Source organism: Amphiura filiformis, chromosome 13, assembly GCF_039555335.1.
Source record: "Amphiura filiformis chromosome 13, Afil_fr2py, whole genome shotgun sequence".
Lineage (NCBI taxonomy): Eukaryota > Metazoa > Echinodermata > Ophiuroidea > Amphilepidida > Amphiuridae > Amphiura > Amphiura filiformis.
Genome location: NC_092640.1, coordinates 3,118,828 through 3,263,006, shown reverse-complemented (window position 1 = coordinate 3,263,006; position 144,179 = coordinate 3,118,828). Strand labels below are relative to the sequence as shown.

The window sequence follows — 144,179 nt, the reverse complement described above, 5'->3', positions numbered from 1 at the left end:
ACAAAATAAATAATAATTTAATAACTTCCAAATAGAGGACCTACATATTTGGTTGAAATAAAAGGAATAAATGATAACTCGCCTGAACTCGACTTATACCTCGACTTCAAAAACTCACAATTTGGAATAATATTTTTGGTTAAGCAAGAAATCACAATATAAAAATGTACCTACGTATTTGGTCCTGAATTAGGTACACAGATTGGTAGCACACATTATTAAGAACACATATTTTAAATCTGACTCACTTTATGTGATCAGTTGTTGCAAACATAATTATATATAAAAATAGCTGGCTGGCTTTTATGCAACCAGACACACATTTGGCATATAAAATGAACGGTTTCCAATATAAAAATATGACGCATGGACACACATAATTATGATACACAATAAAATTGGCATAATCAGCACCATATAAATATATGACACTCGAGTAAGGTACCACCTTAATTTCTAGCACACTGCTGTAGCACCTCATGACATTAGGCCTATTTGTACATGCCGAAATTATAGGCCTTGTTTTTAGGAAAGCACCAATATTTCTTTTGCAACCCCCTGGTTCACATTTGTCCTTAACTCGCTCGCCTTTACACTAAATAAACAAATGTTGTTCCTTTACCACGTCCACCACCATGTTCATATCCAAACAATTGCAAATGGAATACGGTAATCCAAAATATTATGATTTAAATACTGTCTCATTCACGCCAACCTACAACCCAATGAAACAATAATATTTACTTGACACATGAATAATCTCTGGACCATGACTATAGTTCCATTTTGCATTGCAATGAGCTACAATAAATAATGGCACTTCTGCTCAAACCTGATGCCATTTTGCATAACTGACATTTATACACCTACACACAAGCAGGGTCTTAGCTAGCCACCCGTCTGGCCGTCATTTTAGACGGCCAGTTTGCTCCTGGGACGGGCAAAATTAATGCCTTTGACAGATGCTATATTATAAATTGTATGTTTTGAGAAGCTAATTGACCTTTTTAGTAGACCCAATTTGTAGAACAAGGCCATATCAGCACATATTTGAACTCTTTGAACCCCCAATGGGCTATAGACGTCTGGTAAATGTTTTAAAGGTCATAAATGCATAATATGAAGACACATCATTATCACCTATTTACTTGAACTTCACATGATTGAAATGTAACCATCACTGACATGAAAGACTGATTTCTTTTAATCTGAAAATAACATTTGTAAGACATACACTCCTTTTGGCAATTTTTGGTCACTTGAATTGACATCATGACAAACAGAAAAGCAATTAATCAATTAATTATGAACATCCAAATAATCCATGCCAACAACATTTTGGTCTATTATTTTGGTACATGAGTTTAAATCTCAACAATGGGCGAGCAATCACTTAATTAGGAGCATCTGATACAATATAAACAAAGTACAACATTCAATCTATTTTATACATCCTACACAATGCTTTGTATGGCAAACCGTACTTGTACGTGTACCGCAGCAAGCATGTACCTTGTCCTATGACCCTATTGCTTACGCGACAGATTGTAAAATATCAATTTCCAAAATGTAGATAATCTAGAAAATGACTAAGTTTACGGCCAATCACTCATGTCTTATTCTAACGAAGTTAACATCATGATAGATACACATTAGTGATTTACACACAAATTAGCACCTGACATTATGTCAACAAAGACGATTTCGAACCCAAACTCAAGATTGTCATGTCAAAAATACGCAAATCTGCAGGTATGCCTTGTTTACATGCAATTTTTGAATGCAGATCTGAATGCACAGCGCACCCGAAAAACATTAATTTCTATCATTTGAGAGCACTTAAAACACACGCCAGCGGGCTCATCGGGTGCTATAAACCTTTCTTTACTTCAATTAATTAACCAAATTTATTATTACCTGAATCCCCAGCCCTGTTTGGCGATGAAATGTCACAATCCTCAGAGCTTCCACGTTTCCATTTTGTACGGCCTCAACAATCCCAGTAATGCATTGCGCGGCGCGGATCACGAGACACAAGCTTAAGGTCGCGCACCACTAAATATAAATTTCGAATCCCGTTACAGTATTTCGTAAACGATTTTCAATTTTTCTCGACTGAAATAGCATTTGCCTTTAACTTTTTCTTTGTTTTAACGTATAGCTTAACGATTTTCCCGTTGCGACGTCAAAATACGTCTGACTTGGTTTTGGTGCAGTTTATACAGAGAACAAGAAGTAATTTATTTCACGTTACTTGTCTGTCACTCCAATGATATTAGAGAGATTGCGAAATTTACGTGAAACGTGACACGGGAACGCGAACAGCAAGCTACATTAGTCGAAAATCGGTTATTAGAGGGTGAAATCTATTGTGAAGTTGGTCAATCGTGGAATTACCGTAAGGCGATTACGTTGCGGTTGGTAGCAAAAATTGACGTTCCAAAATGACAAAAAAAAACGCATTATAAAATGCAGAAAAATGTTATGTTTATCATGTTATGAAACGAATCAAAGTATCCTAATAGAACAAGTAGAGTCCCATTTTGGGGGTTAAAATTTGATCTCGTATAGACAAGAAGAAGTGAACAAATTTCAATTTTTTTTCGACGCGAATTCGAACGGGCAGATTGCCTATTCATTTGTGTGTGGAAAATGCCGTGCAAACATCAGCTTGCGAAGAGGCGTTTTAGGCAAGATTGTGTCGTGTTACGGCATAAATGCGGTATAATTGTCTGTTTGGGACGGGGAACAGAAGTTCGTGCAACGCTATTTTTCGCCTTGCTTTTTCGTTGTGCATTAAACAGCTGTCAAAGTGTTTTGCTTATGGATACTATTCAGCAAACTCCAAAATGTTTTTAAAACATGATATAATGCATGTGTTTTTGGTTTTAGTTAAAACGTTTTGATAACATATCGATGTCTGTTTATATAAAAATCATGAAAACTCGTGTTATACTGAAAAAATAATACAACAACATTTTAAGCCAAAATTCGAAATGCTATAGTAAAATATCATTTGGCAAACATATTTAAGTGTATATTGTGTTAGAATGTTTATCAGCAAGTTTAGAACAAAGGTTTTTTTGAATGTTATTAAAACTTTTAATGCCCTTGACCCTCACATAACCTTTAACCCGACATTTAACGTTTTCTGTAATATATTTGTGTTTGCTGGGTAGTAATCAAACTAGGCATATTAGATTATCTATTTTCATTTTGCTTTAGAAAGTAAACAGGGTATTATTTATATGATAATGGAGTTTGTTTCTTGTTATTCGAATAATATACACCAAGACTTCCTAGGCATCCAACACCAAACTCTGTTTAGATTATTTAGACAAATAGCATACACGTGTGAACATAGGCCTATACTCATTTTCCAATAGCCCGCAAAACTCAAATATCGCTAATCTGGACTGAATGCTTAGAGCATTATAGATACAGCCAGTCGTATTTGCATATCAATACCGAGGAAAGTAGTTCGATGAAAGAAGATAATCTTCTCTGGTTCGATGCACCCAAGGTGAGTCAATGGGTGCTTCCTAAATACTTTAGATTATTTGTCTCAGTATAGCGCCATCATGATTGCAATTGCGTTTACACGTAGTCTTGGTTCAGACTCTATGCGGCTATCACGAACATACTAGGAGCGTTAGGACCGACACAAACTGGCTGTGTAGGAGGCTAGTTTGGATGTGAACGGGACTATGACGTTCTACCGCAAAATGCAGAAATCCGTAACCCGTATGGCGTTTGCAGTGAACGCCTCTCCACAATCTCTCTATTATCACGCATAGCTACGGATTAGTATTTAAATATTGTAAAATAATTTAATTGTTCTTTTTCTCTTTCCATTTACTTACTTTACATACTGTTTTCAGTTTCAGTTTCAGCCTCCCCAAAAGGAGAGTTTTATTACATTGTAAATATAGGCCACCGGCCCTTTTCACATCTATAAAATCAATGATTACAATATTTACCAATTTTAGAAACACATACAAACAAAGTCAGTCATTTTTTTCAATACTGTATCTGGTAAGCAGTGCATAATGGCAGTATGAAGCAAGTTCTTTTAAAGTGTGTTCATTTGATGAAGTCATAAAACGAATGAAATTTGCCATTGTTGGCCTCGAGTCCAAACAGGAGGGGAAATATTTTGCTCTAAGATCATCGAAGAAGCTGCATTTTAGAAGAAAGTGCAATTCATCTTCAACTTCTTCTTCGTCGCATAAAAAACAAACACGTTCATCATAAGGCAAATTTTCTCTCCGTCCTGTCTCGACTCGAAGGCAATGACTAGAACATCGTAATCTTGCCACGGCAGTTATGAATCGATTATCATTAAATACATCAAGATAGTGTTCAGAAATGCGCATGTTCTTAAATTCCCGATATAGAATAAGACGACCGTTTGATGAAACCTCTGCCACCCAGTCTTGATGAGAGATGTCAGAAACTCTTTGGCTAAACGAGTTTAAGAATTCGATTTCATTACCTATATCTTGTGCAAGCCATGCATAGCCAAAGCCATACGAGAACAGAATATCTTTAACAGCGCTTGCCCAAGTTGTTTTACCATTTTCATCAAGTCTAAGTAGCATCTTATATGCAATTCTTGGATATCTATGATCGGGAAGTCGCAAAATCCTCAGCCAATATTTTATAAACCTGATTATTTGACGAGTGTATAAAGATGATCTACCACACTCACCCAGAGCTGCACAATTTGGAGTTGATGAATTTACACCAAGGAAAAACTTACACGCTTTTGTTTGGACTCTTTCAATAAGATGATATTCACCAAAGCCCCAAATTTCAGAACCATACATAAGAATGGGAGCGACAGTTGAATCAAAAACTTTAAAGAAGTGCCGCATGTGCAAAGCACCCACCTTTTTGAAATTAAACGCAACTGCGCCATAGCTTTACTAGCTTGGTCCGACAAAGTGCGTGTTGCTTTTCCCCATGTATTTCCTGGTGTTAAATTTAAACCAAGATATTTATAAGTATTTGTTATTTCAATGCGATTTCCCTTAAAAAACCATCTTTCACGCTGCGCAATTCTGCCACCCCGTCTAAAAATAAGCACTTTGGTTTTTGCGATATTTACATCCAAACCCCATTCATCACAAAATCAGGCGAGAATATTTATATGCCGTTGTAGGTCATAAACCGAATCAGCAATAAGTACAATATCATCGGCAAAAAATAAGGATTTGATTTCGTTCACACCTTTTCCAATATTGATACCTTTTCCACCTCTATTTTCAAGCATTTCATGAAAAATTGATATAAAAATCGAAAAGAACGATGGACTTAGCATACAACCTTGCCTAAGACCAATATTACAAGGGAAACAAGTATTCCTGAAAAAAATTGGTGTCAGTTCCAATTTACAATGTAACTATTATTTTAATGTAATGTTAAAGAGAAGTTTTGCACTGCAGCACTGACAAGAACATTTAGTGGTAGTTCATTTTATCATTAAATAGGCCTAATTATACACTTACATAGGCCTGCGTGTTTTGGCGCAACGTCAGCCTTCTATTCTGAAATTTTTTCACAGGAGGAAGATGGCGAATTTCATCATTCGATATCAGCAAAGTATCTGGCCCTTGCAACTCCTTTACCAGCGCAATACAAAAACATGCTGGATGTTTTTATAAAAATATTGTATGTGATGAAGAAGGGGGGGCTGGTGGTTTATTTGTGTAAAGGTCAAAATAGGATTCGGATAGGGTCAGGACTCTGTTTTGTCATCTTCCTTCTGTGTGTCTTTGAACCTGCTCATTGTCTGGTGTGTGTTTTTTTGTTTGTTTTTTTTTGTAATTTTGATTTTGAAATGGAGCCTTCATCTTTGGTTCGAGTTGTATTTTTTCCTGAATGTATTTTAATGCTTTCTCTCCCCCACCAGCTCCAAGTACTGATAAAATACAAAAACTGAAAAAGAAAGAAAGAAAAAAGATGTGGACACCGTCAGTTCCCCCGTGTATTATCCGCCGGCGCCATTATCACGTGACTGTAGAAAATGCTGCTGCCACCAGATATAGGCTAAGTAAAACAGCGTATTACTATCAAGACTTATGTTTGAAAGTTGTCCTCTGACGTCATCTGATGATGACTTGCAAAACTCAGCGGTAAACCGGGCCATGATTTTAAGCTTATTGTTAATTTTGCACCTTCAAACATACAAACCATCTCAAAAGTTAGTTCTTTATAGTAAAAAACCTTTTTGGGCGAAGGCACCATGTCAACAATGCCTAGAAAAGTTGCTTTTTGCCTTGTAAAAGTACGTAATTTTTCGGCACTTCCTGGTATCAGGTCGATTCGGCCAAATCAATTCGTCCACAGTTGACTTGGCCATATGCCAATTCATGCATTTGGCCCCAAGCTAAGTCAGCCACAAACCAATTCGATATTGACCAAAAGGGATAAACGATTTAATATGTTAATGAATATATGTGACCGTCCATCTCGAAACAGCTGTAAAGTCGGCTCGCGGTCAATTTTGTTTTATTTCGTGTTTAGAAAATATATCATAAGCTTTAAAATGAAAAATCATTTGACTCCAAACGATATCCAGAAGTAAAAAAAAAAGAGGGTTAAGTGCACAACGTACAAAAAAGTGACTATATCTCATTAACCGATGATCCTACAGATATGCGACCACTGACTTTTTTCCCTTATTGACCAGAGAAAAAATTCGACATATGGCACGACTCGAGGATATTTGGTTAAAAAGATAGAGGGTTAAGTGCACAAAATTAAAAAAAAAAAAAAGGTGACTATATCTCATTAACCAATGATCCTACAGATATGCGACCACTGACTTTTCTGTTCCTATGACCAGAGGAAAAAATTGACATATGGCACGACTCTCTAGGATATTTGGTTAAAAATTTAAAAAAAGTGAGTATATCTTATTAACCAATGATCCTACAGATATGCGACCACTGACTTTTTTGTTCCTTATGACCAAGGGAAAAGTTTGACATATCTCACGACTCTGTAGGAAATGATGTACATCATCATCATCATCATACATCATTTTATTTTCATTCAAATCAACATACAAAATATAAAAGACACAACATTTGAATGAGGAGATGCTCAAAAGGCCCAAAGGCCTGAAGCGAGCACCCCTTACACTGCCTTAAGTTACAACATACAATTACAAAGTTAACAAATAAAAGAAAAAAGAAAGAGGAGAAGAACATGCAAAGAAAGACTCCAATATAAATATTTATAACATTTCATATAGACATTCCACAGTCCACACAAGAAATTGATAGTTGGAGTGGAGATGGGGGATGGGTGAGGTCATTAAATAATCCCTAAATATTAGATGTAATTTTTTATTAGACTTTTCTTTATTTGTAACTTAAACTGGTTTACTGATTTTGCCATCTTTATATATTTATCAGTAATGTTCCATTTTAGGACCGGAAGCCCGTGTTGTGAGGGCCACAAACTGCGGCTACGTACAGATACGCGAACGCTGACTTGTTTTGTTCTTTATGACCAGAGGAAAAGTTCGACATATCGCACGACTCTTTAGGATATTTGGTTTAAAAGATAGAGGGTTATTGCACAAAGTACAACGAATTGGTTTGTGACCGAATGCAAGACATCAATTCATCTAAATATACAGATTTGGTGTAAAAACAACGGTTATGGAGAAAATCACGAAATAGTTAAATTTGGCCAACTTTTTTTTTACATCAATATACAGGGTTCGAATTGGCATGTGGGCGATTTGATTTGGGGCTGAATTGACGAATAGTATCGATATCGATATTGATATTTTTACAGAGCACGTGATATTTCGATATGATGATTCGAATTGTCACGTGATCGTCAAACCTGTACTAAAGGTGTCAGTTCTGCAGGAACTGACACAAAAATCAGTGATGTGGTTTTTATCCACTTTAACTGCAGATGTTAGCTTCTTGTATATACCAGAAATACATTTATAAAAGTTACCAGAAATACCAACTTCGGATAGGCGCGACAAAAGCTTATCAATTTGCACTGTATCAAAAGCACGTGCGAAATCAACAAAAATACAATAACATTTGCGACCTCGACTGAATTGATTGTTGATAATTGCATGGAGAGTGAATACATTGCCTCATTTCAAATATATAGTTTTAGTTTTGGTTTTGGTTTTGGTCACGTGGTTTCCTATTGTCCTGCCTAACCACTTGAATCACAAGATATCGAACTCTTTGTTTCTACCTTTTGTTTAAAACTAAACATTTGTGACAGGTAGTTTCGGTTTTGGTTTCAGTTTCTTATAAGTGGTGTGGCGAATAAAATTACAGGATTTTCGAGTTACCTGATCTAAGTATACAAAAGAAATGTTTAAATTTCGCAGTGCAATATTCACGAGCAGAGAAGTCGAACAAAACAGTCTACATTTGAAAGCATTGATTTAGTTTGAAAGCATTGGCTTGAGACTACGAAATAGCCTAAGCTGATTTCACTGTGAAAATATATAGACCATCGAAATATTTGCATTCGACATTACAAAAGGGCCACTACTGTAATTGTATAGGTGCTATAAACAAAATCGATTCATGTCCTTAATCCCATGTACCAGAATCGATGGAAGGCCATTATGGGGGGGGTCGTTAAAAAAATAGCCCGCAATGGGAGGGGGGTCATAAAAAAAATTACTCCGGTCACCGACATATTCATGACCCACCCCCTTCCGAAGAAAATGACATCCCCCTAAACCACTCCCCACGACTAAAAATTGGGCATAGGGTATAGGAGTGTTCAGAAATACTTTGGGGGCTGGTAAAAAAGGAGGGGGGGGGGGAGAGACCAAAAGTTTTCCGCTTTAAAACCCAAAATTTTCGCGCGCATTGAGACCCTCTATATCACTTTTAACATAGGCAAGTTTGGGTTTTCAGTGCATTTGTTTGAAAAAATGATGGCACTTAGTGTACACATATCTATTAATTATAACATTAAAGATGATCAGCAACATGCAACATCTGGGTTAGTCTGAGAAATACTGGCACTTTTTATCAGAGAATTTTATCTCTCCAAAGTAGGCTACAAACATGATTATGTACCAATCTGATCAAAATACAACTAAATCAAGAAAATATTGCAAATAAATTCTCGCTATTCGCATAGACATACCAATAAGGGCGCCGCCAGCGGTTTGCGATGTAATCGTGATGTATCATGGGAAAGGGTCGACATCCAAGTCCGCGCAATACGAATATTACCATGCTATTACATAGGAACACGTGACAATATTTTTTTAGTTTGTCAAAATAAAGGTGTTACACGCGAATCGATACTCAATAATTAAGAAATAAAGGGTAATGCATGATCCTTTACACGAAAATAATGTGTCCGAGGCAGTAAAAACGTAAATAATGGGTGAGGCGCAGCCGAACCCATTATTTAAACGTTTTTACTGCCGAGGACACATTATTTGCGTGTAAAGGATAATGCTGCACCCTTTATTTCTATTCTATTACCACAAAATAGTGTGATTTAAAGAGAAAATATCAAAATTTTTGCCCAAATATTTCAAGTTGTTTACCTCAAGGTGGAGCGCATACGCGTAGCCAAAGCGTATGCACATTCCAATAACACAACCTAACATTCCATTCTCCCCTATAAGCAGGTATGCACATACAATAACACACCCCTGACATTCCATTCTCCCCTACATAAGCAGGTACGTGTGCTGTGTGTTCTGCTGTGCGCTGTGATGATAGAAGAACATAAAGTTCGTTGCCCTTGACACTTTATCGCTAATTAATGGTCTGTCACGTGACGCGTTTCAACAAATCACAGTGCGCGATTTTGAATAATGGGTCGTGGGGTAATAGAATACTTAATAATGTGATTTGAAATGTGCACAATTAATTTTTTCTCTATCGATTTGCGTGTAATACCGTTACATCACGATTTTCCCATGATACATCACGATTACATCGCAAACCGCTGGCGGCGCCCTTATTGCGAATAGCCATAGACCAGGCGGCATAGGACACGCAACACGGACGTACGAGGCTGGCGATGATACAGGGCTAACAGCCCCATTCACAATACACGGTTAGCGATTATAAATGGACAATTAACATACTTGCAGTGGGGTACTTTGCAGAACCCCAACGGTTTTAGAGTAAGATAATTTTGCTTTGACACCACATAACAAATTTAGAATTGTTTGTGAAGATTTCATGATTATGTGTTAATCCAATGGCGACGTCAAAAATAGCGATATCGCATCCACCATCATCTGCCATAGACATACCACCTAGACCTGTAACTGCCCATCCCTAACCATGGCAGTAGGTGAAGCCACGTATCCAAGGTGATTTTGGTCGGGTGGTCGGACGCCCAGACAAACGAGAACGCGGAGAAATAAGCGTTCATGTCTGGAATGAAAAACGCGATCGTTTGCGTGATTGCTGCGCCGTTATCGCCCGCGTCAAACGCAACATGTTCTGCAGACGCGAACATGTCTGCTTGTTTGCGTCCGGGTTGCGTCCTTGTCAAAATCGTTGCTAAGCAGTGTTGACTTCACTACGCAAACCAAAGTTATAGGTCTAGGTTCTTGTTTGTCTGGGCGAATAGCCATAGACATACCACTCGTTTGTCTGGGCGAATAGCGAGAATTGGATTTCTTTGCACGTAAACTGCACACTTCAGTTTACTATTTCTCATTGCAAAATTACACATAGGCCCATGGGTAGATTAACCATAGGGCAGATTTGGGCACAGGCCCAGGTGCCACGGTCTTTGGGGCCAAAACTGATACCTATGTACATTTGCGTGACCAAATTAATCTCATATTTGACCATTTTAGCTTTTTGCATAAATTAGTTCCAATTTTAACAATGTTTGACCATTCAAGCTTCAATATGGCTAATTTTTTGTGCGGATCGCGTGCATTTGTACTATCATAATAGCCACAGATCCAAATTATGCTGATGTGCCTATGAACCTCCAAAATCCTCTATTTCATTTATCCCTGTAAAATCAGATAAACACCCTGATTTGGGATAAAATGGACATTTCCTATATGTGCTTGTATTTCATGCGCAATTGTCCCACCGGGAATGTTTCAAACATTTGCCTCCCTCAATGACATGTGACCCAGATATCACACCACTGGAATCAACACTATTAAGTATAATGTTTGCCATATACAATAATAGGGGGGGGGGTCAAAAAATCTTGTCTGTCAAAAGAGGGGGGGCAAAAGGTTTAGCGGTCCATCGAGGGGGGGGTTCAAAAAGTTTTCGAGCGAAAAATTCAGGAAGACCAGCCTACCAAAGTATCAAATATATTTTTTTTAAATGATCATATTTTCGTACAGCAATATTGTTTTTAGTCATATTTGGTCTCAATTTGTTAAGAAATATATTTGGAAGAAATAATAGCCGCTCATGTCCAATTTCCTCGAAATTTATGAAAATATCAGCATTTTTGACCAAAAATGAGCATTTTTTTACATTTTTTTCAGAAAAAATATAAATCGATATTTGTGATCAAGGATGTGTGCTTGATTAATTTTGCAAGGGGTCAAATGTCACAAAAAAACCAAAAACTTGCCCATATACAAATGTAGGCTACAGCGAAGATCATTTAAAAAAAAAAATTCTTCATGGAATGTATGATAGGCCTACCGTGACCACTTGCCCCAAATGCGGGGTAACTTTGGTCAGGCTATTTTTAACCCCTAGGGCACCCTTTCAAAATTATTTAAAAATCTTTTTCAACTTCAAGGTGTAGAAGGGAACCCTAATGTCATAAGGGATAATTAGAAATATAATTGGTTTTGTTTGGAAGCAGTGGTTTAAAAACTCTGAAAAGTGCCCAAAGTTACGGTAGGCCTAGGGGAGAGCGGGGAGTGTTCGCCCTATTTTTTTCTGACCAGCCTAGCGATGTCAATTTTAAGGTTAGGGATGACCTGATTAGCCCATGTGAAAGCCCTATGTCTTAGCTATATACGGCCACAATCACAGATCTATAGGCCTTACAATAGCAACAGGATAGAGCAAACAAAAAAAGTTTTGCAAAGTGGCGAACTTGCCCCATATTGGGGCAGGTTCGCCCATATGGTGGGGTAAGTTCACCCTAATCACAAAAAAGGTTTAAACATTGCATAACAATAACATATTCAATGCAAACATTTAGCAAGAGTATACAGGGCATTCATTCTCTTCTGGGGAGTCACTAAATTTGTTGCAGGGGTCGGGTCAGGGTAAAATGTAGGGGTCCAAAGTGAGCTTAAACGTATCATGTTTACAACTTCGGGGAGAAATGGATTAGGACATAAACTGTGGTATGAGTAATACCGATATCACATAACTTAAAAAAAACATGTTTTTCAGTAGTTTTACCTTGTTTAATGGTTTAATTATCAATATTTTGCATAATACGCTGATGGGGCAGGTTCGCCCTCCAGTTTGGGGTAAGTCCGCCCGGGGAAGATATAGGGCGAACATGCCCCATCCTCAAAAGGGCGAACGAGCCCCTTGTGCACATTTTTGTATTTTCTTCAGGGTATGCAAAACACAAATCGAATAAGGAGATTATAACTGCATTAAATCTTTGACAAATCCCATATGTTCCCAATACAGATTTCCATTAAAACCATCTGTATTTATGTATCAATGATAATACAACATTATAAATGCAAGAAAAAATTACGTTTTGGTGTAATTTTTTTGTTTTGGCTGCAGTTCGATGAACACGTCCCTATATGTCGCGTAGCTAATATGAGAAGTTTATAATGACCTATGCCACCTAATTTTGCCATCACCAAATTCCCTGATAGCCGTAGTGCTGAGAAACAAGGGGTGGGCGAACCTGCCCCTAGGGCGAACACTCCCCGCTCTCCCCTACTCCCCCATTTTACGGTATGATGAACTGACTCCCTAAGTGCAGTCCACCATTCAATGTGGAGGATGGGCTAGACTTTATCGATTGATTTTGCTGGAGTAATTTCCTGTTAACCAGGTTTAAATACTGCAAGGGAAGCTTGTCCCTTTTTAGGGAGGATTCTTGTTTAATGAGGAACGTGTGAGACAGGTGAAAGGTCGAAAGTGTTTTTATCCTAGAAATTAATAATATTTTTTTCACAAATATATAGATAGAACAAACTAAAAATCTTTAATCTGATAACCAACAAATATTTTACGGTAATTTTACTATTATTCCATTATTCCAAAAGCGATAATTTGGGCCAGGCGGCGGATGACATGATCGAGCCGGCAACTCGTGAAACCGCCCGGCCGTATGGCATTTTCCATATACTCGGTTAGTTTTGTGGGGTTCATTATCGAACCCCAACGGTTTTAGCTTGCATTTATATTATTTATCAACATAGGCCTATTTGTTTGTGATATTTCAAGCGTTTTAAAATTTCAAAATAATCCCATTCAATTACACGGTTGACGATGAAAATTTACTGAATTTAGGGACGGCACGTCATACACCACCTGATTTGGGCTTTAAATTAGGTTTAGTTATTCAATATCTAGAAACATTCTTTCATCATTTATTGCATGAGCAGACGAAATGGGTTTTCTGTTGTGAAATGCAGTGAAGTTGTGCAATGTTTTCATTGTTTTATCATGTTTATGGCAATCAAATGACTTGAGTTTTGAGGTAAGTACAGGGTAAAACATCTCTCTGATTTACTTCACAGATCAATGGTTTATATGATCAGGTTCGGGGGCTAGAACTTGTCACAGAAAGACAGTGGAAATCGTACGTAGTGAAGAAGGTGTGAGTACCTCGGTCTAATGTAATAGCCTACTCATGATGAATAGTATACATTGTCAATGATTGTCATTCATTGCATTGATAGTGTACCGTACCATGTCTTAATGTAGCCAAATTCCTGGTAGCCTTCTCCATTCCGTATGAAGGCTAGAGCTTCTCCTTGCATTCATATAATTTGCAAATGCAGGGACAGGGTCAGGGTTCACAGTTTGCTCTCAAATAACCGGGTCCACTTTTGTGTGCTGGACCCATTCAGATCCCATTTAGTTGAAATTTGCGGGTCCCAAATCGATTCTTGTGGGTCCAAATGTACGAAACTTCAGAAACACCGGAAATGTATTTTCAGTAATGGCGCCAACGATAAATATTAAAGTATGCGAATTCGCACCCAAAACCTACATTTTGTAATATTTACTCGGTTAAAATACAACTACCGCAAAAACGTGTTTTTGCGATATGTCTCCAGGAATTGACCGTGTTTTGTTGACATATTTACATTATTGTAACATAATATTTGCACGAACCTCTTCCACAGTTCCCCTCGTATTGCTGATCAAATATCTTTATATAATTGTATGTAATTTATGAATGAAAAGCCGGGATGAAAAGTTGTTTAAAAATGTGCTGTGAGCCGATTGAGCTGGGTTAGGCCTATGGAACTCGATTATTAGTTTCCGATTGGATGTTTAAAAAAAAGGACGAGGTCGCTATTTCATTATTCATTATTCGGTCTCTTTTCATTATCCATTGTGTCAACAAAATCAATGATTTTATGAACAGCTTTCTCCAAATTTAGGTACTCCACCAGTACCAAAGTATATATTGTTGATGAAAGACCATCTCAAAACAGGTATTAATGCTTAGATCATCTTTACAGACATTTTGCAACAGATTGAGAAAAGATTTGAATTTGTTTTCATAAAAATGAAAAGAAATTAGCAATTTTTGTAATCACTACACTAGAAACATGATGAGGTAATCCTTAAATTTCCATTATTTACTACATCCTCTACCCCTACAACTAAGAAAAAGTGCTGATTATGATCAGCAGGGGATGTCAGACATTTTGAGAGTTTCAATTTTGATTATTTCCATTTCAATGTTCAGATAATTGACTTTTTATGAAAATAATGAAAGTTTTGGTCAAATTGAAAAAGTGATGCGGGCGGTCAATAGGAAACTAACAATCGAGTTCCATTAGCCTTATCGCGCAATGACGATCTATGATGATATTTTCTATTTCTTGGATGGGATTTTTTCCGGGTCCAAACATAATCTTACTTTTTCCGGGTCCAGTGAGTTCAAAAAGCGTCCTGGACGCAAAAACGCGATAAACTGTGAACCCTGGACAGGGTTCGTCTAGACTAGTCTGTGACTATGTTAACCCTAGCACCCAAAAATCTTACAAAATCTTACGATGATAAATTCTGCGCATGCATGCATCCCAGGGTCTGCGATGACGCAATCACCCTAGGTGTTATATGCGCACGGAATTGCTGGCCGGGCAGCAATAACCCGTGTAGCTACCGGTCCGGCGTGATCGTGTGCTTGGGGGCATGTGGGGGGTCAAAGGTTCAAATCCCGGGGGTGCCAAGTCAAAAATTCTTCTTCTCCTTGACTTTTTCGGATCTTCTTTGACTTCCGATCCCAAAAAGCAGGGTCCAGTGTTAGGGTTAATGCACTTTCAGTTTCCCATCATCCCCCATGCGTTCGAATGGGAATTATTTTGCCTACTCGCCACAAGTTTAGGGAGCACATTTCTTCAATATTTAGGTATGCTAGCCTAGCCTAGGTGAATTCAAATTTGCCATCAAACTGCATCATTTTATATATCAAATTAAAGCCCTTGAGTAAACAAAGCCAAAACTGAAAACCTTTTTTTTCATAGCACTTTCCGTAGCAAAGTTATATCTTGTCAAAGATTGACTTTCATCAAAAAGATTCAGTTAGCAAAATTCCCCAAAACGGCATTTCGGGGGTGTTTCTAGATCTTAGTCTCATTATGATCATAGCAGCTTTTTTTAATGGAACTGCTATCAAAATCCCTCTAAAATTTCATGTGCGATTGTCTTATCACCATAAAAATCATATATTTGGGTCAAGTGAAGTATAGAAAACATATTTATGTAGGTTTCCTTCTTCGACCAGTTGTTTTAAATTTCTATGTAAATATGCATTGACATTGTCGGCGAATTTGGCTGACTAGCAAATGTGTTAACTAAGGTTTGCCTGGCATAGGTACAATATTTTGACAAGTTGACATCAATATTGTTTGGTAATAGGCCACGCGTTTTGAACTCGCCACCCAAAAATGGTGGTGTTGTTACGCTTTTCCAAATCGAGACTCGTTCAAATTGATATATCTCTGCTTAAACAAAAGGTATTGAAGTGTGTTTGGTGTCATGTTGTAGCTAAATGTGTGCCCTAAAAGACCTCCAAAGGAGAATTGTTTATCAGCTAAGATAGTGGAGTTAGAGTTGTTTGAGTTCAGAATGACCGAGGTGGGGGATGAGGCGGTGGCGGATGAGGCGGTGGCGGTATGTGCAAAGTCTATGGGAAATAAAGATTTTGTGTGTGCGCGTTGAATCAACTGATCATATCTTTGCATCCATATGGGCTACAGACATGGTTAAGAGCTCTTTTGAAAGATTATTTATTCTGCTAATTGTTTTAATCATTTTGAACTCTTTATGATTGGTTTAGTCTATGAAATGCAAACTTTTATGTGCAAAACTACCTGTTTTCATATTAAACACTGTAGTAAGCAATGCGGATGTCTTCAAAATCTAAAAGTTGCCCTAAATTTTTAATTACTTATCCTATCATAGTCAAAGTTGACATTTTCTGAGAGGAAATTTGATGAGGAATCTAAATATGGACTTACTTTTTTTGTATGGGCTAGGGGTTAAATGTTTCAGTTCAAAATATGTTGAATTGTAAAAAAATTTGAACATATTTTGGGACACCCTGTATTCCGAGATTACCAAACAGCTGTGATTTTTTTTCTTCCAAAATCAGTGGGCTCCCCCTAACCTCTAACCAAATCAATGTTGTTTACTTTCAGTTTATAACTGCAAGTTAGTAATAAGCAATGCATTGAGTGACCCATTTTTTATTTGGATTTTTTTTATTCCACCCTGTATAACTTCAAGGTCACCCTGTACAATGAGTTGAAATGTGTATATTTAAATTGCTTATGCCTTCAGCTTTCCAAAATGTATACTTTTGCTAGTTTAGGGTTGATAGTTGTGGAGATATTCTAATTTGAAACTTGATTGGTGTAAAAATTCATAATATTTGTGATGTAACGCTAAGGGTGGCGAGTTCAAAACACGTGGCCAATAATGTCTTTTGCCAATAGTACGTCCAAAGTTGTAATTTTTTGTTTTTGATCGCAAAGATCAGATATTTTTATTCCCGATACCAATTCTGCACCCTTCGCACGGAAGATTTGGAGGTTTCAGCAGGTTTTTGAAGTGTAAGTCGCACATACGCCACTATGTCTATGATGTGAAACGGAAGATTTGGGGTTTTCGGCTGGTTTCTGAAGCGTACGCTACATTATTGACGGATGATGTGCCTAAATGTCATCAAATCCGATTTTCGCCGTTTCACATAATGGCGTATGATGATCGTACGTCAGTTTGTGAAACGGAAGATATTGGATTCTTACGGGATTGTTAACATTATAAGTCAATTAATTAATTAACATTATTTATTAATTAAGTATAGTTGCACTTTCTAACTTGATATACGGTACTTGCAGAACTTGATACATAAAACCGTTGGGCCAAATTTCATAAAATTGACCAAAATCACCGTACGCCACTATGTGTTGCGACCGACGAATTAACATACATTGTTGATGCTAAGCTAGAAAACATGTGCTGCCGCAATAATATAATACAAACAAAATTTTTCGTTATCGTTTTGATTCTGTCTTTAAAAATTGCTTTTATTCATCGTAACAAAAATATTAATAAAGGAAACGTAGGTTATTTATGAGAAAATAAACTAAAACATTAAAAACTGATTATTGTCAGGTTGTCCGCATGTCGTTGCAGTCCGCACGATAGTAAACAACTGGGACTTCCCCATAAGCATGCAAAAAGTTCAAGATTTCCTGATGTTGCATTACAAATATTGCAGAATTTACTTCAATTCTTAGCAGGCAAGGTCCAAATTTGGGGGCTTTTATTATGTTAAAAATGATAAAAGAATAGAAATTTCTTATTATTTTTATCATCAATTAATGATTCTGTGTCCACATGCATGCGACATGGACGCAGAATACTTGATCAGCCATCTGAAACTTGCGTCCAAACTTGTAAAATACGCATCTGGACGCAATGACGCACACTAACGGGAAGCCTGCTCTAGATTTATATTTGAAAGATAAAGTCAGACGTATAGAAAACATTGATTAAAAAGTACAGGGTTGCAGAATTTGTCACCATTGGCCATCATAGAGCTTAAAAATTGCAACAACAATTTATGTCGATGTGTTGTTGACATGTCAGGAAATTTCTCTCGACAGTCGACAATCATATTCAGATTTAGATACAGAACTCAGTCGTCAATGATAGTCAGTCATTTATCTGTTGGTCGTTATATGACTATCATTTGAGGACTGAGTTCTTATGATACATCGTCCGAGGAGCAGTTTCTGACAATAGCTTGGGATTATTGGGGCAAAGGTTATCTATTGAATCCTTTGATGACCACTGAACTTGAAGCATAGTCAAGTCTGCCAAGGACACTCTGATCTGGATCTGGATTGGTTACTCCGTATAAGCAGGTACCTGCATCTCAACAGAGGTTTTGACCTTTGAATCCTAAGCTTGGTGTGCGGTGCAAAAAATAATCATGGAGAACTAAGTAAAATGGGTCCGGATGGCAGTCTTGAAGGCCTTGAAGTCAGTAATGTCCAGTATGCTGTGAGGGAGGCTGTTCCAGTGAGGTATTGTCCAAGGGAAGAAACTGTTTTCGTAGCTGGTTGCTTTAACTTGAATTTGCATGTAGGTTGAAGGGTGATGACATCTAGTTGGTCTGGTTGGTTTGGTCAGATGGTCTTGCCAGTCGATGTCAACTAAGTTGTGGGTGATACGGTACATCATGGAGAGTCTGGTTATCAGTCGGCAGGTCTCTAAACTGGTCCACTCAAGTTTGGTCAGCATCTGAGTCACACTTGAATCTCGGGAGTAGTCGTTGAAGCAAAGACGAGCTGAAGATCTCTGGATCATGTCAAGGAGATGTTTTTCTTCTTTGGTTGACGGGTACCAGGCAGCTGTGCCGTAATTTAGCTTCGGCTGAATCAAGGATTGTTACAGGCGAGACTTGACATCAGTTGAACAAGCACGGAAATTCCTTCTGATGACTCCCATGGTTCTTCTGCAATTACTGGTCACTTTTTGGATGTGGTCTTTCCACTTCAGATTGTCAGCACGAATTAAAAGACCATGTCACTCTCAACAAAAGAATGCATGCATGTCAAAGGTCATAAAACACCAATTTGGTGTTTGTTTTGCTCCCCAGAATTTGGTGCTTTTTAAAGCCTTAAGGGGGTACTACACCCCTGCCCAATTTTGTGCCTATTTTTGCATTTTTCTCAAAAATTATAGCGCATTGGTGACAAGTAAGATTGGGGCAAGGACTACAGCTACTGCACTGGAAATTTTATTTCAGCACAGACATGAGTAGTGGAGTTACAGTTAAAAATGAGGGAAAACCAATATTTGATCAATAAATCAATAACTATTTGTTTTGAGTTGCTGAATTTCAGTGCAGTAGTTGTAGTCCTTGCCCCTATAATATACATATCTTACTTGTCACCAATGCGCTATAATTTTTGAGGAAAATGCAAAAAATAGGCACAAATTGGCCAGGGTGTAGTACCCCTTAATGTACGATCTTTTTAATTTTTTTGATTTTTCTTTTTTTCTTCTAAAATGATAATATGCAATCATATGAAAGTTCCCAATACATTCGGACGCGAAAAACATTGGGAATTTGCAAAGAAACAACATCATAAACTTCACCTCCATCACTCGAAACAACTCGCACTATTTGGATCAGGACAGCGAGTGCGGCCTCAGAGTTAGTCTCCTCTGGCGGTTAGTTTGGTTACGCTCCCTCCACATGTGGAGGGAGCGTAACTGCTTAGTTTTGTACTGAGACTACGGTTTATGATCGTGGCCGACATAAAGTCATAATATAAAAATTATGACTTTATGTCGGACCAACAGAAAATCGTCCCGTTTTACTACAAATAGGACGAATTTGACAGTTTGCTCATAGATTTAAGTTAGAACATGTGTAAGTATTAATTTACAAATATGCCAAAAAATCGGTTTTGAAAAAAATAAAGGTAAATTCTGAAAAAAGATCGTACATTATGACTTTAAAGCACCAAATTCTGGGGAGCAAAACAAACAAAAACTTAAAAGGCCTATGTCGAAATTTCTTCCAATGGTAACCACTATATCTGTCTTCATTAACTCTCTTTCTCAGATGATTCGAGTTGGATTACAGCAAAATCGCAAGTTGATAACCAGTTGTTTACACCATGAGCCATACCGCTCATTGTTGTCCATTTTACTGTGAATAGTACTGAAGTTATTGCAAGTAAACATTGTACCTTGGAAATCCGACCACCACAAGTATCACTGCACAGTTCAGCAGTCAAATCAGTAAGTATACATTCAGGCCACAGCAGCTGAAGGGAGTATCCCATCATGCATTACAGTCTATCTACTGACTGACTGCATAGCAAATACATATGTAAGAGCTGCTTAAATATTGAGAGCTATGGATAGTTTCACAATACTTTAGAGATCATATTTTTTCAAACAAAAGTCTAAGCTCCTCTGATATAAAGCAAGTATTTGAAAGTTGAAGTGAGGGATTTTGCGTACACTTTCTATCATAATGGCATGTGCAGTTCTACTATGGTACCGCAGAGCATGATGGGATACGCCTGTCAGCTGCTGTGCATTCAGGCTACATGAATTTTGACTTGCAAACTTGTAGGCAAGATATCACTCTCCAGGATGTAAAGAGAGTGTTGGGACTGATGGTCTTAACCCTGGAATTATGGAAACCTTTGGCTTTCATAACTGTTAAATTGTTGGTCTAAGGTACCGGGGGTATGTTTATTTAAAATAGATTTCATGAATGATACATGTGCCATCAACAGTAGTGCATCTAAAGTAGTGTGCGATGTGGCATGAAGTGACTGCGCCCTACATGTGTACCTGATTCTGTTTTGTATCACAAAATTAGCGAAATACACACCTGCTCCTGCATAATGTGCGTAAAGTCGCCCCTCCAACTTGCCAAAGCATTTCAGATCATGCAGTAACATGGTAAAATTCAGTATTAATTTGATTTTTGAAGACTAAATTAAGAGAAGGGGTATGAACGTTTGGACAGTATTTATTGTGGGACATAAGAGCACATCAGACATATCGAATTGCATTCTGAATACGAAGAATGTCATTCTGATATCAAATCATTTGGATTTTTTGAAATTACAATGTAATACACATTTTATGGCAAATCATTAAAAATTGATATTTTTGATATTTAACAGTACTCAAAGTAAACTTTATAAATCTGATGATTTATACTTAAAGTGTATGTAGGTGGGATGAAAAGCCGACGATCAGTTGAAAATTTTGACCTTTCAGATTGAAGATATGGATTTTTTCCCAAAACACCAACAAAATTTAGGTCTTTTGGGGAAAAAATCCATATCTTCAATATGAAAGGTCAAAATTTTCAATTGATCGTCGGCTTTTCCTCCCAGCTACATACACTTTAAGAATATATCATTAGATTTATAAAATTTACTGAGGACTGTTATATCAAAATTTGAAAAATATCAAATTTTTATAATTTGTCATAAAATTTGTATTGCATCGTGATTTTCAAAAAATGAAAATTATTTGATATCAGAAAGACATGCTTCGTATTCAGAATGCAATTTGATACGTCTGAGGTGCTCTCATGTTCCATAAAAAAATACTGTCGAAACGCTCATTCCAGATCCCTTAAGGAGCAACTCTAACAATTTGATACGCTTTTATACATTATGAAGCTGAAATACAATAATGAATTCAAATCTGAAGTTTATTTTGTCAACTTTATGGCCACTTTGTTATATATTTTCATTTTTCTTCTGTCACAGTTCAAAATGTCCGGAGCAGCATGCAAAGCTGATACAACCAAAGGAGTGAATGATCCACAGGCGATGGAAAGCTCTGCTCACCCCAAGAAAATGGAGGCAACCGGCAGGACAAAGGTACCACCTGCCGATCTAACATTGCCTCTGATTGGTCAATTACATGATATCTTTACTTTAATCACCAATCAGAATGGAGCTTTGCAAATAATTCACCACAATTTTTTTGTGTGGTGAAATTATTCTAACAATGTTGTTGATTGGTCTGATTGATAAATGAAAACTTCTTTTTGGCCAATCGGTAGGTAGTTCTCATGGGGTTAATATTGTAAAAGTGATCATCATACACCCCATATGGAAGACATAACCTTATAATCTCCCATATGTACAGGGAGTGTAGTTCAAATGGAGTCACACATTTAGGTAATCCCATTTTAATAAATTTCACACCCCTTTGTGTGGGAGATTAAGATGATGTCTTCCATAGGGGTTGTATGAATTTCAACTGGAATAGCCTTATTTTGCATGCTTTGCAAATTTAGAACAGTCACTTGTTTTTAAATTCATGATTCTAAGCTTGTTGATTGACCTACACACAATATTTGCACTTCATTATACCAGTGGGTTGACAGTGATTCGCCGATTATCCAAATTTGGCCAAATTTGCATGCTACGGTATGCTGTACAGAAGTTGCCGCGAACCACAAAATTTGACACACGTATGGGGCCCCCATGGGGTGCTAACAAGCGCGTCGGGGTGCTAATGAGCGCGTCCATTTGCACCCCCGCTACCATGGCTACGCGTTCAGTATGCATTCCCAACTGTCAATCATCGGGGGTCAATCACCTCGAACTTGACAACGATGATCTAAATAGACTATCGCCAAGTCTTACGTGTAGGCGAATAACCCGTGTTAATTTTCGTGTTTGAAAACAGTATTTTCTTGTATATCTTGGCCCGGATAGCAGGATTGTTGGTCGATTGGATGTATTTAATAAAAATTAGTTCATGGATGCGCTAAAAATGTAATTAGAATATTAAAAGTAGCTGTTCAACATTTGAAAAACTGTACTGTAAAGTGCAGCAAATACACAGTGCTGTTGCTATAGACCATTTTCGCAGGGGGGTGTGGAGAATGTTTTTTGCTGGTATCAGGGCCAGATTTGCCAGATATTGCCATCTGGGCGGCAACATTATTGCAACCCTGGCACTTCAGGTCAAAGTATTACACTCTGCCCCCACAACTGTAACCCATTTTTTTTCCAAGCCGTCCCGCATGCTGACCCATCCCTAGAATTACTGGGAAAAATGTGTGTGTAGCGTGAGAAAATTTGCTATTTCAATGCTAAATTTCAAAGAATGTTGACTGTGTGTAATGATATTCCAACTTCATTTGTTTTATTATTATTACCTTCCTCTCAAAACAGGAGGTGTTGATTCCCTGGGTGTATATGACTTAGGCTGATTGCGTCATGCAATGCATGCATGCGCAGTGGTTTTCTTTGTAAGATTTTATAAGGTTTTACAGAGTTAAGGTTAATAAATTGCCAGGTCTGAAATTAAATGCAGAAAAACACAAAACTTACAACATTGCAAATTGTCCCACTATAGAGTAGCTTTGTTGTTTTCTTTATGATTACAGCTCACTGAACAAGGTGAAATAGGAAGCTATAAAGATGAGTTTAAATCATCATTACAAGAAATGCTGGATACAGAATCCCCTCAACCTGGTGGGACCAAGAAATCCAAGCACAGAAAGAGAGGCAAGTCTGGAGGCGCTGCTGCTAGCAGAGCAGATGAACAGGTGTTGTCGTCACCACAAGGCAAGAATGTAACATCACATCCAGGTGGGCAAGATCAGCAACGGCAGGGGACTTCAAAGACACGGAGGACACCAAAGAAACAAGAGGCTAGACACCAGCCACAGCAAAAACAGTCTGGTAAGGCCAAGAAAAAAATTGTTTGTTTGCCCTTTCATGAAAAAAATCAGGAGGGTCGGTGGGACAATTTGTTTTTAATATGATGTAAACAGCGGATGTTTAAGTCCCACATTTGTTTAAAAAAAACACAAACAAAGAAAAATGAGAACAGTCATGGAAACATAGCCATGAGGTATCATTTGACAAAGTTTGAGTTTTTTAAAACTCAAAAATATCTTAGAAAAGTACAAATTATTTTTTTATTGATTTTTTGGCAAAAAATTACAAATTTATTGAGATTATAAAAGGAAAATAAAAATAAAAATGTGACCCTAGATTTTTTGGCCTAAGTAAGCTATGAAAACCTGAAGAGTAACAAGTCAGAAGTTTTAACAAAATGCAAAAAAAAAAAAAAATTCTGAGTAAATACTTGTACTGGCTAATTGAAAAGATTCATGATTTTAACAGGGATGTGAGAGTTTAAGCTGATAAACTGTTTTTAGCTTTATTTTCTAGATTTGTTTTAATTTTGTACACTTGCTATGAACAAAGTATCTGTAGGAGCCTTTCCAAGTTTGAACCTTTTGCAAGCTGTTTCCAGGCTTTTGTTTATGAAGTCACTCACATCCTGAACCCCTGTTTCAAACTGTTCAAAAGTTGAACACTGGTCATTCTAGAAGGATGATATTAAAGTGCAGGGGCGTAACCGGACCTGACCTTCCGGGGGGGGGGGGGGGGGGGGGGGGAAGATTGAAAAATTTCCCAATTTCTGATCAAAAGTTGTAGTATTTATGTGCTCGCGATAGCTCGCATTCGAGCGGCTTGCCGCATAGCGTTAAATGGGTGGCTTACCTGCAGATGATTCTGAAGCAGAAGAGTCATCGGATGAAGAGATGACTACCCGGGCAGCTTACCCAACCCCCCTCCCCCCACTGGTTATGCCACTGTTAAAGTGATGGCCAGATGGAGTTGTTATAGAATGATGATGGAGTAAGGTAGGCAGGTTACTACTAAAAACTAACCCTACAAAGGCCAAAAGGGCATAATACAAAATTGTTACACAACTCTTTGCATGCTATTTTTCAAGAGTGCATCATGATCTTTGTTGTGTAAAACTAATGAACATATAATTACTGAACATGTTTTATAAGGACTAAATTAGAAGAATTTTTTGACTTCAACACTACTTAAAATTTGATCGCTTACCGGGAGCACTTTCACAGTACCAACTGCGTCCTCAGCCGGATGTTATGGCTCTGATGATTTATGGCTTGTTGACAACCTTCATAAGGACTGTTATTGAAAATTATAACAAGGCTTCATAGTTCTAGTCCAATAAAACAGTACTGTTTTATTGGAACCTTATTATAATAATGAACATATACTTGGTCAAGTGTAATCAAGGCATGTACGATAGATTGTATGATCTAAGAACCGACCTTCGTGTATTTCTGAGAAACGTATTGCACATAGAAACCACAGGGACTTTGCAAATTTGTTGTTAATTATGTTTATTATATATCCATGGTTTATACCTTGACAGGAAGAAATCCTGGTGCAAGAGCCAAGACACCAAAGAAGTACCAAGAGGTTGATGGGAATAGTACCCAAACCCCTGGATCTGCACAGAAACAAGGAGTAGGACGAGATAAGGTATTGCAGCATAGAAGTGTGTGTGTGGGGGTGGGGATGGGGGGGGTGTGCATGGGTAAGAAGTACCAAGAGGTTGATGGGAATACGAGTGGTGCCCAAACTGCTGGATCTGCACAGAAACAAGGAGTAGGAAGAGATAAGGTATTGCAGCATAGAAGTGTGTGTGTGTGGGGGGGGGGGCGGGGTGTGGGGTGTGCATGGGTAAGAAGTACCAAGAGGTTGATGGGAATAGTACCCAAACCCCTGGATCTGCACAGAAACAAGGAGTGGGAAGAGATAAGGTATTGCAGCATAGAAGGGTGTGTGTGGGGTGGGGTGGGGGGTGTTGGTGTGCATGGGTAAGAAGTACCAAGAGGTTGATGGGAATACGAGTGGTGCCCAAACCCCTGGATCTGCACAGAAACAAGGAGTAGGAAGAGATAAGGTATTGCAGCATAGAAGTGTGTGTGTGTGGGGGGGTGTGCATGGGTAAGAAGTACCAAGAGGTTGATGGGAATAGTACCCAAACCCCTGGATCTGCACAGAAACAAGGAGTAGGAAGAGATAAGGTATTGCAGCATAGAAGTGTGTGTGTGGGGGGGGGGGGGCGCTGGATCTGCACAGAAACAAGGAGTAGGAAGAGATAAGGTATTGCAGCATAGTAGTGTGTGTGTGGGGGGAGGGGGGGTGGGGGTGTGCATGGGTAAGAAGTACCAAGAGGTTGATGGGAATACGAGTGGTGCCCAAACCCCTGGATCTGCACAGAAACAATTAGGGAGAGATAAGGTATAGCAGCATAGAAGTGTGTGTGGGGATGTGCATGGGCAATCATATATATATGTTTACTTCATTCAAACCTGCAAAATTGGGCACATTGTTAAGTGGATTGACCATGTTTCCTATTACATGAATGTGCGTTGGACTAGAAACCCCCTCAAATACTATAAAAGTGGACATTTTCGCACAATTAATTTTTTGTGTTTTGCCAATTTTGAACTGTTCCCCCTTTTTTTTATAAATTTTCCTTACATTGACCTAAACACAAAAGGAATATATTCATGCATTGTTATTTTCGCTGTAGCAGCTTGGAACACTAAAAGTACAAAAATAAATCTAGCACGAAAATGTCCACTTTTACAGTAGGCCTGTATTTGATACCAAGTGCCCTTCCCTTGGTAGCTACAAACTGGAATTCTGTTCTACAGGTGATAATTATTATTTGTATTTGATTTTTTCTGACAGCAATTCGAGAACTACTGGTCATTGAAAGATGTTTCCGATGGGTTGAAGGAAGGGACTCTTATTCAGTCAACGCTGAGGACAAATCCAAGGAGATTTACTGAGGCCTATTTAGATGATCCGGTACGTTTACTAGTCTTAAGAGATTTACTGAGGCCTATTCAGATTAACTGCATGATATTTTTAAAAAGTGGTTTTTAAAAATGTTTTAATTTGTAATGAAAAATATGACTTTCAGAATACAGTTTTGTGATCCCAAAAGGTTGGCAGGTCTGTCCCATGTCCATAATTTTTCTCAGGAGGGGGAAACCAAAAAAACTTTTAGTTTTGGTATATTTGCACCCTTGACTTAAACATAAGACGAAAAGAAGAAAATTTACTTGGATTTTTTTCAGATCTTCACAATGGACACCACAGTGGTATCACTTATTTTGTCTGCCAAATTAAAATTGAATCTCGACTTCCAAAAATCAAATATTACCACTTAGTTACCTTTCACTGTAACAGGTCACAAATAAATTGCCAGCTTTTTAAAACTGTTTTGTATATTGTGTTGTTTATCTGTCTTACAGAAAGGTGGTACAGACATCATGATAGATGGTGTAATACCAAGGAATAGAGCTCTACCTGGAGATGTTGTAGCTGTTAAACTCTTGCCAAAGTCGGAATGGAAAGTAAGTAGAAAATTCAATATTAAAATCCTCTCAAGATTGCTGTGCAAATGATATCCCAGATAACTCAAAAATCTCACAATGAACCCTGCATGAAACTATTCAATTTGCAACATATTTATTGAATTTTGAAACAGGTTCATCAGGCTTGGTAATTAACGAAATAAAATCTTGATTACTTATTTAGTGAGAGATTGTAGACTCTCTCTTAGAGAGAGAGAGAGAGAGTGACAGAAAAGCATGATGGATCAAACAGTCAATTCAGATCAGGAGGAGGGGTTGAGGAGTTATGAACCAAGATGAGGGGATCTATAATCGTAGTTATGTTTAAGATCCACTTTTGGAAACTGCGAGTAAGACTAACATCACTACCGGAAGTGGCATAACTTCCCGCATGATTCAATGAAAGAAATCGATTCTCGCAACATATGTTACGAGAATCATTAGGAGAAGCGGTTCTGTGATTCCCGTCGAATCTGAGGCCCTGCACAGCTTTGAAAAAGACAGTGTTTCACTGACGAAACTGTATAAGAAAATTGTAAGAGTCTTCAATTGGTTTTGACAAATTACAAACTTTTTATTATATTTCATTTCAGTTCTTACTAGAAGACTATGAGACCTATCTATCTCAACAAAAGGATTCCGAAGACAACTCAACCACGCCTAAACCCAGTGCAAATGATATCACAGATAAACTCAAAAATCTATCCATGAAACCTAATCCTAACCCACCTGTCGATGAACTTCAATTAGGCCTAAGAGAAAGCTATCAAAAGGAATTAAAAGACATGGATAAAACTGTGAAGAGACTGTTTGGTGATGAAATCTTGGAAGATGTTCCAGTGCAGCAAACAGGTGTCGAGAAACTGGATGTAGATAAGGTTGTTATACCAGATAAGTTTTATCAGAGACTGGCAAAAGTGGTGTATATTATTGAGAAGAAGCATAGCAGGGTGTGCATGGGACATCTCAAGATGCCTAAAGCTACGGTAAGTGATGTAACATTGCCTCTGATTGGTCAATTACATGATATTTTCACTTTAATCACCAATCAGAATGGAGCTTTATTGAGAAGAAGCATAGCAGGGTGTGCATGGGACATCTCAAGATGCCTAAAGCTACGGTAAGTGATGTAACATTGCCTCTGATTGGTCAATTACATGATATTTTCACTTTAATCACCAATCAGAATGGAGCTTTATTGAGAAGAAGCATAGCAGGGTGTGCATGGGACATCTCAAGATGCCTAAAGCTACGGTAAGTGATCTAACATTGCCTCTGATTGGTCAATTACATGATATTTTCACTTTAATCACCAATCAGAATGGAGCTTTATTGAGAAGAAGCATAGCAGGGTGTGCATGGGACATCTCAAGATGCCTAAAGCTACGGTAAGTGATCTAACATTGCCTCTGATTGGTCAATTACATGATATTTTCACTTTAATCACCAATCAGAATGGAGCTTTTTAAAAAATTCACCTAATATTATTGTGTGGTGAAACAATGTTGCTGATCTAAAGTTGTATAGTAATGTTATAGGGATTTTGTCAAAATTGACTGCCTGTTCAAAACATGCCCGGATCTTACTGATATTTCAGTACAATAGTAATAATGTACCCTAGTAAAGAGTTCCAAGTCAATCCGAAAGTATTTTCCACGCCCTACTTACTGTATAGCCCTTTCTTACCCTATTTGAATTTCATTTATAATGGGGGCTATCATTTACAAAAAGTTGGCGTCAATAAAATTGCAATCCTCCCTATTTTTCGGCAACACAAATTTTATGACCCCACCACCGATACACCTTACCCCCTAAAAAGGCTCAAAATGTATTGAAATCTTGTGACTCCCTACATTTTGGTCATCAAAAATTGTATGACCCCCCTATTTTGCTTTCTAAAAATTTATGACCCCCCTTCCGAAAAAAAGAAAGAAAGATAGTCCCCTGATGTAATTTCCCTGTTTTTTCTTTGCAACCCACAGAATCTTTCCACTGCGTTGTTTTCACCGGTAGATCCCCGCCTGCCAAGATTGAACATCCCTTTGAAGGAGTGTCCTGGTGGCTTCAAAGAGCGTCCTAAAGACTTTGCGAATACGCTTTTCATTGCAGAAATCACTGACTGGCCACGTCATTCTGGTTTCGGTAAAGGGTAAGTGTGTATTAATGGTACTTTTAAGATTGCATGAAATGCTATTAAACATTGACTCCCTTTTCTTGGAGCTCCTTGGGTTAAAACAAGAATAGAGAATGATGTTGACCATGGGTTTACGTTAAGCACTGGAAAAATTTGTGATTTTTGTGTGCCAGTTTTAGGAAGTTTGCGATTTGCGTGATTTATCCATAATATTCCCAAAATGCAGTTTTGAAAATTAAATTAAGTGGTGCAGAATTGAATTTAAATTACATGTGCAGAGTTGAATTTATTATAATTTAAACCCAATTTTAATCTTTTTTGTGCATAGATTGTATTGCAGATCATTTGTGAAAACTTATGTTTTTTGGAAAATAAATACGGATAGCTTGGAAAAATCGCGGCCGAACATATTCTTGATTATACCCAAAATTTGTGAATTTTAGCGTATTTTGTACTTTACAAATTCTCCCAGTGCTTGAAGGACTCACATGATCCTGCCATGTCTCTATTTGTTTTTGGCATTAACTGACTAAATAATACCAGCCAAACAGAGTTGCCAAAAAATTTCAGTTTGAATCACGGGTAAGTCATCAAAAAGTCGCCCAAATTATCTCTTAACCATTGGTTTCTATGTTTCATGAAACTACCAAAAGCTGCGGGTGCCAATGTCGAAAAGATGCCCAATATTTTTCTTTACTGTTGATTATATGGGATGGGAAATTGTCAAAAGTGGCAAGCAAAATCTGCAATAGTCGCCCAATTGAGGAATATTAAAGCTTTATTCTGTAAGCTAATTACTTATTATATAGCCATTGGCCCATGTTTAGTACATCCCTGACATCGACTACTCAGAATTAATAATCCTGTATCTTGGTTTCTTTATAACATACAGTCATCTACGTAGAAGTCTTGGTGAGGCAGGAGATATTGAAACAGAGACAGAAGGAATGCTGATAGAATATGATATTGACCACTCAGTCTTCGGTGATCAGGTAAACCTTTAATTTACTCTACACTAAGGTGTCATCCATTTCATTGCTGTCTATGATCTGAGGTCCATATCATAAATCCTTATGATTGCTTTGCTGTACATAAACACCCTATTCAACTGTGAACTCCATCGCTATATTATAGTCATCAATATTGGACTCTTGTCACTACAGTAAAACATTAACTTAAAGGTTATCTATTAATACAGACTACAAAAGTACCAGCTATGTTCACCACTATATCCTAAACAAAAACACACATAACAATATTAAAAGTAACTACCTGCACCCTTTTGTTCAGGTTTAAGATCTCATTTGTTAAAATCGGTTGATTATTAAAGAAACAGTGATTGAAATCCCAAGGAAGGAACAAAATCAAAAGTTACCCTTTAATGTTCTAATCGATGGAAAGCATGATGCTAGTAGAGTTGTTATCAAGTAGAATTTTCATTGTCGACAATCATCAAATCTCAAGATCCGATGTTGACAAGTTGTCGACAAAGCAATACATCAATAAAGTCCAAATATTAAGTTCAGAGACCATATTATGTGTTGTTTATTTACATCAAAATATTACTGTCAAATACACATAATCATATAATCATAATCATATCGGTAACTCGCCATTACAAAATGAAGTCTATTGAACCACCCTATCATTGTAATGTTACTTAATTATTACTTGAAACCTTTTTATATACCTAGAAGTTACTGATTTCATGGTCAATAATTGTAATCTTTAAAAGCTTATCTCTAATATTTTTAATGACTAGTCTTTGTCGATAATTAGCCCATGCTTGTCGACAATCGGAAAGCTGGGAAAAATTGCTTTGTCGACAATATTGTCGACAACAGCCTTGTCGACAACAACCCTAGATGCTAGTTCTCAAGCTTGTTTCTAGAACGCTTTGTGTACAAATCAATGTGGCATCCAGTGGAGCAATCTGCAACTTTTGAATTCGTTAGCACATTGGATCACCATGTATTTCTTGACTGATTTCAATGAAGGAGGTCTTAAATCCCAGCTAACAAATGCAGCTATTAGCTGTTGGCTCTTATTGTGACATGACTGTCTATTTAGGCTATATACATGTACAGGGGTAAAAATACTGCAGGGTTCGCAGGTATTTTTTGCCACAGGTGGAAAAAACTGTGGTTTTAACCACAGTTTTTTCCACTTGGCAAAAACCGTTTTTGCCAGTTTTTGCCGGCAAAAATGGCAAATACTAAAAAACTGATAAATGTTTCACTTTTTTCATCTCAAAACAAATTATTAAGTCACAAAAATAATTTCCTAGATTTAATACAGCAAGATTAGGTAATTATAAGTAACATTTTAAGAAATTAAATGTATGGATTTTCATTGCTCACAAGTGTCATATCAAATTCAAAAATGTTTTCATTTTAAGGACTTGATAAGACAAAAAATATGTTTTAAATGATTACTGTTACTATTTATGAGCTTTCTGTGTTACTTTTTAATACTTGACTGACTATATGTGAGTTTTTGCCATTTTTTGCCGGTTTAAACCAGGCAGTTTTTGCCACTTTTCCGGCAAACCCTGATTAATAATGGGTCCCTTAATTCTTCTGTGGCCTGTAGGGTAACTGTTGGTTGAAAGAAATTTCATATCCTATGTAAAATTTGAACCCATCCCTTTCCCTGCCACTTAAATATTTTAAACGTTGTAGAGATGACATTGTGTAAAGCTGAATTTATACTCAATCGCCGAGCGATTGCGATTACACGCTTTTGAAAAGCGATGGGCAATCGCCGAATTTTGCGATGCATCGCCCGTCGCTTTTGCATTTATACTTATCACGGCGATAGCGATTGCAGACGACAATTAAAATATTCTAAATGCCACAAAATACAGTTTTAAAACATCAGTTGCTGTCAATAATTATTGCTTTGAATTAATTCATCACCAAAGGTTAATAATCGAGAAAGGTAAATTAATTAGCAAAATAATAGATCCAGTTGGTTGTATATGATTGGTTGACGCATTCACGTGTCAAGTGATATCGCAGGGAAGTTGAGATTTCTTCAACTTGCAAAGCGACATCGTTTTTGCCTCGGCGATTTGAATCGATTGATCGGCTTGACGCTCTGGAAATGTAAGTAAACACTGAGCATGTGTGAGAATCGCTTTTCTGTAAAAGCCGAGTATAAATTCAGCTTTAGCTGTAATATTTGTGTAGATTTAAAGATAGGATGTGTGCACAGGATATCATGAAAGTATGTATATTAGTGGAGTTAATAATAATGCTTTCTTCTCTGCCATACATTAGGTGTTAGCGTGTCTTCCAAAGGATCTTCCATGGAGGATTCCATCCAAAGAGTTTGCCATTAGGAAAGACCTACGCAAGGAGTGTATCTTCACTATCGACCCTGCTACTGCCAGAGATCTTGACGATGCGCTACATTGCAAATACTTAGGCAACAGTGAGTATTAATATTCTTACTCAAGATAAATAAAAGAGTTTAGCCCAAAAAAAATATGCGTACATTTCTGCTTGCAAAAGGTACAGATAGCGCACCAAGAGGCAAAGCCCCCATGCAATCAGAATTCTGAAATACCGTATTTCGTCAAATAGTTGCCCCCCTCAAATAAACGCCCCCACCACTTTTTTCAACCAAGATGTTTCAAAAATGCCGATATTTCCATGCTATCTTGTGTAGTAAGCTTACCAAGTTGCCCACATGGTTGATAATAGCGTCAATAATTGGCGAAAATCTGGATTGGAAACCCGGAAGTGAACCAGAAGTCAGTGTTTCTAGTTCATAGTTCGTCATTTTAGCGTGAGTTTTAAGATTACCTAATGATTTTAACGGGAATTATCGTTCTAAAATTGACCTTGAATAAACGCCCCCCCCCCCTTGGGAAAATGTAACGTCCCCGGGGCGTTTATTTGACGAAATACGGTATTCAATCATTCTATCACCTGTGTCTATATGGGAGGATCTGAAATACATGATGCAAGCCCAAGATGTTAACCAAATTTTTATTTGTTACAGATACATATGAAGTAGGTGTCCATATAGCAGATGTGAGTTACTTCATCAAGGAGGGTACAGCATTGGACAAGAAAGCTGGTGAGAGGGCAACTAGTGTGTATCTTGTACAAAAGGTTAGTAAGTCAATGCTTGTAATTAATGAACTAACAACTAATTAATCAGAATTTATGGTAAATTTGTATTAGTCAATATCATTTCATGCAAAGATTCATTTAAAATCACAATTACAATAGTCAAATTATTGATTTCCTAAATAATAAGGATCGACCCAAGCATTGATGGTTGATCGAAAGATCAAACTAATTTGTTCCTATTGCCTAAGGAGCCTAGAATATTTGTTATGTGGCACTTGTGTGTGCCATCAATGTTTGTATAGTCAGCATGTACTTACATGGTAAGAATGGTCAGTAGGGCTTCAGGGTATTGAGCTTAAAATTGCAACGAGTTCTAAAAGCTCTATTTTGATTGGTTATTCAGATGATTATATCTTGTAATGAACCAATCAAGGACCTTGTAAGAAAGCAGTAGTGCCCATCAGAGTTTAGACCAGGTTCCAGATGGGCATTGTTGGCTACATTCATCTTGTAAAGGCTCAAAGGAACTCAAATATTGCTTAATAAAAGGAGGCAAATAGTGAATAAGAAAGCTGAATTAAATATCATTGTCGATGACTTCAAAATAAATTGTTGATTTCAGTGTCAACAGACATTTATACTTCTTCTATGTGTCGTCTTATTATAGGTTATTCCAATGTTACCAGAGCTGCTTTGTCAAGAGCTTTGTAGTCTCAATCCAGATGAGGATAAGATGACATTTTCAGTCGTCTGGAAAATGAAAGAAGATGGAGAGGTAAGCAGCTAACCCTCACCCCAATCCCTTCATCCAACCCACCGGCCCCAATCCCCTCACCCCAATCCCCTCATCCCAACCCACCGGTAACACCCCCACCCAATCATCTCAACCCAGATGAGGATAAGATGACATTTTCAGTTGTATAGAAAATGAAAGAAGATGGAGAGGTAAGCAGCTAACCCTCACCCCAATCCCTTCATCCAACCCACCGGCCCCATCCCCTCATCCCAACCCACCGCCCCAACCCCACCCAATCATCTCAACCTACCGGTCCCAACCCCAGATGAGAATAAGATGACATTTTCAGTCATATAGAAAATGAAAGAAGATGTAGAGGTAAGCAGCTAACCCTCACCCCAATCCCCCTCATCCCAACTCACCGGCCCCAATCCCCTCACCCCAATCCCCCCATCCCAACCCACCGGTAACATCCCAACCCACCGGTAACACCCCCACCCAATCATCTCAACCCAGATGAGGATAAGATGACATTTTCAGTTGTATAGAAAATGAAAGAAGATGTAGAGGTAAGCAGCTAACCCTCACCCCAATCCCTCTCATCCCAACCCACCGGCCCCAACCCATGTTAAGAGTACTATTAGTTGACCTGATCTGGTCACTATTGAGCACTTGAATTAATAATTTGGGATGCTTCTGGCGAGATGTCACAAGAACATTCTCAAAATAAAATATTTTGATATTAATCCGCGATCAATGTTATAAGGCCTGCCGATTATGAGCTGATCAAACTATAGAATATGTATGCGCACAACTTTTATTGTGGGCATAGCGGCACTTCCATTGCGTTTATGTTTGCTCATATATTGTGGCAGGATCCACTGAATGTTCCAAAATATGTTTTTAATTTCAGACACAGATTAAGAGGTAAACTTGGGCGCAATTGTGCAGAATTAGTTCCCCCAAATCCGGGGTAAAGTCCCAGGGGGTAAAGTCTGCCATCAAAGTGAGGACAGGTTAGTGTAGTGGTCTACTCACTAGCTTCTCACCGCTGTGGCCGGGGTTCAATTCCCCGCGGTGCCACATGTGAGTTTTGTTGCCGATCCATGCTCGTCCTCACAGGTTTTTCTCTGTGTGCTCCAGTTTTCCTCCTGCATCTAAAATCGGACCTCTTCCCATATCCCTGTCCCGTCATATCCGGATGACATCCCTTGAATTTAGTAGCCTCTTAGCACTATTGGGCTTAGCCTGGCTTCTGCCGAATGTTGTAAATAAATAAACAAGTTACAAATAAGTTTTTCAGTCGGTCAACCATGATACTGAGCAATTGGGTGTCAGCATAATTATAGGTTAATACATGTGTATCACTTGTTGGAAGTGAAATTGTACAAAATAATGCACACATACTGAGATGTTGATGCATCTAATTAGATGCATCAACATCTCAGTACAAGTGCATTATTTTGTACATTTCTCGAGCAACAAGTGATACGCATTTATTAACCTATTTCATACACAACTAAAAATTCCTGTGATTTTTGCATTTTTATAACAAAATTGTCACTAAATATTTTGAAAATGCAGGCAAATATAAATGCAACAACCCGCAAGTAAAATGAACGCGTCCGAAAGCATTGCGCGTACTACGCGCCCGTGCAATTGTACAACATTTATGCACGGCTAGTAATTTACTAACGGAGGCTCTGATTGGTGCTCACTATCTAGGAGTGTATGAATGTATAACTCATCTCTTTATAGATCTTAGATGAATGAATTACTGTACGCCCAGTACAGTAATCCATTCCTGTGTTAAGTTATCATACGACCATGCACAAGATCTTATAGAGAACCCAGCCAAGGGTGTCAGTATAATGTATAACACTGTGTTTCTCATCTCTTTCAGATCTTAGATGAATGGTGTGGGCGTACAGTAATCCGTTCCTGTGTTAAGTTGTCATATGACCATGCACAAGATCTTATAGAGAGCCCAGACAAACAGTTTTCATATGAGGAGCTTCCTTCAATCACCAATGGATTTAAGATCCCACAAATTATGCAGAGTGTTCTTAATTTAAATAAGGTAAGATGATATGTACTCCAGATGTGTGATTAGCCTAGAGATTTATAAACATCAGCTTGAAATAACCTAAACTAAACTTGTCTGATGGCAAACCCACTAAAAATCCACTAATTGTTGAAATAACCTCATCAAATATGAATAGGAAGACTACTAACACTAACATAAGGAAAAGATCTTGGCTTTTAAAATGTGGTGCTGGCGGAAGATACTAAGAATATCAGGGAATGAACATAAACCAATGAATTTGTTAGAAACCAAATTGGAGAACATGCTATGCTACCCTGTGCCAAAAACTTGATAAGTTTTTTATTTTTTTGGCTTTGTAGTGTCCCTGAACCTAGACCTAAATGCTAGGATCATTCATGGTTGACCTAAAAAAAAAAAAAATCAAGATGTTTTGTATTTTTAATATGAAAATTGATCATTTGTATTCATGTCATGCTCTATTAATGATTTCAAAATGCATTGAATTTGAATGCATTTTGAAATCATTAATAGAGTATGACATGAATACAAAGTATCAATTTTCATATTAAAAATACAAAACATCTTGATTTTTTTTTTTTTTTTTAGGTCAACCATGAATGATCTAGCATTTAGGTCTAGGTCCTGCACTTTTTCGAAAATTTGGGGTCGGACTTTACTCGAAGGTGGGACTATACTCGCGTCAGTACGGTAATTATTTTGGGCAAAGATGAGAGCCTGCCAGTGCTCAGAAAGTAAATCATCATCAAATCCAGTTCCAGTTCATCAATTATATGAAATCCTTTTTTATCCCCTTGTGTGTAGATTGCATTAAATTTACGGAAGAAGCGATTTGATGATGGTGCCTTGACATTGGACCAAATCAAGTTAAGTTACGCACTGGACAAGGAGACTGGTATGCCGTCTGGGGTCTCTGTGGAACAACGCAAGGAAAGTAACAAGTAGGTAGACTCTCCTAGACTCCTACTATCACTCTTTAACTCTCTTAACCCCAGGGGCACCACCAATTGAATTATCAGCCTTAAGTACTATTTTGATTGGTTACAAAGAGAACTATATCATGTATTGAGCCAATCAGAGGTATGGTAAGAACAGTAGAGCTGACGGGATTAAGCTCTATTTTGATTGGTTACTCAGATGATTATATCATGTAATGAACCAATCAGGGGCTCTGTAAGAACCCAGGAGGTTAAGAGTAGAATTTGTTTGCAGAGTGTGTGGATCAACCTTGATCAAACCAAGCCAAGAAAAAATGTGGAATCCAGGTCAGGTCATTTCAGAGAAATTGTGCTTCCCCTTATGTGACCATCCACGACGGACCCAGCATAAAGTTGCTTATTTAATCTCAGATTTTGAATTGCTCAAAATTTCCCTAAAACAAGCTTTAAAATGATATATCCCATGCCATAATTGCTTGAAAAATAACTCCTCAAAAATCAAAATTTTGTCTGAAATTTCCTGTTTTCTATTGATTTCTGTTTGGCTTATTGGTCTATATCTCTAAATCTGTACGTACTGGCAACTTAACACTGGGTTCGTCGTGGATGGTCACATATAAGAAATATCATGGGAAATTTTTGAAGCGAAATTTGTTTAATCTTCCTGGGAAAGAAACATATTTCCAGCCCTGATTCTTGCCTTAAGATGCGTGGAAGAATTACGGAAATCTTGTTTTAATTGATTGCAGTATAAATTAGGGGTGCATTCATATATTTTCATGACTAAACGATTGTTTATGCCCGAGGGCTTTAGCCCGAGGGCATAAACAACGTTAGTCATGAAAATATATGAATGAACCCTTCATACATACTAACATTCTGCTTGCTGTCATTTCCTCCAAAACTAAAAATACCCTCAATTTAAACTAAAAACTACAAGTTCCTTATAATTTTTTATCAGTTTCTGCATCGCTAATTGTAAGAAAACGTTTTCTTGCTCAGTCCAACGTGCTTGGACGCTGCTAACATCGCGTACATCACTCGTGCTTTGCGTAAATAGCTCGCGAACATAGACGCGTAATATCCTACTCATGAGCGTCCATCAGTTCTCGCGCGCTTGTTTATGATCGAACGCCGGGCATAAACGTTGTTTATGCCCGCCTATCGACCAATCACGCATGCTGTTATATAGCGAGTATGTATGAACTAGGCCTGGCATTTTCGGGTAATTTTGTACCGGTACCCGCCGCAATTTTGGGCGGGTAACCGGCACCAATTGTTAAAAAAAAAAAAAAAAAACAATTTTTTTATTTTTTTTTTTAAGTTTTATTTTTTCGGTTTTGTAGTGTCTCTGGACCTAGACCTAAATGCCAGGATCATTCATGGTTGACCTAAAAAAAAAATAAATAAAAAATCAAGATATTTTGTTATTACATTTTGAAATCATTAATAGACTATGACATGAATACAAATTATCAATTTTCATATTAAAAATAACAAAATATCTTGAATTTTTTTTTTTTTTTTTTTTTTTTTTTAGGTCAACCATGAATGATCCTAGCATTTAGGTCTAGGTCCAGGGACACTACAAAACCGAAAAAATAAAAAAAAAAAAAAAAAATTTTTTTTTTTTTTTTTTTTTTTTTCGGTACCCGGGAGGGTATTTCCTACCCGGTAATGTAATCTCGGCGGGTACCCGTTTACCCGACCGAAAATGCCAGCCTTAGTATGAACTATGTTTTACACAAACTTCTTGATGATCATTAATCAAGGGGTTATTGCAAGAAGGCACTGTCTTGAATAGCTGCCAGGTATCATATTTTTATAGATATTTGCAATATAGAATGCAACAATTGTCCATTGTTTGAGGCAGCTATTGCAGGAAGCTTCCTTTCACTAAGCCCCCGATTTATGAATTCACACCAATACCAGGCTATTGCAGTTAAAATCCATACACCCCCTATGGAAGACATGACCTTAATCTTCCACACAGGGGGTGTAAATTTCAAATGGAGTCACCCATTCAGGAAATTCCATTTTTGAAATTCACACTCCCTGTGTGGAAGGTTAAGGACATATCTTCCGTGTATGGATTTCAACTGGAATAACCCATTCTATCTATTTGCATTTTTCACAGACTAGTAGAAGAATTCATGCTGTTGGCTAATATGGCAGTAGCTCATCGTATCTACAATGCATACAAAGACACTGCCCTCCTACGTAGACATCCACCACCCAAGGGTAAAGTACTACAGGATACAATAGACCAATGCCATGAAATGGGAATAGAAATAGAAGGAGAGACTAGTAAAGAATTACAGGTACACTACGTCAATCTCAAAGATTAGATTATGTAGAGAATGAATAGGAATTTCTGTGTTTACTCTACTTTTTGATTGGTAAAGCCCAATATTTTGAGTAGTGGATGCTGGCCCACCTGCAACAAAATATTGGACCTCGATGACATGATGGAGAATAGTCAAAACAAAAATTCCTATCTTTTATTCTCAATTAGTCAGTTAAATATTATTCTCAGAACTAAAAACTTATTCTATCTGGCAAGGAAATAAGTTGCTGTCATGAGAACAAGTTGAACAACTCCATAAATAGCCATCTACAATCCATGAAAAAAAGGTTGGCACACTTTGCCTGTCTTTTGGTATATCTCTGCCCCCGCTCCTCCAATTCAATGTTGGACCAAGCCATGTTGTCAACAGGCCCATGAGACCCTCCAACATTGAAAGATGGGGAGTGGGGAAGGGTGAGATATAGGGGGTAGTCTGTACTTCACATATACTGCATGTATGTTTCACTCGCCTCTCCAATTTTGATAGGGCACACATTTCAATTGTTTAGTGCAAGTGTGCCAACTATTAATTTCGCGGATTGTAGATAAACAGATTAAAATATTGAATTTACTTTGTCATGAAAAATGAATCAAATTTGTTTTGCAACTTCAGTTGAAATAGCAAGTGTTAGGAAAAGTGTAATTTGGCAGTGACAGCAGGGTTGCCAAAAGATTTCAGCCCGAATCGCGGGTCAAATAATCGAAAAGTCGCCCAATTTATCTCTTTACCATTGGTTTCTATGGGGCATGAAACTATCGGAAATTGCAGGAGCCAATGTTGAAAAGTCGCCCAAATGTTTTCTTAACCATTGGTTTCTATCAGAGAAGATGATAAAAGAGGAGGTCGCTCGCTGCCCACATCAAATAAATAATGTGTGCATCCGCCTATTGATGGAAACAATGATCTAATCCGATTGATCAACTAATACGATAAGTGGCTTTATGCAGTCACGACTGTCTAGCTCTAAACAGCGCATGCCCGGATATCAATTTGTTACGTCAGTTGACCGCGAAATATAATTTCTGTATTGTTTGGCATGACCGACTGCTCTGAGATCCCTGTGAAGAAGACCCTCATTTTGGATCCAAATAGCATTTTTGGACACGTTTGGACACAAAACGGGAGTATATGGAGAAACTGACACGAGTTTGAATAACTGATTGCACTAGTTTTAAGTTTCCGTAAACTGCCGCAAATATTCAAATGCTTATCATTTAAATTTCTTTTCCTTTGACCTTATATTAATTTTACTGGAAAATTAATTATGCTTGACTTTCCATAACTTAACAAAACTTTTTAATGGGAGTTATGTTATATATGATGCTTTTTCACTTGTTTAAAATCATGGTCACCCTGGTTAGTATTATTTGTTTTTAAAGAAAAAAAGCATGATTTGACTGCTAAATTGGGAATTTAACGATGTACTTGCGTGTGTGGAATATTTTCTCCACTAAGAGAACTACCGAATCAGTCGGCGTGTGTCGGATGAACAGATTACCACAAAGGAAGCTTCAAGTGGTATTTTAAGTACCCATAACAAAGAAAAGTGAATGGAGGTTAACTGTGGGTAATCGGATTATATGTTCGAGCGATCTCCTCTTTTCTCATCTTCTCTGGTTTCTATGGGACAGGAAATTGTCAAAAGTCGCGGGCAAAATCTTCAAAAGTCGCCAAATTGGGCTACCAAATCGCGGGTTTGGCAACCCTGAGTGACAGATCTGTGAGTGCTGCTTAAATACTTTGCATGCTGGACATAGGTTTCAACATGAAAAATCTCACGTTTTGAGATGTTTTCTCAAAATATCAAGAGCTACATCAAGAACCACTGAACCAATCGATACATGGCTTGATCGTACTCATTTTAATGCATTTTTCACACTGATTCCAAATGTGGTCATTAAAATGTACAATTCTGATCTTTTTGAATTTTTAAAGAAACTTGGTACTTGTCATCTCCAGTCAACACTTGTGTGGAGAGGGTTAATATGACCGGAAATTTTGAAAATTGAGTAAATACCTTTACTAACTTGCACAGTACCTATGTTGCATCCCAATGTCTCTCGAATACTTGGTTGCAAAATTATAAATCTTTTATATGTCAATTTTCTTATGTTTTCATTGTTTTTCTCCTCTTTTTTTGATATCCCTATGTATTTCTTGTTCTTCCATATCTATATTCTACAGGAATCATTAAAGAAGTATGTAGGCAATGACAAATACTCAGAAGGCAGGGCGCAGATCTTGACAGCATTATTTTCTAAACCCATGAACGTAAGTAATAATGAAGCAGATTTGTCAAGGATGCCAAGCATCATAAATGTACCAATGCACTATACCAGCTGAAATACATAAACACCCTATGGAAGACATGCCCCTAATCTTTTCCACACAGGGAGTGTGAATTTCAAATGGATTACCTGAATGGGTGATTCCATTTAAAATTCACACCCCTGTTTCAAAGATAAAGGTCATGTCTTCCATAGGGGGTGTATGGATTTCAGGTGGAATAGCCGGCCAGTACAACTTGATTCTAAGATATTACTTATTTTATTTTGTTAATCCTCGTTGCCTTCCAAGTGAACTACACCGAGTGCACATCCTAAGACGGGTGGCTGAGCTCTAAGAAAGTTGCTGACGCTGGTGGGAAGTCGCCAATGATCTACTTTCCTTTTAAGTGCATGATTAGTCCGTCAGTGAGTCGTTCATGCATTGAGTCATTCATCCATTGAGTCATTCATCCATTGAGTCAGTTAGTCAATTTATTAATATGTGCCTTTGTAAGATTTTACTCTAATTTTGTCTCAAATTCACAACAAGACACATGAGTGAGTAACAGGTGTGTCATAACCAGATACCAATGGGCTATTCCGCTTAAAATCCATACACCCCTATGGAAGACATGACCTTACACAGCGTTCGAATTACCCAACATCGCATCGCAAAATGCTACACACTTTTGAATACTTGCGATGCAATTCTACAAACGTACAGCATAAAACTGCGATGCACAAAACTCACGTGATCAAACGGTTTCAGTGACAACCTAAGTGGAAAATTACAGAAATATACTATCAAAATTTGTTTTCCAATAAATGCTCACAAAATAAACAAAAACAACCAGTGTATTGCGCTCAGGAATCATTTGTGCATGAACACCCAATGATCACTGAAAAACTGCTTTGCAAAATTGATAAAATGCTACACAAAACAAGAAGTGCATAGTAGTTTTTGCGATGCAAAAGATATGCTGGAAATCGAACGCTGACCTGGCACACAATTAGGGTTACCTGAATGGGTGGCTCCATTTGAAATCTACATCCTGTGTGTGGGAGATTAAGGTCATGTCTTCCATATGGGGTGTATGGATTTCAAATGGAATAGCCCTTTAGATATCACCTGTAAAATTTTATGTGATCAAATTAATGTTTGAGCTCATTGCTGTCCTCTATTCCTCAGCGTGCCCTTTATTTCTGCACTGGTAGGATAGAAGATGAAGAACAGTACAGGCATTACGCCCTCAACGTGCCATTATACACGCATTTCACATCTCCAATCAGACGTTATGCTGATGTCATTGTACACAGATTACTAGCAGCATCATTAGGTAAGCTCAATGTTCATATGATAGAATTTGTGTACATCCATATCAAAATGATGCACTTGTCGGCTGCTACACATGTCTCGTTTTACATAATAGCTAGGAATAAATACCAGAGTGGAGATCACTTCAAATCATCCTCAAGTCACATGGTTTAGGAATACAGAGAACACTCTAACCATGTGACTTCAGGGATGATTAGAAGCAACCTCCACTTGAGATGAGTCTGGTATTCATTCCTAGCTATTATGTGAAATGAGACACATGTAGCAGCAGACAAGTACATCGTTTTGATATGGATGTACACATTTGTGCATATAGTATTTCTTATTCATATTCTCTTGTAGCGCTTTGCTTACTTTGTAAAAGACGCTTTATAAGTCTCATTGTTTATGAATATACTTGATGCATTAGACCCAATTTATTCACCAAAATGTGACCACTATGCGCAGTTACTAACTAACAACAGTGGACCCCCGTGTAACATGTTGCATTGTATGTATATGCAATTACATTAATGTCTGTATCACTGCTTACGTTTTTTGTAGGCCAACCCTAGCGTGTAAAGTTATCTGGATCATCATCATGTTGTATACACCATTGAGTATGAAGAGAGTGGATGCGGGGCGTGCTGGGTCCTTGACTTCATGTCGCCCGTCTGTCTTATTGATTCATTGTATGGTAGCATGTAGTAGCGAATCTAGCACGGTTTGCATCCTGGCTCTTTAAGTGTTTATTACTGTATTTTTGTAACTTTTTTAGTGGGCATCACACTCATCACGCTCTACGTTTAGTGATGTCCACATCTCATTTGTATAATATTACATGCGATTGTCCAATCAGATTATGTGTCTATGTAATAGACCACTCCCACTGACTAAGAATGTAGTAGCGTGGGCAATGGCAACATAGCTGGAAAGCGTAGACAATGATATGCTTGTAATTTTGTGTTTTCTAGGTTACGTAGAAAAACCTGAACGGAGTGCAGAGTCAACCGAGGCACAGGCATCTCACTGTAATACCAAGAAATTCAAAGCAAAGGATGTACAGGATAGGAGTACTGAGCTTTTCTTTGTCAATTTTGTCAAGGTATGTCAATAATTGGATTGGGTTATTCCATTTAAAAATTTTATCGATATTGAGTGGCCGATATATCATTGGTTTTTTTTAATCCTGACATGGTTTTAGCAGATACTGTATTTTTCCTTGTAAGGGCAGCTATGCTCAAGTGACATTTAACATAGAGCAAAGTCATTTTATGTTTACCAGCAATCAGGCCCATAGCCAGGATTTTTGTGGGGGGGGTGCTGATTTTGAAAAAGTGGGACTTTTTTCCAAGGGGGTGCAATTTTGTGAAAAGTGGACTTTCTTCCCCAAATTTAGACCTTTTTTGACCAAAAAAGCTTTAAAAAAATTTGTTGGCTTGCTACGCTTGCAAATTCTTAAATTTTTGGACTTTTTGTATACTTTTACAAATTTGGGGTGGGGGGTTGTGTTACACCCCTCCTGGCTATGGGTCTGCCAGCAATGTATTGAGAATTTGGTATTCACCATGAATGTAAATGTGTTAACGTATGTTTGATATTGCCATGTTTTTATCACAGATGTGTGGTCCATTGGATGAAGAAGGCATGGTGATGAATGTATTAGACAGATCATTTGATGTGTTCCTAATGAGGCTTGGCACTGTACAAAGGGTCTACTTAGATGTAAGTCTTAGTTTTGAGATGCAGTTCCACTTCTTACTAGGGGTTTTTCTATCGCAACAGATGCAGTGGAAAAACTTTCCGCCTCGAGAGGGAAATTAGAGCCCTTAACAATGCTAATCTCTCTGAGTGGAAAATTACAGTAAAAAGTGGAAAATTAAATTGCTGCAGCATTTTCCACTGCAGGCAATATTTGCCACAGGGCTTTCCACAACGACAGAAAAGGACAAGCCTCCAATTATCTCTTTGAATGGAAAATTACAGTCAAAAGTTAAGTGGAAAATTGCTGCAACGTTTTCCGCTGCAGGCAATATTTGCCAATGGGCTTTCCACAACGACAGAGGACAAGCCTCCAATTATCTCTTTGAATGGAAAATTACAGTCCAAAATGGAAAATTGCTGCAGCATTTTCCGCAGCGGCAAATATTTGCCACAGGGCTTTCCACAACGACAGAGAAGGACAAGCCTCCAATTATCTCTTTGAGTGGAAAGTTACAGCCAATAACGGAAAATTACTGCGGTGAACCAAAGCACAATGTTACATTTGTTGCAATGAAAAACACCCAGAAAAATGTCTTTACTGGCTTGCACCTTGCTTGTTGATGGTGGCAGTCAAGATCCCAAGCAAGGCAGTGGCAAGCCAAAACTGTGCTTGGAATGTTATTAAAATATTTGCTTCTTGCCCAGTGACTTTTGGTGAGATATTATGTGCAATTTGGCACTTTGAAAATTCACAATTTGCCCAATATATTTACAACTCAAACGTTTTGCTGACGATGCAAGCGCTAAATTTGATCCTTGATCATCAGGTGGTAGAATGTAGCACTCAAATTATACATTGTGGGCCACTACGAACTAAATGAGGAGCAGTTAGTGGGTTAGTACAAGAAAGGCCTTTCTGGAATAGCTGCCAGGTATAGGGCAGCTATTCAATAATGCTCTAAATATCAGGCGAATCTTAATGCTCTGCGTGCTAGCCATGGGCTTTAACATAAAAAGTTCAAGTTTTAAGATATTTTTCAAAATATCAAGAGCTATCTTAAGAAGCACTGAACCAATACTAGGCTTGTTTGTACTCATTTTAATACATTTTTCATGCTGATTCCAAATATGGTCATGAAAATTTACAATTCTGAAATTGTAAAATTTTTACCAAAAATGAAACTTGTCGTCTGCAGTCACCACCCACATGGAGACAGTTAAAACAGCCATTTCAAGATATACATTTGGCTTTATGCTATTGTAATTTTTGCAGGCCCTACCTCTAAGTAAAGTGGATCTTGAAGAAACCAGGCGTCGTAAGATGTTGACGTTATCATGGGAGGCTGACGATGATCACCAGGCAATCACTCAAGAGATCCAGATGTTCACACTTGTTTCTTGTGTACTCGCAAAAGGAGACACAGGGCCTCTAGCATTAAAGGTGAGACCCTAACTTTTGAATATTGAATTGAAAAAAATTGAATTGAATTATATGCGAGGAACAGAAATAAATTATGCAAGCCCAAGAAATCATGATTTAAGGATGGTCCCAACTCTAGAATTAAGGAAATTTTTGGTCTAAAGTTTACATATTTTGAATGGCAAAGACTTGATAAATTCATCTGGGCAGTTTTTACAACGATATCAGGGGCGGACAAAGTCAGACGCCACTCTGCAAAAATACACAGAGTCAGGTGCTGCTCTGCAAAAATTAGGGGGAGCGCACAAAAACATTACGGACCAAGTAATTTTTTTTTAATTAGATAAAGATGTAGGACCCATTTGTTTATTTTTTTTATTTTGACCAATTTGAGAAATTTGCACCAAAAATGGTTGAAAATGCTCAATTTTCAAAAAACATCATAAAAAAGCCTGATTTTCACTCAAATTTCAACCATTTTTGGTGCAAATTTCTCAAAGTCCCTGTGTAAAGGCTACCCGTAAATGACGCTGTGAAGCTTGGGGGCAAACTGACCGGTTGAAAATTTATACCACTGCACTATCTGAGTTCACAGCTTACAGGTAAATTAGGTAATTCTTGGCCAAGCTCGATCACTTGGAACGCTAGTGGCTCCGCGATAGATACATGCGCACATAGCGTGGTACAGAAGAATGCATAAATGCACCTTACATTGCGTACACACATAGTACGCTACATGGATGCAACGTTGAAACTTGGTCAAGAATTACTTAATTCACCTATAGTCAATTCACCAATTCCATAATAGACTACCCCGTATCGTAGTCCACTTGGCCATTCTGCATATACTCTGGGTATTGTATTTAAGCTTAAAACTCTGATTTAATTAATGTGTGCACAATTGATAGATTTTCACATCTGATCTTTTTAGTCACCCTACACCCTCTGTTTGTTAGCTCCCCAAGTGGACTACTGACATTGGATTGCGGTCAGAGATGCTTAACACGGCTGTCTATGAGCTTCTATGGATGAGATTGTCGAAATCTGGCCTACTAAAATTGGCCATGATGTAATGCATCTTTAAATGGATCTGGCTTGTGATTGGTCCCCAGATCTCGTTATGGTTTAAATCCTCCGGTACCTATCATTACCATTAATAACTACATGGTACACAAGTCTGCCGCCATTGTGTTGTGTAATTGCATGAACGCGTCACTAAGTGCATGAGCGCGTATTGTATTTGCTTGCGGTTAAATTTGATTGATAAACAAGTGTGATTGACAGTGTGAGTGTCAGGGACTTTGCCCACTCAAAATCTCGTTTATAATTGGAAGTCCATAGTCTATTTTTAACCTGGAATTTCGCGATTAATAAACTTGCAGATTTTAAAATCAGAATTGTTCAGTGAAGTGCCAATACAATTATGACATTATGATAATTTATGTTGCATTCAATAATATAAGCCTACGTACACTTTACTTTTACTGTCACTAATATAATTATATAAACTTGTTCATAACAATTTTATACTAGTATATATTTTGATGTAATAAATATCAGTATATTTTCGAGTTCAACTGAATGCTTACATCATGATTAACATTAATAACATGCTTTTATTTATCAAAAATAGACTATGGCATAGTCTAATTCCATAATAGAGTTCCACAGTTATGCGGCTTTCTTTCATTATACCTCACTAGTTTGGCTTAAAGTAATCAGAAAACTTCCTTGGCAGTTAATTATGTAATAATTATTGGCAAAGAATAACCAAATTAAAATTTGACCAAAATCATACAGTATGGCTAAAAACCCACTAATTGTTATGAATTCCTGTCGTAAAAGCCTATCCCACAGTATGGCTTTAGTTTAATGGTTTAATGTTTTGTTCTTTTATGATACAGACAATCATCAAGCGACCTGAAACGGAAGAACAAGCCACCGCAGCAGCTACACAGGAGAGCACAGCATCGGAGGAATTGTTATTAGCATAGACTTTTGATTTATTTTTAACTTGCTTTTAGATGCACTTTTTTAGTACTTTCAGTTATATCGTGAGATGAGAGAATAAATTCAATCTAGTCAGCCAGATTATTTCAACATAACTTGGAGCAACCAACGTTGTGGCCTGAACCACTGACATTCAGCTGGGTTGTGATGTTAAACACCGCCCAGGTATGTTGGAATAAACTGGTTGACTAGATTGAATTCATTCTCTCATTTCAAAAGCATATCATGGGCAGATTGCATCATCTTGCACACAGTCATATGGCGATGGTAAGCTTGTCTGGCCAAGGTAGAACCCTGTGGCAAGGAGGTAGCCTGTGCACGTCTCTGGCACCCAATTGGTCGGTGGTTCAAAACAGCACCTGAGAAAAAAGTTTTCCTTTTTTTCTTTCTTCCTTCCTTCACCCTCACCAAAAAGCATAGCTGTTCATAGGACAGGGACGGTATTGCTGTAATTTACAGAATCATGCTATTTTGAACAAGATATTACCTGGAAACTTAAATTAAAATAAATTAAGTATTGCTGGGCTCCAAACAACCATGGACAAAATTGGCCACTTTTTTGCTCTTATCAGCCACTTTTTGACAATTCAAACCAATTCCCACTCACTTTTCAAGATGGATTGGTGCCACTGCAAGATGCAACTATGGACAGACAAATGATGGGTAATTGGTTAATTGGCTTGCTAGGACACTGCAAATGCAAGCAAAATAGACCAATGTTACTGCATGTATGTGTCGTGAGTTGTGTGCTGTAGTAACTACAGGTAAATTAAGTAATTCTTGGCCAAGCTGGAACATACCTGTTGCGTCCATGTAGTGCACTAAGCATGTACGCAATGGAAGGTGTGTGCATACTTTCTTCTGTACCACGCTATGCTTGTGTGTGTTTATCGTGGAGCCACTGGCATTCCGAGTGTTCTAATTTGGCCAAGAATTACTTAATTTACATGTAGGCTGTATCATTTTTAAGAATTTTTTAAGTGGATTAATTTTTGCATTTTTAATTGTACTGACCAGTTATGTGGTTTCTTGTATTTGCAGTTTTAATCATCTACAGCTTTTAAAAAACCTGTGTCCAAATATTTTCCGGGCTTTTAAATTTGCTGTTCTGAAACTAACAGCAAATCCAAAATAAAAATACACGAAAAACTAAAATCACATTTTGTGATTTTCTCAAAAACTGTTAATGTATGCAGGAATCCGGTATGTTAATTGATTCCTTTCATCATTTCCTTTCTAAAAATGTATACTTTTACTTTTATATACTTCTCATTCAGATATACAACAGAAAATAAGATCTAAATTACTGCATGACTTGAGGAAGGTGTACAGATTATAATTACTTTGGATTTTTAAAATATTTTTTAATCGAAGTCAATTTTGTTCACTTTTGTGTCAAGAGCCTTATGTACTTGCATTGGTTACTACTACTTACTTGGTCACATGACATGATATGATCCAATCAGACCAAAGTCAGCAATAATGAAATTGAGATATAGGCCAAAGAAAAAAATGGACATGTAAAGAGTTCATTGAACTTTGCGACAAAGTATGCCAGGGACTTCAAAATCTGTAAGCTCTAGGTACCGAGCAAAGTACATGTACCGTATTCGTTCCATTAATCGCCCATGCCCTTATATGCGCCCACCCAGCGACTTCATGTTATCATTATGTGCAGGAACCAACTACATATAGAGATGGGACCATCTATACAATTAAAATCAATATTTTGGGCCATTGTTTGTTTGCAATTATGTAAACAATGTAAAAAATAAGAGCTGATCCAAAATAAAGTTGAAGCACCCTATAGAGGCCCTGCATTCTTTTATCGATTGGCTCCAAACAAAGGATTTGAACTGGTGTCCTTCACCGTAGTTATGGCGGAGTGCAGTCCATTCAATCAAATGTTGTCATCAACCTATTTGATCGTAGTGCAGGGTTATGTGTGTGAGACGAACTGTCACGGTAGATTGCAATCATGCTTTTGTTGAATGCATCCGAGTAGTCCGCCATATTTACGGGATGATACGTCATATGCAGGGCCTCTATAAGCAAGCTAGGTGGTTAATGGAATGAATACGGTAATGGTAATGAATCAATTTTCTATTGGTCTGACTTTAATCTGAGCAAATCAAAATGTGTCACATTAGTTTGATACAATTATTTTAATATGTTTATAATTTTTTTAAATTTGCAATTCTTCACATATTTAAATGCAATTATCTTACTAATTGAAATAAAGGAAGGTGATAATGGTTGTAAAGAGAATAATTTCTTGTAGCTTTTGAATTTAAACTCAAGAATTTCACAATGGGCTATTTGAGTTGAAATCCATGCACCCCTATTTCTCATTTTGACAGTTTGTTGCGTCATCTGTTGAAAGTTTTTCACCCGCAACTTTTGAACGCAATGTGCGATTTGTATCAAATAAAAAGTAAAAGAAACCTGAATGTTTAAGTAATATCATAAGAGAAATTCCTAAAATATTTTGCACCCAATCCCTATCCTGCCATCTTGACAGCTTTGATCATTACGGTTATTGGCTGGTCTTTTAAGATTAGAATCTACCATTCAAGGAATTTCAAATGGGGTTACCTAAATGGGTGTCCCCATTACAAATCTATGCCCCCCCAACCCCCCCCTCTGTGTGGGAGATGAATGTCATGTCTTCCATATGGTTTCTTTTTTCTTGGATTACAACTGGAATAACCCAATCTTCTCCAAAGTGCAATTTTTTAGTTTCTTAAAATGTGCATGTGTTCAAACTGTTAAATGTTGTATTGAAAAAAGGGAACTGCCAAACATTGGTGACTATAATATTATGTAGATTGCTAATTTTCACAAGGTCCTATGCACACACTTGACGTCGCGCACATATATGCGATGGTTAACGCATAAAAGGAACCTTGCAACAGATTATATTCAGTATTATTATAATTATGCCAACTACAATCATGGGATGTTGAGATCCTTTGCTATGGACACCCTACTCCACTGAACCAATATAACTGATTGAAGCTTTGAAAGATAGTGATACCATAGAATTACATCTACAAGCAAATATTCCACACAAAATATCACAAATATATCACAAAAGGCAGACACCCTCCACAAAAACATTTCTGAGTTTCAGCCACTATATTTCTGATACAGGCAGCTGTACAAACATGTCAAGTTTTTGTGGCAGGTGTCTGCCTTTCGTAAAAAAAAACTCCATTACCGGCATGTGACATGATCAAGACCATCAATGAGCTGGAAGTCGCTAATATATTGTTTTTTATTTGGGTGTATTTTCTATGTCAGCGAGTTAAAGAACATAATTTGTACGTTATTTTTGCAGTAATTGTGTCGAGCCAAAAATTTGATGTTCCACAAAAAAGTCCACTGTCACAATTTGCTGTAGTAATGTAAAATCAAAATTGATGGTTGTCAAGTCAACTGGTTCAATCTCACAGTGTTCTAAAATGATCACAATACAAACTCAATGGGTTGCTAACAGGTGTGCAAACCAAGATGAACCGGTAACTAAGGCAGGCCTTGTCGTTTTAGGCGAGCGATCTGTGAAAATTCGACCACTCGCCTAGCTCCGTGCTAGCGAGTGATTAACCACTCGTCTTTAAAATCTTAACGGCAAGGCCTGCTAAGGCATGGCTTATTCACAATGAAGATAAATATTTGTGTCACAGGCACTGGAGGACGGCACTCACCCTTAGAAAGGATATATTTGTAAGACTTCAAACCAAGATGAATTCTGCGATGTCCAAATGCTGAAGTTTTAATTTACTGGATATTTATTTATTTTGAAGCAATTACTGCAAAAATAACAACACACAAATGCATTCCTTTTCTTTACAGGTGAATCTAGGAAAGCTTCAAAAGTTAATTATCCAAATATTTCCACTTATTTCAGTAAATTATGGGCCTTTGAGTGACACCAGGCAAACAACACAATAGGAGTCTTCTGGTAGAAATTTTGCAATTTTTTCTTTTACATTTGGGTAAAGACCCTATCAAATAAACTCAACCAGAACAGTATAACAATATCAGACATGTTGGTGCTAAGTTCTAAGTGACAGAAGGACAGGACTCTAGTTAGATTTGACAACCATTCATACCTATCACCTGTTTTATTGTATTATCATGCAAATTGGCCTGTGGTACCCAGTGGCAGCACTACAGGGGGGGGCATTTGCAAATATTCCCCCCCCCACTTCTGAGGCAAAACCTCCAAAATTACATAAATTTCCACTTTTTGCTGCAATTTTGCACAAAATTTGTTGAATTTGCCCCCTGAAATTCACTTTCCCCAAAAAAATTCCTGGTGCTGTCATTGGTAGTACCTTACGGAGGCAGAATTTTATTTAACGAGTGACATAGTATTTGATACGGTCTATATTTTGGTGACAATTTTGCAAATTGAGTGAAAATATTGACCTGTCCTAAACAGGCTATAACATGTACTTGTGGTTTGTCTGAGTCAATGACTCAGCAGCAAAAAGCTATCTCCATTAGCTGTATGGTCTGTGATATCAATTTTTTCCACCCCAATCTTGGCATTCCCGATTAATACCAACCCGACCTGACCCCTTTTGAAAAATTTGTAACAAACCCGCCCAATCTGAAATTCTGTTAACCTCATCCCGATCCGTTCTAGCTTTTCTAAATCCGATCCGAAGTATCAAATTGGATCTGATCAATGTTCAATGAAAACTAAGAATGACCTATATGTAGGCCTATGCAATCGCCTGGCATATTCATAATAATTATAGATTTATAATACCACATGCACTTGCATTCACCTGAAATAAAATTTTACTGTGAATAAAGAAATTGGTGAATGTTACAAAAACAGAACCCTTGGCCGTTTCAACTTGACAAGAACTCGCCCCGATACGGCCTAACCTGAAGACATATGCCCCGATCCGTTGATTTTGAACATTTTTCAATCCGATCCACTTTCAGTCCGGGGTATTTTGGATTTTCAGGTTACCCGCAGGGCGTTACTGTGATATATACACTCAATCTGCATGCACAGCACATAATGGAGATAGGTCTTTGTGCCGCTGGGCCATTGGGATCACATTTTATTTTGTGAGAATAGTAACAGACCACTGGGCTATTCCAGTTGAAATCCATACACCCCCTCTATGGCCTTTATATTCCACACAAGGCATGTGTTTGTTTCAAGTGGGGTTACAGAATGGGCAACTCATTTGAAATCTATACCCCCTTATCTTCCATAAGGAGTGTATGGATTTCAACTGGAATAGCCCGTAGACCTGTTGTTCTTTTTAATTATTATTTATTGCTATGTAATGGAAATGCTTGTGATCAATTTCTTGAAATAAATTATGAAATTAAAAATGAATTATGCAGTATTATCTGACAAAATGTATACTTGATGATTTGCCTATCCAGAATGCTATCAAATGTATCTAAAATCTGGATTTTGCACTTGTAATTTGAAACAAGAACAAAAACGGTTATTCCTTCATATAATTTTACAGAAATTAGGGTTAGGCCACCTATATTTAAAAGTTCATCTCAAAGCCCCCGCACGCATTAGTAAAATCACCCACTATACCCGGGCCGCTATACATGTTATTCAGTTTTTATCCGCTGTTTTTTTTCTCCAAATCCACCACACAAAAATCTCACGTCTGACATCGCCAGACGTCAAAATAGCCCAATTGTAAATCTCAATCAAGTTCTTCATGACCACAGTGTATCCTTAAAAGATGAATATATAGGGAGGCTACTCTTGTCAAAAAGCTCGTCCCACAGATAAAAATAAAATTAAAGTAAAAAAAATCCTTAAAAAAACACATTTTCCATTAGGTTTTTACCATGGGAACGGCTTTGAGACAAACTGCTAAATAGAGATGGCCTTACACGAAATAATTACATGAAGGATCAACCACAAAAACACTAAAATTGTGCAATTGGCAAATGTGAACACAAAGAAATAAAAACTTGAAATGTTGCATGAAGCTGGTTTTTATACTGTTTGTTTGTTTGTTGAAATGGCCACTCCGTACAGAGATGTGCTTAGGTCCTGATAGGACCAGGCTCGACATAATCATGCTAGCCAATAAAGAAACAAAAGAAATAGATTGTATGTGTGGTATGATTTTATTCTTGCAAAATCTTGACTACAAAACTAGGACTTGCATACCTTGTTATTTCAGCTTAAAATGGATAGGAACCCTTCCCGGCAGTTATTACTAATATATTATTTCAACATTTTGAATGAAGAATAACAAAATTTAAATTTAAATAATGAAGAAGGAGGCGGCCTATATGCTTCACCCTGGCAGGGCGTAAGACAATGCGAAACACAAATTAATATATGCGAGGATCGGAAATAAACGATGCAAGCCCGAGAAATTATAATTTAAATGACGTGATTGGGGCTCGAGCAAACTGGCATATGAAAATATTGAGAGAGAAAAAATCAGGACTCAGCGGGCATTGAACCCCGGTCGCTGGATTACCGGTCCAGAGCTTTACCACTGTACAACCTGAGTTCACAGTCGGTACTCGGGCAATCTCAACTTAAGTCCCCATGATAACTCTCTCATTGTGTCTCAGCGGCCAATTATATATTAAATAATGAAGAAGGAGGCGGCCTATATGCTTCACCCTGGCAGGCGTAAGACAATGCGAAACACAAATTAATATATGCGAGGATCGGAAATAAACGATGCAAGCCCGAGAAATTATAATTTAAATGACGTGATTGGGGCTCGAGCAAACTGGCATATCCGAAAATATTGAGAGAGAACCCTTCACGACGCACCTGGGATTTAAGCCCGGTCGCTGGATTACCGGTCCAGAGCTTTACCACTGTACAACCTGAGTTCACAGTCGGTACTCGGGCAATCTCAACTTAAGTCCCCATGATAACTCTCTCATTGTGTCTCAGCGGCCAATTATATATTAAATAATGAAGAAGGAGGCGGCCTATATGCTTCACCCTGGCAGGGCGTAAGACAATGCGAAACACAAATTAATATATGCGAGGATCGGAAATAAACGATGCAAGCCCGAGAAATTATAATTTAAATGACGTGATTGGGGCTCGAGCAAACTGGCATATGAAAATATTGAGAGAGAAAAATCAGGACTCAGCGGGATTGAACCCCGGTCGCTGGATTACCGGTCCAGAGCTTTACCACTGTACAACCTGAGTTCACAGTCGGTACTCGGGCAATCTCAACTTAAGTCCCCAGATCTATTTTCGTCTCAGCGGCCAAGTATATACGAAATAATGAAGAAGGAGGCGGCCTATATGCTTCACCCTGGCAGGGCGTAAGACAATGCGAAACACAAATTAATATATGCGAGGATCGGAAATAAACGATGCAAGCCCGAGAAATTATAATTTAAATGACGTGATTGGGGCTCGAGCAAACTGGCATATGAAAATATTGAGAGAGAAGAAATCACGACTCAGCGGAGATTGAACCCCGGTCGCTGGATTACCGGTCCAGAGCTTTACCAGGGTGAAGCATATAGGCCGCCTCCTTTCACATTTAATATATAATTGGCCGCTGAGACTCAACTGAGTTATCATATGGGGACTTAAGTTGAGATTGCCCGAGTACCGACTGTGAACTCAGGTTGTACAGTGGTAAAGCTCTGGACCGGTAATCCAGCGACCGGGGTTCAATCCCGCTGAGTCCTGATTTTTCTCTCTCAATATTTTCATATGCCAGTTTGCTCGAGCCCCAATCACGTCATCAAAATTAAAATTTGACGGAAATCGTACATTAAGGCTTTCAGTTTTCCTCTTAAAATATATAATATAATGTATAAAAGTATTTATTACTGACCTTGTTTTGGCATCTTAAATTTTGTTTTTGTTAAGACTTGTTTCTCAAGACAACATTATACAGTTGAAAGATAACTTTTACTGGCCGTTTGTCAACATTGGACAATTTGAGAAACAGAATCAAAGTTCAGTTAGTTCACGGGCTTAAAGTCCGATCAGTGCCCACTCATCCTACACATGAATGCATATCATGGTACATGATAAAATAGCGATAAACTACATTTAGTAATTATTAAATCTTGAAATAATACATGAAATTCAGGCATTTGAAAACATAAGCTAAAGCATATGTGACATGATCTGGTCCATGGGGCCAAAGGTGGTATATTTGAAACCGAGATAAAGGCAAAAATATGGAGTAAAAAAACAATAAAATACATAAGAAAATAGATATCAAAAAACTTCATCACTTCAGAACCAAGAATGCTAGACCTTGGGTGTTTTCAGTTCATGATAACCTATTGCGTGTATAATGTAATAATTACAGTAACTCAATTGTCAAAAATGCCTCCTTTGGCCCTCATGGACCAGATCGTGTCACATATAATATCAACCTGGACATATCACCAATAGGGGCTGTGCAATAATTATCTGCCCCCCCCCCCCGGGCAAAAAGAGGGGCAAGCAAGTTTTGGCAGGTCAGAAGGGGTGGCAAGAGATTTTTGGAAAATCAATAAAAAGTGGCAAGATTTTTGGAAAACATTACAGAAATTTTCTAATATATTACATTTCTCCCTAGTATGTAGTAGTGTGGTTTGGTTTTGATCAATACTGGGAATTGCCAACTCCCCAAAACCTTCACAGGTAGATCATGGAGGTAGAGAATACCTCCATGGTTAGATGGAGTATACACAGGCAGGGCCGGATTTACCTCTTTGGGGGCCCTGGACCAGGCTAACATTTGGATGCCCCCTTAAAGTCACTATGAGAACGGCATGTACAGATTGTGCACTCAAGCATGTCAAGTGGCCAAGTTTTGGTTTACGTATACTATCGACAGTGGCAGCAGAAGCATTAATTGAATTTTGATCAGTGAAGAACATAGCCTATATAATTGTTCAGATTTTATAATTAATATGTGTGTGAAGCGCGCCAAAAAATTCAATTTCAGACAATTTAAACCAAAAATGAACATAAAAGTTGCTATATAAAAGGCTGCGCGCCAACTTTTTGCAATTTTACCATATTTTGGCCCAAAAAATGGGACCGGTGTTTTTCGGATATGCAAGGCAAGTTTAGGAGCCCCTAAATTTTTGGGGCCCGGGCCCATCTGGCCCAATGGTAAATCAGGCCCTGTACACAGGGTGTGATTCTAAGTCAATACTCTTTGGGTCTAATCTCTTTGATATTAAGTAACTTTTTCACCCGAAATTTTGTTTGATTTCCAGCTCTGTTGATAAATGTCAGAGATAACTTCTAGTCTATATGTAATATGGCACATTTACCATACTGTTACACTCAGCAATAATTTTGAGTTGATCACCTAGGTTACATTATCATTGAGGTATAGGACCTTTTATTTTTTCTGAGAAGAGAAGGTAGGGCAACTACTTGATTGTATTTCTACATGTTCATACTACATACTCTGAAAATTTTAGAAAATTCGCACAAGTCTGGTTTTTTTTAATCACATTTTTGTTCATAAAAGGGGTTATAGCGTCCTTAACAGGCACTCTCTCCATAGGGCTACATGTAAAGACCAGTTATAGACAAATGGCCCTAAAATAAAACTGACACGTTCATTTATCCTGAAATTTTGCATATGATGTAGATTTAACATCTGGAATGTAATGCAAGTGGTGTCATTGCTACTCTTCTAAATTCATTTATAAAATGTCCGCCCCAGACCAAGGTGTGATATTCTTTGGATTTAGTCTTGTTGGTCTCAAGTAAGTTTTTCACCAGAAGTCTGTCACTTTTTTCTTTTCAATAAATTTCCCTTGTGGTTCTTTAGCTCCAGAGGGCAGTGTTGCAAGATACACAGGGGTGACTGCTCCTTCATCGATGGTTAGAGGTCCTTTATAGCTGCTCATATCCGTTGCTGTATAGCCTGGACAACACTGCAATAGGGAGACAGTAGAATGAATTATTATAAATATACGTCTTATTTCATGAACCACACTTCATTACTTGTAACATGGCAAATCATTATGAAAAATGGTTAACATTGCATACACAGTTGGTTATACACTCCCACAAGGTTTACTCATGGAACCAAAAACAAATGCTTACAATTCAGTTACAATTCTGGTAAATTAAAGTGGTATGGGGCCTAAACCTAAGTAGTTTGTAGTGTAGTATTATAGTATATGTTTATGTATGTTTATTATAGTATATGTTATTTCACAGCATGATATTGCTCCGGCAATTTTGACGAGTATTATTATAGCAATAGAAAATTGTCACTGTTATGGCTCCTAGTTGAAATACTATTTAACCATGTTAAGGCATTACTTAACTAGGTTATAAACCATATTTAACCATGTTAAGGCATTACTTAACTAGGTTATACATACTTACACAATTAATTAATATATCTTTGCGGGAATCATCAGCCTGAATATCTTTAGCTTATATCCTTGCCAGTGTTATGACTCCTAGTTAAACACTACTTAACCAGGTTAAGACATTACTTAACTAGGTTATACATGTACGTACACAATTATTCAATATATCCTCCCTGGAGTTGTCAGCCTGAATAGCTTTAGCTTGAATCCTTACCAGTGTTAAGACTCCTAGTATAAACACTACTTAACCAGGTTAAGACATTACTTAACTAGGTTATACATGTACTTACACAATTATTCAATATATCCTCCCTGGAGTTGTCAGCCTGAATAGCTTTAGCTTGAATCCTTACCAGTGTTATGACTCCTAGTATAGACACTACTTAACCAGGTTAAGACATTACTTAACTAGGTTATACATGTACTTACACAATTATTCAATATATCCTCCCTTGAGTTGTCAGCCTGAATATCTTTAGCTTGAATCCTTGCCAGTGTTATGACTCCTAGTTCAGACACTACTTAACCAGGTTAAGACATTACTTAACTAGGTTATACTTACACAATTAATCAATATATCCTCCCTGGACTTGTCAGCCTGAATGTCTTTAGCTTGAATCCTTGCCAGTGTTATGACTCCTAGTTTAGACACTACTAAACCAGGTTAAGACATTACTTAACTTGGTTATACTTACACAATTAATCAATATATCCTCCCGGCTTTGTCAGCCTGAATGCCTTTAGCTTCAATCCTTGCCAGTGTTATGACTCCTAGTTCAGACACTACTTAACCAGGTTAAGACATTACTTAACTAGGTTATACTTACACAATTGTGACCCCTCAGCACAACTGAGCCCTGAAGTCGCCAATCATCATTTTTGAGATATTCAACCAAAATATTCTGCTTGAAATTAGCTTTAAAATGATGTATATCATGTCTATAGTACTTGACATTTAAGTAGTGAAAAATCAATAAAACAGTCAATAAATCCTTTGTTTTCTATTGTTTATTGTTAAGTTCGATGGAGCATATCTCAATAGTGGCACTGGCGACATCCGGGCTCAGTTGTGCTGAGGGGTCACAATTAATCAATATATCCTCCTTGGACTTGGCAGCCTGGATGTCTTTAGCTTGAATACTTGCCAGTGTTATGACTCCTAGTTCAGACACTACTTAACCAGGTTAAGACATTACTTAACTAGGTTATACTTACACAATTAATCAATATATCCTCCCTGGAGTTGTCAGCCTGAATGTCTTTAGCTTGAATCCTTGCCAGTGTTATGACTCCTAGTTCAGACACTACTTAACCAGGTTAAGACATTACTTAACTAGGTTATACTTACACAATTAATCAATATATCCTCCCTGGACTTGTCAGCCTGAATGTCTTTAGCTTGAATCCTTGCCAGTGTTATGACTCCTAGTTTAGACACTACTAAACCAGGTTAAGACATTACTTAACTTGGTTATACTTACACAATTAATCAATATATCCTCCCGGCTTTGTCAGCCTGAATGCCTTTAGCTTCAATCCTTGCCAGTGTTATGACTCCTAGTTCAGACACTACTTAACCAGGTTAAGACATTACTTAACTAGGTTATACTTACACAATTGTGACCCCTCAGCACAACTGAGCCCTGAAGTCGCCAATCATCATTTTTGAGATATTCAACCAAAATATTCTGCTTGCAATTAGCTTTAAAATGATGTATATCATGTCTATAGTACTTGACATTTAAGTAGTGAAAAATCAATAAAACAGTCAATAAATCCTTTGTTTTCTATTGTTTATTGTTAAGTTCGATGGAGCATATCTCAATAGTGGCACTGGCGACATCCGGGCTCAGTTGTGCTGAGGGGTCACAATTAATCAATATATCCTCCTTGGACTTGGCAGCCTGGATGTCTTTAGCTTGAACACTTGCCAGTGTTATGACTCCTAGTTCAGACACTACTTAACCAGGTTAAGACATTACTTAACTAGGTTATACTTACACAATTAATCAATATATCCTCCCTGGAGTTGTCAGCCTGAATGTCTTTAGCTTCAATCCTTGCCAGTGTTATGACTCCTAGTTCAGACACTACTTAACCAGGTTAAGACATTACTTAACTAGGTTATACTTACACAATTGTGACCCCTCAGCACAACTGAGCCCTGAAGTCGCCAATCATCATTTTTGAGATATTCAACCAAAATATTCTGCTTGAAATTAGCTTTAAAATGATGTATATCATGTCTATAGTACTTGACATTTAAGTAGTGAAAAATCAATAAAACAGTCAATAAATCCTTTGTTTTCTATTGTTTATTGTTAAGTTCGATGGAGCATATCTCAATAGTGGCACTGGCGACATCCGGGCTCAGTTGTGCTGAGGGGTCACAATTAATCAATATATCCTCCTTGGACTTGGCAGCCTGGATGTCTTTAGCTTGAATACTTGCCAGTGTTATGACTCCTAGTTCAGACACTACTTAACCAGGTTAAGACATTACTTAACTAGGTTATACTTACACAATTAATCAATATATCCTCCCTGGACTTGTCAGCCTGGATATCTTTAGCTTGAATCCTTGCCAGTGTTATGACTCCTAGTTCAGACACTACTTAACCAGGTTAAGACATTACTTAACTAGGTTATACTTACACAATTAATCAATATATCCTCCCTGGAGTTGTCAGCCTGAATATCTTTAGCTTGAATCCTTGCCAGTGTTATGACTCCTAGTTCAGACACTCCTTAACCAGGTTAAGACATTACTTAACTAGGTTATACTTACACAATTAATCAATATATCCTCTCTGGACTTCTCAGCCTGAATGTCTTTAGCTTGAATCCTTGCTAGTGTTATGACTCCTAGTTCAGACACTACTTAACCAGGTTAAGACATTACTTAACTAGGTTATACTTACACAATTAATCAATATATCCTCCCTGGAGTTGTCAGCCTGAATATCTTTAGCTTGAATCCTTGCCAGTGTTATGACTCCTAGTTCAGACACTCCTTAACCAGGTTAAGACATTACTTAACTAGGTTATACTTACACAATTAATCAATATATCCTCTCTGGACTTCTCAGCCTGAATGTCTTTAGCTTGAATCCTTGCTAGTGTTATGACTCCTAGTTCAGACACTAGTTAACCAGGTTAAGACATTACTTAACTAGGTTATACTTACACAATTAATCAATATATCCTCCCTGGACTTGTCAGCCTGAATGTCTTTAGCTTGAATCCTTGCCAGTGTTATGACTCCTAGTTCAGACACTACTTAACCAGGTTAAGACATTACTCAACTAGGTTATACATGTACTTACACAATTAATCAATATATCCTCCCTGGACTTGTCAGCCTGAATGCCTTTAGCTTGAATCCTTGCCAGTGTTATGACTCCTAGTTTAGACACTACCTAACCAGGTTAAGACATTACTTAATTAGGTTATACTTACACAATTAATCAATATATCCTCCCTGGAGTTGTCAGCCTGAATATCTTTAGCTTCAATCCTTGCCAGTGTTATGACTCCTAGTTTAGACACTACTAAACCATGTTAATACATTACTTAATTAGGTTATACTTACACAATTAATCAATATATCCTCCCTGGAGTTGTCAGCCTGAATGTCTTTAGCTTGAATCCTTGCCAGTGTTATGACTCCTAGTTTAGACACTACTTAACCAGGTTAAGACATTACTTAACTAGGTTATACTTACACAATTAATCATTATATCCTCCCTGGACTTGTCAGCCTGAATGTCTTTAGCTTGAATCCTTGCCAGTGTTATGACTCCTAGTTTAAACACTACTAAACCAGGTTAAGACATTACTTAACTAGGTTATACTTACACAATTATTCAATATATCCTCCCTGGAGTTGTCAGCCTGAATGTCTTTAGCTTGAATCCTTGCCAGTGTTATGACTCCTAGTTTAGACACTACTTAACCAGGTTAAGACATTACTTAATTAGGTTATACTTACGCTATTAATCAATATATCCTCCCTGGACTTCTCAGCCTGAATGTCTTTAGCTTGAATCCTTGCCAGTGTTATGACTCCTAGTTTAGACACTACTTAACCAGGTTAAGACATTACTTAACTAGGTTATACTTACACAATTAATCAATATATCCTCCCTGGACTTGTCAGCCTGAATAGCTTTAGCTTGAATCCTTACCAGTGTTATGACTCCTAGTTTAGACACTACTAAACCAGGTTAAGACATTACTTAATTAGGTTGTACTTACACAATTAATCAATATATCCTCCCTGGAGTTGTCAGCCTGAATGCCTTTAGCTTGAATCCTTGCCAGTGTTATGACTCCTAGTTCATACACTACTTAACCAGGTTAAGACATTACTTAATTAGGTTATACTTGCACAATTAATCAATATATCCTCCCTGGAGTTGTCAGCCTGAATATCTTTAGCTTCAATCCTTGCCAGTGTTATGACTCCTAGTTCAGACACTACTTAACCAGGTTAAGACATTACTTAATTTGGTTATACTTACGCTATTAATCAATATATCCGCCCTGGACTTCTCAGCCTGAATGTCTTTAGCTTGAATCCTTGCCAGTGTTATGACTCCTAGTTTAGACACTACTTAACCAGGTTAAGACATTACTTAACTAGGTTATACTTACACAATTAATCAATATATCCTCCCTGGAGTTGTCAGCCTGAATATCTTTAGCTTCAATCCTTGCCAGTGTTATGACTCCTAGTTCAGGCACTACTTAACCAGGTTAAGACATTACTTAATTAGGTTATACTTACGCTATTAATCAATATATCCTCCCTGGACTTCTCAGCCTGAATGTCTTTAGCTTGAATCCTTGCCAGTGTTATGACTCCTAGTTCAGACACTACTTAACCAGGTTAAGACATTACTTAACTAGGTTATACTTACACAATTAATCAATATATCCTCCTGGAGTTGTCAGCCTGAATGTCTTTAGCTTCAATCCTTGCCAGTGTTATGACTCCTAGTTCAGACACTACTTAACCAGGTTAAGACATTACTTAACTAGGTTATACTTACACAATTGTGACCCCTCAGCACAACTGAGCCCTGAAGTCGCCAATCATCATTTTTGAGATATTCAACCAAAATATTCTGCTTGAAATTAGCTTTAAAATGATGTATATCATGTCTATAGTACTTGACATTTAAGTAGTGAAAATCAATAAAACAGTCAATAAATCCTTTGTTTTCTATTGTTTATTGTTAAGTTCGATGGAGCATATCTCAATAGTGGCACTGGCGACATCCGGGCTCAGTTGTGCTGAGGGGTCACAATTAATCAATATATCCTCCTTGGACTTGGCAGCCTGGATGTCTTTAGCTTGAATACTTGCCAGTGTTATGACTCCTAGTTCAGACACTACTTAACCAGGTTAAGACATTACTTAACTAGGTTATACTTACACAATTAATCAATATATCCTCCCTGGACTTGTCAGCCTGGATATCTTTAGCTTGAATCCTTGCCAGTGTTATGACTCCTAGTTCAGACACTACTTAACCAGGTTAAGACATTACTTAACTAGGTTATACTTACACAATTAATCAATATATCCTCCCTGGAGTTGTCAGCCTGAATATCTTTAGCTTGAATCCTTGCCAGTGTTATGACTCCTAGTTCAGACACTCCTTAACCAGGTTAAGACATTACTTAACTAGGTTATACTTACACAATTAATCAATATATCCTCTCTGGACTTCTCAGCCTGAATGTCTTTAGCTTGAATCCTTGCTAGTGTTATGACTCCTAGTTCAGACACTACTTAACCAGGTTAAGACATTACTTAACTAGGTTATACTTACACAATTAATCAATATATCCTCCCTGGAGTTGTCAGCCTGAATATCTTTAGCTTGAATCCTTGCCAGTGTTATGACTCCTAGTTCAGACACTCCTTAACCAGGTTAAGACATTACTTAACTAGGTTATACTTACACAATTAATCAATATATCCTCTCTGGACTTCTCAGCCTGAATGTCTTTAGCTTGAATCCTTGCTAGTGTTATGACTCCTAGTTCAGACACTACTTAACCAGGTTAAGACATTACTTAACTAGGTTATACTTACACAATTAATCAATATATCCTCCCTGGACTTGTCAGCCTGAATGTCTTTAGCTTGAATCCTTGCCAGTGTTATGACTCCTAGTTCAGACACTACTTAACCAGGTTAAGACATTACTCAACTAGGTTATACATGTACTTACACAATTAATCAATATATCCTCCCTGGACTTGTCAGCCTGAATGCCTTTAGCTTGAATCCTTGCCAGTGTTATGACTCCTAGTTTAGACACTACCTAACCAGGTTAAGACATTACTTAATTAGGTTATACTTACACAATTAATCAATATATCCTCCCTGGAGTTGTCAGCCTGAATATCTTTAGCTTCAATCCTTGCCAGTGTTATGACTCCTAGTTTAGACACTACTAAACCATGTTAATACATTACTTAATTAGGTTATACTTACACAATTAATCAATATATCCTCCCTGGAGTTGTCAGCCTGAATGTCTTTAGCTTGAATCCTTGCCAGTGTTATGACTCCTAGTTTAGACACTACTTAACCAGGTTAAGACATTACTTAACTAGGTTATACTTACACAATTAATCATTATATCCTCCCTGGACTTGTCAGCCTGAATGTCTTTAGCTTGAATCCTTGCCAGTGTTATGACTCCTAGTTTAAACACTACTAAACCAGGTTAAGACATTACTTAACTAGGTTATACTTACACAATTATTCAATATATCCTCCCTGGAGTTGTCAGCCTGAATGTCTTTAGCTTGAATCCTTGCCAGTGTTATGACTCCTAGTTTAGACACTACTTAACCAGGTTAAGACATTACTTAATTAGGTTATACTTACGCTATTAATCAATATATCCTCCCTGGAGTTCTCAGCCTGAATGTCTTTAGCTTGAATCCTTGCCAGTGTTATGACTCCTAGTTTAGACACTACTTAACCAGGTTAAGACATTACTTAACTAGGTTATACTTACACAATTAATCAATATATCCTCCCTGGACTTGTCAGCCTGAATAGCTTTAGCTTGAATCCTTACCAGTGTTATGACTCCTAGTTTAGACACTACTAAACCAGGTTAAGACATTACTTAATTAGGTTGTACTTACACAATTAATCAATATATCCTCCCTGGAGTTGTCAGCCTGAATGCCTTTAGCTTGAATCCTTGCCAGTGTTATGACTCCTAGTTCATACACTACTTAACCAGGTTAAGACATTACTTAATTAGGTTATACTTGCACAATTAATCAATATATCCTCCCTGGAGTTGTCAGCCTGAATATCTTTAGCTTCAATCCTTGCCAGTGTTATGACTCCTAGTTCAGACACTACTTAACCAGGTTAAGACATTACTTAATTTGGTTATACTTACGCTATTAATCAATATATCCTCCCTGGACTTCTCAGCCTGAATGTCTTTAGCTTGAATCCTTGCCAGTGTTATGACTCCTAGTTTAGACACTACTTAACCAGGTTAAGACATTACTTAACTAGGTTATACTTACACAATTAATCAATATATCCTCCCTGGAGTTGTCAGCCTGAATATCTTTAGCTTCAATCCTTGCCAGTGTTATGACTCCTAGTTCAGACACTACTTAACCAGGTTAAGACATTACTTAATTAGGTTATACTTACGCTATTAATCAAGATATCATCCCTGGACTTCGCAGCCTGAATGTCTTTAGCTTGAATCCTTGCCAGTGTTATGACTCCTAGTTTAGACACTACTTAACCAGGTTAAGACATTACTTAACTAGGTTATACTTACACAATTAATCAATATATCCTCCCTGGAGTTGTCAGCCTGAATATCTTTAGCTTCAATCCTTGCCAGTGTTATGACTCCTAATTCAGACACTACTTAACCAGGTTAAGACATTACTTAACTAGGTTATACTTACACAATTAATCAATATATCCTCCCTGGAGTTGTCAGCCTGAATGCCTTTAGCTTGAATCCTTGCCAGTGTTATGACTCCTAGTTCAGACACTACTTAACCAGGTTAAGACATTACTTAATTAGGTTATACTTACGCTATTAATCAATATATCCTCCCTGGACTTCTCAGCCTGAATGTCTTTAGCTTGAATCCTTGCCAGTGTTATGACTCCTAGTTTAAACACTACTAAACCAGGTTAAGACATTACTTAACTAGGTTATACTTACACAATTAATCAATATATCCTCCCTGGAGTTGTCAGCCTGGATGTCTTTAGCTTGAATACTTGCCAGTGTTATGACTCCTAGTTCAGACACTACTTAACCAGGTTAAGACATTACTTAATTAGGTTATACTTACGCTATTAATCAATATATCCTCCCTGGACTTCTCAGCCTGAATGTCTTTAGCTTGAATCCTTGAAAGTGTTATGACTCCTAGTTTAAACACTACTAAACCAGGTTAAGACATTAAGACACTTAACTTGGTTATACTTACACAATTAATCATTATATCCTCCCTGGACTTGTCAGCCTGAATGTCTTTAGCTTGAATCCTTGCCAGTGTTATGACTCCTAGTTTAGACACTACTAAACCAGGTTAAGACATTACTTAACTTGGTTATACTTACACAATTATTCAATATATCCTCCCTGGAGTTGTCAGCCTGAATGCCTTTAGCTTGAATCCTTGCCAGTGTTATGACTCCTAGTTTAGACACTACTAAACCAGGTTAAGACATTACTTAACTTGGTTATACTTACACAATTAATCAATATATCCTCCCGGCTTTGTCAGCCTGAATGCCTTTAGCTTGAATCCTTGCCAGTGTTATGACTCCTAGTTCAGACACTACTTAACCAGGTTAAGACATTACTTAACTAGGTTATACTTACACAATTATTCAATATATCCTCCCTGGAGTTGTCAGCCTGAATGTCTTTAGCTTGAATCCTTGCCAGTGTTATGACTCCTAGTTTAGACACTACTTAACCAGGTTAAGACATTACTTAACTAGGTTATACTTACACAATTAATCAATATATCCTCCCTGGAGTTGTCAGCCTGAATGTCTTTAGCTTGAATCCTTGCCAGTGTTATGACTCCTAGTTTAGACACTACTAAACCAGGTTAAGACATTACTTAACTTGGTTATACTTACACAATTAATCAATATATCCTCCCTGGAGTTGTCAGCCTGAATGTCTTTAGCTTGAATCCTTGCCAGTGTTATGACTCCTAGTTTAGACACTACTTAACCAGGTTAAGACATTACTTAACTAGGTTATACTTACACAATTATTCAATATATCCTTCCTGGACTTGTCAGCCTGAATGTCTTTAGCTTGAATCCTTGCTAGTGTTATGACTCCTAGTTTAGACACTACTTAACCAGGTTAAGACATTACTTAACTAGGTTATACTTACACAATTATTCAATATATCCTCCCTGGAGTTGTCAGCCTGAATGTCTTTAGCTTGAATCCTTGCCAGTGTTATGACTCCTAGTTTAGACACTACTAAACCAGGTTAAGACATTACTTAACTTGGTTATACTTACACAATTAATCAATATATCCTCCCTGGAGTTGTCAGCCTGAATGCCTTTAGCTTGAATCCTTGCCAGTGTTATGACTCCTAGTTCAGACACTACTTAACCAGGTTAAGACATTACTTAACTAGGTTATACTTACACAATTATTCAATATATCCTCCCTGGAGTTGTCAGCCTGAATGTCTTTAGCTTGAATCCTTGCCAGTGTTATGACTCCTAGTTTAGACACTACTAAACCAGGTTAAGACATTACTTAACTTGGTTATACTTACACAATTAATCAATATATCCTCCCTGGAGTTGTCAGCCTGAATGTCTTTAGCTTGAATCCTTGCCAGTGTTATGACTCCTAGTTTAGACACTACTAAACCAGGTTAAGACATTACTTAACTTGGTTATACTTACACAATTAATCAATATATCCTCCCTGGAGTTGTCAGCCTGAATGTCTTTAGCTTGAATCCTTGCCAGTGTTATGACTCCTAGTTTAGACACTACTAAACCAGGTTAAGACATTACTTAACTTGGTTATACTTACACAATTAATCAATATATCCTCCCTGGAGTTGTCAGCCTGAATGTCTTTAGCTTGAATCCTTGCCAGTGTTATGACTCCTAGTTTAGACACTACTAAACCAGGTTAAGACATTACTTAACTTGGTTATACTTACACAATTAATCAATATATCCTCCCTGGAGTTGTCAGCCTGAATGTCTTTAGCTTGAATCCTTGCCAGTGTTATGACTCCTAGTTTAGACACTACTAAACCAGGTTAAGACATTACTTAACTTGGTTATACTTACACAATTAATCAATATATCCTCCCTGGAGTTGTCAGCCTGAATGTCTTTAGCTTGAATCCTTGCCAGTGTTATGACTCCTAGTTTAGACACTACTAAACCAGGTTAAGACATTACTTAACTTGGTTATACTTACACAATTATTCAATATATCCTCCCTGGACTTGTCAGCCTGAATGTCTTTAGCTTGAATCCTTGCCAGTATTATGACTCCTAGTTTAGACACTACTTAACCAGGTTAAGACATTACTTAACTAGGTTATACTTACACAATTATTCAATATATCCTCCCTGGAGTTGTCAGCCTGGATGTATTTAGCTTGAATCCTTGCCAGTATTATGACTCCTTGTTTAGACACTACTAAACCAGGTTAAGACATTACTTAACTTGGTTATACTTACACAATTAATCAATATATCCTCCCTGGAGTTGTCAGCCTGAATGTCTTTAGCTTGAATCCTTGCCAGTGTTATGACTCCTAGTTTAGACACTACTAAACCAGGTTAAGACATTACTTAACTTGGTTATACTTACACAATTAATCAATATATCCTCCCTGGAGTTGTCAGCCTGAATGTCTTTAGCTTGAATCCTTGCCAGTGTTATGACTCCTAGTTTAGACACTACTAAACCAGGTTAAGACATTACTTAACTTGGTTATACTTACACAATTAATCAATATATCCTCCCTGGAGTTGTCAGCCTGAATGTCTTTAGCTTGAATCCTTGCCAGTGTTATGACTCCTAGTTTAGACACTACTAAACCAGGTTAAGACATTACTTAACTTGGTTATACTTACACAATTATTCAATATATCCTCCCTGGACTTGTCAGCCTGAATGTCTTTAGCTTGAATCCTTGCCAGTGTTATGACTCCTAGTTTAGACACTACTAAACCAGGTTAAGACATTACTTAACTTGGTTATACTTACACAATTATTCAATATATCCTCCTGGACTTGTCAGCCTGAATGTCTTTAGCTTGAATCCTTGCCAGTGTTATGACTCCTAGTTTAGACACTACTTAACCAGGTTAAGACATTACTTAACTAGGTTATACTTACACAATCATTCAATATATCCTCCCTGGAGTTGTCAGCCTGAATGTCTTTAGCTTGAATCCTTGCCAGTGTTATGACTCCTAGTTTAGACACTTCTAAACCAAGTTAAGACATTACTTAACTTGGTTATACTTACACAATTAATCAATATATCCTCCCTGGAGTTGTCAGCCTGAATGTCTTTAGCTTGAATCCTTGCTAGTGTTATGACTCCTAGTTTAGACACTACTAAACCAGGTTAAGACATTACTTAACTTGGTTATACTTACACAATTATTCAATATATCCTCCCTGGAGTTGTCAGCCTGAATGCCTTTAGCTTGAATCCTTGCCAGTGTTATGACTCCTAGTTTAGACACTACTAAACCAGGTTAAGACATTACTTAACTTGGTTATACTTACACAATTAATCAATATATCCTCCCTGGAGTTGTCAGCCTGAATATCTTTAGCTTGAATCCTTGCCAGTGTTATGACTCCTAGTTTAGACACTAATTAACCAGGTTAAGACATTACTTAACTAGGTTATACTTACACAATTAATTAATATATCCTCCCTGGAGTTGTCAGCCTGAATGTCTTTAGCTTGAATCCTTGCCAGTGTTATGACTCCTAGTTTAGACACTACTAAACCAGGTTAAGACATTACTTAACTTGGTTACTTACACAATTAATCAATATATCCTCCCTGGACTTGGCAGCCTGAATGTCTTTAGCTTGAATCCTTGCCAGTGTTATGACTCCTAGTTTAGACACTAATTAACCAGGTTAAGACATTACTTAACTAGGTTATACTTACACAATTAATCAATATATCTTCCCTGGAGTTGTCAGCCTGAATGTCTATAGCTTGAATCCTTGCCAGTGCTATGACTCCTAGTTTAGAGGTACCATAGGACCTCTCAGCCCATCCTTTTTCTTTTAGAGATCCGTCCTTAGCGGAGCTACAAAAACACACACACACACACAGATGATTTAGGGACCGTTCACAAACACTTGTAAGTGGGGGCCTAATGCAAAAAGGGGGGCCTGTAAAATGTTGACCCTCCTAAGGGGGGGGGGGCCTGAAAAAAAATTCAGAGTTTATATACTTTTCTATGGGGTTGACCCATAATTTTCATGTCAAAAGGGTGGCCCTGAAATTTTTGAGGTCTGTAAAGGGGGGCCCCAAAAATGTTTTGCAATGAAATTTTTTGCATCAGCCCCCCCCTTTACAAGTGTTTGTGAACGGTCCCTTAATGTTAAAATTTGGAAACAAAAGATTTAAACTTAATTTGTTACAAAACAACAAAGCAGCAGAACAAGTTAACTCACAAAAGTTCAGAATTAATGAGTTTTTAACAGTTTCTTAAAAGTATTTGTGGATGTTGCACCTCTGATGTGCTGTGGTAGATTATTTATGCCTTTGGCAGCTCAGTAACAGGGAATCTGTGTTTTCCAGCAACAGAGTTGTATAGACCACTTGACATCACTGTTTATCAACAAAGGCGAGGGACTCGTCTTTCGATATGCTTGAACGAGTGGCTACACTGTTCAATGGCTTTCATGTACTATATGAAATGTGGCGGGCGATTTAAAATGCACATGCCCTTAGCAAACTACGATGCGTACGCACACTGCAGGGCAAAGAACAATGGAAATTGCCATAAATCGCGCGCATACTGCCGGGCAATGACGTCACATGCCAAGTGGTCTATAGGAGACAGGATTGAGCAAATGTGAAATTAACAAACTGCTAAATATTACTTTTGCTTACATATCGTTATGAATTCGGCAAACAGCCGAATCTGTATTCGTCTTTAGGTAAATTCATGTTACACATGAATTATTTTGGAATTAGCGAACAAGGGATCAATGCTTTCGATAATAGAGGGCAGTAAATATAATTTTTAACAGTGATCAGCGTGATAGGTAAGCAAGAGGGTGGCATACAGGGTTTAGCTAACAGTGCAGCGCATTACTGTCCACAATGATCATGGTTGAAAAATTTAAATGCTGCCTCTGCAACTAAAGTGTTGATCGCTTGTTCGCTAATGCAAAACAGTTCATGCGTAACATGAATTTATCAAAAGACGAATATGGTTTCGGCAGTCTGCCAAACTTATAAAGATATATCACAGCATTCTTGAAACGACTTTTCAACTCGTCACTAATCGTAAGTATAACTGCTGGCTAGACTTACAACATATTGGCTATAATTATACCGTTCTACTATACTTACTTGAGGAATTCCTGCATCAACTGTATCACATCCTGTTCCGTCGCAGCATTCTTGAAACGACTTTTCAACTCATCGCTAATCATAAGTATAACTGCTGGCTAGACTTACAACATATTGGCTTATAATTATACCGTTCTACTATACTTACTTGAGGAATTCCTGCATCAACTGTATCACATCCTGTTCCGTCGCAGCATTCTTGAAACGACTTTTCAACTCATCGCTAATCTTAACGTAAGTAGTCGGGCCACATTCACTTCCTATTTGGCACACTCTATAAAGGAAACACACAGACAAAAAACAATTAAGGTAAACAAATACACATACAGTCCAAACTCTTTTATCCGGCCATGATGGGACCAAGTATTGTCCGGATAAGTGTAAAATCTGGATAAGTGAAAAAGTGAATTACATGTAATTCTGAATTGACTGCAGTACTGAAATTGGGACAACAAAATATTGTTTCACCATTGGATTGGTAACATGAAATATGGTATTTGAGTGCTTTATGCAACATAGATCATTCAAAGCATTTTCCCTGTGAAAAATTGCAGCTGAATAACAGAGAGATCCGTATCATAGAGGTCTGGATAAGAGAGAGAGAGGTTGGACTGTATTACAATTGGAATGATCATTTTAACGAACTAATTTAATAAGTTAAATGTACCTTCCATGTGATCTGATGATAGGGAACAGGGTATGACAAACAGCTAGTAGTCCATCAAAATTCGTAGCCATTGTCACTGGTGCTTGCGCTGAGACAGGTGTTTGGTCTGCATGCTTTATAAGACAAAATCAAAGATAACGCTGTTATGCATGATGTAAACTAGCATCTTTCTGTAAAGATGCTATCTAGTCAATCAATTTGGTCTTTGTCAATCAAACAAAAATACTTGAACTTGACAAGTCTGAAGAAATCTCGACCACTCATGGACCGGCTGACTGTGTTCACCAACAGCATTCTTGCAGAAATACTATAACTTATTATGAATTCTCATCCAGAAAGCCTAAATGTATATACTTATTTAGATTACAAATATGTGAAACGATCAAGGGAAATGAGTCACACGTCGGCAATTTTTAATTAGAAGTTTTGTACAGCATTTTCTGGCAGTTTACAAATGCTACATTTTGATGCAAACCCCGTCAAAATTGGACATCTGGTTACCGAGTTATGAGTAATTTATCAATGGCTGAAAACAATGTAAAACAAAAAAAAATTAAACACTGTTTTTGCCAATATCTCAAAAACAATATTAGCGACATCCGACTCATTCCCCTTGATCATGTCACATATATTGCACAAACACTAAAAATACAAGATACATATTTGGTGCATACGCACCAATATGAACCTCGCGCCAATCGATCCGTGTTCAACGTATAAGTGACGTATATTTCATTGCTTAAGCTTGGAGAAATAGGTAACCCTGAAAATAGGGACCCAAATTTTATGATTTTTTTTATAGCTATAATACTGTTAGGTGTACGACCCCCAGGTTTGTTTTATTGTATTCTTTTTTTTTTTTTTCATTCATTTGATACCACCCCAAGGATAATACTAGAAACCATTGATCCACCATAAAACTCTTTGACCCAACATGACACCCCTTGACCATCATCAATATTAACCTTTGACTCACCATGACCCGCCATGACACTCCTTGATGACCCATACCCCTTGACCCACCATGATACCTCTTGACTCACCTGCATGACCCACCATGACACCCATTGACCTACCCGGACGCCCCTTATCCCACCATGACATCCATTTACCTACCATGATACAAGTATACCAGGCACATGCATGACAAATAATCCGGAGGTACACTCTGCTTCTCCTGCCTCACCTCTTTTGGTGATGGTAGGGAACTGGTATTTATTAAGCATCCTTGGCAGACCTGCCAACTGTCCCTCATTTTGAGGGACTGTCCCTCATTTGGGGTTTACCAAAGTGAAAATGAGGGACAGTCCTGTTTTCTGAAAATTTCAGTGATGGCAAAGTTAAATGTAAGAACAGCAGAAAATGATGAAAATGTCACTTTAAAATTTGCTACAGCATTCTCTTCAGTCTATTGTGATACATTTAGACCTGCAAAACCTTCTCTGAATTCTGAAAGTATTGCACACCTCAAATCTTTGAATTTGTCGGTACATGTACAAGATTTTGGTCTCAATGTCCCTCATTCTGACTTCGGTAGGTTGGCAGGTCTGCCTTGGTATAAAACCTATTTGTACCCTCATACCCAATCAAAGCCCCAGTTTTGTTGATAGCATTGATCACTGCATAAAGATGGACAGCCGTTCAATGGAGAAGTCAAAATAAAGATACAATCAGATAGATAATGTCACTGATGACAAACCTACAAAACATGGAAATCAAGCTCCATGGGAATTTGCATGCTATGAGCAGGGACAGGCGATTTGCGCGGAAAAGAATAGCAAATTGCGCAGAATTGATCGGAACTTTTTTTTCAGTGCAAATCATGTATCCCTGCCCATAGGGAAAAAAAATAGCCAATTGCGCGGAAAAAAAGTTCCGCGCAAATGGCCTGTCCAAGAGATTGGTGGCAGAGTAATGAGGGTTGGCATCAGGGACTAATAACACTAAGAAGAGTAAGACAAATATTTTGTGGATGTTTGCAACTTTTAGTTTTAGTAAGTGTTTTGCACTTCTACCTACAGGTGCTAGATAAACAAGGTTTTCCTTACATCCCCCACCTATACAGTCTACAACACTGTTGAACTGTGCTCTTACTTTGAAAGCAATTCCTGCATTATTAACCAGCACATCTAAGCCTCCATGCTCCTTCACAAGATGATCCCTCAGTCTATCAATACTCTTCTGATCATTGACGTCAAGTTGATGGAATCGTGGGTTCAGGTTCTCTTTCTTCAATTCTTCCACTGCAGCCTGTCCTCTTCCTTCATCTCTTGCTGTTAGATAAACGACTCCATTATCGATCTGTTTGCATAGCGCTCTCACTGTTGCAAACCCAATGCCTTTGTTTGAACCGGTGACCTAGATTAAGAGAAATAGAGGTTATCCACTTTACTTTACTCATGTGTGACTTCTAAAAAAAGGCGCTGGTGCCCGTAGTATTCCTCATTCAAACCAATTCAATGCATGACCTCAGAGTTACCTGTATGACTTTGGTGGGCTATGTTGAAACAGTCATGGTTGCACATGCAGGTACTTCCTTTGAAAGTCCAAAACATGATATAGCAGTCGCTGATAGGACATGCAGGTTATAGAATTATAGTGAAGGGGTTGATAGAGATACGCAATGTCGCAATCTAGTGTTCAGATATCGGTCGTCCTATCATGCAAATTTATTACTAAGTTTTGAGTAAAAAGCATCTATGTTTTTGCTATTCAAAAAATGCGCATAGAGGTTGTATATGAGTGGTTGTGAAGAAATTCCAACCAAAAGGCCAATTATGGCCTATAGGAAAAAAGACACTTGAGTTTTTCTATTTTTGAAAAACTATAGAAAGCTATCGTAGGATGTGTTTCAATTTATAAATGGTGATCAATGCTTAGTTGATCTTTTTATTAATCTCATCAGCTACATTTTACTCAGCTTAATTTTTAGATTACCTAGTATTTTAGCATATTGTTCACCTGAGACTCAGTTGTTCACAGCAGAAAAATAAATCTGCAGTTCTGCACAGCTATATAACTTAGGTCTAAAATGCCTAACTTTTTGACATTGGCAATTTGGTCCATTTTTAGTGACAGAGATTTTTTTGATAAATAGAACATACAATGTCTATTATGGCATTGTGTAGGCATATGTTTTAACAATAACATTTCGTGACAGAAATCATGTTCTACTATGAAAATTAAGCACGAGTACTATTTGTTGGGAAAATTAGAATTTTGCAAGAATCCATGGACTATTTTGTTCGATTTATGTCAACCAAAAGAACGCACAAGTCGACTTCAGTTGACCAAAATGGTAGCTCCTGCCTCCTGGTCACCTCAGATATGTCAGTATCAAGCTGCTTATTAAATATTCATGAAACCGACCACATGGTCACAATTGGTGGATCGGATTGGTTGGAATTAACGCCACGTGCTTGACCTTACGGGGGTCAGAGATATGCATTCATGTATGAATGGCTGCTGGCTAAACAGCAATGTGAATATAGATTAATCACCGACATTTTCGATGTTTGTACCGGGGAATTTCAGACACGGAGACTTCTACAAATTCGTCCAAAGGTAACCAAAGGGTTGGGGATCGCATTTTTAACTGTTTAGGAATTGAGGTCTGCTAAAAAGTAGACCATTTCAGGGACTGCAATTGCATGGTGTAGATGTCACATTTTGAACAGTGAGCGATAAGCAGTCAGAATTAATAGGTAAATTTTCACGGGAAAATTTTCTGGACATGTGACACCCATGGGCGCAGACATATTAGCATTATGGAATGTGACCCCGAGCACAGCGGGTGTTCTTCCAATGTATTTGAATAGGAAGAATTCTTACTTTGAGTCAAAATAAGTTACTTGGCGCAAGTTAATAATGTTATGTTAAGAGTTTCCGTAGATAAATATTTTTTTCCGTAGATAGATATTTTTGAAATTACGTTTTGATGATATTGTGAAAAAATTAAGATAACATAATATTCAATAAATTTGCAATGCACAAATATCTATCAAAATCGCGGTCAAAAATACTATTCCAATTCAAAATTACTAAGACTTGAATAGCGAGGTCACCGCCGGGGGTCAGAGATCAGGCTCGAGGTTACACTCACATTGATACGCATTGGTCACGTGTCCAGAAAATTTTCCCGTGAAAATTTACCTATTAATGTTGACTGATAAGTGACCAATTTGGCTTTCAGCACAACTTATTGGGCCTTGCTCACATATCGAAACCTTTGGGGAACTAAGATTTTCCGAGCTATTCCAAGCTTGAACTCCTATGGGAACACAGGCTAAAATCGGGTCTTATTTTACATCTCTCTAGTGATATAACTTGGATCTGCTAATTACATAGAGCTAATACTGTGATCTCTTGATTTTTTCAAAAATAAACATGCTCGAAACTTGTTTAGACTCGCGTAGCTAGGGGTAAATTTTTATATTTAGTCAAAAATCGTGAATGGCTGCTGGCTAAACAGCAATGTGAATATAGATTCATCACCGACATTTTCTATGTTTGTACCGGGGAATTTCAGACACGGAGACTTCTACAAATTCGTCCAAAGGTAACCAAAGGGTTGGGGATTGCATTTTTAACTGTTTAGGAATTGAGGTCTGCTAAAAAGTAGACCATTTCAGGGACTGTAACTGCATGGTGTAGATGTCACATTTTCGAACAGTGAGCGATAAGTGACCAATTTGGCTTTCAGCACAACTTATTGGGCCTTGCTCACATATATATCGAAACCTTTGGGGAACTAAGATTTTCCGAGCTATTCCAAGCTTGAACTCCTATGGAAACACAGGCTAAAATCGGGTCTTATTTTACATCTCTCTAGTGATATAACTTGGATCTGCTAATTACATGGAGCTAATTCTGTGATCTCTTGATTTTTTTAAAAATAAACATGCTCGAAACTTGTTTAGACTCGCGTAGCTAGGGGTAAATTTTTATATTTAGTCAAAAATCGTGAAAATTTCAGTGTAAAGTTCGCGTTTGCTGAAAAAACGGGAGTTTCTAGTCAGCTTCTATTCACCAGAAAAATAAACAGCGCCACCTAATCACTTGGATCTATTGAGTAAAATTTCTTCAATGTGACCGCTTTCCATTGATGTAACATTCATTTTGATGGCTTCAGATTAAGACTCGTGTGTGTTCAAGAAAGAAAAAATATCGTGAATTAGAAGTCGGACTGAAATATAGTCATCACGCCGTCATATCCTAAAGTAATATTCAGATTTCCTTTTACAAATTAAGCCTATTGCTAGCCGTCCAGCGCGTATTATTTTGCACAAGGTCCAATGCACGCGCTTGACGTCGTGTGCGTATACGCGATGGTTATGCTGTCAAAGGAAATCTGAATATTACTTGAGTCGTTTGCACAGACCTGAACATTTCGACTCACTGAATGCGCAAAGCCAATCGATCAGGAGGTAAACAAACAACCCGCTGAAGAGGTTAGGTAGGCTATTGTGTGTAACATGGGCAAGCTTCTTCGCAAAGTTTGTGTAGATTCTTCTCGTATTTGTGGCCAAATTCAAATTTATTTTTTTATTATTCTGTATAAACCACAATATTTCAAAATTAGTAATACAGAATAAAGGTGTATTTTTGTTTGCAATAAAACACAATATAAAGTGGTTAAAATAGCAATAAACGAGTCGTATGTCAAAATAAAAATTTGACCGATCCTCCAAATGCGTTGACAGTGTATCGATCTGTGTTCACTATGCGTGACCTGTGCGTTCAGGCCAATTTTGATAGGGTCCTTTTCACTAAAAAGGTTTCCATATGGTGTGCCTGTCCAATCTTAGTACAAGGAACTTTAATATACGATGTCCTCATTCACAAACTGATACTGACTGTCCATCGTATAAGACTGTTACCGTACGGCAGTATGGTGAAGGAATATTACACAGTCAAGAATAGGCTCCATCATTTTTTTATTATGATCCCTCCCAGTCTCCCGAAACATCAAAACATCAAAAGCGTTGCACTTATGCTTACTTAAGACTGTCCTTTTTCACATAACGCAGACAAAGTAGGGCCAACTTTCCCAGAAATGATCAAATTTTGGCAAGAAATATCTCTGTGTAATCCTATGTAAGTCCCATATCACATCGTTATCGGCGATTGAGGTTTTTTTTTCTGAAGTTTCGTTGGTACCCACCAGCGTCATGCACGTGACGTGACACAGCTAATATAATCGACCGGGAATCGGGGATCGTTAAAACGTCAACAAATTTCAAAACACAGAAAGCAGTAAACTTAATAGCGAGCGGTCCGAATTTTGAGCCATACAAGTTTACGTGGCCGTGGTGAACTAGTCCAATCTGTTCTTTTAAATTTATATGTAAATATGTATTGTATTTGGGCCCCGGTCTAGGCGAATTTGGCTGACTAGCAAATGTGTTAACTAAGGTTTGCCTCTCGTCTACAATATGCAGCAACTGATATGAAATCTCAAGAAAAGATAAGTAAGCTTTATGATCTGAAAATCAAAAGTGAACTTATAAACACAAAACGTACTATGGCACTAAAAAGCCCCACCAAGGATATACCACCTTACCACAGCTATACGAGACATTTCTCAACGGATGAAGTACAAGCGTCGGATTAGACAAGGATAAAACTGGATGTGAACAAGCCAAACAAGGTAATTTTAGACAAACTTTTCACAGTGCAGGTTCGAAAATCCATCAATTTCAAGTAGGTAAAGACAGCTTGTAACCCAAGTCTCTCTTAGGGGAGCACACCACTAAGTGAACCACAAGAGAACCGGTGAACGTCCTTTTTGATGAAGTTCACCCGGGGGAGTGCTGGGAGTGCTGGGAGCCCGGGGGAGGGTAGTACAAGGAACTTATACGATGTCCTCATTCACAAACGGATACTATCTGTATCCGAATTTTGAGCCATACAAGTTTACGTGGTGAACTAGGGGGGAGGGGCAATATACTGGGGACCATAGAATTTTTACATCAAATATAGGGGATCATATTTTTAACACCAAAATTATGTTACCTGGCCCCTGGCTTGTGGCTATCAAAATGTTGCATGTTTTATTTAGTAGGCCATACGCTTAATACAATTAAAAACTGAGATAGGGGGTTATAAAAAATTAGCCCATCAAGGAGGGCCATAAAATATTAGTTGACTCCAGTCAACAGTGGCGTACCGTGACCGCCCCAACCCCGGGGGGCTGAAGAAGAAACAATTTTGCCGCCCCTTCCTTAACAGCCCGAAAAGGTTGACCCAATTTTTTTCACGGTCGTTTGAAAAAGTGAAGAGCAAAAAAAAAAAAAAAAAAAAAAAAAAAAAAAGGTTTTAGGCGCTAGCGCCTAAAAGCAACCTTTTTCAAAAGTTTTTATGCTTTTTCAATTTTTGGCGCCCTTTTGTCTTTGCTAATTCGTTTTGCCGCCCCCTTCGTTTTTGCTGCCCCTGTTTTTGCCGCCCCTTCTTCTTCCGCCGCCCCTTCGTTTTTGCCGCCCCCTACTTTTTACCCAGGGCTGGTGCCCCAAAGCCCCCAAAAATACGCCGCATGGTCAATGACCCCCCCCCCCTGTCAAGTGGAGAAAATTTTAAATTTATTACTATTGTTTCAAGGGGGGTTCAAAAAAAAAAAAACAGCCAAAACATAAACACATCATTAGTATGCATATTGAGCATGCACATTTATTACAAATGCATTTTGCGGTTTGCGCATGAGCATATATTACATATTTTTAAAATAGGTTTTAAAATGGGATAAAAAAAAGTAGCTTACATACTTTGTAACATAATGTATGTGCCGATTTCAAATGCTATGTGTCGAAATAAAGATATAAATGAAAAATATGATTATTACGTAATATCTAATCAATAAATAAATTAATAACTCGAATTGGGCACATGATTTACGAACAGAGAAAGAGGCTTACGCATCAAACACTGGAACATGGCAACATTCAAACATTACAAACTAGCGCACGAGATCAAATTAATGATGCTTAATCGTTATTCTTAATATATCAATATACAGGGGAAAGAAGATCGAATTACGCATCGCACACTAGCAAATTTCAACATGAATTTACAAATGGAAACAATTTACAAATGGTCTGGGGTTCAAGTCCTGCACAGGCAGGTGTCCGCAGTTTTACTCTGGTATATCTGCCTTAGGGGTGTGATTTTCAGGGTAATTTTGTGCCCGGGTACACGGCGCATTTTTTAGGCGGAAAATGAAAAAAAAAAAAAAATGCCAAAAAAAACAAATTTTTGAATTGAATTTGAATGCATTTTGATATCATTAATAGAGTATGACATGAAAACTATGTTTTTTAGGTCAACCATGATCCTAGCATTTAGGTCTAGGTCCAGAGACACTACAAAACCGAAAAAATAAAAAACTTTAAAAAAATTATAACAATTTTTTTTTTTTTTTTTTAATTTCGGTACCGGCAGGGAATTTCCTGCCCGGTAATAGGATTATCGAGCGGACTCGAATTCCCGGACTCACTCACACCCTTAATCTGCCTATGCATGTTATGTTTCCATTTGTAAATTCATGTTTAAATCCTGAGGGGGGGCACTTCAATCCGGGGGGGGGGGGGCACATCAAAAATTTTTGGTGGGTATGCTCCCGAATTTTGAGGTGGTGGGTCTTTGGGAGCTGACGGCGTGCCCGGTAAAAGGGGGTCTTCGGAGCTGCGAACCGGCTGTGAACAAGTAAAATGGGGTCTTTTGGAGCTGCGAAAAGTCAAAATCAAGGGTCTTTCTTGGCTTTTTGGTTGAAAGTCGCCTGAAAAAACAAGAAATATGAGGAATGAGCAATTTTGGGGCTTTTAGAGCTGAAAGTATCCAAATCAAGGGTCTTTCCCAGCTATATTTGGTCAAAAATAGGGGTCTTTCGAGCTGCGAAACCCAAAAGGGGGGGTCTTTCCGGGGGAGCATACCCGTATGGTCATTTGTGTTGAGTGCCCCCCCCGGGACTTCAATATGAAATAGATATAGGTGTAGGGCTGGCGCTTCCGCACTAAGGCCCTTAAAGGGAATGCCGAATGGTGAGAGCAAAATGTAAAAAATATGGGGTCATGGGGTGAGAGCATGATTTTTGGCATTCGGTGAGAGCAAAATGTAAAAAATATGGGGTCATTGGGTGAGAAGATGACCATTTTTTAAATGGAATCTTTGGGTGAGAGCCAAAACAGTACCACAGAAACCTTGAAAATCAAATTTCTAGTTCTAAATGACTTCAAATAAATGACTTCAAAATTAAAGCAATATTATAACATTATCATACAAAATAGATTAGCATTTCTTTGACATAAAATGTTAGTTTTTACTGTCAGATATATCCCCTTTTATTTTTGAGCCGAACAACTACGTCAAAGCAAAGAAAATTGGAATTTACTACCAGCGCCAGATGTCGCCAATACGTACCACTCCTTCGGTCATGTTATGGTACGCGACCCTTTGTTGTGTAGATCACCGTCCCGCACTATGTGTTATGAACATCGTGTATGCGTTCGACTAATAATTCCATCGTAATAATAAGACGCCGGTTCCGGCGCTTTATTCAAAATATCGGATTTTGACAAAACTACAGCACCTAGAGTCTTGATTTTTGCAGGGTATATTGGTTTAATAAAGTACAATATAATTGTGTAAAAAAATGAAATTTAAAAAATCAGTGAGGGCGTCCTCAACAGCAAATGTTATAATATGGCTTTAAATGAAAATACTGTCAAGTGGAGAAAATTCCAAATTAATGAATTGTACAAATACATATGTTTCTGGTTATCTTGCAAATAACCATTTTATTCATTCAATTTGAAGCTTGAGATCAATATAACTTCACATATATATTGCGGGATTGTTTTTTTAATTTGTTCCCATTATCGTACACCCAGTGTATATATCATATGAGGTAGGTTAGGTTTGCTGAATACTAGTATATAATTCATGCCTTTGATCGATATCGTACACCCTGTATATCATGTGAGGTAGGTCTGCTGAATATATAATTTAATCGATGACCTCAATACTTCCCTCCACCACCAAATTTGATTTTTATAATAATTCTATATGAACTACATTTTTTGATATATATTATTTTTGTCTTAATTAGTTCCTTCCTGAGGTCTACAGAATATATAATACCATGGGAAATTGTCCATTTGTTCCCAATTTCTTAAATACCATGTATCATATCTTCAGCCTGCTACGCTAATTGCCAAAGTCATTTTTTGAAAACAAAGAATAAAATGTGGTTCAACTATGCATCAGTTATGTAATCACTCTAATTATTTCTGATTATTCCCTTTCATTTGTATCATTATCATTTGTTCTTGTGCAAAGATTGGTGAGTAAATATGTTTAAATGCATGCTTGAACCATATTTTGTACTTTATTCGTCTAAATGACTTAGGCAATTAGTGTAGCAGGCTGATGATATACAGTTTGCAGAATACATTACATTAAAATACCATGTTTATTCTTGTAATTTGAAACTTGAGGTGCATGTAAATGGGCAATTCCAGTTGAAATCCACACTCCCCCAATTGAAAACATGTCCATAAACAAAAAGGGTGTAGATTTCAAATGGAGTCTACTCTCATTCAGGTAACCCCACTCACTGAAACATATATTCCAGTTGACATCCATACACCCCCTCATGCGCGTATTTTGGGGGGGCTTTGAGGCGCCAGCCCCGGGTAAAAAGCAGGGGCGGCCAAAATGAAGGGCGGCGGAAGGAGAAGGGCGGCAAAAAAAGCGAAGGGGCGGCAAAAAGAATTAGTTTAAAAAAAGGGCGGAAAAAAATTGACAAAGCATGAAAAAATTGTACTTTTAGGGCGCTTTTTTTTCTTTTCTTTTTGCTCTTCACTTTTTCAAACGACCAAGAAAAAAATTGGGTCAACCTTTTCGGGCTGTTGAAGTAGGGGCGGCTAAATTGCATTTTCTTCAGCCCCCCGGGGTTGGGGCGGCCACGGTATGCCACTGCCCCTATGGAAGACATGTCCTTACTCTGGTACACAAGGGGTGTAGGTAACCCCATTTGAAATTCACATTTCTTATGTGGAAGATTAAGGTCATGTCTTCCATAGTGGGTCTAATCGCCCAATGTGACTCAGCATCCAGGGAAGCTTTTTAATTTGTTTCCGGTATCTTTACAACACATGCCCATGCTCATTAACTCAATTTGAAGCTGGAGAACAATGTAACATAAAGTGGGAATTTTATTTTTACTTTGTTCCTGATATCGTGTGAGGTAGGTCTGCAGAAAACAATTAAATTACATTCCAGCATGTGTATCAGTCGCTGATCATGAACAAGATCAAATGGCAGTGTATATGAACATCACATACGACATATCATACGACATCACATCACATACGACATCTCGTACGACATCACATCACATACGACATCTCGTACATGTTTGGCTAATATTTTGATCACATTAATTATACAACATTCTGCATTATTTTATTTATTAATTAAATAATGTACTGAATCAGGGTTGTAGCTAGGATATTTTTAGTGCTGGGTGGCATTTGATGAAAATTGTGCACATTTCGCAATTTGCTGTCAAAATTGAGCAAATTCTTGACTGATTCAATAAAATAGTGCAATTTTGGACTCTTTAGGTCCGTTCATACTACCACCGCATTTGCGATGCGTTGCTTTGCGATGCCGTGCAAATGCGGTGGTAGTATGAACGGACCTTTTGAGTGGTGGGCTCCAGTGCTAAAATTACAGCTGATTGGTGGGCTCCAAAACTGAGTGGTGCCACCCACCACTGCCCACTGTAGCTACAATCCTGTACTGCATTGTTTTATTAAAAATCCAGGGATTTTGTCACAAGTACAGCACCTAAAAAAATAAAGCCTTGATTTTTGCAGGGTATGTTTATGTTAGTTCACTTAAGGGGTACTACACCCTGTGGTAAATTTGGGATTATTTTTGCATTTTTCTCAAAAAATAATAACACACTGGTAACAAAAGTTATGTATATTATTGGGGCAAGGAAACCAACTACTACACTGAAATTTCAGTGACTCAAGACAAGCGGTTCAGTATATATGATAGGAAACAAGGTACATTCTAGCGGTACCTCTTTTTTTATCATAAATAACAAACCATTTGTCTTGGGTCACTGAAATTCCAGTATAGTAATTGGATTCCTTGCCCCTATAATATACATAACTTTTGTTACCACTGTGTTATTAGTTTTTGAGAAACATGCAAAAATAGACACAAATTTATAGAGGGGTGTAGTACCCCTTAAGAACATTAATAATCTCATAAATATCAGAACTTGACAATAATTAAGTGTGTTCTCAGCCAATGTTACAATATAGCTTTAACTGTACAAATATAGAAATATAGGGCTTTCTTGCACTACACCCTCGAAATATTAAAAGCTTACATATATCAGCTACAAAAATATAGAGTAAATTACAAAAATTAATCTATCTCAAGTAAATTTCATATCCAAGGAATTTTTTTTATGAAACAATTCTTTCTAAAACAAAGAGACTAGGCCCAAAGAGTACCAAGTCTGCCATGTTTGCGTGTCGCTCATGGAGGGCAAAATAGGGTTCCTCTGGATTATTTCACCACGAGCCCAGACCATGAGCCCAGTAAACTTTGGTTTGCAGTACATGCTCATTTTTTTGCATTCTGCAAGTAATTTTTTTGGCCAATAATGCACATTTGAAATGCTCAAACGTCAAGCTGCAAATTTAAGGCTCTGTTGATAAATGCCAAAGATACACTTTTTGGGGCTCTATGTGAGACAATCCAACATGGGGAATTTTATCCCTACTGTTATACACGGTTTAAGGCCAGAGTAATGGAAGACACATTCGTTCACGCCCGAATTTGAGATTTCTTGATATTTATCAACACTAAGATGTATTCTTTCACTTGAAACTGATAAAATACAACTTGCTAATATTTACTCGTATTTTTGCTTGATTTGTTTCACTCTTTTCAACTCTAAAAAGTCACATGGCTCAAGACAGCTTAGTAAATTGGCGGAAATAATGAGTCAGAAATGCGCGAATCTGCGAAATATTTTGATTACGCGCGCGATTTGCTTAGCGTTACGCGGCGCAACTCTGCGCGTATGTCCAACGCAGTCTAGGCGCATTCGGTTTGTTGTTCACGCCAGCAAATGTGGTGTAAACAAAACAAAAATTTGCAGTCAAAATGCTACTTAGATTTTTTAATTATTTTGAATTTTGGCGCACTGAAAGCAGACATTATAGATTTATTGGTGCAAAAAGATGCCTATTTAGACCATGCACCAGATACAGCTTTTACAAGCGTGAAAGTCTTACCGTTTTAAAATATAAGGACGTTTTGTGCATAATTTTGACATTTTTTTACAAAAACGTCGATTTCTCAGAGTTCACTTTTGACAATATTGCACGATTTTTGTGACAAGATAACTCTAAAAATATGCAAGCAAAAGGTCAACTTTTTGCACTATCGTTTAGAGCACATCAAAGCCTAGGGAAGGTTTTCTCATTTTTTCAAAATATTTGTTTTAAACAACATTACTGGTCGATCACGATAGGATTTCAGTTATTATTAGATAGAAAATATTCTAGCCTTTGCCTGACGGGCACTCTGAACATGTGTGAGCCCTCACTAGCTTTTGAATCAACAAGCTACTTGAGGGGGGGCGTGTGTCCAACCTTCATGTAATTATTTTGTGTAAGCTAACCCTAAGCCCTTTCATAACCCTAATCCTAACCCTAAACTCACCCTGACCAATCAATGACAGTGCCTGTTTCACGCCTATAAGCCTCCGTGCAGGATCGCCTTCCGAAGTCCACTACCTGCTCTGACCGGAGACTAAGTTTTCAACCCCAGCCCTATTGGGTAGCCGTGTTAACGTGCTTAATGACCGAAATCCTATCGTATTCGACCAGGAATGAAAAATATACACCATTCTGTGCAATTTTTAGCTTAATAGAGTGACAAAATTGCTTTTTTCACATGTTTTTTCAATATTTCAAAAAAGAGACGAATTTCAAAAAATAAAAAACCTTCCCTAAGTTCATGTCTCTTCTTTATGAAAAGCTAACTGAATTTTTTTTACTCCGTCCGGATTTTTTTCTAAGTTGTCACAAATAAATTGGGGTAAAAAAGTGATTTTTTGTGATTTTTTCAAAAAAACTCGAGATTTTTGAACAAATCTGACGTCACCATGGGATTCCTTGACTCATTTCCTTTCCAAAAATGTATAGTTTTATATACTTTTGACATACAATTCAGAAATAATGATGCTCGAAAAGGTCCATGTTCTTTCCCATTACACTGGCCTTAATTCTGAGTTGATTCTCTTCAGGTTTAATCTAGTTGGTCTCAAGTAACTTCTGAGTTGATACTCTTTGTGTATAATCTCTTTGGGTCTCAAGCATCTTTTTCACCAAAAGTCATTCACTTGTTTCTTTTGAAGAAATTTCCCTTGTGGCTCTTTAGCTCCAGAGGGCAGTGTTGCAAGATACACAGGGGTGACTGCTCCTTCATCGATGGTAAGATGTCCTTTGTAGCTACTCATATCCGTTGCTACATAGCCTGGACAACACTGCAATGGCGGAAAGTAGAATGTAATGTATTAATTCAAGTATTATATGTGTCATCAAAAAAGAACAGTTCCTTCTGCACAATGTGTTACAATTAAAGCCATACTCTTGCTTCAATGTGACGCCCTCCTCAGGCTCAATGTTCCTTAAATTTTTACTTTTTGCATGATTGTAATGCCCAATGGTATCTTTAACAAAATCAACAAGTTGTGGTGCAAAAAAATACAGATTCAAGTATATAATCAGAAAGTATGCATCCAGTTGATATAGAAATTGAACCCACAACCTCCTGCAAGACCTGAATGCTGTGCAGATGCCCTAACCACTAGGCTATCGGCTCTCCCTGATAAAACAGAGCTCATTGAAACCCCGGATTTAAACCAGTATTGGGCTTTTGGTAGGGGTGTGCCACCGCCAGTTTCGAACTTGAGGTCTAAGGAACTGATCGGCCAGCCAAAAAGGAGGGTCTAGGGAACTGATCGGCCGGTCAAAATCTGAAAAATCTCGGAAACTAAACCCGCAGGCCAAACCAGGGTTCAATTTTGTCGCGTTTTTGCCACAGATTTTTGAAGGAATCGATTTCACTTTGAATTGTGCATTAAATTATTAATCAGGAAAACCATTAATGCAAAATAGGTCTGGTTTGGCCTAATTACGATGGAAACCTCAACAAAGCAAAACAGCATTCAAATCAAAATTACTAGACCCTGTAGGCTGTAGACCTACAATCTATGCTATTAGCCTACTGATAATTATAGCAGCAACATTACATAAAAGCCCACCATAAAAACAAACCCACAAGAATTATTTTTTTCAGTGCCGAAAAGAAAAACATTTAAGACTACATTGAACTGCCATGCTTATACATGAGATGATTGAGTGAAGTGTAGAGAATTTGACAGCCATTCCACTCCCGATTTCACTAGACCAGTAGATCGTAAATTACCTTTTAATTCATTGTTTATGGAGAGCTGCAAGGATGTGTACATAATTATTTAAGGTACTTTTCCTCATATTTGGCAATTTTATTCCCAAAAGAGATCTCAAAATTATTTATTTCTAGCAAAATGTTCACCAGCTGGAGGCGTCGCCATCGGCAGGCGCTCGGCATTGCTGCAATGTATATAAACAGTCAACCAGTGTTGCCACTACTAAAGGAGCCCAAAATCCCACCCAAAGTTCACCTTATTTCTTACAATGTGTTTCAATGGGGAAGAAATTAATGGAAAATTCCCTTTTTTTGGGCTCGCAAAAGTAGCTTTTGGGTCTGCTTTTGGGCTTGAAATAGTAGGACAGAAAACACGCCTCTCAAGATGCCGATGAGAGCGGAAATCGATGATCTGAGGGTCTATGGAACGGCTAGAAAAATTTTGGGGCTTCAGAGCGGGCAAACAATGAATTCAGAGGGTCTAAGGAACGGCCAGCAGCTCTGAAAAAGGGGGTCGTCGCCGCGGCACATACCCGTATAGCTGGGAAATGTGAGTGCCCCCCCCCCCCGGGTTCAGGCAACCCCATTTGAAATTCACACTCTCTATGTGGAAGGTTAAAGGTCATGTCTTCCATAGGGGTGGATTTCAACTGGAATAACCCATAAAAGGGAGTGTAGGACAATGTGGGTGTACAACACATGTGCAATATGATACACACTTATGCATTTCTTTCCGGTGCCAAAAATAGACACTACTTCATAACAGTAAGGCACTTTGTAACCAGATTTAAGGCACTACTTAACCAAGTTAAGGCACATCTTAACCAGATTATATTTATGCTATTAATCAATATATCTTCCCTGGAGTTGTCAGCCTGGATGTCTTTAGCTGGAATCCTTGTCAGTTGTATTACTCCTAGTTAAAACACTACATTTAACCAGGTTAAGACACTACTTCTAGGTTATACTTACGCTATTAATCAATATATCCTCCCTGGACTTATCAGCCTGAATGTCATTAGCTTGAATCCTTGACAATGTTATGACTCCAAGTTTAGAGGTACCATAGGAAGCCTCGGCCCATCCTTTGTCTTTCAGAGATCCATCTTTAGCGGAGCTACAAAGAAATAATACACAGATGATAATGTTCAATTTTGAAATAAAATTATTGTTTTGAATATCTACTATCATGTCATTAAGGATAGACCACAGCATAGCGTATTTTCATGTCAGTTTTCTTGAAGCCCAATCACGTCATTTAAATCATAATTTTTCAGGCTTGCATCGTTTATTTCCAATCCTCGCATATATTAATTTGTGTCTTGCATTGTCTCATGCCCTGCTAGGGTGAAGCATATAGGTCGCTTCCTTCTTCATTATCTAATATTATAATTAGCTGCTGTGACACAATGAGAGAGTTATCATGGGGATTTACATGTAAGTTGAGATTGTCCGAGTACCGACTGTGAACTCAGGTAGTACAGTGGTAAGACTCTGGACCGGTAATCCAGCGACCGGGGTTCAATCCCTGGTGAGTCCTGGTTTTTTTCTCTCTCAAAATTTTCATATATCAGTTTGCTCGAGCGGGTCGAGCCCCAAACACGTCAAATATTCCTTTTGTTTCAAATTGCAAAAATACCTTCACACAACAATATTGGCTTATATTACAATGTACTTACTCAATAAATTCCTGCATCAACTGAATCACGTCCTGTTCTGTTGTAGTATTCTTGAAACAACTTTTCAACTCATCGCTAATCTTATTGAAGTATAACTAACGACTAGACTTACAACATATTGGTTAATTTGGTTTATATACCGGTCTACTGTACTTACTCAATAAATTCCTGCATCAACTGTATCACGTCCTGTTCTGTTGCAGTATTCTTGAAACGACATTTCAACTCATCGCTAATCTTTTTGTAGGTATAAGAACCACTACCACTTGCAACTTGGCACACTCTATAAAGGTAACCATGGTAACACACAGACAAAATACAATTAAGGCCAGTCGGAATGGTGCCTGAGCTAGCGGTGCTTGTTCTCAAATATCAAGAAAAATAAAGCCCGTACTCACAGGGTAATAAATAGAGTATTGTTATCTGTTGTCAAATAAGTAATTTACATGTAGTGCTAAGTTACTGTCACAGTAATGAGTTGAGGAAAAATTGCAAATGTGCCAAATAACTAAAACCAATGGAAGAAAAAAAATTGCTTTTAAAAATGTGATAATTAGGCTAATGGATTTAAAAGATCTCTGTATAGCATAGCCACTAAATGTTACAGCCTGTGATATCAAAAGATTTGTTTGTTGCACTTGTATGATATTATCTAGTGGCAACATTTTTGAGTGTTTGAATTAAAATAAATAAAGTGAGGTAAATTTTCAGTCTTTTTCCTTTATTTTATTTTATTTGGTAGCATCAAAATGGTTTTGACCACTTTTTAGCGGTCAAAACTAGGCGATTTAAACCTGGTTTTAACCACAGGATTTAAACCAGGGCGGTTTTAACCGGCCAACCCTGATTTGTATTGCCTTTTCTGACAACCCCTAAAATCTGTAAAAAATAGGGTCACATATTTTTGGTTTTTGGATTTTAAAACTTGCAAAATATTTTGCACAACTCTGACTGATATTAAAAATTGAGCCTGAAAAACTTAAATCATTGTTTACCTTAGTATTTTGCTGTGAATTTGCATTTTTTTAATATTGTATACATGTGGCAAAATATAAGTTATTACAAAATATTACAGACTTATTCACCGGCCGGCCCAACTTTGGAGCTTTAAGGGAAACCCATATCGAAAAAACACAACTTTGCGGATGCTTATCCGCTACTCACCGGGTAAGCACCGGCTAAAATGACATGCAAATTAGGTAGATACCGGGTAAGCACCCGATATCTTTTAGTGGATGCCTCCATGGTATCTGGTCACTTGTTAATAGCCATCGGGTAAGTACCAGATAAGTATCGGGTGCCTATCGGGTGCCTACGTGGTATTGTGAATAACCATCGGGTAAGTACCGGATAAGTATCGGGTGCCTATCGGGTGCCTCCATGGTATTGTGAATAGCAATGGGATAAGTACCGGGTGCCTTTCGGGTGCCTTTTGTAGAAAACTTTTGAGAACCCTTACCGGATAACTATCCGATGGCTTTTTTGGAGACCACCGGATAAGTACCCGATGTCATTTGGCACATTACAATTGGCATCAATGGTTTTCAACAAACTGCACTCGGTCGGCATATATTTAGGGGCTGTGCAATAATTATGAGCCCCCCGAGGGGTGAAATTTCCGACCGGCTCACCAAAAATCGCTTGCCCCCCTCTCGGCCACACAATTCTTTGCCCCCCCTTGTGCATGCCAAATTTTTGGGATCCCAATTTACAAACCTTCAATGGTCTAGATATATGTTGCGAGCGTAGCGAGCAGGAAATTATGCATATTTAAGCGTTTCCGTACTGTTTTCCTACATGTAAGGGTGGTGCAATAATTATGTGTACCCGGGGTGAATTCTCAAAATGGTCTGCCAAAATCGCTTGTTCTCCCCCCTTTGGCCGTGCCAAAAACCCTTTGCCCCCCCCCCTTTTGACGTGCCAAAAAATCTTTGCCCCCCCCTACACATGCAAGATTTTGGGGAACCCGAATTTAAAACCTTAAATTGTCTTAACATATATTGCGAGTGTAGCGAGCAGGAAATTTTGCATATTTGAACGTGTTAAATAACGTTTTCCTCGCCTTTTAGGGCGTAATATAGAAACAATGCCAAAAATATCTGTGCCAAAAATTGCTTGCCCCCCCCTTTCGACCTGCCAAAAATTGCTTGACCCCCCTTTTTCGACCTGCCAAAAATGCTTGCCCCCCTTTTGGCCTGCCAAAAATCTTTGCCCCCCTATAATTCACCCCGGGGTACACATAATTATTGCACCACCCCTAAGCCTTTTAGAGCATTTTCTTTAAAAGGTGCCCCATGAATGTGTGCCAAAAATTGCTTGCCCCACCCCCTCTCGGCTGGCCAAAACTTGCTTGTCCCCCCCCTTTCGGCTCCCCCAAAATTTCTTGCCCCCCCCAATTTTACCCTCCCCCAGGGCTCATAATTATTGCACAGCCCCTTTATAGACAACATTCTTGTGGAAGTTCATTCATGTAAAATGAGGCAATACATTGATTGAGTATAACATGGATACAACAAACTGACAAACATGTGAGCTTTATTATCGCGGTGCAGTTTTTACTGTAATACAGTACATTGGAATTTACTCTAATTAACACAAAATCTGTAAAACACAATGAATTCCTGAACACTAAATGATTTTGAGTCCCATAAATTGTACATAATGACTATAACACAAAGTAAAATGCAAAATTAAAATCCAATTAGACCTATAAGTGCCAACCCGGGCCCAGAGGTACACCACATGCTATACTTTGCGGCATTGTACCATTATACCTCCGATGCCCAACCTTTTAGACATGTATCAGTAATTGCCAATGATATAAATCCAATTTGCAGTGGCTAGAAGCAAGGTTATCACAGAAAACTAATTTTGGATACTTGCAAGTGCATACTGCAAAATTCAGCAGCCTGTGCACACATTGTACATGCAGTTGATAAGCTTATAACATTTACATACCTGCCAACTTTTGAAAACTAGAAATAGGGACACTTGCGAAGCGGAGCGAGCGAAGCGAGCGTAGCGTTCGCGACTACGGCCGGGGGTCCAGGGGCCCGCTTAAGGGCCCCTGGTGGGGTTGAGGCTGGCCCCCCAAAGCCAGAGGGTTTCTACACATTTTACACTACAGGAGACACCATTTCTGAGGGAAATTACATTTAAATGGATTAAAAAATAAGGTTATTTTGACAAAACAAGCCTAGATAACAGCCTTGAAGAATATCTATATGCAATCTTCTTCAAGGCTGTTATCTTGACTTGTTTTCTCAAGATTATACCGTAAAATATGCAAATTAGGTACCTAAGCCCAGGCAATGTTAGCAGATTTAGCACCCCAAAAGACCACTTTTGACATAAAAACCTGTTTTAGACTTTTTTGAAAAAATGCTTCCTTCATCCTAAAAAAGTGGTTTCAAATGTTCAGTTTCATATACTTTTGTACATGAGAGACATTCTTCAAAGTTCTTTTTTTGCCTAATAACATGGCCTACATGTCTGAAATTGATATATATAATGCGCAATATAAAAATGATGATTCATCAAATTTTTGACCCCTCTCCCTCTTTTTTTTTTTAATTTTCAAAAATATTTTTGGCCAAAAAAGCAAGTTATAGGCCCTAAATTACTTGCTATTCAAGGTTGGAAACCAGAGAAATATTGCAAAAAAAAAAAATTGCCAATTTATTTTACAACATTGGATAAAGTTGTACATGTTAATTACTTTTGCTTCTATTGAACAGCTAGCAATGTATACTAATTCAATGTGTCCCTGACTGTTCAATAGAAGCAAAAGTAATCAAAATGTACAACTTTATCCAACTTTGTAAAAAAAAATTGGCATTTAAAAAAAAAAAAAGTAGCAGTATTTCTATGGTTTCCAACCTTCAATAACAAGTAATTTAGGGCCTATAACTTGATTTTTTGGCAAAAAATATTTTTTGAAAATTTAAAAAAAAAAAATTTTTTTTTTTTTTTTTAGAAAATCAGGACTTCCCGATTTTATGACGTTTTCGGGGTCTAAAATCGGATGTCCTGCCAAAATCAGGACACTTGGCAGGTATGCATTTACTGCTTGAAATGCAACTCTGCAAATCTTTAATTTACCTGCATGTGCATCAACATGTGTATAAATATAGTCATTGTAGTCATCTGTAGCATAAAATTCTCCATATAAAAAATGAATGATTTGTGTGAAGAGACCAAAACACCACCATCAAGAGAACAGCATGTTGCATGAATCCAACAGCAAATTTGAAATGGCAGTTGGTGATCACATGACCTTAGCGGATACCTTTTGGATGCCTCCTTTTATTGACTAAGTTAGTGGATACCTTTCGGATGCCTCCTTTTTATTGACTAAGTTAGCGGGTGCCCTTTCGGATGCCTCCCTTTTATTGACTAAGTTAGCGGGTGCCTTTTTGGGTACCGGATACCTACCCGGTAGCTCCCACCTCTGACTTTGAGGCATCCGAAAACTAATCCGCTAGCGGGTGCCATCGGATGTCTTTAAAAATGACATCCACAAGGTATCGGATACCTTGCGGATCAGCACCGGGTAGGCATCCGCTACCTTGTTTTTTTTTAATCTATAGTGTCAAAACAAGTCACCAAATATTCAGGTCAAGTCAAGTCATTGGGCTATTCTAGGCACCGGAGTTTCGCGCGATCGCGCAAAAAATCGCGATTTTGGGGGTCCATCGCGATTTTGGTGGTCCATCGTGAATTTTGAGAATTTTGCCAAACACACTACTTTTCAATGTAAATTCACCAATAATAACCTTTTTACAACATAACAGGCTTCCCGTTAGTGTGCGTCATTGCGTTCAGATAATAAAAGCCCCAAAATTTTGACCCACCTGCTGAGAATTGAAGTAAATTCTGCAATATTTGTAAATGCAACGTCAGGAAATCGTGCACTTTTTGCATGCTTTCCGAACAATCGCTGGCCTGATGGTGGGGAAGTCCCGATTGATTTGTTTACAACCAAGCACGTGCAGTTAATGTTTATTTAATTATTTATCACAACCTGACAATATTCAATTTTTAATATTTTAAGTTTATTTTCTCATAAATAATCTAGGTTTCCTTTATTAGTATTATTGTTACGATGAATAAAAGCAATTTTAAAGACAAAATCCAAATGATAACTCCTTTTTCATATTATTTGTGGTAGCGCGTGTTTTAGTTTTTGTAGCATCAACTACACGTTAATTTAAAAAAGAAACACGGAAGTGAAATACTGAACGAAAATTGCTCAAGATTGACAGACTTTGCTCATGTTTTTGCACCTGTTTTTTGACCACGTTTCGGACCAAAACTGACACAGAAATGAGAAAAATTATCATAGCGAACGGAGATGGAATATCACGGCGAAAATGTACTTTTTTTTTTTTTTAACAATCAACATTTGATGAGGTGTAGACCCGGGGTACGTGTGTATCGTCATAATCGTGAATTTAAATACTGGAAAACGCATTTTCGCGCTTTTTGACTTGAATTTTCGCGCATTTTCGCGCTTTATAAAAAACCGGCCGCGCATTTTGCCGTTTTAAATCGCGCGAAACTCCGGTGCCTAGGCTATTCCATTTAAAATCCACACTACCCCTGTGGACGATTTTGGAAATATCTTCCTCAGGAGGAGTATGAATTTCAAATGGAATGAACACATAAAGTGGTTCCGTTTAATTTCATACACCCTCCGAGAAAGATTCAACATGTGTGTACTCAGCCGTGAAAAATGTTATTGTTTCAAATGGAGTGTCATTGTAAAGGGGAGTATTATAGCTTATTATAGCTATCCATTGATAATATGCAACACGATATAAATATGTCACAAATAATTTGAGATACAGATGCTTGAAAAAACTTTCCAAACTTTTGTTGAGGAGTTTACAAAATGAAACAGAATGAGTACTTTCACTTTTTACCATGATTGGAATTGTACTTACCTCCCATGTGATCTGATGATAGGGAACAGGGTATGACAAACAGCTAGTAGTGCATCAAAATTGGTAGCCAATGTCACAGGTGCTTGCACTGACACTGGTGATGGGTCTGCATTCTGTATGACACAATCAATTAGAATAAGATATTGTTGTATTTCCACATTTCCTTGCTGCTGTTTTTTTTTCAGTTCGGTTGGGTACCAGTCGAGATTTCGTTTATGTTGTCTAGTTTAATTTTATGAATTTGGGGTATCATACATTCTATCAGGGTTCGATTTAACTTGTGTCGTGGAGCAAAATGCTCCCCATTTTGGACAACCTGCTACACAAATTTCAGCTTGTATAGCAATTTTTTACAATGTAAACATAATTATGCTAATATTTTAAGAACATCGCCCTAGATAAGGCCGGTTTTCGCTAAAAATTGCTACGCAGATTTTTCAAAGTAAATCAAACCCTGCATTCAATTGCCTATCTTGTAGTGAGCAATCATTTCCCATTGTTTGCTTCGCATCCTGGTACAGAATGCGAAGCCCCATTACCTAGTACCTACTTTGATATAAAATTGGATCGATTGAGCCCATATTCATTGGAGGAGATGCAGTCGAGTCCAATATTTTAAAACTCATAGCGAGACCAATAAATATTGGGCGTAAAGCATCCAATTTTATCATCATTATGTTTTGGATCCAATATTTTCACACACTTGGTTTCATAAAAACATAAATAATGTGTAATGCTGGGTTAACCCCCTGAGCACTATTTGCCGATCTAACATTGCCTCTGATTGGTCAATTACAATTTACATCATATTTTCACTTTAATCACCAATCAGAATGGAGCTTGCAAATAACTCACTCCAATTTTTTTTGCATGGTGAAATTATTCTAACAATGTTGTTGATTGGTCCAATTGATAATGAAAACTTCTTTTTGGCCAATCGGCAGGTAGTTCTCATTAGGGTTAAGCATCCATTATTGATCTCCTGCAGTCCTGTACTTGTACATAATATCCGTCTTATCCCGATAATGCCTACATTAGTACCCAGTTTTAACACCTGTTTATAAGTGGAAGCTGGTAGTCTAATGGATAAGGCATCTGACTAGAAAACGGAAGTGTGTGGGTTTAATCCCATAATCCCATGTGGACACATTTCTTTGGGATTTGTTTTTCAATTGGTTTGTGCACAGGCTGGGAATTTGTTTATTTGTTGTTCTAGTTTAATCCTAACACTTTTGGTAAGTTAACTTTTCACTCTTTGTTAATTAATGTCATAATAATTCTGGTTTTGAGATGACTGTGCGATTGGCGAATACTAGGAGAGTGTGCTTGGAATCTATAGTTCTGTGGGCAGAGAGAAATCTCTCATACTGGATTGTCACACATGGGGAGCGAAATAGTCCAACTCCTTGCATTTTTCCAGGAGCATGAATTCCTGAAATCAAACTTAAGGGGGTACTACACCCCTGGCCGATGATGTGCCGATTCTTGCATTTTTCTTAAAAATTATAGCGCATTGGTGACAAGTAAGATATGTATATTATAGGGGCAAAGACTACAACTACTGCACTGAAAATTCAGCAACTCAAGGCAAGTAGTTATTGATTTATTGATCAAATATTGGTTTTCCCTCATTTTTGACTGTAACTCCACAACCTTTGTCTGTGCTGAAATAAAATTTCATGAGTGCAGTACATGTAGTTGTAGTCCTTGCCCCTATACTATACATATATCTTACTTGTCACCAATGCACTCTAATTTTTGAGAAAAAAAGCAAAAATAGGCACAAAATTGGGCAGGGGTGTAGTAGGCCTACCCCCTTAATAAGTAATCTATGTTGCACTATAAAAGTGCAGGGTTGTTACCAAGGTGTTACTATTTAATTACAGGCATGAGACTTTCCTAAAAAAACTGAAAAAAAACAACCTGAAAATGTGTGTGAAATTGGGCAAAAAGTATCCAAAACAGGCTGAAATTTAGCAAAGTTGCAAATATTTTGACTAAAAAAAACAGAATTCAGTTTTAAAAAATCAAATTCTCATGCCTGTTATTACGTGCTATGCTCTTACTTTGAAAGCAATTCCAGCATTATTAACCAGCACATCTAAGCCTCCATGCTCCTTCACAAGATGATCTCGAAGTCTATCAATACTCTTCTGATCATTGACATCTAGTTGATGGAATCGTGGGTTCAGGTTCTCTTTCTTCAATTCCTCCACTGCAGCTTGTCCTCTACCTTCATCTCTTGATGTTAGGTAAACGACTCCATTTTCTACCTGTTTGCATAGCGCCCTCACTATTGCAAACCCAATACCTTTGTTTGAACCAGTGACCTATGACGAAAAGAACAGAAACTAAGTAATTTGTTTATTTTATTATACCGTACTCTGATCAGCTTGTATAAATCGACGGGATTCATAACTTTGTGGATTGATATAGAAGGGCATACACACATAGCACAAGCAAACTTCTGTACAAATTCAACTTATGCAAATGAATCAACCACAGCCATTATAACCCAATGACATCACCAGCTCAAATTACATCCCATTGAAATACATGTAACTGATGTAAGTGGCACCAACATTACCCAATTTTCAAGGGCTTTTTATAAAAAAGTTTTCCTGGCCCTGGGTATTTCAAGGTATTTCTACTGAAGTTTAGGGTTTATTGGGGAGATTGGGGTTAGTTGAAACATTTTTCACAAAATCGTCTTTTTAACGCAAACCGATTACTTTCAAGAAACACTAACCATATCAGTATAAACATATACATACATGCTACAAATACAGCCTTAAACTTTATTGGACCTGCTTATGATTATTCATATAATCCAATTTGAAAATTTGAAAAAAAGTGTTTCAACTAACCCCACCCCTGGGGTAAGTTGAAACATAGGGTGGGGTTAGTTGAAACATGGCTTATAAAAAATTCAAAATAATTATTATTGTGTTGTTAGGGTTATACTTCCCTTGAAGGCACCCTTTAACATACAATCAGTGTGAAAAAATGAATAAATAAATATGTGGGAATGCGGGTCAATACTTTGGACACAAGGTGACGAGTGTCACCATGGACCAAAATATGAGAAGCCTAAAATATTATAAAATGTACTTTCTGTGGGTACTTTTTGCTTGTATTATTGCTTTTTAAACATATTATTAAAGCAATATTGAAGAAATGGAAAACATGTTACATGTTTTTAAAAAGTCAAATTTTTAACCATATTTTTCTATGCGATTTTCACGTGTCAACTAACCCCACCTCAAAAGTTTCAACTAACCCCGATGCCTATTTTTACATTTCAAAGTTCATTACACAAAATAAGAAATACAATAAAACTTTTATTTAACATTATTCTGGGACTTACTACTAGTGCTTATGATACTCAAAAAATAATCCCTGAATCTTCAAACAACATGGAGATAACGATCTTTTCCGAGGGGTATAAAAATTAGTCAGTAAGTCAAAAACAGATATTCCTTTCCCAAGCCAACACTGGTGGGGCATCAGTGCTGTTGCTAATTTGGTGGATGACCCTTACTAATACCTATTACTAGGTGCCAGTATTTTACCAAATTAATTTTTTGTGTCAGACAAAAATACAATGTTTCAACTTACCCCGCGTTCCTAGGAAATACAAGTGGAGGCAGTCAAATGTTGATGGACAAAAGTAATATGCATGAGCATTTTTCATAGTCCAGAACAAATTTTCTTGAAAATCCATGCACCTGATTGGTCAGTTCAGTGTACAGTCCAGGGGTAGCGTTAACCCCCGATTGGGAGTGAATGACCCCCTCAATTTAGAAAATATTAATTTTCACCCTCTATATTGGGAATATGTGCAAGCTCGGGGATGAACTCTGACCCTCTACTTTTGGACCTTACTCCTACCCCTGACTACACTGCAAAATATTTTTCACCCCCGAGATTTAATTTTCACCCCATGTATTTGGATTTTCTGCAAGCTCTGGAGTGAAAAACACGGGAAAACAACCCCCGACATTCAGGCCTTAATGCTACACGGGGTTGTAATGTGAGCAGCTGTGTGCACTGCTGGTTGGTGGTTTCCCAACTGTGCAATTGATCATCATGATGGTGGTACCTGGTGTGTTCTCTCAAGTCAATAAGTTGTACAGCGCTACAGTGCCAATGGTGCAAGTTTGATTGTGCACAGCTGATGTGCGCTTTTGTAAACTTACGAGGCCGCGAGGGCATATAAGTTGGGACTTTATTGACTTGCCCAGTAACATAAACCGAATTTTTTGGCGACTGGAAGGGAAAGAAAGGAAGGAATAAAGAGATAAGATAAAGAAAGAAGTTGTTTGCTCTGTCAGCCTTTGCTGCATGCTGGGACTGGGTGGGATTCAAACCCGAAACGCCTCGCATGCCAAGCACTACAATGTAGGCTGGTTGGGATTATACATTTTCAATATTACATTTGTATGGGCCGTAATTTTGGGAAGAAAATCCACTTTTCATGAAATTGCCCCCCCCCCTTGCAAAAAAGTCCACTTTTTCAAAACTGATCAGCACCCCCAAAAAAAATCCTGCGTACGGGCATGACGGGCCGGGTGTATAGTAGTAGTCGAAGTCTAAGTAGTACTAAATGGCTTACCACAGCGACACGAGCCATTTCTCATGGAAGAAGTACATGCGTTGGACTAGACACGCACAAAAGCTTAAATTTCCGGTATTTTAATTATCAAATGGGTATTCAAAGAGTTATCTTTCAAAAATCAATCAATTACGAAAGAAGATAAAGCCAGCCTGTAACCCTGAGTATCTCTTACTCAGGCTATAGGTACACGCTACAAAGAGATGTGATTCGTGTGCAACATGTGAGCACGTATTGCCGCACACTGCCGGGACGTAGGCCTATTGGCGATCCCCCGGGGTAAAAGCGGGGTAAAAGCGGCAGCAAAAAAGAAGTGGTGCAATAATTATGTGTACCCGCGGGGGGGGAGGTGAATTCTCAAAATGGTCTGCCAAAATCGCTTGCCCCCCTTTGGCCGTGCCAAAAATCTTTGCCCCCACTTTCGACGTGCCAAAAACCCTTTGCCCCCCCCCCCCCCACAGTGTCATCGCCCCGATATCTCCATGGTAGAAATCACCATGGTAGGTTGAATCCACAGCTACGAAAGGTCATTTTATTCCGACCTTATGAGACGCATATAATTAGCCAAGTGACCTGACTAAGGCTACTGACAATAGCCGGGGTAATTGATTTATCGCTGTGTGAGTAAGCTTGTAGGGGAAGGTGGGGCATAACGGACCCCGGGGCAAAACGGAACCACCTGGAAAAATAGGCCTTCGCAATACTGCCGTCTATGCAAATTATATTGAGGAACACAAGTATGGCTACGAGGATTTACAACAAAAATTTTATCTGAAACAATCCACTGACATTCGAGCAAGATCGAGTCAAAAATTACTACCCGTCTGGTGTAAGATATGTAGATGTTTAATGCGCTGAAATTTTACTTCATTAATATCGGATTCCCAAATAATTGTGTATATTGTAAACACGAAGGTACTAGCCATGAGCTGTATTAAGTGCATGGCCTATATGCTACGATGCATTATGCATGCAACCTATTTCTAAAAATCGGGTATGGGGCAAAACGGAACCCTAGGTGTGGGGCATAACGGAACAGGGTTCCGTTTTGCCCCGGGCGTTTTGTCCCACAGATGGGTTCCGTTTTGCCCCAATTGGACATAACTTGTCTTCACTCAAGGAAATGTAGGCGTTATCTAGGGGCCTACTCGAACATGGTAAACACTTCGCTGAAACATAGACATATAACTAGACCTACAGATAGAATTAATGATTAAAAGTTAACCAATTACTCCACAGAGATGGTAGGCCTACTGAATATTTCTTTCTGATCAAAGGCCTACTAGGCCTATAAGAAGTTAACCACTCACTCCACAGAGATGGTAGGCCCACTTAATATTGTAACTGAATATAAGCCTACATATAACTAGGCCTAGGGCCTACCGATGAAACAACTGATATAAGTTTACACCCAGGGTGCCGTTTTGCCCCATAGGGGGGTTCCGTTTTGCCCCGATAGTGGGGCAAAACGGTTTTTTTGTTGAAAATATTTCTTCATTTTTATAAAAATTGTAAGATTCAAGTTATATTGGTTAATGGTATATTAAAGGTAAATACAAACTTCAACTGAACTGAGCAAAATTTGAAAATTTCGGCATTATTTTTTGGCATTCTAGAAAAGTTAGAAAAAAGGGGGGTCATTGGGTAGTCGCAACCAAAAAAGGGGTCATTGGGCGGCCGCAACTAAAAAAAAGGGGGTCATCGGGTACGATTTTTAATAAAAGGGGGTCATCGGTTAGACTTCAAAAGAGGGGGCCTATTGACAGGCACATACCGTCACTTCCAAAGTTGAGTGCCCCCCCGGTATGTTCTCTTATGCATGTTCTGAGTAGAAAGTAACAAAAGTTTGGCATTTTTATACACAAATATAGCTGTCATAAAGCCCATACATGTTTGGAATGATAACTTCCAAAGAAGCTATAAGAGCTTATAAGGTTCGTTCAAGTTTTATTATATTCTGTGTGTTTCAGCTGTTTTGATTCAGAAAAATAGTGTGATTAGTTTAAAAATGTAGTCGTACGCGTTATGAAAGAGCTCCCTAAAAACTTAAAAGATGTCCAGGACATTGCAGGGAATAATAATATTTACAAGGATATTTTGCGAAAATAGGTTAAAACACCTGATTTTCCTGGTATCTGGTGACTTTTTTTTTAAATTATGGGTGGCCGGGCGGCGGCTGAGCCCCAACACCAAAATTATTGAGGGGCTGATGTTGGACAAGTGCCTTCCAGATAAACAAATTTCCTCCTGGGAAACCTTTCCGGGCTTCACTGTGGATTCTGAGGATTGGGAAGAAATTCATCTTAGGAATTTCAAATGTTCCATTAGTTCCAAATTACGTTCATTTTATTTCAGATTTTTTCATGATGCCATTGCTTTTAATGATTTTTTATTTAAAATCAGAAGAAAAAATTCTCCCTCCCAACTGTGCTTTTTGTGATAAAGTTCCGGAAACTTCTTCTCATATTTTTTGCAATTGTGATATTGTTAAACCTATTTGGGTGCTTGTTCAAGTTATAAAAGTTAAACATGACATTGATTTTGATTTGTCAACATTTGATAAATTATTTGGAGTGCACTTAGATAAATATATCACTTACATTTGCTTATGTTTGAAATATCATATCTATCTGTGTAAATTTCAGGACAAAAAACGTACTTTCGGTTCATTTAAAACTTTTCTGAATGTTCTTAAGGGATCTAAAATGAGCGTTTATTGCGTTTCGACAGTATTTTTTGTGGGACATGAGAGCACCTCAGACCTATCGAATTGCATTCTGAATACGAAGCATGTCTTTCTGATATCAAATAATTTTCATTTTTGAAAATCACAATATAATACACATTTTATGACAAATTATAAAAATTTGATATTTTTCAAATTTTGATATATAACAGTCCTCGAAGTAAATTATATAAATCTAATGATATATTCTTAAAGTGTATGTAGCAGGAGGAAAAGCCGACGGTCAATTGAAAATTTTGACCTTTCATATTGAAGATATGGAATTTTTCCCAAAAGACCTAATTTTTTTGGTGTTTTAATGGGAAAAAAATCCATATCTTCAATACGAAAGGTCAAAATTTTCAATTGATCGTCGGCTTTTCATCCCACCTACATACACTTTAAGTATAAATCATCAGATTTATAAAGTTTACTTCAAGTACTGTTAAATATCAAAAATATCAATTTTAATGATTTGCCATAAAATGTAAATTGCGAATTTCAAAAATCTAAATTATTTGATATCAGAATGACATTCTTCGTATTCAGAATGCAATTCGATATGTCTGATGTGCTCTAATGTCCCAAAATAAATACTGTCCAAACGTTCATACCCCAGCCCTTAAAGATACCGAATATTATACCGTAAACGTTCGCCTAATGGCGCTAAGGAGTTCATGGAAATGAGAGAGCGCCATCCCTGTAAAAGCCGACTATTATCACTGATCATTAAGGGTACGTGTTGAAACCTATCGACACATACAATTATGAACAAGATCGAACAAACTTGTTCATGATAATGCGGTAATCATTCACCTGATACGTTGTGGCCCAGTGAGCAGAGCATTAGTCTATAGTGCGAGGATAAAGAGAACTTGTGGAGAGGATTGATGGTTCGAATCTCATGCAGTAATTTCTGACAAATTATGATGTCTGTCAATGTTTTTTTTCTGATTTGAGGAAATTTTATTCTCTATTTTCTTGATTTTATTTTTAACATTGTTTATATAATTTTATTATTTTATCTTGTATGTGTCTTTTTTCATGATTCTTTGTTTTTATCGTTTCATTTTAGAGTAACTCAATCCATTCAATCAAATGTTGTAATGAACCTATTTGATTGTATTGGCATTTGCTATGTGTGTGAGACGAACTGTCGCGTGCGACAAGTCTTTCAATTCGCGCGAGTGTCCTTGCCTATGCATCAGTGGTCATAAGAGGTATATCATTTTATTCGAAAGGGGGGTCCCAAATATACGGGGGTCCTTGCCTATGTATCAGTGGTCATAAGAGGTATATCATTTTATTCGAAAGGGGGGGTCCCAAATATACGGGGGTCATAAAGTCTTGGAAAGAATAATAGGAGGGGTCATAAAATGTTTTATGACCAAAATGTAGGAGTCACACGATGACCACAGAAAGTGTGTTATTTTATTCAAAAAGACTGATTTATTTCAATACAATTTTGGGGTTTGGGATCATAAAATTTTTGTTGCCGAAATTGGGGGTGCGCAATTTATTGACGCAGACTTTTTGTAAATTTGGGACCCCCCTTCCGAAAAAAATTATAGCCCTCTAAGAGGATTCAAAAGATAACCTCTGCCCCAATAATCCCTAGCTATATTTGTTTGAAACTGTTCCACGGAGGCTGTATCATAATAGGCTCAGTCTTCAAATGATATGAATAAACTTTAAATGAGTGAACGAACAAAATCATACAACGACCAACTGAATAGAGGCTGTGCATATGACGTATCATCCCGTAAATATGGCGGACTACTCAAATGCATTCAACAAAAGCATGATTGCATCTACCGCGACAGTTCGTCTCACACACATAACAAAATGCACTACGATCAAATAGGTTGATGACAACATTTGATTGAATGGACTGCACTGCGCCATAATTACGGGGAAGAAACCGGTTCAAATCCTTTGTTTGGAGCCAATCGATAAACGCAAGGCCTCTATAGCTATCATTGAATACTGGCTAGGATTCCACAACACAATGAGAACATGTTATAAGGCGCTTTGGAAGGCACACAATACCCCAATGGCTTTCCATATTATGTCCACTCAACAACTATTCAGTAATTCAGTATCGAAGCCCGGTATCGAAGTAACGTAATGTTACTATGTCAACGGGATCACGCGCTTAAGTAATGAACCACGATCGAAACAATCAGTACACAAAAAAGGCATACCAAAATAGCGTGATCGTAATGATCGCCATACAAACAGTGCTTGGTTCCGATACCATCACGGAGTTACGTAACTACTTCGTGGTCTGATAGTTATATGATCAATGGTCTGATCTACTTGGGTTCGATCCTTTTAAGAAAAGAAAAAATAGCTGATCATTTATAATGCATAAATGAATAAAGTAATGTAGTTACACAATTTGACACATTGAGGCCGCGCCGTTCTATTTTTCAAAGGTCATTTAACTGTTAAATGTAGTGGAATATATCACGCATTGATAGGTAGCAGGTGGAGCAAATTTTGTCAGCGGTTTTGGTTGCCGTTTGTTCGCAGTGCCTATTTATCTAAAAAAAAATACGAAAATTAAATTTAAATTAAAAAAAAAAATTCACAATATTCGTTCGTAAAATGGGGACAAAATCCAAAAACATTTCTTGACCCTTCTTCACATAAAAGTGGGGGCAGAAATCAAGATTCGAACAAGTACCATTCACCATTCAAGGCGCACCCTCTACCGACTGAGCTAACGGGTCAGACAATAGACGGGTGTAATTTTGAACTGAAGAATATTAAAAAAATTTGAAGAAATTGCAATGTTATAAAGAGATTTACCAACATGAGTTAGGTATAACGTATGAATCGATTTACAAATTAAGTCCAATGGCACTTTGAGAAAGAATACCTGAAGAAACCCCAAAACATTTGCTGCTCTAGCAACTAACCTAGTGACCTAAAGTATTGGGTCATGTCACGATATTTTTTCTGAGGCATTATGTCCAGGTTGCTCAATTTAACATACACGTATCCTTAATGCTGTTGAGATTTTACAAGGATGGCGCTCTCACATTTCTAAGAATCCAAAAGCGCCATTAGGCGAACGTTTACGGTATTGCTAAGAGGAAAGGTAAATTATCTGTGCATTTAAAACAAATGGAGATTTGAATTGTAACTCTCTCTTTTCCCATGCACATTGTGGATCTTGTTTTTCACTTGTATAATGTTTTTGTTGTACCACTGTAATCTATTTTTGTATGCTGCTTTTTTGTTTTTTCTATGTGATTTCTTGTGATTTTTCTGTGATTTCTTTGTTTTGATAATAAAAATAGGCCTACATGAAGATTAAAAAAAATTATTGAGGGGCTGAGCCCCCGCAAGCCCCCCAGTACCGTAGTGAACGTGGGGGAGCGAGTGAGCGAGCCTAGCTATACTGTATGTAAGAAGTAAAGGTTCTAAAAAGGTTCTGAACTGAGTTGTCCTCTCAGGAGAACCCTTAGAGGTTCCATCAAAAATGGCCCCGAAAATGTGTCAGAACCATTTTCGGTTCTTTGAGAACCTTTAAAGGGTTACCCACCAAAATTATGTGCCTCCGGGGTACCCGGTACCGTATCCTAGCTGCAGTATTCTGAAACCCCAATGAATGAATAAATGAATGAATTGTTGAATGAATTGCTGAATGAATGAATGAGGGGCTGTGCAATAATTATGAGCCCCCAGAAAAGGGGTAAAATTTCGAGACGGCTCGCCAAAAATCGCTTGCCCCCCCCCCCCGGCTCGGCCTGCCAAAAATCGCTCGCCCCCCTCTCGGCCCGCCAAAAATGGTGTGCGCTTAATGGTTGAGCTATTGCAGATTTGTTACTTGTGCTTTGAACTGCTTGGGTTCTTCAATGCTGACGATTGACTCAGGCAAACTATTCCACTCCTTTAGTGTTCTAGTATAAAGGAGTTCTTGAAGCAGTCCTTTTTTGTTGACAGCTCCCCAGGGCTCAATGAATGAATGAATTGCTGAATGAATGAATGAATGACATTTTTTTATATATTTTTTTAAATTCATGATTTTATTCATAGTTATGCTAACTGTGACTGGGCCTAACCCCTGCTCCCTCCAGTTTTAAATAGCAATCACTTTGTATCTGTGTAAGAGATAAATCCATGCGCCGGTACCTTACAGAAAGCCCGTGTCCCGAACAACTGGTGGCGTCCTGGTCGTCATTTGCATTTCCGGCTCACGAACTCGACGACGAAATGCGGAGTCCGTATTGTCAATAAATTACATAAACATCGTGTTTGAAAAGATTATCGCCCATAGAAAAGATGAGATTATTTACAGGACCAGTCGACCATATGGATGATAAAGGTTCATCGGGTAATTGGTAAGTACACGTAGACTTACAGGATCCTAACATATTTGTGAAATTCATCGTCCATTATAAATGGAACACACCTTTTTTCACCCAGCAACGCAGTGAAAGTAAACGCCGGGCATTTTCCCGTGTGACATCGAGTGATCGACGCTCTGACGCACAGACCACAGACATTCCAGGATATAGTGTGTATTGTGAAATCAAATAGACATTGTATTTTGTAAATCAACAATGTCTTCGTTTACAATCAATACCATTTATTGTACTCAATAATAAAAGACTTATTATAACCAGTCCAGGGAATAACTACATCATGTACATGAACTAAGGTTCCGGTTATGTTTATGTAGTACTCAAATTAACATGATTAAATTCCCAGTTCATGTGAGTTTAGAAAATCATAAACAGATAAAATACTCTCATCAATCATCCATGTCATCTCCAAATACTAATAGATGCTGGGACAGTATGTCATGTTTTTTAACAATGACGTAAAAAGAAAAATGAAAGTTCATCCCCGACCCAGCAGGAATGCAGGGCTAATTCATTTCAGATATTAGTTCAAGATTAATTTCCTGTTCAAGTTCCGGTTACAAAAATGTTATGAATGAGCAGGACCAGGGTTCGATTAATTAGAGGGGTTTTAGTACCGTACAACTAACATGCCCAGATGCAGTGGTTCTGCATTTTCAGCCCATATTCAGGAAAAAACTGCAGTGGTGCACAGAGTCTTAGCCAGAAATCAGAAACCACCCGTCCAAGCAGATACCAAAATTTGACCCTCAAATATAAAACAACTTGTCTATACCCAATACCCATGCCATGGAAGGGTCACTGGGGTCAAATATGTCCTGATTTGGCCTTTACATGTCACTCTGAATTAGTCTCAAGTTCATATTTAACCTTAAAATCATCTGTTTTAGAGCTATCACCAGTGTTCGAAATAAACACTTATCCTCTTGTCCAAAAATCACTGGGGACAACCATATTGAGCTATGTACTTATCCCCTGGACAACCACTATATTTTACCTCCCAAAGTATGACACATTTTGGGGACAACCAAAATGTATTGAGGACAAGCAGAATTTATGCTTTAGTTATCCTCAAGATAACCTCCATATTTTCCTTATTTCGGACACTGGCTATCACATCTGTAAAATCCATTAAATCCACCCGTCTGAAATTAGATTAGCCTGTCTTAAAGACGGGTGGACGCATGGCTGGCTAAGACCTTGGTGGTGCATGTATTAACTTTTACTAAATCGACCCCTGGCTGTAAATATGACCCACTCCCACAAACATGCAAAACCTATAGACCGTGTACAATCGTGCGGGTACATATGGAACTACTCTATCAACCCTGGTAAGCGGACTGAAACCAGAAGCAATTTGTTTTGGAACATTGCTCCTGGTTGAGTCACTGCCCAGGATTTTACAAGCACCAGGAGCAATTTCTGAAGAAACAGTCTGGGCAAATTTCAAATAGTAAATGTAAAATGTAAATGGATCTGCCTTGTGATTGGTCGCCCATACCTCGCTATGATTTAAATCATCTGGGCCCACGCCATTAACATTAACTACACCGTAAACAACTGTCTGTGGTATTTGGCGGCGCTTTTGTGTTGACGCTGAAAGTTAATCTCTCATCAAACATCTAGCGCGCATTGTGGTTAATGGACTGATAAACAAGTATGCTTGACAGTGTGTTTTTAGAGAGCAAAGTCCAGGGGTAAAGTTCTGCTTACAATTCAAAGTTAATAGTCGAATTTTCGGGTTCGCTATCAATAAACTGGTAGATTCCAAAATCAGAATTGTTCAGTATTAAAGTGAGCCGTTATAATTATGCAAGATAATGTTGCATTCAATTACTTTTATTGTCACTAATCGTCTGATATTTTTAACTCTTTATGACCATTTTACTATTGAATACTTTAATTTTAATCAGTGCTGTACGGTGCGACCATTTTAGGCGCATTGGCGACTAGATTTTTTCTGATGGCGACTAAATATTCAATCCCTGGCGCCAATGGCGACCAACTATTGAAGCTTTTAATCGCCAGCAAATGCAAAACATGTATGTAATGTAGCATTCAAGAGTATGAATGTATGCTATGAATATATGCATTTATCATGTCTCAATGGGGACTTCCTGGAAAACATATAGGCCTACACTGTACATGCTGTATGGAGTATGTAGCGTTCAGTGGGAATATGTAGATTGAGTACAGCAGCTATGAACATTCAACGCACATGGCTGTTCAATTGGCACCTCAGATTTTTTACCTGGGAGCAAAATTTGGGCGCCTAAATTTATAAAGTTAGGAGCCATTGGCTCCTCAATCAGGTTTTGCACCGTACAGCACTGATTTTAATAAACATCAGTATAATTTTGAGTTCAACGAAATGGGTTCATCATGACTGATAATAACATATTTTTAATAAAATTCGATTATGGCATAGTCTAGCAATTTGACCTGCGGGTCACGATTAGAGTTTGAAATAAAAACCTTCCTTCCTTTTTAAAAATCTTCCTTCTCACGTTGGGCCAGAAGATTTTCAATCTGGATGGGCCAGTTGGGATTTTGGCATACCATATTTGTTATAATAAGCGCCCATGCCCCAATAAGTGCCCACCCAGGGTATTTTCAATTTGCTAAAGGGTACCATTAATGTTGAAGTGACGGATAGACGTCGATACAGTGAAATAGCTGGGGGATTAGAAGTCCTGTGTAAACATGCAAATATATTTTCTGCATCAGAAAAGCTAACCGGTACTGGAACATCTCAGGACCCTTTTATAACATAATTTGTCTCTAAATAAAATTGGGTAAACCATGTAAAAAATAAGCGCCCACCCATAATGACTTTGTTAAGTGCCCTGGGCGCTTATTGGAATGAATACGGTAATTGTGAATTTTTGACATGCTACAAATTAGAAACACGATGAAGTAGATAAATAATATTCTGCTACTTTTTATTTTGTAATTTATGAAACATTTTCACCAATTTTATAGGCTGAAGTAAACAAATCTAGGCCAGTGGATGAAAACCTTGCTTCTTATGTCTACCCCTGCCTTTTCCTTTTTTCAGAATTTTCCATTTTTTTATTGAAATGTCTTCTCATGCCTGCCTTTTCTATACCAGTCAGTGGCATAGCTGGGAAGCTCTCGCGCCTCGCACTATCTTTTTAGTGAATGCTAGGGATCGGGGAATGGGCTTTGAGGGTACCACCCCCTAAAAAAACATTTTCTTGCTCTTTTTATGATGAAACATCATCATCCACTTCCGGTTATAATGTAAAATCATCATCCACTTCCGGTTATGTAAAAAAAAAAAAAAATTGTGGGTGCCGGACGGACCATCCAGCGCCGTCCGGCATAGTGTAACAGGGATTATGAGAATATTTATGAGGGCTGTAGACCATTTTTACGGACGGGCCGGAACCGTGCTGGGGTTACAACGTATGTAAATGAACGGCCTAATTATAGTAAAACAGACGAAACTCAAGATATAGAATGTGTACAGCTATTTATATTTCTTTTCATCACTTGATTTCACAAACAGCAATCGCTGTCTACACATAGTCGTAATCAATACAGTAAGTCAATACAATGTTTTTGTGTGGATTTACGTGCTGTAATGTGATATAAAATGACCAAGCATTTATAACATATTTAAAGCAGCACTATAAGAACAGCACTAAATGCCTCTCTGTTTAAAATTAGGCCTAAAGTTGAGTGCAACCTAGCAAGACACAGAAAAGGAGTCTATACATTTTAAAATTCATTTAAGGTCATTAAGGGGTCAAAGGTCAAGTTTTCCAAAATGCTCCGATTGAGCTGAAATTTAAACGCAACATTTGATCTTTATGACATTCTTAACATGTTGAAAATATTTTAAAATTCATTTAAGGTCATTAAGGGGGTCATACAGAGGTCAAAAGTCAAGTTTTCAAAATGCCAGCTTTCCACGATCAAGGTATATTAAAACGGCAATTAATGAAACAGTCTTATTAAAATTAATACTATCCAGCACTGCAGCACAGTATTGCTGCTTGATCAGATCGTCACAGTAATCCGCCTAACTTACCTCGTGCCCTTGCAAAGGGCACAGTTTCTCTAGTTTATTTTATATTCTTTACTTTTCCTCTTTCATTAACACCACTCGGGCGGTCATACCTTCGTAGCATTTCGAGATTATGTCCATTACGACAGGGTTCAAGGTTTGAGTACGGTTTTACTGCCAAAATGGGGGAAAAATGAAGTTCATGTTATCATAACATTATACATGTTTTCTGGACTAGAATTTTGTGCTGAGTCCATTTCTGAAGTTTTTAATACACAGGGTATCACCATTTTAAAGATATGTAACAAATTCTAAGCGCATGTTGTTTTTTACTGAAGAATCCTGGGAGTCTACTTGGAACACAACTGTATTTAAAAAAGTTACAGAGCATTATTACTTCAGTTAAGTTGTTTTGAATCTATAAATATGTTAAACAAACTATAAAGACTGCTTAAACACTGTTCTCATGTATGAAAATGAAATGATGTTGGTACTGAGGCCCTGTATTCCTATATATTTAGTAAACATATAGCGGTCGGTTTGGTGTCAAGACAATAAATCTATATTGATGTCTAAACTCATAAAGAAATGATGTTCTTAAAGTGTTAATGTATAACTGATTACCTTTACACAATCTTAAAATGTTTATACTGAAGCATAGCACTTTATTCACCCCTGACATCAGAAATGGCTTGTTGATAGCGCAACTGAATATTGTGTGATCTAGCAGCATGGGCTGCATCAACTTTTTTTTGATAAATGGTTGATGTGATGAGCTGGTACAGAACTAAAGTTCTCTTCACCATACCACTTGACTATTACTTGATTCTGATTCAGTTTTCTCAGGATAGAACTTCAGATAGATGTTCAGGTACATCAGTTGGGGAAATGACTTTAGCTGGATACCAGTAGCAACCATGCTTTGCCCATACTACATCTCCCGGTGTGAAAGATTCTTCATCATCGGTGGTCGTATTATCATCAGATCATCCCTTTATAATTACATATTTGAGGGCACAACATGAAAGGCATTGACTACTCTTCCTGGAATAACTTTTATGGGTGTGACCTTTGGGTTTGGGGTTGATACATCAGAAAAATGGCGTGAACCTCAAAATGGGGCAAAATCTGAGTCGTAAAAAAAATTATTTTGAAAAAAGTATACATGGCATCATTCCACAAATCTAATCGATTGTGGGGATTGGTAGAGTGCACAAGCGATCAACTTTTCAGAGCTGTACCACCATAAGTTTTTCCGAAATAATTTTTTTTACAATTTGCCATATTTTTTTCACGCTTAGGGTATGGGTAACATTTTGCAATTTTCTTCAATTTCTCTTTTTTTAAGGAAGTTAAAATTATTATCAGTGTGTGGCAAATTGAAATATCATTAAAATGAGGGGTTAATGAGGTCTCTAGCCTCTTTAGATCAAATTTTATGGCGAAACTAAGATACAAATCTCTCGAAAATGACCTTTTTGGGCTTCGTTTTTTCACTTTCAAGTTCAACTTTATCCGGGTATGGTATACAAAGTAAGTGATGAAATCAATTAAAAACAGTTTTATTTGAACAAATAAACTATCAGGTAATACAAAATAACAGAGAAAGACAACATTTATCTATATAGTAGAAAATATTAGGGATTAAAAATTAATGGTGAATTTTTTTTTCACCTAAAAGGCTAAAACTGGTCATTTAAAGTAAAAAATGGCCATAAATCCATGTAAAAAAAAAAAACAACTTAAGATACAGTATTCTAAGTTAGAAAAATTGAAAATTCAGACATTTTTACCTTAGAAATACTATATATGCTCATTTTAGAAGTATTCTTCACACCTAAATATTTTTTCACACATTTGGCAGTGAAACCGTACTCAAACCTCGAACCCTGTCTTACAGACTCCGGGTGACAGTGGTATAGGCCTACCACAATATACTGCTGAAGCCACATGGTTCAGCTATGGTGCGGTTATCGCTCTAGTTTTATTTTTACTAATACTAGTCAAGTTACTGTAGGCCTATGTGCTTTTTGTGCAATTAGCATTTCAACAGCTCTCTATTTCTTTGTCTTCGAGAAGTCAAAAACGATCCTGGGATCATCATGGAACTACATAACGTATGGATTTCCTCTTTCTCTCTCCTTCTTCCCTTCCCCCTCTCTCTGCCTCCTATAGTTTATACAGTAAAACCTCATTATAATGAAATCTGATACAAGAAAAACCCTGTTATAAAGAAGTAATTTTCCAGAACCAAGATACAAAATTCTTTTGTTATTATTTTTACAACCCTGATATAACGAAATTTGGGCATAAAGAACTAATTTCTCTGTCCCTGACAACTTCATTAAAAATAATGAGTTTCCACTGTAGTTCTCTTTCTCCCCTGCAGTGCATTAGGGGGGCGCTGGGGCAGGGGCCCAAATAGGCTGTTTTTGCCCCTCACTCCCTGCAGCTACGCCACCGTTTCAGCGCCTCTCTTTTGCTTTGCCTTCGAGAGGTCAAAAACGAACCTTCAAACATCAAAGAGCAATTTGCTTTATATTATTTTATTGTAATGTCTTGTCTTGTCCTGTTTGTATTTGTATTTTCGTTTGTACTGTTCGCCGGCAACCCGCACCCACGAGCTTGCTCCACGCGTGTTGCCAATAGGCAATTTTCAATAAAGTTGTTGATTTCAAGAAAAATTCCCTCAAATACCACCTGGCACTAAACATTCTCTAGCTACAAATCTATAAACCCTTACAGAAGATAATCCTTAATGTTCTACACAGAAACTGTAGATTGTAATATTATTTATGCTACCCAAACAAACAAGCTATGTAATATTATTTATGCTACCCAAACAAACAAGCTAGTGTGTTAAAGCCATGCCATGAAATGAACTTGGCCTAATTCTGTTGACCTAGGTATGAACTTTATGCTAGCTCTGGACAATTCCCCATACATATACCGGTACATGTACATGTTCTTACTGTGTAAAACTGCTTAGTCACCATCACTCTGCTCCTGACTGTATAGCTGAATGCTGGCTTGTAATGTAAGTTGTAGTTATTATAGAATACAGATTGTACAACATGACTTGTGGGATTTCTTTCTTCATGAACCCAACAGTGACTAGGGCTAGTGGCAGGGGGGGGCAGCTTCCCCCTGTGAGAAGTATTGCCCCCCCCATTTATGCCCCCTGTGGGATGCTTTTTGTACTTTCAAACCCATTTTGACCACTTGAATAAGTTCATCAGGACTGTTAGGTATCATACTATTGGTAAATTGTGTTTACAAGTCCAAAAATTTACTCACGTTTAACACATACATTTTTGACCATTTTCGTTTTCCCCTTAAAAGTTTGCTTGCCCCCTCTGAAAAAGTGCTAGCTACGCCATTGGAACCTAATCAAATGTACACACATAAATTGTTAATTTGTGTTTTCATCGTAGGCTATTATTTTCTCGATTAGATGTTGCTTTTGCAATTTTATTGAGTATTTGTTATAAAGTTAGATTTAGAATAGTTTGTCTGAAATCTCGCAATAATTGCTCTCTTGTTTCTTGTTTCTTTCAGCATCTTGTATTCATCTTTAAGAGACGGAATTTGTCAATCATTTAGCAATGAACACCAGGAGAAGAAATAAAGACGGTGACGAAGAAGACTCATCACCAGCAGCCGTGTCCAACAACCAGCTGCCAAACAGCTTCTTCGAGATGTCTTCGCCACATCACCAGAACAATCATTTGAAGCAGAAGTTAGAAGAAGGTCGTCGAGAAGACAGAGCAATTGCCGAAGAATGCTCTCAACTGCATGGAGACCGCTACAGCATTGCGCTGTTGTTGTTTCTTTATGTCCTACAAGGAATTCCGCTCGGACTCGCTGGGAGTATACCTCTCATTCTACAGAGCCGACAGATCAGTTATAAAGAACAGGCTATGTTCAGTTTAGTGTACTGGCCATTTAGTTTGAAGCTTATATGGGCGCCTATAGTGGATGCCGTATATTCATCACGTATAGGGCGGAGGAAATCATGGCTGGTACCCATGCAGTATCTTATTGGATTTTTTATGCTGTACCTTTCTACACGTGTGTCTTATCTTATAGGGGACGAGGACCCCAATATAGAGCCAAGTGTGTTGACTCTAACAGCAATCTTCTTTATGCTCAATTTCCTCGCCGCGACTCAAGATATCGCGGTTGACGGGTGGGCTCTTACCATGCTGTCGCGTGAGAATGTAGGATATGCATCAACATGTAATAGCGTCGGACAGACTGCAGGGTTTTTTCTTGGAAATGTACTGTTGCTGGCACTGGAGTCAGCCGATTTCTGTAATCAGTATTTAAGGACAGATCCTCAACCAAGAGGGATAGTCACGTTAAAAAGTAAGAACTGGAATTTTCGAGTGAGAGAAACATACAATGGCAGTGTCATGGGGGGGGGGGACAAATGTCCCCATTCAGATCTCTTACCCCTTTTGTGCAAAATTGATTGATTCCCCCCCGCAAAAAAAAAATCAGTTTTCACCGCCCTCCCAAATTGAAATTTCTGTGGGCGCCACTGGCTACTCCAGTTGAAATCCATACACCCCCTATGGAAGACACAACCTTATTTAATCTCCCCCACATGGGGTGTAGATTTCAAATGGAGTCATTCAAGTAACCCCATTTGAAATTTGCAGTCCTACTAAGGCCACATGACTTGTGTCTTCCATAGGGGTGTATAGATTTCAACAGGATTATAATTGAAGACAGAATTAAAAAGACAAGTTTGACTCTGTCAGGGCAAAGGCACAGCGTGATTGGTTGCTGACCTGCGCAGTACGGCATTTTTGGTCTGGTTGACAGGACGTCATACGCAAACTAGTCTTTATAATTCGATTTATAACCCATTATTTTCCTCACATTACGCAAGGAGCTTTGTAAATGTGCAAACAAAGGCAGCAGGCACTTTTATATTGGCAGATCCTGTCACAGAAATCTTTTAACCGTCGACACTTTGCAGTTGCATGCCACAATTTCATTTGAAAATGGAAGATGAAATTTTAAGTCCATTATCCCCCTGTGGAAGATTTTGGAAGTATCTTCCAGGGAGAGTATGAATTTGAAATGGAATGAACTGTATGAACACATTATAATTTGGTTCACCTCAAGTTTGGTAGTGGCGTCAATGCAAGCGTTCTGACAAATCGCACCTGTACGCATGCGTGTACACTCAGGGCGTTTACCTTTATGCGCGCGATTCGATACTGCGGCGAGCGAAATACGCACCTACGTCACTACCGAACTTGAGATGAACCAAATTATAGGCATACACCCTCTCAGAAAGATTCAAGTGGAATCTTCCACAGAGGAGGGTGAGTTGAAAAATATGCTGATTCCATAAGGTGATTATGAATTTAGCACCCAAAATGTGAATCTCGTGATGTCACACATCTTATAAAGAGAGATTTGTCCAAAAAGGCAAGTGAGAAAACATTGCCTTACATGATAGATTGAATACAGTACTCAAAGAGCCTATTGAGCAGTCATTTAGAGAGAACAATTTTGAAAATAAGGGACATAATTCTCATGTTTTCTGCTATTGAACTGTGCATGCGTTGTGGAAAAAGTTCCGGATTTAATTTTTACACAAAAAATACTGAATTAAGCTTTTATATTTCGTCGTTGGGCAGAAAAAACCTCCTGTTTGTCATTGGCCCCTGAACATGTTTCGAGCAAAACCTCATGTTGGCAGTTTTGTTTAAAACATGTTCAGGGGCTACAAGCACATCTATAGGCGGTTTTCATGCCTCAGATGCTGATTAGTATTACGGACAAACATTGCATACATGTTAAAAACTGGACTTTGACCAAAACTGAGGGTGCAATTTATGTGAAATCTCACAGTGCCCCTTTAAAATAATCATCCATATTCTGGATTTTCAAATGCATGGGGATATTCGCTGTATGAAATGCACGTTAGTATCCTTTGGTTACTGGTTCAAGCCCAGGCTCATATACCTATTCCAAATTATGATATGGTATAGGGTTTGTGTTGTGATCATTTCGATCAGTGGTTCATAACAAGGAAAGCGTGAGCCAGTTGACCTAGCAACGGTCATATTGTAACATGCACTACTCCACCGAATTCAAATAGCTAGTCTAAACTCTTTGTATAATACTTGACCTTTGTCATAATTTTATCACCATGTCTCTCTTCCACTTCACCATTCGGGCTACTAATATGATCTTTCCCAATTTGTTGACCACTAGGTTTCTTATTTTTCTGGGGTATTGTCTTCCTTATAACAACAACCTTGGTGTTCATCTTCAAGCGTGAGAAACCTCATGTACCAGGAGAGGATGATGATGAGGAATCGGAGGGAATCGTGTTGGCGTACAAGCAGCTATATAGGATAGTCACCTTGAAAAGTGTCAAATCATTTATGGCCATACTCCTTACAGTCAAGGCAAGTATATTACATGTATATCATCTTGTGGGATAGGCTTTTACGACAGGAATTCATGGGTTTTTTAGCAGGTTCACTGTTGGACAAGTTTAGAACTGTCAAGCTTTCGTCAGGAGTAGCTCTGACTTCTTCAGCACAAAGTACCTAAGAATGAGACATGAATGCCGCCCCTTGCCTACTGATGGCTTTGAAAAGAGCCATTCACTGATGACTGCCCCTTGTCAACAGAGAACAAGCCGATCTCGTCTATCTGCTAATTTTAAAGGTTTTGGTGGCTCTGAAAAGAGCCGTTCACTGAAGACTGCCCCTTATCTGCAGAAAACGAGCAGATGATGTATATCGTCATTGGGCAGGAAAAACCTATTTGCTTTTGGCCCCTGAACATGTTTTATAAAATATAACTGCCAACAGGTTACATAGGAGGTTTTGCATTACACTCAGGGCTGTCAACTCTCCCGCATTGGCCGTGAGTCTCACGCATTGGGTCACTTTCTCACGGTCTCACGCCAATGTAGTAAAATCTCACGCCCAGGTAATAAATCTCACGCAAAAAGCTGAAAAATGAGTAAAATCTCACGCATCGTCATGAATAATTTGTTGTTCCTACCCCTCTCCCCTGCTTTTCACAGTCTCAAGCGACCTGGCTCAAATAATCATCGGTCAAAATTAACATTGGAGTCGGCAAATCCCGGTACGCTTCTGTCTCACGCCAAGCAATTCCAAAAAGTTGACAGCCCTGTTAAACATGTTCAGGGGCCAATGACACATAGTAGGTTTTTCCTGCTCAACGATATAGTGGGATATTTTCTTTTTCGCAATTTTATCAGTTCTGAACAGTTACGTGGGTGTTTAATTCTCATTTCCAACAATATAGTCACATGAAGTGCTATGTGTAATAAATATTTTTGCAAGGTTAAAAATTTGCAGCTGCCTATTCGACTGGTTTCAAGCGAGAAAATTAAACGATAAAGGGAGGCCTGAATTTATCAAATGCTGTTTCCACCTAATCTAATAATAAGAGGGTTAGACTAAAAAATTGTTCCAGGAAACAGATGAAGTCTTCTGTAAGTCTTGGTTGTTTATAGGGTTTTTAACCATAACCCATTGGACATATTTTGGCTTCACAATGATTACAAAATTTCCATTATGGTGGAGTTTAAAAGTGCATTATGGTGGTGATGAGGTTGTTGGTCGGACCAGCCTCCTATATTTATCTATTAAAAGCTGCATATTATTTATTGAGGGAGAAATAGGATTAACCAGATTAATTTATCCTTTAACCCAGGTTAAATTGACCTTTAACCCAGGTTAAATAAGAAAGGTAAATAATAAGTCAGCCTGTCACATTTTCTATTTTTAGAAGTCTGTCCCAAAAGAATAAGGCTGGAAATAGTATTTACCTGTTGCTAAATAACAGAAAGTGCACTGACACGGGAATCGAACGCAAAACCTTTCGTGTGCAAAGCAGATGCTCTAACCACTAGGATATCGGCTCTCCATGATAAATACGACTGAAATCTACCCTAATGTAGGATAGCAACACTCGGACAACATAACTCAACATACACTGGAATAGGAGATCAAATAATGATGATTAATAGCAATCTAGCATAAACGTTTATTATTGTTAAACAGGCAATCTGATATTCAAATGTAAAATAAAGTCTTTATCACAGCATGTATACATGAATGAGCTCACATTTGTGATGTGTCATGTCAAAAACAGACACTTTTGGGCTGGTTATCAATTTTAAGGTTTTTACGTATCTGAAATGCAGAGATATTTTTCTCCACAACACCGTTTTCCCCAATGTAATAGGACATTCCTAACCAAAGATATTGAGTTTGTAAGTTATGGTATTATAAAATTGGAAATTGAGATATCGGCCTTTAAAAATATTATTGACAATGTTTAGAGTATGAATTACATTATGTACCTTGAAAAATGTCTGAAAAATACAAGATGCCAATTATATTCCGGTTAGAATTGTGGCTATTTCTCCATTTACGATCCTGCCAAAAAGTGTCTGCTTTTGATATACCACGTCACATATTCGAATGTAAAATAAAGTCTTTTCATCACAGATGTATACATGAATGAGCTCACAATTATTGATGTACTAGGATGGGTAAATCTGCAGGTGAAATGACATTAAAATTGCTTATGATGAGAATTTGATGTTCAGCATATGACACTAATTGCAATGTAAAACTTTAATTGCATCAGTGATCTATATCAACTGGTTATTTATAGAAAAAAAAGAAATTCTATTAGATGCATGACGTGGTTTAAAATGGGGGAGATGAAATTTAGAAGAGATAAAATAATGCCTTCTGAATTAACCATGCATCATTTTATTAAAGGAAGGTGACCTGATATATTTAGAAAATGGAATTCTTTAAAATTGATGATTTAACATAAAATGTCATCCCTTTCAAGAATTCATGCAAAAAGAACACAAAAATGTTTCTTGTAAATGGGACTAATTTCTAATGGAATTACTTGTCCGACGGCGAACCCGCTAAAAACCCACTAATTGGAATTACTGACATTTATACAGCGTGATAAGCATGATAATATAGTTTTTATTAATGATATTCATGTAATAAATTGATATCAAATGAGAGATCCTATTTTTCTCACTGAAATTAGAGTTCCAAGTTAGTGTATTTCCAAAGATATCATCAGAAACTGTTGAATTAGTCTCAAATGTGGGATACCACAGTTAAGCAGTTTTTTGATGATTTCTTTGGAAATATACGGATTTGGAATGCCAAATTTTAACATGTAAATGAGAAAAATATGTGTTTTCACCTGATACCAAAATCTGTAATTTCTGATGAATAACGGTAAAACATAATTGAGTCCCTTTCAACAATGAAAATAAGCTAAAAGTCATTTAATTCACATGATTCATTCATTTGGAATGTCTGTTTGCCATTGCCACTCAACCTTACAAGAAGATCAGCGATTTCTCTGTTGATCAGCAATAAAACTTAAAAATAAAGAGGTAATGTTTAGGTGCTACCTCCAACACAAGAGAGTGTTTACTCATAAGTGCCAGGCACAAGGGCTTAGGCAGCCAGCCGTGACTGTAGGGAGTGTTTTACACACCCAAATTTGTAAATACACACCCAGTTTATGCCCACATGGCCTATACTTTGTACACAAATCTTAAATTTACACACCCAGTTTTTTGAATTTACACACCCAAACCTTCAAATCCTGCCTAGGACAGGAAGAATTTTACTTGCTGGTGTAACACGTACGCGTAACCTTGCATTCACATATGGTCGCATGTCATGAATTGGTCATCTTTTGTGTAACATAATGTTTTATGATAAAAATATCACCAGTTTTGATTTACTTCAACACAACTTTTAATGAATACATTTTAGACCATTAAAAGTATACATTTCTGGAAAGCTTATATTACAAGGATGCCAAATCAACAAATTATAATATCATAATACAGGGTGGGTAAGAAATATACAGGGTGGAACATCAACAAAATTAACATCTTTCATGTCATGGTAAACCCCATATTTTCTTTTTCTGAAAGCTATGCAGCTCAAAATAAATATGGATTCAGAAAGACATTGCATGGGCCCTTCCAACAAATTAGGAAGAAAGAGTTTGGTATCCCTTGCGTTAAACATACAGGGTGGTCAAAAATTGAAAAAATAATTTTACAAATTGTATGACATTATCAATCAAAACTTTTTTCCTCCATGTCTGGCACTAAAACTGATAGCATAATTGAATTCCTCATCAAATTTCCTTAAAAATATGTGTACTTTTGAATAAGCAGGGTGACTCGGGCAAGAGATACACATGTAGGCCATTTAGAAATGCCGGAGCATTACGTGCACACTTTGTACAGTAACATATACTATGATATAGGGAAAACTGTCTTAATTAGTATTAATTAGGCAATAATTAGTTACATCTTTTGTTACAGTTGATCTACTATGAGGTAGATTAACAATCCAGGATGATATATGTGCAATTTGGTGTCCATGCTAGTTGTACTTTTTAAGATACAAAGGTTTGAAGTTTGCCATATTTTCACAATTTTGTGTACAACCCTATGGGGCTCACCCGCCCCGGCTCACCCGCCCCAGCTCCTCCATTGACACATATTACATATTGAAGTATAAATCTCAAAGTAGTTGTCCAATTGACTTGGGATTTTTTGTATTTGACAAAGAACATAATTATCTACAAAATGACACCAAACTTTCTAAAATAGGTATCATACTTTTAGAATAAATCAAACTTGAAGTGGGAAGAAAGCATTTGCATGTTACGGCTCCTCCATTTTGGGGTGACCTATTTGTGACATGCGACCATATGCTAATACTGGACTGTGGTTTCATTACTGATTAACGACACTTGGCTCCTGTACAAAAGGTACAAAGGTATCTAGGAAGAGTTGATGAATATTACATAGTAAACCATTTTTTTCTGTTTGTTCCTCGATACAGATTGGGTTTGCAGCAACAGATTCAGTTACCACCCTCAAACTGATAGAATCAGGCATTCCTAAAGAGAGACTGGCCCTGTTAGCTGTGCCTATGATACCATTACAAATTATTTTACCATGGATCATCAGCAAGTATACAGCAGGACCTAAACCTCTGTCCGTGTTTTTGAAGGCTATGCCATTTAGGTAGGTTATGCCATCCCTGTGGTGCATTACAAATGGTTTTACCCACAGAATTAGAGAAGGAGAACCGGGACTTTCTATACTGCTACATACAAACGTGCACGCCGTCAGCTATGGGGAGAAAATTGGGGGCTATAGGGAGAACATCTTTGCGTTTCATTATGAAGCATGTCCAATTACGCTTAGTATGGGATGTCACGCTTGCATGACAACGAATGTCTCGAGAGCATTCTGAGGGAAACCGAATACCCCCAATTTTTCCTCCAGGCCTGTATCAAGATGGTGGTAGAGTCCCGGATCTCCTTCTCTAAAGTTTGTTCAGCTTTAAGGCGGAAATTAATTGGCTTTTGTTGCTGCGCGCATCAATCAAGTCCCAACTCACGCTTGCGCGAATTCACATTTAAGCGTGCGCCAGTCACGCATTATGCAACGCACAAGTAGCGTAACCATTGCGCCCAACTGTGTGCATGCCATTCTATATCAATACACAGTGTTATGAGTCTTATTTTTTCCGCCTTATATAAACCGAACATACTTTAATTCTGTGGTTTTACAATAGCTTATCAGCAAGTATACAGCAGGACTTAAACCTACATGTAGGTCTTTGTTTTTGAAGGCTATGCCATGATTTAGGTAGGCTATGCCATCCCCATGATACCATTACATGCACATATTGTTTGGCCATATAGTTTATCAGCAAGTATACAGCAGAACTTAAACCTACATGTATGTCTTTGTTCTTGAAGGCTATGCCATGATTTAGGTAGGCTATGCCATCCCCATGATACCATTTCATGCACATATTGTTTGGCCATAGTTTATCAGCAAGTACAGCAGGACTTAAACCTACATGTATGTCTTTGTTCTTGAAGGCTATGCCATGATTTAGGTAGGCTATGCCATCCCCATGATACCATTTCATGCACATATTGTTTGGCCATAGTTTATCAGCAAGTACAGCAGAACTTAAACCTACATGTATGTCTTTATTCTTGAAGGCTATGCCATGATTTAGGTAGGCTATGCCATCCCCATGATACCATTTCATGCACATATTGTTTGGCCATAGTTTATCAGCAAGTACAGCAGGACTTAAACCTACATGTATGTCTTTGTTCTTGAAGGCTATGCCATGAATTAGGTACATGTAGGCTATGCCATCCCCATGATACCATTACATGCACATATTGTTTGGCCATAGTTTATCAGCAAGTACAGCAGGACTTAAACCTACATGTATGTCTTTGTTCTTGAAGGCTATGCCATGAATTAGGTAGGCTATGCCATCCCTATGATACCATTACATGCACATATTGTTTGGCCATAGTTTATCAGCAAGTATACAGCAGGACTTAAACCTACATGTAGGTCTTTGTTCTTGAAGGCTATGCCATGATTTAGGTAGGCTATGCCATCCCCATGATACCATTACATGGGCAATTCCATGTTACTCGCGTTACATTTTTGATAAAATCAGCACATTCAATGTCATATAAATACAATTGAACAAAGAGTTGGTTTATTCATCTTCTCTCCACCTGTACTTACTGACCCAATGTATCAAATCACATAAACTTTAATTTTGTAAATAACTAGACGAAACATTTATTAGCAAAAAATGTGATCGTGACTCGTGTTACGAAAAATTACACCTTCAAAATCAGGCTTTTACTTGTTCAATATTTCTCCTCAAACAAACAGCTGCAGACAAAAGTTGATACCACTAAGTAATTACCTTATACTGCAGCTGTACTACAGGCACAAACACTAAGTATATTAATAATATAATAAGTGGGATTTATAAAGACGCGCCTTACATTGAAAACACAACCCCAAGGCGCATACATATGAAAAAATAAGAAACAGAAGAACATAGCTAAAATATTTGAGATTGGTATTTGTAAAATGGCCAACTTCAGTTAACTTAGTGTGTGACTCGCGTTACGTGACTCGCGTTACGCTCACTATTTTGATTACATGGTCCCACTTTGAAAGCTTTAAACACGCTCAATTTCATTTCCATTGTGGTAAGTTTTACTTTAGCACTATAAAAATACTGTAATTCAGCATTAAAAAGGACCCTCTCCTCTGGGGTGGGGAAATAGGGCTGGTGGTGTGGTGGGGTGGGGTGGTGATAATGGGGGCTAATGATGGGAATGTAAAAAAACTGGCAATTTGAATAAGACTTACAATTTTCATATACATTTATTACATAAAATGCATTGAAAAACTATATGGAAACTTGCATATACACTAGGCACAAAAAGAAACTCATCAGTTATAGTCATCCTTGCTGTTGAACAACCTGATCATTTTGGATTATTCTAAAATATACATTTTGTTAATTGGGCTTAGCTTTCTCACTTGACACCCTGTTCGTACAAATTGAACAAGAATTGACCACGATATGCGCCTCCAAACTCTCAAACCCCAAAATTAAAAGTTGCAATTTCAACGATTTTCAATGGGAACATATTGTTGTATTGTACACAAGCACCACAGGCCGATCAATAAAGCACACAGTGTAACAGGCACAATTGAATCATTAAAATTGCAACTTTTGGTTTAGGGGTTTGGAGGCACATATCTTGGTCTATTCTTGCTCGATTTTCACGAACAGGATGTCAAACAAGAAAGCAATATCCAACTAACAAAATGTATATTTCAGAATAATGCAAAATTATCAGGTTGTTGAACAGCAAGGGTGACTATAACTGACGAGTTTCTTTTTGTGCCTGGTGTACATGTATATGCAAAACTGATATAGACTATTTGTGCCCATCCACCACAAACTGGTCGATGTCGTAAAGTCGGCATTTTCCATTTTGAGATACAATCAAAAACAGTAATTGGATTTCTATGTTGAATATACTAGGAATTTGACCTTTGATGAACTATAACTTAACTTCCAGATGTCCGATGAAGCTGGTTGAGGTGTCATTTTAAGGGGGTACTACACCCCTGCCCAATTTTGTGCCTATTTCTGCATTTTTCTCAAAAATTATATCACATTGGGGACATGTAAGATATGTATATTATAGGGGCAAGGACCACAACTGCTGCACTGGAAATTTTATTTCAGCACAGACAACAGTTGTGGAGTTACAGTCAAAAATGAGGGAAAACCAATATTTGATCAATAAATCAATAATTACTTGCTTTGAGTTGCTGAATTTTCATTAAAGTAGTTGTAGTGTAGTCCATGCCCCTATAATACATATCTTACTATAATTTTTGAGAAAAATGCAAAAATAGGCACAAAATTGGCCAGGGGTGTAGTACCCCTTAAAGCTGAAAGTTAATTCTTTCAAAATCTCCAATAAACAGAAAATGATCTAGAGCCGACTTTACTACCACTTCGTGGTGGATGGTCACATTTAAGGTTTGCAAAATGGGTTCCTAAAAATTGTCCATATGTACAAAGAGGGGTAAGTATTTTTTGGCAGGCCGAGAAGGGATGAAGCAATTTATGGCAGGCTGAGAGGGAAAGTCTCATAATTATTGCAGAGCCCCTAGTAGCAAAATATAAAAGGCTGTCGCTGCTCAATGTGGAACACATTCCCCAGACTTGATTTATTCATCTTCTCTTTACATGTATCAAATCACGTAAACTTGTAATTTGTGAATAACTCTATCTACATGTAACTATGTAACATTTATTGTCAAAAATGTGGTTGTGACTTTTGTTACTAAAATTACCCCTTCCAAATTGAGCTTTTACTTTTTCAATATTTCTCCTCAAACAAAAAGCTGCACACAAAAGTATGTAGGTAATTACCTTTTACTGCAGCTATACTACTGAAGCAAACATTAAGTACATTTGAGTTTGGTATTTTTAAAATGGCCAACTTATTGTGTGACTCTCATTACGTGACTGTGTTACACTCACTATTTGATAACATGACCCAAATTGACAGCTCTAAACATGCTCTATTTAATTTATATTGTGGAATTCAACTTTAAACATGACCTTCTGTTCTGGGGTTAGGTTGAGAAACTGGGGTGGAATGGTGGTAGTGGGTGTTAATCTAATGGAAAGTCAAATTGTGAATTTGAATTCACAGATGGGGACAAAAATGGTTTCCAGTCCTGCAATTTGTTAAGTGATGTACAATAATTATGAACCCTGGGGAGGGTAAAATTGGGAGGGAGAAGTTTTAGTGATTATTTATGGATTATTTAAACCTAATCAGTGTGTCATATTGGTTTCTTATGGTAAAAATACACAGTGCATATGCAATTGGCTGTTGCAGACCACCCCAGTGCATTTTGATCTTGCCGGGTGCAGTTGATATCCTGTGCTACAAAGCAAAAAAGTAAAAACGTTCTACTTTTGGAGGTCACACCTTGCAATCCGGGTGAAATTCAGTCCTTGTAAAATCCTCCAGCCAATCAGCTGGGGGAACATAGTCTGGTCATAGTCATTTGTCAAATGTAGGGACCTACTTTGATATGATTATGAAGATAATAAAATCATTTGCTATATTTTGAGTATATCCTAAAACTATGTCCCTGCTCAAAGCCCAACATTGCTTGGTGTATTCGCTATCGTAGTCCGACGTCACTTCCTGCCGAGGTCACAACTACTTCCGTAGTGATGGATCAAGCGGTTGTATGAAGACGCTATCTTCGCTGTACACATAGTTTATGGGTTTCACTGCCTAGTAAGCTTTTGCAAGATGTTTTCCTTCTGAAATCATGAGGTTTCAGGTCTTAAATATGACTGGTAATTTAAAAATTTGATAAATAAATTCCATACATTGATATATCGCCATTGCGATTCTCAGGAAAGCGTGATCCAGTCGTTATGGTAACGCCCCGGGGTCACCAATATGACGTCATGTCTATGATAGCGAATTTTGACCAATTACTGAGCGTGTCTGTCAGTGTACACATAATAAGTCTCTTTGGTGATGTATATATGATGTGATCAAGCAAAATCAATCGGAACTCAGAAATATTAATTTTGAGATATAGCCAAACAAAGGATATATTTCCTTTTGTTTCCTGTTGTTTTGGAAACTTTTTAAACTCTCATATCTTTGAAACTGGTTGTTCAATTTCAATGGGGTTTTTGCAAAATCCAGCTTTGTTAGAAATGCTTTTTACTTAGAGAATAAAGGTATTGTTTTTAGCCATTGGAGTGCATATATCGTCTCATATAACACTGGCGACATCATTATTTTAAATAAAACAACAAGGCAAAGCTGAGTTGTTTTATGCCAAAAATAATGATGTCGTGTGTTACATGTATATGAGACGAAAGATGCACGACAGCGGCTAAAAGCAAAACCTTTATTTTCATTCTTAAACATTTCAATTTAAATAAATATATTAATCATAAATAAATCCAAGTAAGGTAAATCATCCACAGTAAAGTGCTCAACCAAGAAGGGAGCTGGGATACATTTAAAATAGACTTGGTGATTTATTAAAGCATTAAAGCTTTAATAAATCACCAAGTCTATTTTAAATGTATATTAATCATAAATATACCAAATTTTAATCAAATTGAATCCTACATTTTACAATGAATTACCTAGGGCTTAGAATCGATCAGTCCCATTGTTGCTATGCACCTCAATTGGTTCAAATAGCATGTATGAGTATCGCGTCGACACGGACACGGTAAAGTGTGTGATATTGTCTCATTTCACACGGGTAATTACCAATAAGATTGCAAGAACATTTTTAAGTGTAGAATATCCAATAAGAAACTGAAAATTTAATATTTCCAAGTTCCGACTGATTTTGCTTGATCGCATCACATACGTGTATGTGGGGTGGGGGTGTGCATACATAGATGTGTGTTCAGGTGGTAATGTTTTTTCCCTTGTGTTTTCAGGTTATTTACAGGGATATTATTTGCTTACTACGTCTACTGGACACCGTCTCAAAAGATGGAAGGAGATAGCTTCCCAATCTACTACTATATACTACTTATTATGCTATTTGCTTTTAATCAGGTAAGTTGGATCAGCTAATTATCAGCTTATTTGATTGGTTACAAATAGGGCTATATCATGTATTGAGCCAATCAGAGATATGGTAAGAATACTTAGTAGGACTGAAGGGGATTAAGCTAAAAATTACAAAGAAATCTAAAAGCTGTAATTTGATTGGTTACTTTGATGATTATATCATTTAATTAACCAATCAGCTAGCTCCAGACTGACCGCCGTCTTTGCTGTTTTGTTAAATCTCACAACCTTGCTGTTCAAATGCCAAAATCTAACCATGTCTGTCATGAATGGCACATGGAATGCACTCCCACCTCACATTCCATTCATTATGAAACGGGCCAGAAATGTAGTGCTGTTATTGATGGTGTAAAGTCTGATCTCAGTGACCTGACATGAAGTCTTTTAAAACACATTACAATGCTCATATACTTTGGTTCGCTTCAAGTTCAGTAGTAATCCCAATACTTTTTCGCGGCTGCACTACAAGCATGCCGACAAACCACCTTTAATACTGCGTGCATGGTTTTAAATACTAAATTCAGTGATTTTCTGTGATGTGGTAAATTCTGTGTTCACATTCCGTACGGTGATTAAAAATCACATTTCACAAATCAAAATTAAATATAAGTGCATGTCTACTCCCCAATTTACAAAAGAAGTTACTTGCATTATATTTTAGTTGTTTTAAAATTGATATCTTTGAAGACAGACTTCATTTTCATTATTTTTACCTCACATTCTCATTATTTTTTCTTCATTTTTATTATTCTCAAGGAAAAACATGTTTTCCGCGAATTTCTGGGTTTTCTGGGTTTTTTTCTCTTAAATTCTGTGGATTTGTCCGTTTTTCCATGACACTTGACTCAATATCCTCAAAATTGAGCCAAGTAATGATTCAGATAAATTACACTTCCCACAATGTATTGCTTCCATTCCAATTTTCTGTACTGATCTAGTGCAATATGGGCCGAAAGTGATAAAATGTAACTCAATGAACAGAGCACATCCAGATCTTGCAAATAATTTTTATTTCATGACTATCAACCCATGTTTAGCCACTCTATTCTCAACATGAAAACAAATGGAACCTGTACAAAGTAATAGAAGTGTCATTTAATGAACTGAGGTGACATATGATGTTGCAAAGGATTCTGGGAAGGGTAAGATATCTCCTCTGGGTACAGATCTAGTTGTGTGAAGATGGTCATGGGAAGATCCATATATCATAAGCAAATAATAGTAAAATATTCATAAGCTTTTAATTTTTTTACCATTTACTCAACAATACAGGTTGCAGTATACAGTATGTATGTAGCCATCATGTCAATGCATGCCCGTGTAAGTGATCCTGCGATGGGAGGAACTTACATGACGCTTCTCAACACAGTCACTAATTTGGGAGGTAACTGGCCTAGTACGCTGGTGTTATGGCTTGTAGATCCGCTCACTTGGAAGGCATGTCTAGGGGCCAGTGATACAGGACATGACTGCGATAGTAAACGACAAATTGATGTAAGTTGAAATCCACACATCTCCTATGGAAGACATGACCTTATATACTCCCACACAGGGAGTGTGAATGGGTTTCACCCATTTGAAATTCACACTCCTTGTGTGAAAAATGAAGGACATGTCTTCCATGACATTGGCTACACAAGCTGTATTTGTGCCGGAAAGGGTCCAAAATAATGGCACTCATTGTTCACCATCTTAGAGAAATTTTTAGCTCGAAATAAAAAATGCTTGATTTGTCCGAAAATTATCTCAAATTATTCCTATAGACAAAAGAAACATGAAAAGCTTAGTTACAGTACACACTTATTACCCCAGCTTCTGATGAAATAAATGGGTCAAAATGCAGGGTTGTGACCAGCCCCCGGGGGGTGGGTACTCAGTACAAATGACCATACAGGAACGTTCCGCTAATATGGGTAGCATTTTAGGCCTTTTGGTATATCAATGACCCCTTTTTCTAAGCAAATTTTGGTATATGAATGGGTCCTTTTTTCAAACTCTTCTCAATTTTTTCGGAAAATATCCCAATTTTGCCTCAATCTAACCAATTTTTTTGAAATTTTCCCAACATTTCTGGGAAAATTTGTAAAAACTAAGACAATTTGGGTTGAATTTGGCCAAAAATTTTGACTTTTGGTATATTAATGGGTCCAAATTTGTTGAAAAATTGGTATATTAATGGGTCCACTTTCAAATTCTCAGCAGCACACCCCTACCAAAACCAAACCAAAAATTCTGGACTTGTACAACAAAATCTGATATTAAATTTCAGAATTTAAATTCCATAGCGGACGGTGCCAATATACATGGCGTATATGGAGTGCAAATTCCCCCCATATATGTGAGTTGCCCACAAAAACTGCTTGTTCTAAATTCAAGCAAGAATGTAATCATTGTATTTCTACATTGTCTAATTGTTACAGCAATGTACAGCAGCTGGAGGTACCTGTCACACAGACATTGACGGTTACTACATAGAGGTCATCGTATGCACCATAATTGGGTTCCTCTGGCTGAAATTACGCCACCAAGAGATGAGGCGCATCCAGGATTTACCCGAGGGGGATTGGAAAGTACTATCCTCGCATCTGTGACTGGTAAAAGGCGTGTAATTGAACAGTGTAGGTCGGTCTAATGGCAAATTGAAATATGATTGGTGTGGTTTAGTTAGTGTATATTTGACCTCATGCAGGGTACATAGTTCATATTAAATCAGAGATGCCACTTTCAGGTTTTAGCCTGAATTCAGGTTTTTTGTGAGTCCAAATTCCTGCGTTTTTATTTATTTTCAGCCCATTTGGGTTTTTTTGGCCTGCATTCACATGCTTTTTCAGGTTTTTCTCACCAGTTTCAGGTTTTTTGAGTGAACTGAGTGGCATCTCTGTTAAAGTAAATTTTTAATACTTCCATGATCTGTGATGTGCATTGAGCGTACAAGATGGCTGGCCTATTGGTCATTGCCGGGTAGAAAGGGCAGAGACCTCCGCTATTCTACATGATTGCAGATCACCAACGAAGACCAATGAAGTAATACAAAATTTATGTTAGGGCTCATATTGAAATTCCCTTACACAGGAAGGTGTGCACCATCCTGCAGCTTCCCTATGCTAGCCTTCTTTTGTTAAAATCCTGTGTGATTATAACACTGCAATTAGCCACATAAATTAGGAGCGCGCTTTCCTGGGTTGTGCGATGAGCCATAGTCAGTTTGTTTTCTTCCCATTCGTCATGGACCACTTCAAAAGGCAGGGTGTATCACTGATGCATATAATCCATCTTTATAATCCGTTTTATGACAGAGCTTTCCTGAGGTGCGCGCTTAGCGAGGGGAATCCTGCCTTCTCTCTGTGTGAAAGCGTGGTAGGGTGTTTCAATATGAGCCCTTACAAAAGCAGGGGCAAGCGGTGGCATCGCCAGGCATGGGAATGCCCACTTGTGCCCTAATTTGTGGACATCTTGTTTCAATAGACCTTTTCAAACCGACTGTTTAAGATTCATTCTGATCAAGCATGAAATAATTTCCCCAAATGCGCACATAGAAAATAGTACCTCTTCAACATCATGTTCATTGTACAGTACCAAGTTCCAATTTGTTACAGGCATCATAACCATGATGAACTTTGCCACAGGCTAATGTGGATGAGATAGTTACTTTTGCCAAGGAGTTGTCAGTCGAGTCACATACTCAATGCTGAATGGTTGTATGTCTTGTGTAAGAGATTGACTTGTGGAAGAGTTAATGCATAATTGTGCCCATCCACCACAAACTGGTCGTAAAGTCGGCATTTTCCATTTTGAGATACAATCAAAAACAGTATATGGATTTCTATGTAAAATATATTAGGAATTTGACCTTTGATGAACCATAACTTCACTTCCAGATGTCCGATGAAGCTGGTTGAGGTGTCATTTTAAAGCTGGAAGTGCATTCGCTCAAAATCTGCAATAAACAGAAAATGATCTAGAGCCGACTTTACTACCACTTCGTGGTGGATGGTCACAATTTGTCATTATTCTTGAAAAAATGTAAAGAAGAAAAATGACAAACATTTGGTCTTTTCTTTCCATTACTATTATATTGTGAAGTAGCAAGCACCTAGTAGCTGCAGTGTTCAATATGATAAGAAAATATTTTACCTGATGGCTCCATGTTGACATCGGCTAAATAAGCTGTATTTTTTTGCCGGAAAGGTTAAATTTAAAGGCACTCGGTGTTTGCCTTCTTGGAGAAATTAGCTCAAGTGCTTATGCATGACTGGTTGCTCAAAATCCACAGGATCTCATTTCCGATGATTTCCGAATGGTGTTTGGAAAGGTCTATCAGGGCTCTCAAGTGATAATATGAAGAAGAGTACATCCATGTATTAAGACATATTCAGATGAACAAACAGTGCAGCATTTGGTGTTAGTCTGATATGAAATGAAATAAATCTTTGTTGGGGTAATACTGTAGACCTGAATGCCAAAGAGATGTATATAGTTGTACAAAGACAAAAAAAGTGTCTCAGAACTTGTTAACTTGCGGCCTTTGTTTGTAACTATGGCAATTGGTGATTGAAAAGTTTACATGCTAAGATTGTATCTAATGCTGGTTTCATACTTTCTACAGTTTGCCGCTGAGTGGAGTGACGCTTCATCATGCCACTTGTCTGCAAGCGGCAGCGACATGACTTTGAAAGCTAATCTTGCCACTAATAAGCACCGCTCCAAAATTGTATTTTGTTCTCATACGTCAGAGCAGCACCACTACGAGTTGACTTGAATTCAACTCCCAGCGGTGCTGCCCCTTGAGCAAAGCAGTGGAGTGATTGATATATCAGCTTGCCGCTGGTCACCACTAGCATTGCTGGTGCGACTGCGCAGTGAAGCAAAATCATCTGCAAGCGACAGGAAAGTATGAAATCAGCATGAGGCATATACTTGGCACTCTGACATGAACACTATCCCTAAATCCTAACACCTAACCTTAAAACACAGGGTGCCAAGGATGTTCTATTAGCAGTGGCGTATCAGGGGTGCGTTTTCAGGGGGTAAAGAAATTCCTGGTTTGTAACCTCTATCGTGGTGGTGAAATACAATTGCTGAGCAAATATTTAGACGGACTGTAAATTACAGTCTTACACTAATCTGCTTCAAAAAGGGACAGTTTGTTCATGAAGTGCAATTTTACACTATTTTGGCCTATAATTTAAGTTAATTTTGGCGTTAAACAGGCCAAAAAGAACATGGTAATTTTGGTTGAATTTATGCCAGGTAGACAGAGCCGTCTGTGGATACTCTGCCCCTGCTAATACAATACTATTCTATATAGCAGTGCTCAGTCTGCCCCCTGCTAATACAATACTGTTCTATAGCAGTGCTCAGTCTGCCCCCTGCTAATACAATACTGTTCTATAGCAGTGCTCAGTCTGCTCCCTGCTAATACAATACTGTTCTATAGCAGTGCTCAGTCTGCTCCCTGCTAATACAATACTGTTCTATAGCAGTGCTCAGTCTGCCCCTGCTAATACAATACTGTTCTATAGCAGTGCTCAGTCTGCCCCCTGCTAATACAATACTGTTCTATAGCAGTGCTCAGTCTGCCTCCTGCTAATACAATACTGTTCTATAGCAGTGCTCAGTCTGCTCCCTGCTAATACAATACTGTTCTATAGCAGTGCTCAGTCTGCTCCCTGCTAATACAATACTGTTCTATAGCAGTGCTCAGTCTGCCCCCTGCTAATACAATACTGTTCTATAGCAGTGCTCAGTCTGCTCCCTGCTAATACAATACTGTTCTATAGCAGTGCTCAGTCTGCTCCCTGCTAATACAATACTGTTCTATAGCAGTGCTCAGTCTGCCCCCTGCTAATACAATACTGTTCTATAGCAATGCTCAGTCTGCTCCCTGCTAATACAATACTGTTCTATAGCAGTGCTCAGTCTGCCCCCTGCTAATACAATACTGTTCTATAGCAGTGCTCAGTCTGCTCCCTGCTAATACAATACTGTTCTATAGCAGTGCTCAGTCTGCCCCTGCTAATACAATACTGTTCTATAGCAGTGCTCAGTCTGCCCCTGCTAATACAATACTGTTCTATAGCAGTGCTCAGTCTGCCCCCTGCTAATACAATACTGTTCTATAGCAGTGCTCAGTCTGCTCCCTGCTAATACAATACTGTTCTATAGCAGTGCTCAGTCTGCCCCCTGCTAATACAATACTGTTCTATAGCAGTGCTCAGTCTGCCCCCTGCTAATACAATACTGTTCTATAGCAGTGCTCAGTCTGCCCCTGCTAATACAATACTGTTCTATAGCAGTGCTCAGTCTGCCCCCTGCTAATACAATACTGTTCTATAGCAGTGCTCAGTCTGCCCCTGCTAATACAATACTGTTCTATAGCAGTGCTCAGTCTGCCTCCTGCTAATACAATACTGTTCTATAGCAGTGCTCAGTCTGCCCCCTGCTAATACAATACTGTTCTATAGCAGTGCTCAGTCTGCCCCCTGCTAATACAATACTGTTCTATAGCAGTGCTCAGTCTGCCCCCTGCTAATACAATACTGTTCTATAGCAGTGCTCAGTCTGCCTCCTGCTAATACAATACTGTTCTATAGCAGTGCTCAGTCTGCCCCCTGCTAATACAATACTATTCTATAGTGATACTCAGAGATCTCAGGTTAACAGGGTTCTGTGCACCAAGTTCTTCTAGTAGATTCTTGGAAGTACTCCTTCCCTTCCCTATTTCAGGTACTGTCTAATAAAATGAGATTTGATGATATAGAGTGATACTAGCACCTGTGTGTGTGTGTGATCTGTCACTGTGTAATGCAATGCTTATATCACTGCTGTTGATGAGGGACCTGCTCTCTGTTGGACTCAAAAGAAACACTCTTTTAAGTGTTCAGATAAGTGATTAAACACCTGTGTGTGGTATTTCAGGAGAGTGATGAACTGCTCTCACTCTCCATAGAATGCTGTTTCAGGAGAGTGATGGACTACTCTCACTCTCCACAGAATGGTTCTTCAGGAGAGTGACAGACTAGTCTCACTCTCCATAGAATGCTACTTCAGGAGAGTGATGGACTAGTCTCACTCTCCATAGAATGCTACTTCAGGAGATTGATAAACTGCTCTCACCCTCCTTAGAAGACAGTACCTGCTACCTTATACTGGGATGACTTGGAAACTTTTCCTATTCTAATGACTGGTAAATGATTAGTAATAAGCAACCCCTTCCTTTACTTTGATTGTATTGATGTATTGAATACAGTAATGAACTGTGCCAACTGTCATGGAACACGTTTGTATAATGTACATATTTCATTGCAGAGACTCAAACTGGGCTATTCTATTTGAAATCTGTCACCCCTGTGGGGGATTTTAGAAATATTTTACACAGAGGGAGGATTTTGAAACCCATACTCCCCCTGTATATAGTTTTACCTATATCTTCCACAACATGGAGTGAGCATTTCAAATGTAATTTACCCAATTGTCTATTCTTTTGTAAACACATACTCCCTCTTCTATGGAAGACTTTAGCTAAATCTTCATTCACAGGGGGAGTGTGGATTTGATATGGAATAGCCCATTTACCAAGCAAACAAAAATTGATGAGATGTGACATTAAATGGAATTGATGCCTTGATGGAGATAGTTTGTATTGTGCCTTAAAACACAATGGTAAGGCCAAAAAAAAAAAAAGGTTAGTCGCAAAGCTGACGCGAGCGTTTGTAAAATCCCACGATTTGACAAAAAACAAATGCGGAAAAAAATTTTATTTCAAAAAAAAAAATTTTTTTTAGTTTTTCCAGAAAAAATCGGCGAAAATCAGACTTTTTTCTCAAAATACCATGAAAAAAAGTCGGATTAAAAAAAAAAAATATAAAAAAAATCGCATTTCGCATTTGTTTTTAAATTTCTCGCGAGATTTGAGACATACCTTTTTTTTTTTTTTGCCTAACAGGCTTAGTATAGCGTGTTAGTCAAGATTATAAAATCACTCATCCTGCACCAACTCAGTGGTGCTGCACAGAAAAAGGAATTGCTTGTACAAAACAATCAAAATGGTGATGTTAACAACTAAAATGTCGTTTCCCCCATGTTTTTTCACATTCAATATGAAGTTGTAGCATAATTTTGTTATTATAAACACTTTGTTTATGTGTGATGCAATGATGGATTGTAAAAACCACGGTCCTTGTTGACAAGTTTCCATTCAAAACATGCTTGTGCAACACAGAAGTAGAGCAGGAGAACCGGGACTCGACCGCCATCTTGATACAGCCATGGAACAAAAATTGGAGGTATATTCGGTTACCCTCGGAATGCGCTCCAGGCATTTGTTGTCATGCAAGCGCAACATGGATAATGGGCGCATTTGAGAAGCGTACTTGATGTGACCTGCACGCAAGTACCATGACAATTCAGATGAGACGCAGAATTGTTTTCGTTCGTCTCCGCGCACTGTCGGCAAGGACCCGAATACCCCCCAATCTGACTGGGCGATTGTACGTGGCGGTATAGGGAGTCCCGGTTCTCCTTCCGTTATTCTGTGCTGTGCAAACAGATGTGAAGAACTTACAGCTTTGCCTGTGGAAAATTTAGTGCTCTAGGCCACCATTGGATAATCAAAATAACCTCATGAATATAAACGATGCATATGATCCAATCATATTTTATTATTTGTAAATAGGCGGATGCAAATGCAGGTAATTGATATCTCACAAGTGACTGCAAAGTGCGTAATTTGTCAAATTTGGCACCTAAATAACCAGTGTTTGCATATCATTTCTTACCATGCAAACAAGCGCATATATATATAATCACTGCGAGTGTAGCCTTCATACTTGTGGATCCAATATCAAATGCACAGTAAACAAAAAAAATGTGCTATTTCATGAAAAAAATGTGTAAAATGGTGGTAATGAATGACAATAATAACCATCTGTTTTAAGTTTAAACACAGTGACATCAAAACAGATAGCGTGCAGTTATTATCATCTAAATGAGAACGCCACATGTAGAAGGTTATTAGGCAGCTTATATACACATATATATACAAACAGTGCAAGATTTATTTGGCTGAATATCTTATTTTTGCATGTATAGAAATTGTAGTTATTGAAAATAGTCCAGTGGCTTGTTGTGTTAATTAAGGGCCATATGAACAACTGACTGGATGCAAGTTAACTCTCTCCACGTGGGTTGTGAACATATTTTTATAAATCAAAAATGTCAGAATTATACATTTTCATGACCATATTTGGAATCGGCATGAAAAATGCATTAAAATGATAAAAGGTGTAGATGAGAATTACGGGATAGTGCATAGTGTGCTGGGAGCTAGGGCACTTGATAGGATGTAGGTCTGTATGATGTAGGTAAAAATTTTGTATTTAAAAACAAAAAGCCCAAAGGTTCTCAGATCTGGCCTGCCAACCAATTGTGGTTGGCCCATTGCCGATCAATTGTGGCTAGCCCATTGCCGTAGCCCATTGCCGACTAATTGGCCCTTGATCAGTTTTAAAATATACAGTAGACATAGCAAACAATGGTATATTTGGTCCTCAAACACCAATCTTGACATTTTGACATTCAAGCGAATGTAATTGAGAAGCAGCGAAATAGCCCATGAATGCAAGTGTAATGGGGAGTAGGGAAACAAAACCATGCTGAAAAACTCTCCTTGGTTAAAGGCACTGGAGGGCCTGACTACCCTTCACCTATGTTTCTGATGAACATTTTTGAAAAGACTACACATACCAGTGACATACAATACACACAAAATAATTTGTAGCCTCCTCTCGAAAACTAGTGCATTGCATTAGTATTTTGTGCAAATTTTATTACAAACTTGAAAGGGGTTCTTTTTTATGGAACTTTTTATTTTACATGTAAAGTCTGTGGAGATGAAGATTAGAGAAGACTGGAAAGGGCACTGTAGCCTCAATTTAGGTACTTACATGCTCAGATAAATAAATAAATACTTCTAAAGAAGGGGCTGTAGCAAAAAAATAATATCCTCTACCTTATTGGTTATGAAACAAAGGTGCCCTGGCTGCTGCATGTCCCATAATTGATAGCTTTAGTATTGTAACTATGTCATCATTATGTGATGGCATAACTGGTGCAATCTAATCCTATAACTGGATTGGTTCAGATTATAACGCCTTCATAAAGTGTGTGTGGCCAGGAAGCAGTCAGTACTTTGACTGTGTGTGTGTCGAGGTGGGTTAGTCAGATGGCTCTGAGCCAATGCTATCTACCCCAGTACTATGAATTATAAAAGATAAGCAACTTTTAATTGTAATTTGTAGGGTAGCTAAAAGAAACATTTGTTTAAATCATTTTTACATCTGTATTTCCAGCTGTATGGACTCAATTTCAGAATGTGCTATGAAGATAAGTCTTGATGTTTGTGATGGTTATCATCAAGCCCATTGGCAGGGGTGTTCAGGGGTGTGTGATGCAACTCTCCCTCCCTTCCATCCATCAAAATGTACACTTTTTTTGTAAATCGACATGTTTTTATCAAAAATAATTCCAAATTTGAAGAAAAGTTAACATAGGATCCATTTTCCTCAGTGAAAATGTTTAAAAAAAGACCTCAAACATCAACATTTGAGTGGTTATGGTCCACATTTTCAAAATCCTGCCCCCCCACAAGTTGGTGCACCCCAACTATGGAACACACTGCCTAAGAACATGTGACAATATCACAACTTTCAAATCTGCACTTAAACCCATCTGTACAATGAGGCATTCAAAGAGTGACTCTTTTAGTATTTGACTCTTTTTCTAATGAACTGTGTCCAGTGTTCGAATTTAGGAAAAAAATAAATGGTTGTTCCACGGACAACCAGATTACAATTTCTGGTTGTCCGTCTAAGTTTTTGGTTGTCCGTAGGCCTACAAATGTGACTTTTGGCTAAATTTATGGTTGTCCGGCGGACAACCGAATAAGTATTTTTGGTTGTCCGGCGACTTTTTTAGTTGTCCCGGGCAACTGGACAACCAAAATTTCGAACGCTGACTGTGTCACCATGTTGATATATTTTTCTCAGATCTTTTGAACTTGTTGTGTCAAGCGCCATTGAGCGTCGAAAGGCGGATACCGGCGCTATATCAAATCGTCATTATTATTATTATTATTACCCCCCATGAAAAATCCTGGCTCTGGGTGTGGTCATCACTAAGCATTGATTTACTATTTTCTGCATAAAGGCAGATAGCATTTTGAGTTGCAATTGATCCTAAGATTGGTTAGTACTTTCTTAATTTTTCAAGAGTTTTGTGGCATACGTTGAGTACATACGAGTATGAATGCGGAAGTGATACGCAATCACACAGCACACAGGGTTGCCAAAAGATTTCAGCCTGAATCGCGGGTCAAATAATCGAAAAGTTGCCCAATTTTTCTCTTTACCATTGGCTTCTATGGGGCAGGAAACTCTCGGAAGTCGCGGGAGCCAATGTTGAAAAGTCGCCCAAATTTTTTCTTAACCATTGGTTTCTATGAGACAGGAAATTGTCAAAAGTCGCGGGAAAAATCTTCAAAATCCGCTCCAATTGGGCTACCAAATCGCGGGTTTGGCAACCCTGCAATCACAATGAGCTGATTTGCAAACAATGACAACAAGGCGGTTTGGCCCATTGGTCATTGAGGCATATAAGGGATGGAGACTGTACCTCCATTGTGTACCCTGAATTCTGTGAAAAATTAAGAAATTTACTGAAGTATGTAACTGGGAATTGTAGGAAAAAGTGGTAATTTTCGTGTAAGTTACTTTCACAATTTGCAGTGAGAGACACATTTTCGTGAATGTTATTTTCGCGATTGGCTAGTCCTTCCCTATCCCTAATACATTATTGCATATATTTGGGAGGGGTTATTTTCGTGGTTGGAGCTTTAATCGTGAAATTCACAAAAATAAAACCCTCGCGAAAATTACCACTTATACAGTAGTAGAAAACACATATGAGCCAAGTGATATATTCCTGGTAGAATCTGCTTTCATACTTCCAGAAATTGTTTTATTTTGTCTATATTATTTTACAGCATTCCAGCCTTTGTCTTGTGTGTTAAGTAATGAAGCCAAAGATTTTCTTTTGATATGAATCACTGTGGACCACAATGACCTCATCCCAATGGCATAGTTCAATAACCTCTATAAAACAATCATAGTGCAAAATTTGACCTCGAGTTGCAGAGTACAAGTTTTTGTACCCAAATTTTCAAAGGTCATTCAATGAATGTACAAATGCATTTGGGTTAAAAACTGTGCCCTGGTAGATGAGCATGTTGTGGATTCTAGTGAATTGGATGAAATTGTATTTGGCATAACCATGTCATACTTAATAGGGGGGATACTGCAAAAACATTTTTGTCCGTTGTCAAAATCCAGACAAAAAGTATGTGGAAGCCAATGTATTTCTCAATTAGATCAGTTATAGTTTGATTTTGTTTGGGCATTAAATCACCCCCCCCCCCCAAAAAAAAAAAAAGTTTCCAATGATGAAGTTCTTTCTGGGACACCCTGTATGCAGATCACAGGAATTGGAATTTGATTATTCGATCAGAGATTGGTCATTAACGATGTGATTGACTAATCACTAGTTATGACACTAGATTTAAAACCAATTTTTTACCGAGTGGAAATCAACTTCAGATGTGAATGACTGAGATGAGTCTCTGACTAGAAAATCACACTCGATATATAAGTTGGTTGTCATTTACATGACGTAATCATTGACATGGTTATGCCAAATTATACAAAGTGCATTTCTTTGAATTATCATTTTTTACATCTGTCCAAAACTTTAAAATATTATATATTCAAATAATTAATGTTTAAGTATGGATTTTTGTATTGTAATTTGAATTATGTGAATTTTATGTTTTTTAGATTCATTGTTTGTATATATTAGTTTAATTAAATTTTTTTGTTCAAATGTTTCTAACAAGTAGGTTTGAAACACAATACCCAAGGTTGAGAAGTTCCATTGAAATACACAGAAATATATATCTATGACCACTATGAAACTATCGTCACTGGGTAGTTTTTGAGTTGAAGAAAACACAAAACACAGAAGTCGTTTTACTTGTGAATGATTAATTTCATGTTTTTCCACAGAAGGTGTATGGAATTCAACTGCAATAGTCCAATGTAGGTGATAACAGTGAAATGGCCAGTGCTATCATATTTATAGCAGCACCCTTATAAGAAATCCTGCACAAAATGGTGGTGTCCAAATTCAAGATTAACTAACATAGCAATACAATTTTTGAATATATCTGGACTCATCGCCTGTGTCTGTCTGCAATCATAGATTGAATACAATACCGCTCTTTTCAAAGATACTAATCTTACAGGTGCGAGTGATCAGCATGATATGAATATTCTATAGAATTATGATCCAGGTCTTTATCCCTGTTCTATGACATAATGGTTCAATGCATAGGTACCCCGTGAATGTTGTAGTGCAGGGCAATATATTCAAAATTGTATTCATCTATTGCTATGGTAGTTAATCCGATTAATTTCGTCACTTCTAAGGCGAATAGTGTTGAAAAAGTGGAACATTAATCCAAAAGATTGTAGTACTTGAATTTCTGTGTGACACGAAACACTAGTGTTTAGCAGATAATTTTAGGTATGGCTTTATTTCTTTGTTTTGTTGCATATATTTGTATAACCGTATTTTATAAGCGCACAATATATTGTCATGCGTCTATGTCACTAAAGCACATAATTTCTTATATAGTGAGGATCCAAATTCACAAAACATTACAATTATCCATTTATGCATTTATGATTCCTAGCATGGCTTTGTGAATTTGGATCCTGGTTTCTTTGAATGCATAAATCTGTGCCAGTTGCTTTGAAATTATTTTTCACTAAAATGTTACAAGTGCAATATACACTAACCATCACAAGTATCTGCTCGGCTACAAGACAGCCAGGACCATAGCCAGGATTATTTTATTGCAAGGTTGCATAATTCCAAAATGTGGACCTTCCCCCACCCCAAAAAAAATCCATTCAAAAAGTGCACTTCATCCATAAAAATTGATTGGGGGATATTTTGAACCGTTAAACGAAAAAAGTGGTCCCTTTTTCTTTTTAATTTGGACCGTCTTGGACATTTTTATCCCGAAAAGTGGCCTTTTTTGTTGATTTGAATCATGGGGGATCCAGAATTAAACTGCCTTAAATGGAGCAAATACTTGTGTTGATTTTGTTGCCGGTTTGGGCAATGGTCAAGGTCGGTGCCCTGTGACAAATTTCCATAGCTATAAGATCAATTGTAAACTAATAATTTGCTCCTAGAACCAAGTAGCCAATTGAAAACAATGTTAAAAAGTGCTCCTAGAACCAAATAACCAATCAGAAAAGATGTTAGAAAGATATGCAGAGTGTTTTAAAAGTGTTCAATTGCAATCTGCATAATCAGTGACGGTGACAGGATTTTTTTGTGGGATAGGGCAAGAATATCCCCTGATGTGGTAATGCAACCCCCCCCCCTTTTTTCAATTTTCCTTCTGGATGCATGTATATCAGGCCTCGAAATAGCCAGAATTTCTGAGGGCCATTTGGGCCCTTGATCTTAAATGTTTGAGGGCCCTCACAAATTTTTGTGGGCCCGGATTTGGGCCATTGATTTTAACCTATGAACCCCACGAAAAAGAGAGCAAATTGCCACAAATTTTGCGGGCCATTTGGGCCCGCCAGATGTGTTTTTTATGGGCCCTCGCTGATTTTCGGGGCCAAGGGGCCTTGGGCCTCTCTTATTTCGAGCCCTGATATTGATTGTATTTTCAGACATTTTTTGCTATGAAATTATAGGGACAATTGCTTTTGTTCTGTCATGTATTAATTAGGTTAAAAACTGTAAATTACTTGTTGCTCAAGAATGAAACAAATCACAGCCCTTGTCAGGTGGTATAGGACACGATCCATACACATTTTGATTTACATGGTGTGATTTTGAAATACAGAGCCAAAAAATATGGTATATTGTGACAAAATAATTTTCCATCTATCCATGTAAGTATTTTGTTTTGTAATTTTGATTGATAACTTGAGTATATTTTGAGTAGTGGATGCCAGCACAGCCAGCACTCACTACTGTAAAATATTGGACCTG

The 144,179-nt window shown here is 37.8% G+C and overlaps 4 protein-coding genes across 6 annotated transcripts; 2 read left to right on the top strand and 2 right to left on the bottom strand.

The window, feature by feature from the left end:
- The first annotated feature begins 13,547 nt into the window (after positions 1-13,547).
- LOC140167897 (DIS3-like exonuclease 2) lies at positions 13,548-48,952 on the top strand. Of its 2 annotated transcripts, XM_072191186.1 has the most exons (23): positions 13,548-13,650; positions 20,278-20,456; positions 21,956-22,069; positions 23,593-23,890; positions 25,413-25,459; positions 25,878-25,946; positions 26,744-26,863; positions 27,313-27,414; positions 28,008-28,400; positions 29,397-29,563; positions 30,441-30,540; positions 32,830-32,983; positions 33,557-33,669; positions 34,298-34,405; positions 36,270-36,446; positions 37,236-37,372; positions 39,507-39,690; positions 41,902-41,988; positions 43,174-43,321; positions 44,274-44,404; positions 44,920-45,024; positions 46,277-46,444; positions 48,328-48,952. In XM_072191186.1, the coding sequence occupies exons 3-23, from the start codon at positions 21,962-21,964 to the stop codon at positions 48,415-48,417; spliced, it is 3,006 nt and encodes a 1,001-aa protein (XP_072047287.1). In that variant the 5' UTR covers positions 13,548-13,650; positions 20,278-20,456; positions 21,956-21,961; the 3' UTR covers positions 48,418-48,952. The 2 variants fall into 2 exon arrangements, with proteins under 2 accessions (XP_072047287.1, XP_072047288.1); XM_072191187.1 differs by lacking the exon at positions 25,878-25,946 and having other exon boundaries at positions 25,413-25,522.
- Positions 48,953-57,923: 8,971 nt separating this feature from the next.
- Positions 57,924-79,795, bottom strand: LOC140167896 (carbonyl reductase [NADPH] 1-like). Its single transcript, XM_072191185.1, has 6 exons — positions 79,657-79,795; positions 75,189-75,452; positions 73,095-73,207; positions 72,576-72,701; positions 71,006-71,150; positions 57,924-58,327 (listed from the first exon to the last, which is right to left on the bottom strand). Exons 1-6 carry the CDS (start codon positions 79,672-79,674, stop codon positions 58,166-58,168), a joined length of 828 nt encoding a protein of 275 aa, XP_072047286.1. The 5' UTR covers positions 79,675-79,795; the 3' UTR covers positions 57,924-58,165.
- Positions 79,796-87,210: 7,415 nt separating this feature from the next.
- Positions 87,211-100,951, bottom strand: LOC140167895 (carbonyl reductase [NADPH] 3-like). Its single transcript, XM_072191184.1, has 6 exons — positions 100,832-100,951; positions 98,283-98,546; positions 96,217-96,329; positions 90,429-90,554; positions 89,565-89,709; positions 87,211-87,666 (listed from the first exon to the last, which is right to left on the bottom strand). Exons 1-6 carry the CDS (start codon positions 100,847-100,849, stop codon positions 87,505-87,507), a joined length of 828 nt encoding a protein of 275 aa, XP_072047285.1. The 5' UTR covers positions 100,850-100,951; the 3' UTR covers positions 87,211-87,504.
- Positions 100,952-107,729: 6,778 nt separating this feature from the next.
- On the top strand, positions 107,730-134,448 carry LOC140167894 (acetyl-coenzyme A transporter 1-like). Of its 2 annotated transcripts, none has more exons than XM_072191182.1 (7): positions 107,730-107,908; positions 115,524-116,333; positions 118,203-118,399; positions 122,888-123,072; positions 128,915-129,035; positions 130,323-130,544; positions 131,471-134,448. In XM_072191182.1, exons 2-7 carry the CDS (start codon positions 115,571-115,573, stop codon positions 131,639-131,641), a joined length of 1,659 nt encoding a protein of 552 aa, XP_072047283.1. In that variant the 5' UTR covers positions 107,730-107,908; positions 115,524-115,570; the 3' UTR covers positions 131,642-134,448. The 2 variants fall into 2 exon arrangements, with proteins under 2 accessions (XP_072047283.1, XP_072047284.1); XM_072191183.1 differs by lacking the exon at positions 107,730-107,908 and adding an exon at positions 107,946-108,084.
- The last annotated feature ends 9,731 nt before the right edge of the window (positions 134,449-144,179 follow it).

Coding starts and splice junctions, on each gene's coding strand:
- LOC140167897 (XM_072191186.1), top strand. CDS start 21,962: ATGTCCGGAGCAGCATGCAAAGCTGATACAACCAAAGGAGTGAATGAT. Junction 28,401..29,396: donor TCAAGATGCCTAAAGCTACG/GTAAGTGATGTA, acceptor TGCAACCCACAG/AATCTTTCCACTGCGTTGTT. Junction 44,405..44,919: donor TCTTTGTCAATTTTGTCAAG/GTATGTCAATAA, acceptor TTTTTATCACAG/ATGTGTGGTCCATTGGATGA.
- LOC140167896 (XM_072191185.1), bottom strand. Junction 72,702..73,094: donor ATCATCAGATCACATGGAAG/GTACATTTAACT, acceptor TTTCCTTTATAG/AGTGTGCCAAATAGGAAGTG. Junction 71,151..72,575: donor TTGATGCAGGAATTCCTCAA/GTAAGTATAGTA, acceptor GTGTTTTTGTAG/CTCCGCTAAGGACGGATCTC.
- LOC140167895 (XM_072191184.1), bottom strand. Junction 89,710..90,428: donor TTGATGCAGGAATTTATTGA/GTAAGTACAGTA, acceptor ATTTCTTTGTAG/CTCCGCTAAAGATGGATCTC. Junction 87,667..89,564: donor AGGATATATTGATTAATAGC/GTAAGTATAACC, acceptor CCGCCATTGCAG/TGTTGTCCAGGCTATGTAGC.
- LOC140167894 (XM_072191182.1), top strand. CDS start 115,571: ATGAACACCAGGAGAAGAAATAAAGACGGTGACGAAGAAGACTCATCA. Junction 123,073..128,914: donor TTGAAGGCTATGCCATTTAG/GTAGGTTATGCC, acceptor TTGTGTTTTCAG/GTTATTTACAGGGATATTAT. Junction 129,036..130,322: donor TGCTATTTGCTTTTAATCAG/GTAAGTTGGATC, acceptor TCAACAATACAG/GTTGCAGTATACAGTATGTA.